Raw genomic sequence first — 115,252 nt, 5'->3', positions numbered from 1 at the left:
GTGGGATCCTGGGGAAGAATGTCCTGCCTAACAAACAGAAGCCCAGAAGCAGAGTTCTTTTCCTTTTTGCTCCCTTCCTGGAATGGGGGTACTGCATATGCGGACGTGATACCTGGAGTTCTTGCAGCCATCTTGTAGCCATGAGAGGAAATCAAGAAATAGCAAAGTTTCCAAAGAGCTTTTGATATCATTGAGCTGTTTCTCGTGGCATTGCCTGCTTCCAGGCTTCGTCACATAACTCACAGGGAAAGTATTCCTAATATTGTGTCCAGGATGTGTCAGCGTGTTTATTCATTTCCCAAGCATTCGTTTGTTTAATGAGCAAATATCTTTGAGTATATACTAGGTGCCAGTCACAGCAGGGTGGCAAGGGTGGAGGGGAAGAGGTGCCACAATGGAGACAGACTTCATTTCTGGCTTTGGAGATTTCTTAGCTTGGAAGGAATAAGTATGAAGGGTCAGGATGTTAACAAGAAGGGAAGCACAGGGATGCAATTGGGGTGGAAAACAGAGCATCAACCTCAGCTTACATCAGGGAAGTTCTTGAAGGCTAGAGATTATCTGGTTAGATGCCCTAATAAAGATACCTCAAAACACAGTGCCCTGAATGAGAGAGAAGTTTGTTTTGTGTTGTTCCCTCTTTCTTTTTCACGTAACAGTCCCTTTGTCCATGTTCTGCCCAGGCTCTGCCATCCTCAGCTTGGCTTCCCCCTGTGGATTCAAGATGGCAGCTCCTGCTGTTGCCGTTGCCCAGCCAGGAGGAGGCAAGGGAGAGCGGAAGTGATGGGTGAGAGTTGAAAGCCCACGTCCCATTGGCCAGATCTTAGTCACGTGAACCACATCCAGCTTGGAAGGGAATCTGGGGAATGTGGACTTTAGCTGGTCAGCCAGGGGACAGCTAACGCTCAGAGAGGTTCTACTTTGGAAAAAGAAGGAAAAGTGACTCCTGAGGGACAGTTAGCCGTCACAACTGTTAAAGAGTGGGACTATTTTCCTCTTAGCCCTGAGAGCAATGAGGAGTCATTGAAGGACTGGAAGAAGTGCCAGGTCAGATTTGCGACTTTGAAAGATCACTGTGGCAGCCATGGAGGATGGAAGGAACGGGCGTGGTGAGGAAGCCATCTGGAAAGTCTACTGATAATACTGACCTGGACCAGAAAGGGGGAGACGGAAGGGGCCATGCATCCAGGCAGAATTGGTGCCAATGAAAAATTATATCACTGCTACTTGGGAGGCTAAGACAGAAGGATCACAAGTTCGAAGCCAGCCTCAGCAACTTAGTTGCTGTCTTAAATTTTAAAATAAAAAGGGCTGAGGTTGTGGCTCAGTGGTTAAGTGCCCCTGGGTTCCACTCCTGGTACAAAAAAAAAAAAAAAGTTATACAAGGTACAAGGATTATATGAGATTCCAACATGAGTTGAAAGCACATAACATCTTCGTTCTGTTTTCCATTGGTTGGAAGGTCCTCTGAATCCTTAGCTTCATGGTGTTGTTTTAGTGGTACTGAACTTGAGTAACCCAAATGTGTATTGTGGGAGACAGTCCACTACAATTTCCAAAGGTCCAAACCTGTGACAGGATCAGACTCTGTCCCCCTACTATAAGATGAATAGGCAAAATTGTTTTCAGATGATCTTGGGTAAACCACCCCAGGGTCACCCTAGGGTCTTGACCACTAGTGGTCAAGAAGGTCACATGCTAGTGCATCCTTGAGAAAGTGACATTTGAGGGGGTCTGAAAAGAGCAGAATAGTGACTTCAGACAGAGTCACAGACAGAGCATTCAGGGTGCCCCCGCCTTGCTCTTCTCTGGCCTGGGGCAGGAGGTGGATTTCTCATTGCTGTCATATGCACTTAGCTTCAGTTTTCCTGCCTTTCTTTGCCACGCTTGAAGAAAGGAATGCAAATATTTTTTTTTAAGTTCTTAAAAAAGTTCTAAGATTAAAGTTCTCCATGCCCAGAAAGAAATGTCTTGGGTAATTTTTTTTTCTTTTGCAGAGGGGTGGGGCAGGGCGGAGGGGCTGCCCATGTTCAGGGTGTTATCAGAATACTGTGAAAAAGCATGAAGGGCCGGGCATCGTGGCGCACGCCTGGACTTGGAAGGCTGAGGCAAGAGGATTGCAAGTTTGAGGCCTCAACAACCTAGCAAGATCCTCAGCAACTTAGCGAGACCCTGTCTCGAAATTTTTAAAATTGCTCAAAGGACTGAGATGTGGCTCAGTGGTAAAGCGCCCCTGGGTTCAATCCCCAGTACCAAAAAAAACAAAAAAAGACCCAAAAAACCAAGAACATGAAGAACAATGAGTTTGGAGGAAGGCTAAGATTTTTCTGGAAGTGGGACTTCCTAGAGAGGGCAAGGAGAAGTGGGTGCACAGTCCTGTTCCTTTGGGGCCCTGGAGGGAATGGTTGACGGTGGAGAAGGGTCAGGATTCTGGAAACACGGGCCTCCAGGGCCCACTCCTCAACAGAGCCCCCATTTCCTGGGCCCCAGGCATGTCTCAGAAACAGTCCCCCAACCTCTAGAACCCGGAAGACAGGGCGCCAAGGCATTCCCTTGAAGAAACCAAGAGCTGACCCACAGGCCTTGGCACTGTGGACACCCCAGGAGGCAGCCCATGGGACCCCGGGAATGAGATTGGGTTTTCCCACCAGCTCAACAAGACGGAGACGCCGTCACGGCGAAGCTGACTTTTGCTGATAAGGAAACAGGACCTTTCTTGCACCCCCAGCATTTGGAACTGAGATTTATACTCACTACGTCTCCCCTTCCTTTCTTGCAGGACCCTGCTACTCCGCCGGGCTGTTCTGACCTGTCTTTCCCACGTCCCCTCCTCTCTGACCCCCAGGAGCCACTTCATGCCAGCCCACTCCTCACTGCCTGTAGTCCCCAGAGGCCTCTTCCACCTTCCCCTGAAGCTTGAGGGTCACAACAAAACCGGTGGAGAGGGCATGAGTCGTCCTCTGCCAGGCTGGGACGCGGCTCAGGAAGACCAGAGAGTGACCCTTTCTCCCAGCTCTGGGCTGATGGCCTCAACACTGGGCAGTGACCCCTTTTTCTCATTGGGTGCCACATTGGCCAACGCCCTGGGAAGGCACCAAGTCCCCTCTGTCTGGATCACCCAGGCCGCCTCTGCGATGACCCCATTACCCACCCAGCCAGTGGGCGTCAGGGTGCTAAACCCACTTCCTCCTCCACCTGCCATAGAAGGGCAGATTTTGCTGGAGCCCAGTGTTGAGAAATGCATCACTTCGTGTTAAAAGCCTCTGAGCTCTGTGTACACCAGGCCACGGCAGATGTAAACACTCTGGCCTCTCTTCTCCAGCTAGATAAACTTCAGGCTTTCCGGGCGAGGCGCTGCCCCGGCCCGCGCTCAGTGTTTAAAGAAGATGTCAGCAGTAGTCAGTGCTCTTGGCAGAGGCTGGTTCTCTGTCTCCCAGCTGAAGTTCCAATTTCAGGGCCACTGATACCCAGGTCAATGGGTACAGAGCTCATGTCCCAAAGGAACCAGCCTGGGATCCTGTGGTTTATAGGTAAAGTCAGGAGCTTTAAACCCACAAATGTTAAAGAGATCCTAACTTCCTCCTCCATACCCTGCCCAACTGACCCAGAGGTGTTCCTTTATGTAAAGCTTTAGCTCCTGTGAAAATAAGAAAGATGCTTCCTTCACGCTTGGCAGGGCAATATTTCCAACTTTACTCATCATTTGCTAGTCATGTATTCACCCCACATTTATTGAGCATCTACTCTGTGCCAGTGAACACATTTCACTGCTCTGCCCACTCAAAGTTGACTAAACTCTGCCGTTAGTGTTAGTCTCATTAGTTTAAGACTTTTGTGCCTATGTCCCTATCTATACCTATTCATGTGTGTACAGAGACAGATAACAATATATGTTATGTACCTAAAATTCCCCGTCCTTCACCTGGGTCTCATTTTAAATTTTATTAATTATTTTCAATCAACATTTACAGGACAGACAGTTGCTTTGTGGTAGCACAGGAGGAGGAAGATGGCAGCCACCTTAGTTGCTTCTCTAAAAGAGGGACCCGCACCAGCCTGGGGGTGGGAGGCAATCACCCCAGACTGGGAAAACCAGGAAGTCTCCACAGGGACCACTATCATGGCTGTGCAGTTTGACGGGGACGTGGTTCTGGGGGCGGACCCCAGAACAACCACTGGGTCCTATATTGCCAATCGAGTGACTGACAAGCTGACTCCTATTCATGACCGTATTTTCTGCTGCCGTTCAGGCTCTGCGGCTGACACCTAGGCTGTAGCGGATGCTGTCACTTGTCAGCGTGGTTTCCATAGCACTGAACTGAATAAGCCTCCATTGGCGCACACAGCAGTCAGACTCTTTAAGGAAATGTGTTATCGATACTGGGAAGATCTGATGGCGGGAATCATTGCTGACTGGGATCCTCAAGAAGGAGGACAGGTGTACTCAGTTCCCATGGGAGGTATGATAGTGAGGCAGTCCTTTGCCTTGGGAGGCTCTGGGAGTTCATGTATCTACAGCTGTGTTGATGCTACCTCCCATGAAGGCATGACCTAGGAAGAGTGTCTGCAGTTCACCGCCAATGCTCTTGCTTTGGCTATGGAACGGGATGGCTCCAGTGGAGGAGTGATCCGCTGGCAGCCGTTGAAGAATCAGGGGTAGAGCGACAGGTACTTTTGGGAGACCAGATACCCAAATTCACCATTGCCACTTTACCACCTCCCCGAATCTGGGATTCTAGGATGTAATAAGATTCACCCCATACTGATACAAAATTTAATAAACAGTTTGTCAAAGAGAGAAAAAAAAAAAAACATTTACAGGACATCAAATGTCACAAATCACCCTTCTAGACACTGGACACAACAAGACAATCTGGGTCCAGAGGAGGCCCCTTCAGTGTGACTTCAGAGGTGACTGATGGGACTGCAGAGGGAAGAGGCTGACAGACCAATTGAAACCACACTGGACAAAGTAACGCAATCCGTGATGTGGGTCCCACCTCACTGGGGACAGTACCTGAGCAAACTCTGTCTCTGGGGAGCACTCACAGCTCTTCTCTACATGAAGAACCTGGTCGGGACTCTGGGTCTTGGAATGCTGTAGACCCAACAAAATATCAAAACGAATTGAGGGAAGCACACAGGCCATGACTTTGTATTCCACAGCGTAAGGCCTTTGAGGGAAAAAGAGCAAAACCAAGTTAACACCTACCACCTGCCATCAACATTATTTCATGAAAGAAGGTGCATTTTAACCCAAAATACAGGAAGGACATAGTCTCAGAATGAAGAATTCTGGATTTATGAAGTTGAGTAAAAAGCTCACTACATTGTCCTTCTTATCCTCATTTTTGCCTGATGTGTCAGTCAGCATTCCATCACTGTGACAAAATACCTGAGGAAATCAAATCAACCTGAGGAAAGTTTTATTTTGGCTCATGGTTTCAGAAGATTCGGTGCATGGTTGACTGGTTCCATTGTTTTGGGCCTGAAGTGAGGCAGAACATCATGGGGAAGGGTATGGTAGAGAAAAGCTGCTCATTTATGTCAGCCGAGAGAGAGAGAGAGAAAGAGAGAGAGAGATCCTTCTAGGACCTGTGCCCATTGACCCACCTGCTTCAGTTAGACCTCACCTCCCATAGTCTCCACCTCCTCCCAGTCATCCATACAACCCTGAGCCTGTCAGTGGATTAACCCACTGATGAGATCAGAGCCTTCATGACCCAATCACTTCCCAAGAGCCCCACCTCAACACTGCTGCATCCAGGAGCAAGGCTTGGGGGACATTCCAGAGCCAAACCTGGTCAAGGTGAAATTTATCACCACCTGACACTACTCCATGGTCACGAGGTGACCCTCAGTGCTATTGCATCTAGAGTCCACAATCTGCACATGACTCACGGAAACCAGGGTGCACAGCCATCTCCGGGGCAGAGGCATATTTGGCCACTTCTAACGACACCTCTCAGACACCATGAGGAGCACCTAATCCGCTCTCTGACCCCCTTTTCTCCTCCACTCACTTTCCTCATAACTTGCATCTGTATTTACATTTTTCCCTCCAAATGCCCTGAAAAACAATCCCTTTCTGCTCTAGTTTAAATATGGTTTCAGTGTGTCCTCCAAGGGTTCCTGTAATGTCAGCTTGGTCCCCAGGGTAGTGATATTGACAAGAGGTGAGACTCTCATTGCTCAGACTGGTCTCAAACTTGTGATCCTCCTGCCTCAGACTCCTGAGTTGCTGGGATCACAGTCATGTGACACTGTGTCCGGCAAGAAGTGGTAGGACCTTTAATAAATAGGTGGGGCCCCGTGGGAGCTGGTTAGGTCTTTGGCCCTTAGAAGGAACTAATGTAATTCTCACGGAATCCTGGTTAGTTCTCAAGACCGGGTTATTATAAAACAGCAAGGCGGATCCCTTCTGGCCTCTCTGGCTTCCTGTCATCAAGCGTTCACTGCCTCTCACATACACTCCTGCTACCTTTCCACCCGCCGTGATCTGATATAGCCACAAATGCCCTCTCCAGAGTGTCACCATGCTGCTTGGACTTCCAACCTTTAAATCAGTGAGCTAAATAGACCTTTTTTCTTTATGCATTACCCAGCCTTGGGTGTTTTGTAATAATGGAAAACAGACTAAGACATTCTCCTAACTCTAGTCTCCAGACCTCTAGGTTAGAGGTCACAATAACAAATTGGCAAGGTGTCCTCAGAAGCACATACCCCTGTCCAAAAAATCGTTCAGTTGTGGGGGGACATTGTGGTATTCTTCCCGGATCCCCCAGCAAACTGCTGTGTGTGTTGTTGGGGACAGTATTTAGGTGTCACCCTCTTTAGGCCTTGTCAACAGTCACACCCCTTATTGGGGTGGCCCACATCCAGTGATCCATGTGGAAATAGAAAGCTCTGGCCACGTTTGCCCAACGGGGCAGCTCTCGAAGGTTGTTCTAGTTCTGGGCAACTAGGAGGTAGTCCCATGCCGCTGCGGGACCTGCATCAGCTCAGCGCCTTCCTCCGCCCAGTCTTCCTCCCCTGCCTTCCAGATGTTGATCCTGACGGGGTCTCCAAAACCAGCCTCCTGCACACTGGACTCTGAATCAGAGTCTGCGACCTGGAAGTGCCCAGCCTGCACCATCAGCCTCAGTCCTGGCCAGTCCGTGGGCCAGAGTTGGTGGGCAGATAGCTTTGGGAGAGCCCACAGCAGCCTCTCAAGCTTAAATCTCCAGCCTCGTGGCTCCTTTCCCTCCATGTCCCCGGGGTTGGGACTTACTCTACACAAACCTCCATGATGCATCAATAGGATAAAGGAACTTGGAAGATTTTCTTCTCTTTTAACAAGGACTGGTCTTCAAGACCATTGTCCAACTGTAGACTCAGAAGGCCAGCACTGGCCTGGTACGGTGGCGCAAACCTGTGATCTCAGCTGCTCGGGAGGCTGAGGCAGGAGGATCACAAGTTCAAAGCCAGCCTCAGCAACTTATCAAGACCCTAAGCAACTCAGTGAGACCCTGTCTCTAAATAAAATATCAAAAAGGGCTGGGGGTGTGGCTCTGTGGTTAAACACCCCTGGGTTCAATCCCTGGTACCAAAAACAAAACAAAAAAACCGAAGACCAGCACGAGCAGCTTTCTGCCCAGCAACCCCATTTGCCCTGGGCGGCCCCACCGCTCCTTCCCAAGGCTCCAAGTCCTGTAGCACATAGTTGGGAGATTGCAAGAGCCTATGATTTAAGGGGGAAATAAAAACTCAGATTTAGTAGCTCCAAAATATAATCCCCGTTACATACACAGTAGAGGTGGCGGGATGTTGGGGCGGGGCATTCTATTCTGGGCTCTGTGACTTGTGACATGCTCACAGGCAACCCAGCCCTGCACTGTTTGCACTCGAAGCTCAACCTTTCTGGCTGCCTGAGAGCAGGAGGCCAGGACGTCAGAGAGGGTTGTCCTGTGAGTACATCCTTATTTCCATACATACCGCCCTCTAGGACACAGACCAAGAGACAGAAACAAGCCCCAGAGTGGATGGGATATGGCTGCTGCTTCCACCAAGAGATAAAAGGCAGAGACCCTTCAGCAAGGGACCGAAGACCCAATAATTGAAGGTGGCCAGCTCCAGGGAGGGAACAGGCCATTGCCCCGTGATCCAGCCAGTTCTACCTGGAGCTGGCTCTGGGAAGGCAAGAGCCCCAGAGCCCTCCAGCCCACTCCCACAGAGAGGAGCAGGGACCAGGAAGCCCCCTCGACCCCAAGGACAAGGACTGGATCCCCCTAGACCCAGGGCGTGCTTACATATCAGCAGAGCAAGGACACCAAACCATAGGTATGATGTTAGGGTTGTCTGTTGATAAATTTATCCAGAAGTTCACAAGCAAAAAAATCTAGGAAGAATCTCTTTCTGTTTCAGCAGAGGTTTACGTTTCGGATGTGAGGCTTAGCATTGCTGTTAGGGTGGATTCCAAGGGCATGGTGATCTTTGAACACGAGATCCTGAAAGGGCCTTCCCAGCTCAACCAGGGAGGCAGGAGGTCACGAGGGTGTGGAAAACATCACAGCGGGAGAGGGACACACAGGCCATGAGAAATCCAGGCTGTGCCAGGCAGAGCCCTGGAGCCCAAGGAAGATGTCCCTAGGTGCTTTAATGAGGGCCACGTCTCGCCCTTCAGAGCCATACCCGACTGCTGTGCACGGGGGCTGAGTGTGTGTGAATTCACGCACCTCAGTCACACACACGCGCAGTCACTTAGAAACCTCACGGCTTCGCTCAATGCCCAGGACACCCGAACAGCAACTGGGAGCAGATGGCTTTGGGCGAGCCCGCAGCAGCCTCTCAGGGGCTCCCAGAGGCAGTGCACCCTGTCTTTGAGACAGTGGTTCTCTTAAGTGAGGTCCCTGGACCGGCAGCATCCACATTCCTGGGATCTTTGGGGAATACTCCAGGTTGGGTTTTCTCCCTCCTGCAGAGGCCTGAGCTGCTTGGGGGACTTCCCTCGAGGTCACAAATCTGTGTTGTGCTTTTTAATGTGCCATCTCCTGTGCTAAGGAGACTTCATACACAAAGTCTCACTCGAAATTCACAAAGATGAGGTGCACGCCTTTTTCTCCCCTGTATTTTTCAGATGGCGACGCTAACCCCCTGTTGTCCCCCACAGAGCTGCGGCTACCCCCAGCTGCCTGGGCGATCTTCCCCGGCAGCCTCTCAAGATCAGCTTTAGCTGTTGTACTATGGGGGTTCCCTGAAGAGTTCATGTGGGAATTTTCTTTTCCTCCAGTTAAAAATTAAAAGTTAGAGCACGATTCATCTAAGCCCAACTTTGACTCTACACCCAGGGAAGCCAAGGCTGGAGGTAAGCAGGATGGGCTGAGGTCCCCCAGCAAGTCAGGAGCAGAGCCAGGGACTTGGAACCCAGCCCTCTGGGCTGCTGGTACAGTGTAGAGTCCCCTGTCACCTGACAGCACCCACCACCCAAGCACCCTGACACCCCCTGGGTATCTCTGATCATCCCACTAAGACTTCCTTTTTAGAAAGATTAAGAGATTTGCCCAGAGTCGCAGAACCAGGCTCAGATTGACTCTGGCTCCCAAATATGTACTCCAATCACTTTCTAGACGCAGCTCCCGTCCCAGGCTGAGTGTAAACACCTCTGAGGACTGTGCCCTTCATGCCAGCTCCTCCCGGGCTGCGCCTGTTTCCCCAGGCCTCTCGCCCTGCCTCGCAGGCAGTCTTAAATCTTTCAAGAGACAAGGCCCGCCATCCAAGTAGGGCGTGGGATGAAGGCAGGAGAAAAAGCCCCACCTCACAAGCAGGCAGTGCCTCTGCCAAGGCCCTCGCTTGCCCTGGGAAGAGCAGCTGGGGAGCAGCGGCCATGGCTGTCAGCTGGTGGGCCCCCACCCTCCTGCACCCCAAGGCCTGGAGAGATGACCTGCTGCACCATGGGCTGTGGATCCACAGACCCCTGTCCATGCCTCTCATCTGGAGCGTTTCCTGAAGAGCATTAGGAGAGACCTGGATTCAAGTTCTGGCTTATCGCCTCGGTGGTCACATCCTCCCGTGGACTCAGTCTTTCAGTGAAGAGTTGACTGAGGATGATTTATGAGGATGTCTCTTGCTCTGGCACCAGGATTTAAATTCTAGATGTCCAGGAGACTAGAGAGGTCTGGCCCGGATGCAGGAATCTGACATGATAATAGCTTGGCCGGGCATTCTGCTCAGCCTAACTCATCTTCGCGACGTAGGCGTGGCCCGCAGGCTGGAGTGGCTCTCTTGGCATCTGGTCCTCTCTCCGCCCCTCTTTGCCCCCATATAGCCACACACCAAAGAGGATTTCTCTTCTGTAGCAAATCCGGGAAGAGGGGTGAGGCCAGGCCCCTTGTCCCAGACCCAGCCACGGCCATGGGGGCCTGCGCCCTTCTGACGGATGCCAACATCTCATCTGGCCTCGAGAGCAACACCACGGACATCACAGCCTTCTCCATGCCGGGCTGGCAGCTGTCACTGTGGGCCACAGCCTACCTGGCCCTGGTGCTGGTGGCTGTGACGGGCAACGCCACGGTCATCTGGATCATCCTTGCCCATCCGAGGATGCGCACGGTCACCAACTACTTCATCGTCAACCTGGCCCTGGCTGACCTGTGCATGGCCGCCTTCAACACGCCCTTCAACTTTGTCTACGCCAGCCACAACGTCTGGTACTTCGGCCGAGTCTTCTGCCACTTCCAGAACCTCTTTCCCATCACAGCCATGTTTGTCAGCATCTACTCCATGACAGCCATCGCTGCCGACAGGCAAGAGGGTGACCGGGAAGGCAGGGAGGGCATCTCGCTTTGCTGGGGCTCAGACCCGGTGACTCCTGGTCCCACAGCAGGTTAGGGGAGAACCCAGGGAACCGTCTCGCAAACCTGTCGTGACTCAGAGCTACAGATCCGGGAGACAGGGGAACTGTGGGACCCAAGCAGGTAGAGTTGAGGTTAGACTCAGGAAGCACTGTGCTCGAGGTGGCTGTTCAAGGGACCTTTGGACTGCTCTTCACTGGAGCTGATCTTTGCTCTGGTGTCTTTGCATCACCACAAGGAAATTGTTCACTTCGTTTTCCTGTTTCAGGTAGATTAAGTGACGGAAAAGGAAGGTTGTTTTCCTGACGCTGCTCTCGAGGGCTGCAGGCTGTGACTTTCTGAGGAGGGGCTGGGGCAGTGGAGGAGTTGGTGCTGACATTGTCTGGTGTTCTTTGAAAGCTGTTTGGGGCCGGCAGGGTTCCTCGGGAGGGGGTGGAGGACTTAGGTGCCTGGGGGAGTGTGGTGAGGACCAAAGGCCACCAGGAAAGATGCAGGAGTGTGGGGGGAGCAGGGCGGAGGCCGGGACCCTCAGAGACACAGAGACCTCATCAGGATGGCTTGCAGGGTGTTAGTTTCCCCACTAACCCCACCCCAGCTTCCCCAGCAGCCACTGGTGGCTCAGCTGTAGCTGTTTTACTGTGGGAAATAGAAAGACATTTGGGAAGTTTTGTTTCCTCTAGTTAAAAATGAAAGGTTCGAGCACGATTCATCTAAGCCTAACTTCTAACTCTACACCTGGCGAAACCAAGGCTGGAGGTGTGTGGGATGGCTGAGGTCTGCCAGCAAGTCACCAGCAGAGCCAGCAGCATGGAACCCAACCCTCTGGGCTGCTGGTGCAGGGCAGAGTCCTGACAGCACCCACCACCCAAGCACCCTGACACCTCCGGGTATCTCTGAGTGCCTCCGAGACACGAGGGTGGGGGAGGGCCACACACACTAGTGGAAAAAGAAAATTTCCAAACTCCTGGCTTCCCAGAGCTTCCATTTTAAAGGATGAAGATGGGTTGAAAAGGTCCAGGTGGGAACCAGGAGGCCAGACAGGAAGCCATTGAATACTAATCCAGGCGAGAGACGGGGACAGCTCAGATCAGTTGACCAGAGTGGAAACTCCTTCATTCATTTCTCTGTTTCTCCATTTATTTAGCAAATATATACCAAGTGCTTCCTGAGTACAGATATTTTTCTGGGCATTTGGGAGAAGAAGAAAAGTAAAATAGGTAAATGTGCCTGTCCTGGCAAGAATTTGAATCATAAGCACACGAATCAATAAATTCTATGTTGTATTTTGAGGTCATGAAGGCTATCAAAAAATATCAGAGATTGGAAAGGCGAGGCAAGGTGGGGGGTGCGGGTGGGGGGGCAGGTTGCCATGTTAGACAGGCATCAGGAGGGGCTTCATTGGAGGGTGGGACCTGAGCCGTGAGTGGGAGGGGAGGGGGAACGAACTCTGGGTGATGAACGTTCCAGGCAGAAGACCGGATGGAATGCTCGCTGGGCAGTGCCAGCGATCACATAAGGCCCAAGACACCAAGGTGGGAGCCTCCCTGCTCCGCAGGGGCTTCACAAAATTTGAGGCCACACCTTCTATTGTCCTTGCCTTGTCCCAGGCTTGGATTCATGCAGGACAGAAAGATCCAGAGGTCACCAGGTACCAAGGTCATTTCTGATCAAAGTAAAGGAAATAAGTAAATAGGAATAATTACATGCTCAAAGTCCAAGCTCCTGTAAGAGTCAGAGGAGGAGGTCAGTGTCGCAGGACAAGAAGGTAGGACACTGACCATCACCTAGTCCAAGAGAACCTAACCTGTGACTGCAGACCACAGGCAGAAACCACAAGGTTCGTGAACTTGTGTGGCAACAAAAATGTAGGCAGCAAGCACAGTTTGTGGGGACTCCAGCAGTGCCTGGGGCTTTGTCACCAATGGAAATCGTAGGTACTTGTGGGCTGGGGGTGCAGCTCAGTGGTACAGCACTTGCCTAGCATGGGCAAGGCCCTGGGTTTGATCCCCAGAACTACAGAGAGAGAGAGAGAGAGAGAGAGAGAGAGAGAGAGAGAGAGAGAGAGAGAAGGAAATCATAAATACTTGTGTTGTTACAAAAATCACTACACAAAATGACCATAGGTTCCAGATCTGCTGCTAGATCTTGTTGTTTAGAGGGTTAATTAAGAAGTACATCTATTACAATGTCCCAAAATTATTTTATATTTGATAACTGCACTTCAGTATGACTGATGCTTTTTGTAATCTGGGGTATTATAATTTATTCATATAAAAATCTTCTTCTAGCCAGGTGGAGTGGCACACACCTGTAATCCCAGCAACTTGGGGGGCTGAGGCAGGAGGATCGTAAGTCTGAGGCCATTCTCAACAACTTAGCAAGACCCTGTCTCAACATGTAAAAAAATAAAAACTTTTGAAAAAGGACTGGGGATGTGGCTCAGTGGTTAAGTATCCCTGTGTTCAATCTCCAGTAACCCCCACCAAAACTTTATTCTAAGGAAGAGTCCATGGGCTTCACTGGACAGCAACAGGCCCATGACACAAAGAAATCCACTGATCAAGTCTCACCCCCTCCTTCTAGCGAGGAGGAAACCAAGGCCCAGGTCACACTGCAGGTTGGGGGCTCAAGGGGGGAAACCATGTCCGTGGTGGATGGTACCCTTTGGATCCTTTGACCTCGAAGAGGCAAGCAGCTCACCTTCCTCAGTCAGGGCTCTAGACCCTTGTGGCTGCTGCCCACCAGGCCCCAGGACCCTCCTACAGTGGTTGCACGTGTCCTGGGAACAGGGGACTACACAACCCAGGAGCACACAGCTCGACCAACCAGGGCTGAAATTCAGGTCTGCCTCTCCCAAGCTGGCTGTCTGTCCACTTCTCCAAGCTGGTCACATAATGTGGAAATAGAATAATCGCTGCCTAAGACCACTGGGCAGCGGGCCCTGCACCCCACCAGGCACAGGGCTGCCAAGCAGCAGCACCAATCCCCCAAGTCCCCCAGAGAGAGACAGGAGTTGAGCTGAACCTGCTTCCAGCCGACTTCACCCAGCAGGTGCGCAGGTGTTGAAGAACACAGAGGAAGGAGGAGCTGCAGACCGAGACGGGAGAGAAGCCCCAGAGAGGACCCCACAGGGCTATTTCATGACCAGAGAGAGCCTGGAAGGCTCGGGAGGCAGTGAGAGGAGGCTGGACAGCGTGTTGGTCTTGTGCAGAGGCCTGGAGTGCCAGGTTTCAAGGTTCGGGCCTGCGCTGCCCAACGTGTGGCTATTGAAGTTTAAATTAAAATCTAAAGATCAGTTCCCCTGACGCCTTGGCCATGCCTACAGTACTCCCCGCCGCGTGTAGTCAGTGGTTACGGGGCAGGGTGGCATAGTGTAGGACATCTCCAGGTGGCTGTGAGAGTCTCCGGCTCCACTCTGCAGAACTGGCACGACTCCAACACCCGCAGCAGCGTGTGGACCGGGTAGGGGCGCCAAGAAGGGGACGGGTGTGGCAGGAGGGTGTCACCTCTCCCCTGTGCTCTGCCCACAGGTACATGGCCATCGTCCATCCCTTCCAGCCACGGCTCTCGGCCCCCGGCACCAAGGCAGTTATCGCGGTCATCTGGCTGGTGGCCCTGGCCCTTGCCTTCCCCCAGTGCTTCTACTCCGCCATCACTGTGGACGAGGGCGCCACCAAGTGCGTGGTGGCCTGGCCCGAAGACAGCAGGGGCAAGTCACTCCTCCAGTAAGGCGTCCCAGGGTGAGGGGAGAGGGGCACAGGGCATGTGCTCGTGTGTGCATTCACGTCCGTGTAGCGTGTGCTTGTGAGTGTGCACGTGACTCTGTGAGTCCAGAAGGGATTATGTGAGCACGTTTATACCAAGGAGCCTCAGCAATGGGTACACGCCCCTGTAAACCCAGCCTAAGGTGAAGATATCTTAAGTAGAAAATGCATAAGACGCCTAACCTCCTGCACATCCTAAGACGGCACCTTGTAGAGTGGCCCTTGTCACCCCTCATCATCACAGAACTGACTGAGAGCTGTGTCCTGCTGCTGCTATCCAGGGTTCTGAGATCGTGTCACATGTCACTAGCCCAGGAACAGATCTGAGTCAAACTTCATCGTTTGGTTTCTACCAAATGCCTATCACTTTTGCATCGTCATAAAGTAAAAAATATCATTTAATCAAAACACAAGTCGGAGTCGGGTAGAGTGGCGCATGCCTGTAATCCCAGCGACTCAGAAGCCTCAAGCCTGACTCAGCAAGGGCGAGGCGCTAAGGCTAAGCGACTCAGTGAGACGCTGTCTCTAAGTAAAATACAAAATAGGGCTGGGGATGTGGCTCAGTGGTGGCGTGCCCCTGAGTTAATCCCCAGTACCCCCTCCACAAAACAAAAACAAAAACAAAAACCAAGCTGGGTGCCCTGGTACTAAAAGTATCATTAACGGCCAGGCTTGTTCTCAGCACTTAATTTTATTTATTTATTTATTTTTTGCCATACTGCCACCTGAACCCAGGGGGCGCTTTACCATTGAACTACATCCCCAGTCTTTATTTTGAGTCTCTCAGTTGCCCAGGCTGGCCTCAAACTTGCAATCCTCCTTCCTTGGCCTCCAGTGGCTGTGATTACAGGTGTGCCACCACATCCAGTCTGTTCTGAGTGCTTTACACATATTTACTCACTTAATTCTCTTACTATTATAATAATTAGGATAATAATAGTATGTATTATTAAATACTAGAAAAATATTAGAATAATATTAGAACGTATTTTATTGTTCCATTTGGGGGGTGAAGAAACTGAGGCACTGAAAAACTAAATAGCATCTCCAAGACCACACAACTAGCATGTAGTGAGACAGGGTCTCCACAAGGCCACCCTGCTGCCTAGTAAGATGTGTGTGTCCTGAAGTAAGGACCATGTACGTATGCAAGTGGCGTGTGTGGTTCTACATGTCAGGTGTTTTTAGGGTGCCTGGGGCCTGCCTCCTGCTGAGGTGGGCACCCTGGGCTGAGGGGTGGGGTTAGGGAACCCAAGCACGGTCCAGCTGCTGCATGACCCTGGCTAAGTCCTTTGCCAAATCTGAGCCTGTTTTCCACGGTTCACACGATGTGGCTTTGTGATCCCCAAGTTAGTAGAGGAGGAGTCGATGGAGACTTTGGAGTTAGAAGCCAGACCTGTGTCGTGACCTATTCCCTCATGGCTAGAGAACGCGTAGTCATTTAACCTCTCTGAGCCTTTGGCTCCGTCTCTCTAAAAGGGGGATTAGTAATAATGAGATCACCTACTTGAAGCCCCTAGCCCTGTGCCTGACACAGAGCTGATGCCAGAATGTGGTGGTTTAAAGATGGGACCAACAAAAGCAAACCTGGAGGTGGCATGTCCAGTCCAGCAAAGTCCCAGCTGCCCCAAGCTGGCAGATGAGCACACTCTAAGTGGATGACTTCCAGGTAACCATGGCAACACAGTTCCCAGTCTCCTTTGACACTCCTCCTGCACTACCCACCTCTACCTGGGCCCCATATGTCCTGAGCATGTGCCAGGAGAGGGGCATTCCATGCCACAGAAGACACCATCCCAATGAGAGGATTGCTACTGGGGACTGGTGGTCTTGAGAGCAGGATCTCTCAGCCTCCACCCTCCTGCACCCCACTCTCACAGAGGGTGGAGTCCATGGAGGGGAAGGAGAGCAGTGGAGAGCAGAATGTTTGGGAACTGGCCACTGGGGGGCAGAGTTTCTCCACCTTAATAGGGACTTTCGCCTCGCAAGGGGAGCCCGGTAAGAACCAGCCCTCTGCTGGGGGAGGGGGGGCAGGGGAGGTGAGTTCCAGTCTTGATGTGGGCAACAGGGAAAGGCAAGAAGGCAGGGGTGGGCTGGGAAGGCTTTACTTTGGGGTTGTGTGGAATTCTGATGGAATTTGGAGGAAGCCTGATTCTGTGTGAGAGTAAGTGTTTGGGGGTGGGAAACCCTCCTATTTAGAGACTGAGATGGGGGTCCCATCCTCACAGGCTGACACCTGGGTGTGTGTAGGAGTCAGATGAAGTACCAATGCCCCCTCTGGGAAAAAACCCATTTACTCCTAAAATTAAGATACAAGAAGGACAGTCAGCCTCTGTGGGGGGCGGGGGCCTCCCTGATTTGGGCACATTCTAGAAGGTGTTCCAAAGCCCCTCAGTGCTCCCTTCTGTGTGGGAACCCAGCCCAGGGTGAATTCCTATCCTGTACTATGTCCCTGGAAAAGAATAAAACGTTGCTCTCACATGAGAAGGACAGAGCGTACCTGCTCATTTGACAGATGAGGAAACTGAAGCTGAGGGAGAAACCTGGCTTGCCAAGATCACGCTTTCAGTTAGGGCCCCATTCTGACTCCACAGCCTCAGGGAAAGGGAGAGGGTTTGGATCTTAAGTCTGTAGAGCTGATTCCTTTGAAACAGACTTCTGCGCCTCTCTGAGACCGTTTTCCCACCTGGCCACCAAGGCAGGTGGCCCTGTTGATCCTCAGGGTCTTTCTAGCATAGGCACTCTGCAGGGTGACAGGAACCTGGCACTAGCTCCTTCCCCCCTCCTACCTGCTCAGTGATGGGACTCTACACGCAGGTCCTACAAGGGGATCGGGGCCTCTGGGTGCCCCCATACCTTTTGTGATTAGCATGTTTGCCAAAAGAAAGCAAGTGAAATTCTAAACGCGATGCTTTAGAAGAGATTTGTCAGAGTCACCTTCTCCCTCCCTTGGGCCGGTGGCGCCTCCTGAATGGTGCCCTGCAAGGCTGGCATATGCTGGGTGGAGGAGGGACTTGGGAACCCCTCAGCTTTTCTAGTAAGAAAGTGAAAAATCCACATGGCAGGACTGGGGGTCTCAGGCCCATTCATGGGATGCTCCAAGGAGCCCCTCTGCAGCCCTGCCTGGGAGGCAGTCCTCAGCCTGCGGCATCGGCAGAAACCAGAGCCGGGGACGCACAACTCCTGTACACTGTCTTTCCAACAGGAAATGAAAGTCGACACGACCCGGTGTCCTCCCTGGGGCCTGGGTAGGTAGCCCTGCAATGGTGGTCTGGGTCACTTCTTGCTCCAAGGTGGGCACACAGGTGTGTGCTGGCACAAGCACTGTGCCTAACCAAAGCTGATGGGCGGGAAGCAGACAGTGCAATGGTGTGTGCCTTGATAGGGATGCAGGGACAGGATGGCACCTAGCTAATGCCAGCAGTTCTCTCTACACCCAGTCATAGCGTATATACATAGTCGAGCTAATAATATGGGCATGAACATGCACACGCATGCATGTGGACATTCAAATACCTATGTGTGCACTTCAGGAATACCAAATTGGGGATTTTTGTTTTGTTTTGTTGTTGCTGGGGATTGAACCCAGGGGTGCTTAACCACTGAGTCACATCCCCAACCTTTTTTTTTGATATTTTATTTAGAGACAGGGTCTCACTGAGTTGCTTAGGGCCTCGCTAAGTTGCCTTGATCTTGTGATCCTCCTGCCTCAGCCTCCCAAGCGGCTAGGATTACAGGCGTGTGCCGTGGCACCGGGCCCAAATTGTCAATCGTGATGGGAGTGAGACAAGGAATTTTGCTTTCTCCTTCCTGCTTAATGGTGCTTTACATTTTAAGCAAATTGTTAACTTTTTTTGTTCCTTTTTTTTTTTTTAAGTTCTTGTGTGTCACATGAAGTTTGTGGGACTAATGCTGGTGACCCTTTTGCAAGGAAGCCCTCTCCTGGCACAGGTGCTAGCCAATGTTGCATTTATTTTTGTTTATATCAAACCAACCACAAGATGATTTAGGGTAGGACTGCAGGGCAAAGGCCACAGGGTCCCCAGAATGAGCACAAGTAGACACTGGCGTCGCTGCGGGCCACCGACTGTCCAAACTCCTGGCTCTCCCTCCAGGTACCACCTGGTGGTGATCGCCCTCATCTACCTCCTGCCCCTCCTGGTGATGTTCATCGCCTACAGCATCATTGGCCTCACACTCTGGGGGCACGCTCTCCCACGACACCAGGTCCACGGTGCCAACCTGCGCCACCTGCTGGCCAAGAAGAAGGTAGGCGCCAGGAGCGGGCGGGCCGTGGCGGGTGGGGCACCCACCTAGAGCAGTCACCCTTGCCAATTCAGAAAACCCTCAGAACCAGCCAACAAGACTTAGGAACCTGCCCTTATGCCAAGCCTGGGGAGGGAGAGGGAATCCTTGCTCCCCAGTAGGTGGATTGGCCTTTGGTCTCTGGGCAAATATAACCTTGAGAGAACTTCCTGGAATGTTAGAGGAATCTGGAAATCCTAAAGCCCCACGGAATTTCAGATACCTCCAAGACTCTTAAAATAACAGAATCTTAACATGTTAGAATTTTGAATATTGGAATGTTGAATTTCAAACGAGCCCTAGAAGCACACACGGAGGCACCGTAGATTCTCAGAGGACCCTCAAAGGCTACAACTACTGACCTCAGAGGTCTAGAGATCAGACTGCAGTCTGGCTTCTTCAAGTTTGTCTCTGATTAGAGACCTGCCAGCACGCCCCTTCCCCCACCACCCATGGGGTGCCATCGTCTGCCATCCCTGGCTGGCCTGCATCCCTCTTGGGCAGTGCAGGGGTGTGGGCCAGCTGTTGGGGGTTGGGGTCAGGGACCTGGTCCCCAGGCAGAGGTGGGGGTCCTTGGTTGGAGCTCACTGGCAGACACAGATCCCAGGGAGGCAGTAGCCTGGGACCCCGGAGCTGGTACAGGCCCCCCTGCCTCAGGTGGGCTTAGGAGGAAGAGCACCTCCTCTCCAAGCAGAGGGCCTGTTCTGAGGAAAGGGAGGTCATTGAGGCCATTGGGCTGGCTTCTAGGAGTGAGGCTTTCAAGGTAGGACAGCCATTGGGCAGAGGGGCCAACCTGAGTAAAGACTCTGAGGAGGGGGATTCAGGAGATCTGGGCGGCAGACGCTCCAGGGGACAGAGGCAGAAGAGGTAGGTAGGGTCTCATGGTGGAGGGCCTCCCAGGCTCTGTGAGGGGCGCCCCATACCTGCCCTGGGAAGGTTAGGGCTTGGGACTTGGGCTGAGGAGTGACCTGAAGCTCTCCTGGACCAGTTTGTGAAGACCATGGTGCTGGTGGTGGTGGCGTTTGCCGTCTGCTGGCTGCCCTACCACCTCTACTTCATCCTGGGCAGCCTCCAGGAGGACATCTACTGCCACAAGTTCATCCAGCAGGTCTACCTGGCGCTCTTCTGGCTGGCCATGAGCTCCACCATGTATAATCCCATCATCTACTGCAGCCTCAACCACAGGTGAGCTCCGCAGGACGCGGCCCTTCCGCTCCCAGGTCAGGACAGCCCCTCGGGCTCCCCCGCACGGATGAACCTCCACCTTGTTCCTGCCGGAGACTCTCCCCTCCCACCCAGGTGGGATGTCATCCTCCAGGTCAGCCCTAGCTGAGTCCCACCTCCTCCCCAGAGCCTGGCCCCCTCACCCAGGCCTGAGTGCCCACTGTCTCTCTGCGGCGTCTTCTGGGGTCTATGTCTGGGACAAGGAGAAGCCAGAAGGCGGAGCCAGAGAGATGACAGGAAAGGCAGGACAGAGACTGGGAAGAAGAATGAGGCCGGTCGAGGAGGGAGGGCTGACTTCCGTTCTGATATTTTTAAGAGTTTCCTCCCGAGGACTTGACCTGGAGCCAGGTGAGCAGAACCAACCTGGCATATGAAGCACTTGAGAGGAGGCTGGGGGCCGGGATGGGGGAAGGCTGCCCCCCAGGGAGATCACAGTGGGCTCTCCTCCTCCAGAGACCCTCAGGGAAGGGGGCCCAGGATCCCACTCTGGACTAGCCACTGTCTGGGTCTCCCAGCCCTTTGCTTCTGGGGAAGAGGAGTCTGAGAGGGGCCATACTTGCTCTGGGCCCCCTGGAGAGGTGGGAGGTGACGGCCAGGCAGGAAGTGCTGTTGGCAGAGCAGGCTTCTGACTTTCAGCCTGGGAAACCCCTGGAGCGGGACAGGTAAGAGGAGAAAAGAGGCCTCACTCTCTTGGCCTCAGTAAGATTGAGGTTGTCTCTGAGCCTCTTTGGTCATGTCTTTTATCACCTCCCTACCCAGGTGTCCAGACTAGTGCCCATTGGGGTCTCTTATGCTCAGATGTCCCACCCCGCTGGGGTAGGCCAGAAGGAAGTGGAGTGTTTACTGGGTGCCCAAACCCTCTAGCTCTGAGAGGTAGATAATAGGAGAGAGGTAGACACTACCCCCATTACACAGATGAGGAAACTGAGCCCAAGAAAGGAAGGCTCTCCTCAACCCCCACATTAACAATGGAGTCAGGACTCTGCTCCAAGACCTGTTCTCTTGTCCCCTATCACACAATTCTCTTTCAAGAGACTGATGGGAATGAGAACTTGGAGACGGGAATTGTCACATGATAGAGGGACTACCAGCACACCGTGTCTGTGTGTTGGTCACTGTCCTGCTCCCCAGCCACACAGTCCCCTGGACTCTGAGCAACATCCCAGGGCTCTGCAGTTTCCTGGAGTCCCCTCTGAATCATGCAGAGATATGTGAGGACCAGCTTCCACGCAGGCCTGGTGCTCCGGGGAGACTCTCCATTCCTTCAGATAATGCTCACCAAGTGGTGACAGAGGCCTGGCACTGTGCCAGGCCCTGGGGACCCACCAGTGAATGAAAACAAAGATTGTTTCCTCGGGGAACTGATGGTCTAGTGGGGTGAGACAGACTAGAAATAAGGATAATGAGTGAGTGAGTCACAGTGTGACAGGAGACAGTGCTGTGGAGTAAGCCGGGGGGCAGGCGGAGGGCACATGTGCGCAAGGACCCAGGAAGTAGGCCCAGGGTGCCATTTTGCATCTGGCAAAGGATTGAAGGGTGGAGTCAGCCCTGCAGACTGGGCAAGCATTCCAGGCAGAAGGAACAGCTGAAGGGCAGCCTCGGGGTCAAGGTCAGGACTTGGACTCTAAAGTGGGGAGACTCAGGGCTCTGGGCAGGGGAGACACATGCTCTGACCTTTCTGAAGAACCAGTCCAGCAGCGGCACTGAAACCAGACCAAAGGGGAAGGGGCGGGGAGGTGGCTTCAGGGAGGCTATGGCAGTAATCCAGGCTAAAGGTGGTTTCAACGGGGGTGAGACATGGTTGGGGTCCGGATGTTGCCAATGGAATTTGATGGACGGGAGGTCACCTGTGAGAAGAAGTCAAGGATGACTCTCGACAAGTCCTTGGCCTGGGCGGTCAGAAGGATAGAGCTGAGCTGGGCCAGATTGGGGTGGGGGAGAGCCGGGAGCTGGCTTGGGCATGCTGGGTGTGGGTATGAGTTAGAGGCCGTGAGGCTGCGAGAAGAGGACCCCAAGCAAGGCAGGCTCTTCTGGAACAGGAACCCCACAGCTCAGGAAGAGACGGCGCAGCTCACGCTCCCTGGCATAGCCCGACAGGGTTCCATTGACTTCTGGCCCACTCTGAGCAGCGTGTTCTTTCTGCCAACCCATCTGCTTCCTCTGAACTCCAGTTTAAGCTTATAACCTCAGTGCTGCTGGGGGGACAGTTATTTCTTAAGCATATGGACCCGAACTTGGCACCTGTGAATTTTCCTTGATAGAAAGCCATCAGGAGAATCCCTATTCCACCAGCCTTGCCAGAACCTCAAGTTTTTAAACGCTTTGAATGCTATTTAAGCTAGTTACAAGACAAACAAGAACATCCGCTGTGCCCTTGAAATTATACTTGGTTTCTTCTCGTTTGTAATAACACATGGTCTAAGTCAGCTTAACCACCCACTTCAGTCCCTAGATCAAACTCCGGAATACTTCTCGTTGTTTCCTAAAATCAAATCCATTGAAAAATGCGTCTCTTGCTGGCCATGGTACTGCATGCCTATAATCCTAGCAACTAGGGAGGCTGAAGCAGGAGGATTGCAAGTTCAAGGCTAGTCTGGGAAACTTTAGCTAGCCCTGTCTCAAAATAAAGTAGAAAAAGAGCTGGAGTGTAGCTCAGTGGTAAGGTGTCCCTGGGTTCAATCCCTAGTGTCTGGGGAAAAAAAAAAAAAAAAAGAAAGCAGCTCTCCAGAACCCCCTGAGCAATGGGAATGGGGGCTATTCTGGAGGGGAGATAGTCACCTGGGCCTGGGAGAAGTCACACGACAGCTCTTGTACCCTTAACTCCCTGCTCAAATTGACCCTCCATCCCCAGGTTCCGCTCTGGATTCCGCCTTGCTTTCCGGTGCTGCCCGTGGGTCACTCCAGCTGAGGAAGATAAACTAGAGCTGACTCCCACTCCGTCCCTCTCCATGAGGGTCAACAGGTGTCATACGAAAGAGATTTTGTTCACAGCTGGGGACATGGCCGCTTCCGAGGTTACCAATGGGAAGGCTGGGGTGTCCCCAAGAGGGGAAGCCTGCTGAACTCTGAAGCGTTGTGCCTGGATCCAGGGCTCACTTCCTACAGATGGGACCTGGGAAGGAGGGGGTACAGCGACCGTGCCTCCCTGGCTGCCTCCAGGTTCCAGGTGTGTGGGAGCGGGGGCGCAGTTCATCGGCCATCTTGAGGCTGGCAGAGGGGGTGGTGCAGGACCTGCAGGGGATGGGGAAGGATGTTCCTCTCATCACGCCCAACCATCTCTGGAGGCCAAGTTCTCCCTTTCCTTTGTTTTAACAAGTGTGAGGGGCAGGTTGCAGGACAGCAGAGTCCTTTCCCATCTCTCAGCCCTGGGGAAGGGGCACAGGATGCTGGGATTTGAGGCCCGGGCAGAGCAGATGCTGGAGACCAGGGAGAGGCTGCTTCTGTGATCGTTTGCAGGGACGTTACATTAGTCCTCATGCCAAACCAAGGCGGGGCGCTGAAGACTGTACTCTTTATTTTAGACTCTCCCAACCCAGAAAGTCACAAAAGTCCCCGCGTGTGGCTTTTGCCACACCCTCCTCCCTCCCCAGCCACCAGGCACCACTCGGCTTTTGAATTGGTACAAAGTTTACTAGGTCATACAACATGGCTCACAAAAGCGATGGGAAACTCCAGGGATGCGCGGCTTGCGGGTTGGTTCCTTTGACCCAAATGGAGACAAGACACTTTCCCACGGGACTGCCCACCTCCCCCCACGAGATCAACAGAACGCAAGACTGTCACAATGTGGTTAGGACCGGTTCCGTGGACACACGTCAAGTGGCAAGGACACACGCCGCTGGGAGGCCAGGCGCCGCGGTGGGGGCTGGGACGGGAGCAAGCGGTAGCGCCGCGTCCGCGCTTGCCCCTCGGGCTGGGCCCCGGGCAGGGGCAGCGTCCGGCAGTGTCTGCTGGTGATAGTACACTTCACGCAGGGCAGGCGACCCCAGGGACGGGCTTCGGAGGCCACGGGCCTGTGGGAGGGTGTGGCTTTTCATCAGAGCCCTCGGCCAGCTCCGCCGGGGGCGCCTGCGGGAGGAGGGATGCGGCTACGCTGCACACGCGGGGACGCGCGACCGGGTGGAGATCAGATCATGCAGATGGCGGGGCGGGGGGCCGGGTGAGAGACCATCGACAGCACACGCTCTAGGTCGTTCCCTACGAGACACGCCGGTAGTTGGACTGCTTCCTCCCCGCCGCGGGGTGGCGGGCTCTGGCGCTGAGGGCTCCCAGCAGGGCTGGCCGAGAGGAACGGGGGTCGTCGCTTTGAGAGAGACCTGCTGAAGGGCGCCGGGCTGGGGTCCTGTGCTCTTAGCAGCTCAACTCTCCCCGCAGCCTCACGCCCACGGCCGTGATAAGAGCGGCCCCTTTGCCGCTGCCATCTTCCGACAGGAGGAAGGACACGTTACACTTTGGTGACAGTTCCTTCACGGTTTGGTACATGATTCTGGAGAAGCTGGAACAGAAAAAAAAAAATAGGAAAAGATAAGTGGTGGGAAAGCGGAAGAGACACCGGTCCACCTGAAATCAGGAAAGCACCCCAAAATAAAGTGGATGGGGCTGCTTAAAGTAGGAAGGCAGAGGTGCAGCCAATACTGTGAGCACAACTTCCAGAAGGAGGTGCAGCTGAGAATCCCCCAACCAGCTACTCTGAACGGTTTATGAGGCCAAGAGCATGAGGAACACATTCAGACACCCCCATCCCGGAGCTTGGGGCTCCTGGGGAACCTGAAAACCAAACAGGACGGTGGGGTCTGGCAGAGACCACTGAGGCAAACCCGCGCTGGTCAGGTGCTGGGTGACAAATGTGACCCATCCCCAGCAGCCATCCGCCCAGCAACTGTAGCCAAGAGAGGCAGCACCCCAGGAAGGGACAGGCTCTAAGCAAGGTGACTCCAGGCATTTGCATTTTATGCTAAACATGAAAGACAGGCCAGGCTGATATGTCTGGGACAATGGGGTTCTTAGAGGAACTCCCATTTATTGAGTACCTACTGGTGCCCCATACTTCACAGACATAACTAGCTATTGTGCCATGAGAAGACAGGACTGAGAGGAGCTGACCAAGGTTAAGCAATGCAGCATGGCTTCTGAAAGACGGAGCCAAGGTCCAATCCGAGAGGACACGGCTGCAAGCCCAGGTCACTGCCTGTGTGCTGCCCCGCGAGGGCAGCTGAGAGGTGGAGAGACAGGTGAGGACGGAGCAAGACCCGAGGCCTGAGGCAAGCTGGTAATATCTCCGTGGAGTTGGGTGAGGTTGTTTTTAAGTAGGGTGACCTATGGCCCAGTTTGCCTACAGTCCCAGAGAAAGGAGTAGCAGCACCATGTTCATGATCAAAGTACCCCCAGTGTAGGCACGGTCACTCTGCTCCTAAGAGCCAGGCTTTGGAACATACAGTGGATCAAAGAGCAGATGGGGTCACATGTCCTTCACTGGTACGGGATGTGAGACACTTTACCCAAAGTAGGCCACTCCCTGCCGCAGAGCCCAGGCCAGCACTGCCCCTGCCCTTCCATGTTTGATTTTACAGAATAAGACAATGGGCCCTTCTCTCCCTTCCCAAATGTCCTCTCTAAACTTACCAAGCACAGCCTCCCAGCTGGTTGCCCCTGGCTAGGTGGAATGGGCAAGTGCACCCCACCTGCACCTCAGTGGAGCCCAGGAGAGGCAGGGAGAGGGTCCTGCCACGCCACGCCACGCCACGCCACTGTGTGAGAGCTGCTCAAGTGAAGCCCTTCTTCACTTCCCAAGGACCAGACTCTAGAGCTGCTCATCATCTGGCCCCAACCCCTGTCCTGTCCCCACACTCTCAGTCCCAGGCAGCTGTGCCCAATGAGGACTTTCCAGAAGGGACCCACACCCTGAAACCCCATAACACTCCTGGAAACTGGCCACCCAGCAAGCTCTGCCCAGCCCACCCGGAAGCCCACTCACTGAGGATGGAGCTTGTACAGCGTCCCGTCCACGCCCACCGTCACGTTCAGATGGTCCAGCCCTCTGTTCTCTCGGATCTTGTCCACCACAGCCGCCATGCCGGCACCGCACAGCTGCGCAGCCCTCTTGGACACCACCCCGCACACGGTCTTGACCAGGATACTGTCGTCACACGTGCTGTTCAGACCCAGCTGCTGGAGGATGGCCCGGACCTGGAGCAGCGCTAATCGGTCACTGCAGTGAATAAAGAAGCCCGGGGGCTGGATGAAGCAGGGCCCAGGGTGGGCACCGAGTACAGGGACTGGCCCCAGGTCACTGCACTTATCCCTGAACATCATGGTGGGGACTTTCCCCTTTAAAATAAAATTTGTTATGTGAACCCCAAGGTATTGCACGTTAAATTATAGAAACTTGGGCAAGTTTGACAAATAAAAATGGAAAAATAAAACCATCTGCAATCTCAGCACCCAGGAAAACGCTGTTGACATCGTGACACGTTTCTCTGCCATCTGTTTCCCAGATGTCATCGCACCGTGGTGCCGCTCTGATGATGTGCAGAACAGGACCGCCCTTTATACATGCTTTTTGGAAATTTTTTTCCCCGTGTGATACAGCTGAGCATCTTCCCACAGTCCTCAGTCCTATCTGAGGACAGGTTTGGAAGTGGTTGCCAAAGAGTTCCACTGCAAGTGAGCCCCCAAACTGTGCCAGTCTGGAGAAAGCTATTTGCAACTGTCTGCAATTATATACTGACATTTTGATGCAACTTCTTGCTTATAAACCTTGCGTGGGGGCTGGGGTTGTGGTTCAGCGGTGGAGAAATTGCCTGGCATGTGTGAAGCCTTGGGTTCGAACCTCAGCACCGCATATAAATAAATAAATAAAATAAAAGATCTGTTGACAACTAAAACATATTAAAAAAACAAACAAACCAAAAAAACCCTTGTGTGTGACTCTGATTTTTTTGCCTTAGGATGTATTTGTGGGTCAAAGGGCTTTTGACACCCACTGCCAAAGGCCTTTCAGGGAGTGTTAACTCACTCCCTAGCTAGTACGGTATTTGGCCACAGGGGTCCTCAGAAGCGAAGAGCACTTTTAAAACTTTTGACCATTTCTTAAGAAAACTAATTGCCAAACTGGTTTACTTTGCAGTCTTTTCTACTGAGGAGGATGACTTTTCCCTGTTTATTAGCCATGACTACCTGCTATGTTCCAAAACTTTTTTCTCCTCCTGGTATACTTGTCTAATTTGTAGTAAATAGAAACGATGATGACAGTGAGGGTGACGATGATAAGACCAGCCAGTCTTTTTAAAGGACTCACTCTGTGACAGATATTTTCCAGACTTACATCATTTAGTCCCCAACCAACCACTGAGTGTATGACTATTCCCATTTTAAAGATGAGGAAACAGAGGCTGGGAGAAATGGAATCACTTAGTCACACCAAAACGGAGGTAGAAAACCATCCCCACTCACCTCTCAATCTGAGAGAGATATTTGGTCTCAAAGATGCCCCTGGTCTTCAGCGGCTCAGAGATCTGGCCTCGGAAGAGGAATCCCTTCTTGGTGAAGTCGATCAAGATGTTGCGGACAATTTCCCCCAGGTACATACCACTAATCATCTTCTCATACCTGCCACAGGAGGAAGGGGCTATGGCGTCGTTCCCAAGAGGCCCCCTGCCCTCACAGTCCTTCCGGGTCACACACCTGCCCTGTGCTCCCCAGCAGAGGCAAAGACCAGGAAGCACCAGGGACCTCCACCCTCTCCACGTCAGACACCACCCGCAGCATTCATGCCTCGCTGCTGGGTGCACAACCCCTGGATGAACCTCAGCCGAGTGCCAAGTCCTGGGGGAGGCTGCCTTGCCCCCGACTGGCTCTACCTTTCTTTCCAGCCTTCCTCGCATCTTGCCCTTCTCCTTCTCAACAGTGACACAGGCCACTGCCCCGCGTCATCGCCACAGGGACTGACAGGCCCAGGAGGACAGGAGTGTGCATCTTGCTCAGCTCTGAGTTACAGCCTGGCACCATGTAAGGCCCTCAGCTAGGTGCTCAGCACAAAGCTGCACGATCAGCACATGACTGAGCTGGGCCTTTAAGAGACACGAGGGTCATGGAGGGAAGATACCTCAGGATTTTTTGTTTTGGTTTGGTTTTTTTGGTACTGGGGACTGAACTCCAGGGCACTTAACCACTGAGCCACGTCCCCAGCCTTTTTTTTTTTTTTTTTTTTTTTAATTTTATTAAGAGACAGGGTCTCTCTGAGTTGCTTAGCACCTCACTAAGTTGCTGAGGCTGGCTTTGAACTCACAATCCTCCTTCCTCAGCCTCCCAAGTCACTGGGTTTACAGGCGTGCGCCACTATGCCCTGCTTTTTTGAAGGTTTTGCAAATACCCAGAGTGCTGGGCAGCACACAGCAGCATAAGCCACACAGGTGGGAGATTTGGGTGATCACAATGCTTGAGGTCAACCTGTTCTTAGGACTTGTAACTTCCTGCCCTGCCTTCCAGGTTCAAGGACCTCAAGAAATGACAAGAGATTTAAAGGTTTCCATGGCACCCACCCAGGCCCAGGATCCCCAGGCTGAGAATCTGGATACTCTGGAATACTTGGGAAGATTTCATGTGGTCCACAGAAAAGATGCGGAACAGCAGAGAATGTCACAGAGCGTGGGTATCATCACTGTTCCTAGCCAGCCCTTTTTATTGCATCGAGGGGACAATCTCAGCCTACTGCTGAAATGTCTTTGGGTCCCGCTAACACTCGCTGGTCTCCTTTCCAACAAAGGTGGTTTTGGTTTAGAGCCTTTAGCTACACTAGTTATCTTCACTACATTCATTCCATGATTAGCATCTATTTATGGTAATATTGGTTTTACCTTTTTCTCCTTGATCATTAAATTTAAGAATATAAGCTGATTTTAAAAAAATACTACACAAGTCAGGTGTGGTGGTGCACACTTGTAGTTCCAGCTACTTGGGAGGCTGAGGCAGGAGGACTACAAGCTAAAGGCCAGCTTGGGCAACTTAGTGAGTTCCTGCCTCAAAATCCAATAAATAAATAAACTAAATTAAATTAAAAGGACTGGGGATGTAGCTCAGTGGTAGAGCGCTCCTGGATTCAATCCCCAGTACTGGCGGGAAACATACAAACACTAAGTAAATAACAACACGCAGGCAGTATCCAGAAAAGGCAAAACCTTGAGAGTGAGAGGGGACCAACTTATGTTAGGAGGTGCTATTCAGACCTTCTTTCTGTTCCTGGGGACACAAACTGGACAGGCTGATTCTTGGGGTCTAGAGACAAAGGGTCGGTCATTCACCTCACTTCCAAGAGGCCCCTGCCAGAAACCGGAGCTGCAAGGCTCCAAGTGGCCGCTAGGTGGCGATAGAGGCTTGTGGGGTTCTAGACGGAAGACCTGGGGAAGGACCTGGGCCTCAACCCTGACCCATTGCTCCCCCATATATTCTTCTGACCGGGGAGAAACATAGAGCAAGGGGAAAGCCAAACTCTTCCAGGCCAATAAAGGTCATGAGGTGTGTTCACTGTCACTTGTCCTCTTGGCATATTCTGGGGTCATCTTATACTGTCAGAGGCTCATCCTCCCAGGTTCTCTGCTGTCCTTAGGCCAAAAGTCAAGGTCAGGGTCATCAAAGGGTCCAGTCCAAGCTTCTGTCCAGACCTCATTTCTGTTAGAAACCTCTTCCACTGCAGAATGTAGTGGAACACTCTCCACCCCAACCCTCAGTACCACCTCCACCTAGCAGTTACCTTTGTTTCCCAGCATTTAGAGAGTATTCATCCACCAATCTGTCATAGTCTGTTCTAATATCATCCAGACACCCGTTGTCCCCAAAGGCACCCCACTCCATGTTGATACACATCCGCCCTTCATTCCCTTCCAGCATCTCCACGTTCTTCATTTCTTCCATATAGCAGGCATTACAGCCAGTCCCTGGAACACACAAGGGTGGGAATGAATGACTAGGCCATCTTACTTGAGGATCTTGCAACTGGCCTGAGGCCTGGGACCTGGGAGTCCACAGACAAGGGGTACATTTTTGAGAGGGACAAAGCAATAGCTTTGCTTTCCCAGTGTTTTCCAAGAAAACTTCAAGATACAAATGGAGTATCTGAGTTAAAACTGCCTAGAACATCTGTTAACTGACTTCATGTCAAGAGCCTCACAGGTTGACCTGAACAGGCAGGGTGATAGTTATGTTAACAGAAGATGGTCGGGGCTGGGGTTGAGCTTGCCTAGCACGTGCAAGGCACTGGGTTCAATCCTCAGCACTGCATATTAAAAAAAAAAAAAAAAAAAAAAAATTACTTTGTAAATAAAAGAAAATGATCTTCCAACAAAGACCAACAAATGAATCTCCAAAGGTACAAGTTTAGGTAATACTCAGGCTGGAAGAAAAAAATATGTGTACATACACTCAGATGCAACACGTATACACATACATACACAAACACACACACGTGTAGACATGCAACGTTATCCGAGGGGACTGTCTACTTCCATACCTCAGATGCCTACTTATCTTTTCCTGTCAGGTTGGACCGTGCCTTCTCAAGCTCTCCTAACGCTTCAGAACCCACCTTTCTAAAGCAATGGTTCCTCACTTTTGGTACCACAGACCTTTCTGAAAAATCCGATGCTGCTGCTGAGACAAAGGAACATCCCTCTGGGTGCACCCACAAATGCACACATGCCATCTGGCATAAGGTTTCCAGGACTCGGGTCTATGGTTTCCAATCCTCAACTCCCTAGAGCAGGGTGACTCAGAGTGGCCACACGAAACTGGGGTGGGACCACAAACGGTTTGCTGTGACAGTCCACATGGAGCTAAGTAAAGAAATCGAGAGGAAGCATTCATAGCAGTTTTAATTGTCATGACCCACAGGCTCGTGGTCATGTAACAGTGGTCCACTTTATGCTTTGAATTAGCCCTTGCCATTCTGCCACTGTGACTTACTTTTAAAAGGACATGTTTTCTTTCTCTTCCTCTCTCTCTCCTTTTTCCCTTTCTAATCTTAATCTCTTCCTTCCTAATCTGAGGGGAAACAGGATTACCTTTCTTCCCCAGCCTAGGCAGAGCTATCTGTCCCTGGGCACACACCCACCATAGGAAAGAAGTAATCCAGACTCTGGGGACGGCACCAGAAGATCTCAGAAATTACCATCTCCCAAATTAACAAGTGAATTACAACTCCCAACAGAGAACACGTGGAACGCAGCCTTTGAGTCACCTCTTTAAAAGCCCCCTGTTCCCCCTGTGCTTCTCCTTTGCTAGCAATGTAAGAAATCTTTTTTCCTTTTTCTCAATACCATGTCCTTGTTATTGGATTGGCATTGAGGACAAGGACTGAGCTTTCGATAACAAATCTGGCAACCCAGATGGGACCCAAGAGCAGTCAGTCCCCCTCCCAGCTTTCTTGGGCAGGCCTGGGTCTCCAAGGAACTCCACTCCCATGCTGAGGATGCATGGTGCTGGCGAACTTGTTGAGAGCCAACTGCAGGAGTTAGGAGACAGCTGAGTTTGCCTCGGGTCAAACCAGAGGAGCTGGTGAGTAGAGGGAGGGACTGAGGGGCCATCCCAGCAGCTGCCAGAGCCCCTTTTGCTTTGAGGAACTCCCACCTTCTCTCCCTGAGTGGTACAGGTTGCTCCATCTTGGCCCACTTTGAGATAAAGGAAACTGAACTCGGTAAAGTCGCAACACCCTTGGCCATCTTTAAGTCCCCCAGTGTGCACACCAAGATCCTTGATTTCACACATCTGGTTCCTCTTTGTGGAGACATCCATGGTGCCACTGGTATAGCAGTCATGGTTAGCAGACTTGAGAAACTAGGGATATTTACTCCCTTTTGGTCTGTTTGTTGTTTGTTGGCCTTGGATTCAGGAAGTCCTTCTGGTTGTGTGTGAATCTGTTACTGCCACTTTTAAGACATGGGCGATACTGTGTTGATCCTATAGAGAGTCTTAAAAAGATCTTGGCTGGTCTATCTGTTTTAAATGTTCCTGACTGTCAGGCATGGTTTTGGAGATCCTTTCTGGTTGTTTGTTTCTATTTTGTACAATCTTGCAATTGGAGTTGGTCTGTCAGAGGTAAAGTAAGTGGAAGAAATTTGTATGTGCAGGTCTGCCTGTTTAAAAGGTTCCCGTCTGTCAGTTGTGGTTTTGAAAATCCTCTTTCGTCTGGCTCTGTGTTTTTGCATGTTACTGGCCCTTTAAGATATGGGCCATGCTGCACTGATCTTACCTGCAGTCTCCCAAGAAATCTTGGCTGAATTGGCACCTGATAGGTATAAGCCTGTCTAAGAGAGAGATGTTCGCTCTAACACAATCTGGCCCTCGAATGGTTTTCTGGATTATTATACAATCTTGGAGTTGGTCTGTCAGAGGTAAAGTATATGGAAGAAATTCTGTATGTACAGGCATTTATGCAGTTGCATGATAAGGAGTCTGAATAGTTAGGAACTAAGTTGAAGATACCAAAAGTACTTCCTCTGATATGCGATGATAGCAAGACACCAGAAGAAAGGGTTAAAAAAAATTTAAAAAGATTTAAATCCTTTAAACCCAATGTTGGCACTCCCAGCGCTGTTTCTCAGCCTGGCCCCAGGCAGCCTCAGATCATCCTGATGTGGGTCACGGACACCAGCCCTGGCCTGGGGGGGTGGGGGCGGGAATCCCAGAAAAGCTGCCTGGGCTGGAGAAAAATGGCCAAAGAGAACCTGGTCTCCGGCCTGCCTTCCAGGGCCGAGGTGGGGGTGGAGGCTGCTGGTCACAAAGGATGCGACAGGAAGTTCCAGCACTGTTAGTTTATAACCTGGGGACAGGAATAGTTCTCCCCTTTTAAGACCTGACGGGATGCCCCTTTTGGCCAGGGGATAGCTATCCATCACTGGAGCAGAGCAATTCTTACTGTAACATATCCCATCGAAAGAAATGCACGGGGGCTGGGGAGATAGCTCAGTTGGTAGAGTGCTTGCCTTGCATGCACAAGGCCCTGGGTTCGATCCCCAGCACCGCAAAAAAAAAAAATAAATGCACGGGAGACTGGCAGGTAACAACTGCACCCAGAAAAGAACAAACAGAAACTAAGGCCGACCCGCGTTTGGGTGGCAGCCTCTGCAAAGGGCTCTTCAAGGAAGCCTCAAGAAAAGGATGGAAAGGGCCTCCTCCATTGAACATCAATATGCCTGGTGTAAGATAAAGCCCCAAAGCAGCCTCTGGGTACAGCTGACATCACTTAAAGTTGATGTCATTGTGAATAATGAGGGAGACAGGTCAGACTCAATATCCTGTGCTCCAACCCTCTGAATGTCACCTGGGAGAAAAAATATTAAGGCAATTTTTGTACATGGCATTGTCCAGCCCTCTCCTGGGATGTAGTTTATTGGGTAAATTAATGCACGAATAACACGAATAAAGATTGTTTCAGAATATGAACTTAAGAAAGGGTCTGAAACTAAAAAAAGAGATATAAGAAGTTAGAGTATGGAAATATATTTTAGTATGGAAAATTAGAGGGTAAAAGAAATGTTTCTGAATAAGAAAGTATTTTGTCTGGTAAAGTAATATTCTTATGCTAAAGTCCAAAATGAAGGAGAGGACAAACCTAAGGATGTGAACAAGTCATGAATGTCTAAGTACATTGAAGAATTTGTGGAAGGTAAGTCTCAAATTGATATGAGGCAAAGTCTGATCTGCTCTTATCTATCAAGATATTTTTCTTGTATCTGTTAGGTTTTATTACTTAGGGAAACTGAGTCTTAAATGAATTAGGATTTGTGCCCACTTTAGTCTTTTAAATGATTATTCTGTAACTGATTAAATAAACGACTATTATTTTAGTTATAATAATATAGTTGACACCCTAAATATATGACTAGATATATGCATACATCTGAGAACTATGCTTGCATGAGACTTGTCTAAGTGTTGGTAATAAAATGAGTATCATTTATATTCACATAAATGAATAATGTTTCATTTTATGTTATAAAATGAAAGTTCATGTAAGTTTACCAGCAAGGTAACCAATAAGTGCTCTCTTTTATACATTGTATCTGACACAGAAGGGTCACACTGCCATTTGAAGACCTGTCTAATATCTGTTTGCTTTGACAAAGTCAATTTCTCCTCATTAACACTGTTTCCTAAATGTTTAAGAGATTTAAGGGTATCCTTTGATTTTTGCTACTACTGCTAACCCATGCAGACCTGTGATTATTGTTACCACACATTGTGGATCTTAAATTTTATTAAAAGTTAAACTTAGTTAAATGTAAAGCATAGGAGAACATTTTACCAAGTTGATGTTCTCCAAACTAAAACTGTCTGTAGCAATAATCTCCTTCAGATTTACAAAGAAATAAATTTGGTTGGTATTTGTCATTTAATGTTTTATAACTGGATAAAGGAAACCTGTTGCTAATGAGTTATACATAAAATTTTGTGTTACTTTTTACACTGGGCTGGGGACTTTATAGTATTTTTGGAAGATAATAAGGAGAGCCTGATTTGTTCAAAGGTTGACAACATGGACTACGAAAACATCCTGTCACCTCTTCTGCAAAAGGGAAGTTAAGAGCTCTCTTAGCCTCTCTGTTTCAGAGGCAATGTTGTATTCATGTTAACTGATATGCAGATGGACTAAGGAATTAATAAGTGAGAACTTTGTAGAATGATATTATTTAAAGGGGCAAAGACCAGATTCAGAAACCAAACAATTTTTAAGATTATTCAAGAGGCCAGCCTGGCCTGAGTTAAGGCTCTGCCTCTCGTCCTTCTCCATGTTGGGATGGCTCCATAGTAGGCTAGAATTAAGCTTATTTAAAGTTGTGTTCACAATGGAATATTACTCACCCTTAAGGAAGAATGAAATTATGGCATTTGCAGGCAAATGGATGGAACTGGAGAATATAATGCTAAGTGAAATAAGCCAATCCCAAAAAAACCAAAGGCCAAATGTTTTCTCTGATAAGTGGATGCTGATCCTTAGTGGGGAGTGGGCAGGGAAGAATGAAGGAACTTTGGATTATGCAGAGGGGACTAAGGGGAGAGGTGGGGCAATGGGGATGGGGGAAAATTTTTTTTTAATTTTAAAAGTGGGAAGGCTAGGGATTACTGTACCCAGTGGTAGAGCATCCCTGGGTTCAAACCCTAATGCTGCCAAAACAAAAAAACAAAAAAACAAAAAAACAAAAAAACAAAAAAAAAAAGAAAAAGAGGAAGAAAAAAAAAAAGAAAAGAAAAACAAAGTAAAAGAAACCTCAATTATCCTTTTTTTTTTAACTCAAAATTCAGGTAAGGCCCTGAAAGTAGAATAGTGATTACTAAATATTGAAAAGGGTTTAGGGGGAGGAAAGGTGGAAAAGGGAGGCTGGGACTGATCAATCCATGCTGTATGTATGTATAGAAATATCATTAGCATATACAATTAATTTGTGTTAATTAAAAAATAATTCAGATGTGGTAATGGAAAACATCTTTGAATTTTAAAAACATTAATTAGAAATTAGAAAGGGGCCTCAAACGCTTACAACTTTTTTGAATTGCTTTCTCTTGTTCATTGTTATTGCTATTGTTATTTATTTCCCAAATAAATTCCTTTTCCAAAAGTTAAAAAAATAAAAATAAAAATAAAGTTGTGTTCAAAAAAGATGAAATTTTTGTTGTTGTTGTTGTAAAGATTACTGTGATCTCAAGGTGAACCAGGGATACAATACAAAATTTAAGAAAAGGTTTGGGTAAATTTTAAAAGGTATTTAGGTTCGTAAGAGTTTTTAAAAAGTAAAACTTGTATGAAATTGAGTTGACAAATAGATGGGTCTTTTTAGAGGCTGAGCAGACATCAAAGGTACTATTTGTTTTGCATTCGCCTTATAAAACTTTATAACTATTGCCTTTCAGTGTTTTGCAGAAATACTGCTTCTATCAGAACAACGTGAATTGGAGACAATTAGCCATCTGGGCAGATAGGATATAATACTGACTTCCAGTATTAATACTGACTCCAATTAAATCAAAGGGGTACCTGTGAAATTATAGATGTTGAAGTTATAACCTGTTACTCCCACTTGAAGACTGGTGAAACTGGCCTGCTGGATTGCTTAAAACCAAAACTTGGAGACCAGAGTCAAGGAAGTAAAAGGGTCACTGAAAAATCAGCCAATATTGTGGCCCTTGCCCTCTGAGGTTAGTCAGGACCCGGGGAATGATGGGATTCCTCTCTGAGCCCTGCAACTCTGGTGAGTCATCCAATCTGTTGATCAGGGAGATGGAGAGGACCCTGGAGAAAAGGAGCCAACCAGTGCACATTCTGCAAAAAGGAGGGTCACTGGAGAGGGAAATGTCCCTGATGCTTCCAAGAGAAACCATTTGTGGTCAGCAGGACTCTGACCCATCCTGGCAGAGGGCACCAGTGGTAGAGAAAAGCTAAAGGAGCTAAGAGACTTCACACACATCCCCAAGAGTGATCTCTGAGGAATCAGCTGATTCTTAACAGTAGAGAGAAACAAGGTTGGTTTTGACCAACTTGGTCTTAAACACCTGGCAGGAGAGTATAGCCAAAGTACAGTCCTATGTGGAAAACCAATGGATTTTAAAATGAAACTTAAGATGTACACTAGTGTCAACCCTACCAAAAGTAAAACTGGAAACTATAGGGGAAGGGTTTCTTGTGGGGGTGCCTAATAAGAATGATCACAAAGGACTCCAGAGTCACAAGTTTGTCCTAAGTCAAATTGAGCCTGACCTCCTAGACCCTACACATCTTCCTAACTTCCTACATAGATTAATTTGATCTGTTTTTCACTGATATGATTATGAGTTACTGTTTTCATGGTTTTCAGAGACTGGCTGAAATACTAATTGCTTTTGTGCTCATTGTTGGAGTGATGTTTTGCTGTCTTGTTTACTGTTATCTCAGCATCATTCCCTGTCCTACGTATGCCTTGTCCAGTTACCCATCAACTGCCCAGATGCTGAATACCCTGAACTGTCCATGCCCCATCTGATAAGAATTTGGGTCACTGCCCCCAAATTTACCCTCTCTCAGCAGGAAGTAGCTTGGAGATGTCATCACCCATTTTTCATAGAAATGGAATGCAGAAATTAATAGTGGGGAACTGTAATGGTGGTCCACTTTATGCTTAGAATATAGCCCTTGCTGCTCTGCCATTGCAACTTTATTTTTTTTAAATGGACATGTTTCTTTCTCTCCCTCTCTCCATGCTCCTCCCTAATCTCTCCCAACCCCTAATCTCAGGAGAAACAGGATTACCCTTCTTCCCCATCCTAGACAGAGTTACCTGACCTTGAGCACACACCCACCACAGGAATGAAGTAATTCAGACTTTGAGGATGGTACCAGAAGATCTCAGAAATTACTATCTCCCAAATTAACAACTCTGACAGAGGACACATGGAATGTAGCCTTTGAATCACCTCTTTAAAAAACCCGTTCCCCAGCCTCTGGGACAGGGGTACGCTGTGCTTCTCCTCTGCTAGCAAAGCAATAAACCTTCTTTTTCCTTTTTCTCAGAACCACATCCTCATTATTGGATTGGCATCGGGAACAAGAACAGAGCTTTTGGTAACAGTCACTGGACTGAAAATTTAAAAACCAACCAACCAAGAAGTCCTTCCCACAGATATTTCAATATGCACCAGAATCACCTGGGAATCAGTGATGATGCAGACCTGACTTGGGAGGCCTGGGGTGGGCCCAGGGCTCTGCATTTCTAACCAGCTCCTCGTAAGTGGTATGGATGCTACAGGTCCATGGACCACACTTTCAGTAATGAGGCCCTGAAGACCACCCAGGTGGGACATACGTGAATTCTGGACATCACTGGAGTGATTCAAGGATATGCCCCTAGGTCAAACCAAAAGCACCAGATCATTTTATATCCCCTCCAAAGAAACTCAAGTGGCATTTGCAGACTCTTGGTGTAATTCGATTCTTTATGCTTCTTTTTTTCTTTAATTTTCTCAGCTTCTCAGTATAAAACAGAAAGAAGAGGGCTGGGGCTGGGGCTCAGTGGTAGAGCACTTGCTTAGCACGTGTAAGGCACTCGGTTCAATCCTCAGCACCACATAAAAATAAATAAATAAAAATAAAGGTATTGTGTGTCCATCTTCAACTAAAAGTATTAAAAAAAAAAAAAAAAAAAAAAAAAAACCCCAAGAAATGGAAGGGGAGGAGATGTAAAGAAAGCTGAAACATGTCCACCATCCCTCCTGCCTAAGGGAGTTCTAAGCAAAGCCATCAATTATCATTTGATGGAAATGAAATTGGCTGGAGCCTGGAGCCAGGAACACCTTAACCAAACTGTCCTGAACTGATGGGCCAATCTCTGGGACAGGAAGTGAGGCCTGGCCTGCAAGAAGAGAATGTGCTGTGTCACCCTAGCTCTGCGGTCCTACCTAAGCCCAGCCCCAGGCAAAGAGAGGGAAGCGCTGGGTGGAGGGAGCTTTGCTAAAGAAAGAAGAGATGCCAGGCCCCAGCCAACCTTTCCTGGGGCTGCTTCCTGGTTTTCTCAACAGAAGCCAAAAGTGGCTTAACAAATAAAAAGGTCTTCCTGGCACCAGGAGAGGGGCCTGTTGGGGTCATCTCCAGGCAAATGGTACTCTGCAAATGGTCCCCAAGGCAGAGTGACAATCTTCCCTGTTGAGTCTGCAGATGCTGGCTCTGAGGGGCTTCTTCCCAGCATCCTCTCACACTAGGAACGGCATCAACTAGACAAATGGTCTCCTCACAGCCCAAATCTAAGCTCCTGAGGCCCAAGCCCCTAACCTGTTTGAAATATCAGGGAATAGACTGCAGAACCATCAGATAACCACTCTGTAACCCCCCTTAGTGACCAGGACCTCACAAACAATGGCTGCTGAAGGCAAAAATGGCACCTGAAACCACTCTGGCCTTTTCCAGCTCTATACATGGTCAGGAGAAAAAGTGGTCCCACTGCAATCTACCAGGAGCCCTCTATATAACCCAACTGTGTTGTGCGGCTGGCCAGGCCAGCGCCAGGTACCCCACCCTGTCCACCCAAGCCACAGGGCCTTTGTACCCTCCCTCCTGGAAAGCCCAGTTCTTAACTGTCTATCACAATCTGCGTGCAGCACTGTGGGGTCCTGGGGAGGGAAAGCCCTCCAGAGAACTCTGAAGGTGGTAAAGGGACGGTACAGACAGACTGTCCTAAACTGAGCTGTTGGGTCCAGGTGCTGGAAAAAAGGAGAAGCCAGCTCTCCCTTCCCCAGGAGACGCTTCCCAGGGCACCCACCTACAATAAGTCCAACCTCACAGGTGGGCTCTTCGTAGGCACAGGTCATCATGGTGCCCACGGTGTCGTTGACCATGGCCACCACATCCAGGTCGAATTCCTTTGAAAAGAAAAGGGACAATGCTGGTTCACTCTGCTGCATAGCAACGGGAAAACTGCTAGACTTTGTTCTAGAAAGGGTGCCGTCAGGGTAGGGCCAATTCTTTGACTATGTTCTGAGTTCTGACATGATTATGGATTACTCTGTCTAAATCCATCAGGCCAACAGGGTGACTGTGCCTGATGCTTGTACTCTGGGAAATTGAGTTCAATAGAACACCAAGGCCTAGCCAGAGTCCCAGGCTGTGCCCCGCTGAAGGCAGCTGCTTATGACAGTCCTGAGTTTGCCTTTCTTTAAAAATAACACAAAACTAATAACCCTGGTTTTGATGCTAGCAGTTGAGTGAGGAAATGGGGAACTTATATTACCCAGGTCCCAGACTTCTGTATTGTTCAAATTCTTTACACTAAGCAAGTACAATTTTTATATCTATCCATCCCACAAAAAGTAAAAGAGTTTTGAAAACATTTTTTTAATAGTTACCTCTCTCCTTTTTATCGCATCCCTTAGTAAAGTAGCTACGTTGTGACCCACGCAGTCAGTTGCCTTAAAACCCTTTGTCCAGGTGATCAGGATTCCCTGAAATTGAGAGGCACCAGGAAGATGGCTGGGTGACTTACCTTTCTGAGCAGAAGGCAAAGTTTCACACCCTCCCTCCCAGGTCAACGAATGCTGAGGACGTCCATCCAGACAGTGTCCAAGCATCGGAGTCCCAAGCCAGGAGAATGTCACTTCCCCTGCAGGCTGGGCCCCTCTCTACTGCCCGCACAGGGACTGAACCCAGGGGTGCCACACCTCTAGTCCTTTTTTATATTTTATTTAGAGACAAGGTCTTGCTGGAATACTTGAGCCTTGATAAGTTGCCGAGGCTGGCTTTGAACTTGTGATCCTCCTGCCTCAACCGCCCAAGCCACAAGGATTACAGGTGTGCACCACTGTGCTGTCAGCTTTAAAATTCCCTCTTTGCAGTTGGAGAAACTGAAGCATATAAAGTTAATGGCTAAGTCCAAGTCCCTAGGGAAATGGCAACACTAGGGTTGGGGATATAGCACATGAGGCCCTAGGTCCAGTCCTCAGTATCACACAAAAAGAGGAAAAAAAAGAAAGAAAAAAGGAAAATGGCAATACTGGACACTTTTACATGGCTTCTTAGCCTGCAGCTGCCACTGGCATGACCAAGTAGTTCCCCTGAAGAATTTACTGACTACCTAACTGAAGGAATGCAAAATTTTAGTAACTCCTGTTACTACCTCAAGTAAACTTCAGGTTTCATTGGGTGGAAGTTAAACACTGGCTGGGGGAACAGAAAGTGCCACAGAGGTAAAGTCACTGTGAGGAATACAAGGTGGTAGTATGAGTAAACTGCTTGGAAAAAAATCATCAGATCTTAAAAACTGCAAAACAACAATGACAAAACACATTATATAGATCCAACTGCTGAGCTCTAAATTAAGAGGAGCCAGCACCAAAGTCCCGCACATGACAGCGTGACATCACCCTCCCAGGCCCTCCCAGCACTGCCAATCATGCCTTAAAGCCTGAACCGAAGCCCCCTCCCTGGTCACACCCCTACTTGCAATGCCTGACATGTTTGAATTACAAGAGAATAACAGCTCTTCCAAGAAACAGGCACCGTCTTGCCTGGTGAGGGCACAGCCCACTCCCTGTGGCAGGTACCCAGCCATGCCACCCCAGCCCTCCCTGCACAGGTGCTGGACGTTGATGGAAAGGCCGATTCCTCATGGCAGGGAACTGCTGAGGACAGAAGCCATCACCCTCAGCTCTGTGCTCACAGCTGAGTCCTGAGCCTGTACTCAACCCCTCCCGGGCCCTGTTTCATCTCATTTACCAAAGGAGCGTGGCTCAAGCCCCTCCTCTGACAGGACGCCCTGCCAGGGTGCACAGGCACACGCGTTCTTGCTCAGGGGGCCCACAACTAGCCGAGAAGAAAGACGGGGCTACTAACAAGCACGTAAAAAAGTGCAACCATCAGGTGACACTCCAGGAATGCCAAGAGGGTGAGGTTCTTGGTGCCTGGAGGCCCCACAGGCTTCCCAGAAGAGGGGACTGCTTCCGATAATGAAAGAGGAGGAGAGCAGGGCTTAGGATGCTTTGGAGTGGGTGAACTCTCTGTGCCATGGAAGCCAGGACCAGACATGGAGGGGTGACAATGAATCTGCAGGTGGCCTCCAGGGCCGGCCCACTGGGTCACAGGGGTGTTGTCACTGTTCCAAGGGAAGAGACTCACCGCATCCAGACTCGTCTGCTTGCAGGGAAATGAGAAGGTGAAGCCAAGAGGCATACGGGGGCCTTTGATCCCCATGTAGTCCAGGAAGTCAGAGATGCAGGAGACGATGTGGTCAAACAGCTTTAGGAGACAAGAAGGGATCACCAGGTTCTCTCTGGTTTCATACTTTCAGCACCCATGTGCACACACTCTCACACATACACACACACACTCACTCACTCACTCACTCACTCACTCCGGCACATGCAGAGCAAGCCCCTTTCTCCAGGATCTTCCAGCCACCAGAGCGCTGTAGACAAGGTAGGCAAGGCTGAAAATACCAATGCTTTGGGGCCACAAGGGAACAAATGCACACCTGGGGCACCCCCCACCCCCAGCTGCTGGTCACTGTGACCACAGATGCCTCCAGGCACGTGGGTGATGCTCACACACTACAGGCGAGAAAAGGCAGAACCGACTCACCTCTTCCCCAGTGCCCTGCATGATCTCAATGGGAATGGCATAGATTTTATTGTGCATTTCCACTGTTCTCTTTTTCCCACTACGGATTTTCACTAGCAGGACACGGAAATTCGTTCCTCCAAGATCCAGGGCCAAGAAGTCGCCATGTTCTGTTAGAGTAAAGAACACAAAGGATGCCACAAATAGCTACGTGCCTCTGGGCAGCTGGCCAGCCCTGGACTCCAGACTCGCAAGTGGAGGGTCTCCATGCTGCTCACAGGAGAGAAGCTGGAGCTACCCCTCCAGTACACAGTGCAGGCTCAAAGGTAGGGTGGGCACCAAATCACTGCCCACATCCACTGAGTCACATTGTAAGGACAAAAGGCCCCAAGAGTGAACCGCCTGTCCTAATAAACAAATTTCACAAGGCTTACTAAAAAGACCAGCAACCATGTCCTGATTTTAGGGAACCTCATACAAAAATTAATAATTCGGGGCTGAGGTTGTGTCTCTGTGGTAGAGCGCTTGCCTCGCATGTGTGAGGCACTGGGTTCGATTCTCAACACCCCATATAAATAAATGAATAAAATAAAGGTCCATCAACAACTAAATAATATTTTTAAAAAATTAATAATTCATGTCAATGAGTGGAGTACATATAAAAATAGCCACTATCCTTCCCACCAACAGATGGGGTCCTGTTTCTCCTCCCCTTGGGTCATGGTCTGACAGAATATGGCAGAATCACTACTGAGCCAGGTCCTGATCTCAGTCTCCAAGAGGCTCTGAAGTCCTTCCCTGTCCCTAGGTAGACCCTGCTGCTACCACTAAAGAACCCAAGCCCATCCACTGGAAGATGACACACACAGCCAAGCACCCTGCACCCCAGCAGAGATCATCCTCCAGCTGACCATCCAGCTGACTGTAGCTCAGGAATGAGTCCAGCAGAGATCAGCCAAGCCTGATCCACAGGAGCAGAACCATCCAGCTGACACACAGACTCGTGAGCAACAATAAATGCTTGCTCGTTTATGCCACCAAGTTTGAAGGTGGTTTCTAATGCAACAATAAGTGACTTAAACAGAAGATGTATTCACATCGCAAACATACATTATCCTGAGGATCTACCCCAAAGTTCTTCAGATTCTACACAGAGCTCAGCTCCAATACAAACCATGGAGGTGGCATTAGGCCTTGGATAGTGTTCTTCAATCTGCCGGGGCGTAAAGAGCCCCAGGCCCCTGTCTCCTTCACACGCACCCTTCCAGGACTGACGAGGCAGCACTGTGTGTTAATTCTGCTGCTGCTTTGCCAGGTTTGTGAGAGAACCTGCAACAATCTCTGCCTTCTACTATGAAACCTACTCTCTAGTTCTAACATGGTTTGAAAGACAGTGCTAGACAGAGAGGCTGGACCAGAGGCACTTAGCTGCCCTGAGCCACACACACAGGACAAGTCAGTGGCAAAAATGGAGAACAGGTGGGAATGAGCTTCCTGCTTTGGCCAAATGATGTATCATTAGTGCAGATGCATCCACGGGAGGATCCAGCCCCCTCCCAGCTCTGCTCTGATGGGGTCACTGTCAAGACCAGGAGGGCATGGCAGTCCCAACAGGCCCTCACCGGTCCCGTCTGGTGTGCTCCGGACAAAGGAGGGGAGCATCTTGACCACGGCCTTGTCGTTGGTCTGCTTCCTCAGCCCCATCTCCATCTCGGTCCGCATCCTCTTCTTCACCTCCAGCAGCATCTCCTTGGTGAGGCGAAAGTGGGCGAGGGTCTCCTCTATCTGCCGGTGCTGCTCAGCCAAGCGGTAGGCCACTGCAGTCACCATGGCGGCCCCCTTGCCACTGCCACTCTCCGAGAGGAGGAAACGAACATCGGAGTCAGGCACCAGGCGCCTCAGGGTCTTGTGGAAACGCCGAGAATACCTGGGGGAGAAAGTGGGGTGCGTGTGCTAGACCGAGCCACCTGCCAGGAACCTCACCACACTTTAGTTCCATTTCTACACTTGCTTTTTTTCATTACACAGGTTCTATACATCTATTGTAGAAAAAGCAGCGAATGCAGACAAGTAAACAGGAAAACTAGCCATGTACAGTGGTGCTCATCTTTAATCTCAGCTGCTTGGGAGGCTGAGGCAGGTGGATTGCAAGTTCAAGGCCAGTCTCAGCATCTTGGCCAGACCTGCTCTCAAAATAAAAAATAAAAAGGATCAGGACTGTAGCTCAGCACTCGCCTCACCTGTGCTATGCCCTGGGTTCAACCACCTGTACAAGAAGAGCAAAACACAAAGGTAAAAAGGAAAAACAAAATTGCCCACGATCCCCCATAAAAAGATCCTCATGATTTTATGAGTAATGAATATAAAAAAATTCAAAGTCCAGAAATTTTGTCCTCCACCATGTTAAGGAGACCATCTTAGCAGTCAGAAGTACTGTGCTTCAGAGTCAGGTCTGAAAACACGGGTAAGCATTATCGTGTCTACATCAAGTGACCTTGAGCTAGTTACTTAACCTTGGAGTAAATAAGGATCAGTGTCTGAAAGTGGTGTGGTGGAAACTGAATAAGGTCATTAACATGCTTACATTAGTAACTAGCGCTGAGGAAGGACTCAATAAATAATCGCTCTTGTTTTTCCTTCTCACATGGGTTCTTTCTTTCCCTCCACCCCCACTCCCAAATCCTGAACATCCTTAGCCACTAGAAAAGACCTTGAGACAGGCCAGCATAAAACACAGAAATTGTGGTCTGCAGAGTGGAGGCTGCCTGCCAAAGGGTACAGGAAAAATGGTTTCCCAAAATATTAACAGTAGTCAACTCCAAGGGATGAGAAGAAGAAGGACTTCTATTCTTTACTGCAACTTTTTGAACTATCTCAAATTTCCACCCTGAGTAAATATTACTTCTGAAATGAGAAATGGTGCAAAAATCTAATTAAAGTCATCATTTAAAATGTGAAGTTGCAAATGAAAAAAGGTTTCTGGATACAGCTCATGGTGATAGTTAACACAGTAAGAATGAACTCACCATGACCATACTGTGTGTTTCAAAATGGTTAAATGATATATTTGATGCTATATACATTTTAGCACATTCAAAAATAAGGTGATGTTGCAAATCCTTAGGCATTCTTGTCCAAAAAAAAAATTATTTTTTGGTACTAGGGATTGAACTTGGGCACTTAACCACTAAGCCACATCCCCAGCCCCTTTTATTTTGAAACAGGGTCTTGCTAAATTGCTGAGGCTGGCTTTGAACTTGTGATCTTCCTTCCTCAGCCTCCCAAGCCCCTGGGATTATAGGCATGCACCACCATGCCCAGTCTCTTGTCCAAAAATTAGCCAAGAAATTCCAAAGAAAACCTGGGTGGGCTGGTGTGTGCCTATAATCCCAGCTACTCAAGAATCCAGACAGGAAGGATCACTTGAGCCCAGGGGTTTAGGGACAGCCTGAGCAACACAGTGAGCCCCATCTTTCAAGGAGAAGAAGGAAATCAAGGAAGGAAGAAAAGGAAAGGAAACTCCAAAGAAAAAAAGGTTTATTTTGTTACCAAGAATTTTACAAATACTTCAAAAGTATAAAAAATAACAAAATTATGAACCTGGCTGACATGATCTAACTAGCTCAAATCCTCGCCCCTTGGCAACAGAACTATTCCAACTCAAATCCACATTCACAGAACTGTCAACAGCACTGTGAAGGCACAATATCTGAGAGGCCACTTTTTGTGAAATATATGCACAGCAGGAAACCATCCGAGGTCCCATACACAAAAGCAATGCCACAGGTAGTTGTTATTAAAACTTTTCAAACAAATACTTAAAATTTGCCCTTGAGACCAGGGATTGAACCCAGGGGTGCTTAACCACTGAGCCACATCCCCAGCCCTTTTTATTTATTTATTTTTTAATTTTGAGACTCGTCTTACTGAGGTTTTGGGCCTCGCTAAGTTACTGAGGCTGGCTTTGAACTTGCGATCCTCCTGCCTCTGCCTCCCCAGTCACTGGGATTACAGGCGTGCGCCACTGCACCCAGTTCAAGTCATGTTCTTACTGGCCTAGCAGACTTTGGAAGCTAAGGTCAGCTGCAGGGGCCAGGACTGGCCATGGCAGTCAATAGACAGGAAGGCAGCAAGCACTCGTGGGGACCACTTACAACTAACATCTCTCTGGCTCTCAGATGACAAGCTCCCCACTTGAAAAAAAAGAATAGCCAAGATCTGGGGGATTGTATCAGGAGTTTCTGAAACAAGAATATGGGTGCCATACCTAGAACCTAAACTGCGAGGAGGATGAAGGTCCTCCTGATGAAATGCAGATGAGCTACAGACACACTCCACCCAGGCCCTGCAGCTAGAGGTAAGGACAGGGGGCAAAGGCATGCAGAGGCAACACCAGTGGGGACCCACTGAGGCCAGACTCCCCAAAGGGCAAGTTTAGCCTCTTGCCCAGAACCAAGCATTGGGTCCGCAAAAAACAAAAACACAAAAACCCATTCAAAAACCACTGGGTGCAAAAGTCTGATCTCTAGAGAAGGCCTTAGCCCCAGAGGGTACCGAGAATCAATCATAGCAAAAGGCAGACTCACTGTGGGTGCGTCTTGTAAAGGGAGCCGTCCACACCAACTGTGGTCCGCAGCCTGGGGGTCCCCTTGTTATCACGCAGGCGGTTCAAGATGGCACCCAGGGTGGCAGCGACCAGGTTGGCAGAGCGAAAGGAGACAATGGTGCACACGTGCTGGACCGAAACACAGTCGTCGTCAGACGGCTCCACTCCCAGGCGGGTCAGGATTTCTTTGGCATTGTGGAGGCCTTCCTTATTCCTGTGAGGTGGGAGCCCAGAGCTTGTGAGTTAAGGATCAGTCAGGCAGCGCAAAGCACCGGAGCTTGAAGGCAGAACCCGACTCACCAGGTGTGCAGAGCATGGGACTGAGACCCTCCGCGGCCTGAAAGGGCTAGGGAGGGCGCACCCCCGTAAGAAACACCTGCTGGTGGTGGGAACCACTACAGGCTGGGATCTGGTGTGCCAGGGGTGGAGGGAAGTGCACCAGAGAGACCAGTCGGCCTCTGGGCTGGGAGGGCTGTATCTCCTTCCGCCCAAGGCTCAGGACTAGGTGAGGCCTGGAGGACATGCCTGCTCGTGGGGCGAGCTGCTTACACACCCTTCCCAATGTTTTCCTGTCAAATCTTTAATCTTCTGCACGTGTCTTATACATAGCTTTGTTTAGATTCATTCAGAGGGACTTTATAGTTTCGTCGTTACTGTACAAGGTACCTCTAAAAATTACACACACATACATACACCCTTTAGTGCAGCTTGGTGACATGAGAGGTTAACAACGGGGGAATATGGAAGAGGAATGTGCAGTACTACCGGTACTACTTTTGCAGATTTTCCATAAATCTAAAACTACTGCAAAATGAGAAGCTTATTTCAAAAATACACACATATTTTAATGATTGTGAATAGACAGAAATGGACTTGTCTATATTATCTCCAGATATTATTCACCTCCCTATAGACTTTGGTGGGGGGGATTTTCCACACAGACATTTACCATTGGAAAATGATGACAATTTTATTCCTTTTTTGATTACTCATGCTTTTAACTTCTTTTCTTTAAAAAACACTTCTCAGTTGGAATTGGAGTCTTCAACTCCAGCCCTGTGGCGAGCAGGAACTGGTGATACTGTCTTGATTTTAGAGAGACCGCCTCTAACACCGGTGCTTGTAGGGAGTTTTGTGGAGACTACCTTTACTACAATGGAGACCTGCCTTCTGGAGCGAGCTCAAGTGCATTTATGATCCTTGGTAACCAAAGAGCCAAGCGTAGAAGCAGACCAAGAGGAAGGCGGGTATTTCCTGACTTGGCAAATGACTTAAGTCAAGCCAGCGCCCTGCTCCGACCCTCCCCCGCCTCCCTTCCCAGGCACAGACCAGGAGACTTGCACGGAGAGAGTTCCCTGCCCAGGGGCCTCTGCACCAATGGCTCCTGAAGGAGAACACTCAAGGACAAATCCCAGCCCACGGACTCACTAATGTCCAGAAAACCCGCCTTCCCCTTGCAGCCACCTTCTGCTCTAATCGCAGAGATGGCTGATGTGCATTTTCTGTCCAGAGCTACAGTTCCAAAGCCAGTGGCCCCATCAGGGTTCCCAGGACCACAGGGGGCGGGGAAAGGACTCCTTCATGTGGGGATGCACTGGCATCCTGGCACTGAGGACGGTGGCAAGCTGGCCTCGTCTTTATGCAGGTGGCCCCACAAGGCCATGTGGCACCTCCTGACCCTGGGGGCACACAGAAGCCAGCCACAAGAGTACAGGGATCCAGCCTACCTATGACCCTCTCAGAGGCGGGCCTGAGAATAAGAGTCGAGACGGTGAATTCTGGGTTTCTTTGGGGAGGCCTGGCCAGCGACCGGGTTGCCCTCCGTCAATCTACCCAATCTCATCTATTAAACAAGAGTTTCTCAAACTCGTCAGGGCACATTTCTGGCTGTTAACAGATGTTCCCTGAATATATGTGGGGGTGGGGTTTGGGGCACCGAAGACATTTAGAAAATAATGAGTATTATGGCTTAGAAATGAGGTGTCCCCCAAAAGCTCCTGCTAATGCAGAAATATTCAGAGGTAAAATGATTAGATCACGGAGCTGTGATCTGATCAGTCCGTCCTAGTTTGAATGGACTGACAAGGAGGTAACGCAGGCAGGTGCAGCATGGCTGGAGGAGGAGGGTCACGGGGGTGCCCAAAGGGTGCACCTACCCTGAGGCCTCTTCTCTCTCTCCCTCCCTCCCTCCCTCCCGGCTTCCTGACCCCCCATGAGCTGAGCAGCTCTCCTCTGCTGGGCCCCTCCCCCATGATGTGCTGCCTCACTTGGGTCAAGAGCACTGGAGTCACTGTCTGTCCGTGGACCGAGACCTCGGAATGCTTGAGCCCCAAATAAACTTTCCCTCCTCTAAGTTGTCCTTATCAAGTATTTTGGACACAGTGATGAAAAGCTGATTTTTCAAAAGAATGAGTTAACCAAAGCAAATTAGGTTGTTTTTTTAACACACTAATAAATACTGTAAATCTCTGAAAGGTGGATAAATGTACTCTGTTTCTCAAACCTACTAGCCCTGGAACCATCCAATTATCATCTCGAGGTCTCTAGGGTTCCCTGGCACACAGTCTGGAGGGGGTCAGGATATACCTGAAGGGAACTCCAAGAACTCAGGCAGGGGCTTGGTCAGCCGTCACTCAATGCTAAAATCAGCAGCTTCCTCAACTATCTTGCCTTAAGGGTGCACGTGTGCGAGAGGGAGAGGAGAGAAGGGGGAGGGGAGGGGGAGGGGAAAGGGAGAGGAGGGGGAGGGGGGTCATTTTCCTAACTGGAAAGGAAAACCATCTAGGAAGCATTTGCTGCTAACTAGGCTCTTCCTTTACCATCTGCCACGAGGTGCCAACAGGAGAGCCGCCAGGATGGGAAGGGCCCTATCTCCCTTCTCTGTCCCCTCTATCCCCAGAAAGCCTCCACACAGCACCTACTTTTCAATGGCCGACACGTCACTGGTGTTAAACTTGCCCCTGGTAAGCAGCTCCGGGGTGATCCGCCCTTCAAATAAGAGGCCCTCCTTCGCCATCTTGACCAGGATCAATCGGACCAGCTCCCCCAAGTACATGCCACTGACCATCTTCTCAAACCTGCGGGAGAAAGCACGTGGGCACCCGTCAGTCCTTCCTCCACATCCAACCCTGGGCCAGAGTGTGGGGCAGGGGACAGATGTCAAAGGAGTATCGCCGCTCACAAGTCCCCAGTCTCCCTGGCAGGCAAAACCACACTCGTGTGATTCAAGGAAAGTGGTGGTGAGAGAAGAATCCAGAGAGGGCGAGTCACCCGGACCCATGCCTGGGCCGGAGAACACACTGGCAGGAGCAGGCAAGGAAGGCTGCCTGGAGGCGGGGGAATGCTGGGATTCAGACTGGTCATGACAAATGAGAAGGCCCCAGACAAGCAAGTGGAAAGCGATCATCTGTCTCAAACCGTATGCTGTGTTCTGTTCTGTCTTGTTGTTTTGTTTTGCAATACCAGGGATGAACGCAGGAGTGCTCTACCACTGAGCCACATCCCCAGACCTTTCCGTTTTTCATTTTGAGACAGTCTCACTAAGTTGCTGAAGCTGGCCTCAAACTTGTGATCCTCCTGCCTCAGCCTGCCTAGTCACTGGGATTATAGGCCTGAACCAGTCCTGCTATGTTTTCTGTTTTTATTTATTTTTTATTTTTTGGTACCAGGCATTGAACCCAGGGGCACTTAACCACTGAGACACATTCCCAGTCCTTTTTAATTTTTTTTATTTTGAGACAGGTTCTCACTCAGTTGCTTAGGGCTTCACTAAGTTGCTGAGGCTGGCCTCGAACTTGTGATCCTCCTGTGTCAGCCTCCCAAGCCACTGGGATTATAGGCATGCACCAGGGGATACTATGCTCTCTAGAGGGCTTTCACCTCCATCACTCTATCAGGGGGCCCTCCTGGAGGAAGAAGGGGTCAAGGAAGCATTCTCCTCATTGGGCCTCTGCTGGGACCTTTGCTGATCACCTCCTTGGTGTCCTTTGGGCTTAGAGAAGGTTATCCCACCTGTCCCCCACTGACCTCACCCTAAGCCGCAGGGATGGGTTCTGAGAAGCTGAAAGCCAATCAGCTCATTGCACTGCTCCAGTCAATCCTGAGGGAACCCACTCTCTCTCTCCCTCCCTCCGGGGTGCGGCTGAGGTGCGGCTCTGTAACTGAGCTCAGGGCTGCAGGGGCACGTGGCCCGTGGAGCCTAAGACCGAAGCCCACACAGAACTGAGAGAGGCCCAGCCCCGAACCAGGGAACCAGGCTCCATGCTACATCTGAGCCAGATTCAGCCCCAGATTTTGGCTGCCCAGGAGCCGCGAGGGAACCCCGAGCAGGGCAGATCAAAGAGGCAGGCCTCTGTGAGAGAGCCAGCCTCTCCTCTCAGGGCTGGCATCCCCAGAGCCGAGAGTGACGCAGCAAAACAATCTGTTCCAGGCGGAGCCGGGCCTGGGAGCCCAGATGCTGTTAGGACCTGCGCACCCAGCGGGTGTCTGTCAACAGCACAGAGCCTCTTTAGAAACAGAGTCCTCATTGTTGCCGCTCCTGCAGGACCAGACAGGACCGCCCAGCCACAGCCCTGGCAGGAGCACCCTTCTGGGTCCTAGCTGCCCAGTTGCCACCCCCAGCTACCTGTGGGAACCAGCGCCTGGGAAGGGCCAAGCTGGAGGGAGCTGGGGCCTGACAGAGCCTGACTACCCAGCTTAGCCTTGACTCCGTCTCCACTGGGCTCCTCACCTCTCTGGCCTCCGTCTCCTCACTTTTGTAATAGGGACAATGTCAGGGCCTCCTACGAGGGCGTATAAAGCATGTGGGTGAATATAGGTCGAATACTATGGTGTCTGGCTAATACTAAATTCTTAAGACACTTCCTATGTGTCTGGTACTTTTCTAAGCTCTTTAAATATATTAACTCATTTTATCCCCATTTAAATCCTATGAAGTAGACGTTAGCATTACACCCATTTCACAGATGGAGAAACTGAGAAACAAAGGTTATGAATCTTGCCCATGGACAGAGCTAACAGTGGCAAACCCACATGGTGGACCTAGTAAATGAAACAACAGAAGCTCTGCTCTCACCACTGTGCCAACTGCCTGTCTCATGGACAGTGCCATTCAACGTTAGCTAGCACTGCCACACCAGGGCCACCTAGCCTCGTTCCTGACCCAGCCTCCGCTTATCTTCCTCCAGTCACTTCCTAGGTGACCTGTCCACCACCGGGCAGTGTGACAAAAGGAAAAGCTTTCCCTCAGGATGAGCTAACATCAGCCTCCTGGCAACCCCATCCCTGCTTCCTCCTCTGCCTTCTGGAGACACCTGCGCCGACCTGCTCCCTGCCCTACCCGCGTCCTTCGCATGTACGGACCCTGACAACCCTACTCCAGAAGAAGCAGACTCTAGGCCAGGACTCCGTCCTTTCTCAGTCTCTAGAACTGTTGCCAAACAACAGAATGAACCACGGCACCTCCCAGGAGCCCCTCTCCGCACAAGCCAAAGGCTGGTGGAGACGCTGCTCTCCCCTGCTGTGCTCCCATCCGCCTGCAGAGTGAAATCTGCCTCTCAGCAATCAGACACTGAGCGTCATGACCCAGCCGCGAGGGCAGCACCATGGTGTCCGGCTGCCTGCTGGTGGGCCCAGGCAGGGCTGAGATGGGGTCAGGGTCATGGGCAAGGACTTGCACTCTGATGAACCCCAGCGGTCAGCCTGGGGAAGGAAAAGGAGGGTGAGGCCCATAGCCAGGCAGAGATTCCATGGAAAGGGCAGAACAAGAAGAAGAAAGGGGGCTTGGGCCGCCGAGAGGGCCTGTGCCGTTACTCCACCACCACCCAAGCCAGAGGGTTCCCTTACCAGCCCGTGTCCGCAGCTGCGGTCACAACGCTGGCTGCTGTCCTCACACTTTGAAGACGATAATAAGGAATCACAGGGAGATGGGATTTGGGATTCCAGACACAACCCAGACAATAAAACAACCCAGACAAGACAATCAGAGGGAAGGAAGAGAGTTAAAAAAGAAAGAAGGGGAGGACTAAAACCTATAGTAGGAGACAGACATGTCACAAGAACATCAAAGGCCTGGCATATAAGGGCGGTCGGGAGGGAGCCGAACATGGGTCCCTTGTAGAGAGAGACCACCTAGCTCCAGGGCAGGGCTGGGGGGCCTGAATACTCAGGATGGTTCCCACTGCCTCCACGAATCACCAATGAAAGCAGCACTCAGCGGTGGTGGCAGGCGCCACACAGTTATGAGGACCGTGTACTCCATCAACATTTACAGTAGGTGCTCAGTAAATGCTAAGTTCAAACAAAATGAGTGAGCAGGTGTAAGTGGCCGAGAGCTCACATCTAACCACCCCCCTCCCCAGGACAAGGAGTGTCTGGCGTAGCTATTTTTAAAAAGGCCCTTATGCAATTCTTACATGGACTCCAAAGGGAAAATCCCCAGACCACCCCGATAAGTGTTATCTGTAACTGATAAGCGATGCCTCTTGGGAGATTCTAGATGCTTATCCTAAAAACCGTCACCTTTCAAACAAAGCAGAAAACCCCAACCCACATCAGGTCCAACCTCAACAGAGTCCTGTCCCAGTGCCTTCGTTTTACCATTAGTCAAATGGAGCAAACACAGCTCGGGAGGCTGAAGCAGGAGGATCACAAGTTCGAGGTCAGCCTCAGCAACTTAGCAAGACCCTGTCTCTAAACAAAATACAAAAAAGGACTGGGAAGTGGCTCAGTGGTTAAGAATTCCTGGGTTCCATCCCCAGTAACAAAAAACACACACACACACACAAAAAACCAATACGTTCACAAAACCCAGGTTTACATGCAAGCCAGGCAGGGATCCCACACTCGGTGACGGACAGACATGGACCTAGCCCACATCTGCTCAGCAATGGCAGTGACCTGCCTGTCGGCACTGCTGAGAAGGGAGACATCTGTGTTTAAGTGGCTGGTGGAAGAAGCTACAGGCACATAACCCCTTCTCTGAAACCCCTGGGGTCACATGCAATTGAGATGGTGGAGACTGGGGGACGTTAAGGGCACAATATGATGCAGATGCTGCATGTTACGAACCACTCAGAGGTCCCCAAGGCAGCCCTGCAATCAAGTACAGCTGGACTCGTCAGTGAAACATAAACAGGCCCTGTAAATAACTTCATGTCAGCTGGGATGACGAGGGATCAAAGTCAGGGTCACGGATTAGGGAGAAGAAAAACAAAAACCTGCTGGTTATCAAAGCTCTGGAACTGGAGTCCCTTGTCACCAAGTCAGTGCCTGCAAGGCAGGTTCTGGTCTCTGGATCTAAGAATTTGGGAATCCTCTCACTGAGAAACCTGGTTCCTCCACTTCCCCTCCCCCTGCAGGGGGAGGGGTGCCGCCCACAGTTATGCAATGCCGTTAATTCAGGTGGAAAGACCAATTGTTTAGCTTGCACGTGGAGATCTGCCGGGGGATGGGTTTCAGACCAGTCAACTCCTGCTTCTGTCTGGCATGGGACGAGGGCTGGCAGGTGTATGGGGGCTGTGAACGCCTCTCTGCAGGCCCGCAGAAGCCAACGCCAGGACGAGGCCGTGGAGGCTGGGCCAATTCAAGAGGACTGGCGGCCTGCATGCATCGTGGAGAAAGCCACTTCAGGAAAGGAGTGGCTCAGAGCAAGGGACATCCGCTCTAGCCTGAATGATGCCACTCTCACTTCTGCGGCCAGGGGCTCGTCAAGGCCCAAATCAACCGGCCTGGGAGTCAGATGTTCGATCGACTCTGATCCACCCTCCTGTGCTTGACATGGGTTCCTCCTAAGGTCTGTACGGCTCAATGCGACCCACCTTCCCATCAGGATGGAAGTCCTGGGAGGGGAGGTACTGTTTTGGATCTCTGGAGTCTAGCACAGGGCTCTGCACATAATGCTCACGAACATGTGCCAAGTGAATGGCTGCTCCCTCTCCCTAGCTCAACAGTGGTCCCACGGATAATGAGGTCCCCTCACCCCAAGCAGCAGACCAGCAACCGCAGCATACAGAAATGTCTTTAAACCTTATCTTACACTAGTGCTTCTGTGCTTTTAATTTTCAAAATGTTTCACAGGGAAACAATTATAATGTAATAAACAAAGAGAATAATATCTAAGAACTGCTTTCGAAGCTATCTGACTCCACGGTTGTGCCTCTGTCCAAACAAGGAGCAAAAAATCATGCACTTCTGATGGGCTTCTGCATCTGGGATCACCTGGATTTGTGTCCTTCCCTCTTCCACCCCCTACATTTTGTTAAGTGTCCCCGAGGTCACGAAGGTAGCTGGAAGAGAAGGTCAAGGACTCACAGCTGTTTTCCAGGGTTGAGGGACCCTCGGTCAATTTCTCTGTCAAATTCGGTCCGGATGTCTTCCAGGGACCCATCGTCCCCAAAGGCTCCCCACTCAGTGTTGATGCACATCCGCCCCTCGTCCCCTTCCACCAGATCAATGTGCCTCAGTTCCTCCATGTAGCAAGCGTTGGTGCCGGTGCCTGGGAGACAACATGGGAAGCTGCAGTCACGTGGGAGTGGGAAGGTGGGGCCTCAAACCATCAGCCAGGTGACAGGCTGAGCAAGCGGGGCGAACAAGTGGGGCACGTTACCAATGATCAGGCCGACTTCGCACTGCTGGTCGTCGTAGCCGCAGGTCATCATGGTCCCCACCGTGTCGTTCACCACAGCCACGATGTTGGCGTCATAGTCCTGGGAAGGAGAGCAGGTGTGGGTGTCGAGATGGCCGAGAGTCCTCGGAACCTCCACCACTCTGGTGGGCGGTGCTGGCTTCGGTGCTGCCAGGACTCAAACTAATTGGATTAGAGAACTGTGATTACACTATGGAAACTGCACAGTCCCCTTAATTATCTGGCTTAGGATCCTTTGGGGAGTGGATTTTACTCACGGAGTCACATTCTTCCACAAGCCAACGGCAGGACGCAGGAGATCCCATGCCTATGAGGTCAGCTCCTCTGTCCTTGCTCTGGCCCAGCAGGCTAGTCTGTGACAGTGGCTCCCTCCTGCCCAGCACTCACTCCCTTGGGAGGTGATCTTCCGGCCCCGGGGTTGGTGTCTTTGGACAGCACTTCTGAGAATCTGGCTCTAAACACTCCTGGACCCTCACCTGTCCCCTGCTCGGGTTCAGACCATGGCACTGCAGCCCCCAGAGAGGGTTTTAGTCTGCCGCTCCCCTCCACCCCTCTGTGCAGCCTGAGAGAAATTACCCCTCGCTTTTTGATGGCTTTGTTCAGCAGCTTGACGACATCTACCCCTTCCACGCCGCTGGCTTTAAACCGCTTTGTCCAGGTGATCAGGATAGCCTGCAAATGAGAGGGGACGATGGGAAAAGAGTCAGGAATCTGCTGCACCCTGGGCCCCTGGGGGCTGCCCCAGGGAGGAAGCAGAAGACAGCAGGAGTTCAGTGGCCCTCTCCAGCTCACACCCAGTGACAGTCCATTCTGTCCAGCTCCTGTTTACCTGCAGGAAGGATTTCTCTGGGGGCAACCATGGGGAGGAAAAATGGGCCCACAGTCTCCAGCTCACACCAGCACAAAACAAGTGTCCGGCCGGTACGGCAGCGCACACACAAGCAAGCCTGACTGGAAGTCAGCTTTGTAGCCAGACCCCACTTAGAAAGAAAGCTAGCCGGTGCAGTGACGCACACCTGTAATCCTAGTGACTCGGGAGGCTGAGACAGGAGGATCACGAGTTCAAAGCCAGCCTCAGCAACTTAGCAAGGTCCTAAGCAACTCAGTGAGACCCTGTCTCTACATAAAATATTTTTTAAAAAGGGCTGGGGATGTGGTTCAGTGGTTAAGTGCCCCTGAGTTCAATCCCTGGTACCAAAAAAAAAAGAGAGAGAGCAAGATACTGAGATTTCGAGCTGGTGGCACACACCTTTAATCCCAGTTACTTGAGAGGCTGAGGCAGGAGGATCACAAATTCTAGGTCAGCCAATTTAATGAGACCCAAGCTCAAAATAAAATTAAAAGGCCTGGAGGTGTAGCTTTAGTGGCAGAGGACCTGCCTACCACGTGCAAGGCCTGGGTTTGATCCTCCATACGACCCAATATATATATAGCAAGAGAAACTCCAGCAGGACCTGACTGCCTTCCTAACTTTCCATTCAGGACACGGCTTCATGGCCCCAGGGAAAGAAGGCCACAGCTAAATGGGAAAGAGAAACACAATGCCAAGAGAATTCTTGGCTGCTGGGCTTATGGGAGTCAGGTCCTAGATACTGAAAGGACAGCACCGACTAATTGCGATGTGCGCCTCTTTGAACTTACAGCTCCATTTGTAAGCAGGGGCTCCACTACTAATACACTAGGAACCCCTTTGTTTGCATATTAATGGAGAAACATCGAGAATAGGTAGCCAATGATTTATTCACTTGGGAATGTGAAGGGGTAGGAATTCTTCTTGCATCAAAATTTTATATTATTTTAATTGCTTTACACATTGTTTTTGTATGTTTTTTAAAAAATCTAAGATACTAAAAAGAAAATAACCATTTGGCTATTTCTCTGAATGGGAGAAGTCCCTCTAGATGCGGCAGGTGGGGAAGATCACTGTCAGTACCCTGCAGCCTCTGGCAGGTCACACAGGTGTGGGGCCGCCCTACTGTGAGAGCCACACGGATTGGAGGCTGCACAGGGACAGGCGAACCCTCGGGTGAGTTTGTGGTTCTTTTCTCAGGAGCAACTATGGCTACGCTGGGCACTGCACAAACCTCTGGACGCTCTGTTTTGTTCCCCTTGACCTTCGACCCCCCAAAGCCTCAGAGAACAGGGTGCTGTGGTTAGATCATGGAGGTTGGGAGTCAGGAGACCAGGTCCTACTTCCAACCTCCTGCCCATTTTCTTGAGGGCTGTTCCCTCCACTCCTCTGAGGTTCACTTTGCTTATCTAGAATAAGGGGGCTGATCTAGATTTGAACAATCTTGGAGGTCCCAGCCTCCTGGAGTGTCTGTGATGTATGTGTTCCTTAGAAGGCAGCCTGGCCACCCAGTGGCCCCTTCCAAGCAAATCTGCTCCACCCTTGTTATGGTTTGCATGTGACGTGTCCCCCAGAAGCTCACATGTGAGACAAGGCAACAAGGTCCAGAGGAGAAATGATTAGGTCATGGGAGTCTTAATCTAATCAGTGATTTAACTGAGTGGTAACTGAAGAGGTGAAGTGGTGGGGTGTGGCTAGAGGAGGTGGGAATTGGGGTGTGGCTTTGGGTATACATTTATATCTGGTTAGTGGAGTCTCTCTGCTTCCTGATGATGTGAGCTGCTTCCCTCTGCCACACTCTTCCACCATGATGTTCTTGGAGATCCCAGGAATGAAGTCGGCTTTCTATTGCCAGACTAAGACCTCTGAGCCAAATAAACCTTTCCTCCTCTATAATTATGCTGGTCAGATCATTTTAGTCACAGAAGCAAAAAAGTAACTAAAACAGAAATTGGTACAGAGAAGTGGAGTCTTTGCTGTGACTAACCTGATCATGTGGTTCTGTAGCTTTTGGAGCTTCCTGGAATTGGTGGGAGGAATTTTGAGATGCTTAGCAGTACAAGCTGGAAATGCTTTAGATTATTGTTAGTGGAGATTAATGGCCGATTCTGGTTGGGAGCTCAGAAGACCAGAATGGCAGTAGGGTCATGGTCAGGGAAGAGAGGGCTCAAGAAGGTTCAGAAAAGGAGTATTCTACGAGAATTTGGAATAGCGGCCATTCGTGTTACATTCTGGCTGAGACACTGTCTGCATTTTGCCCATGTCCTGAGACTTTCTGTGTGGCTGATTTTGGAAGCGATGGACTTCTTAATCTAGCGGAAGAAATGTCTAGGCAGCATAGCATTCACGAAGTGGCACGGATATTGCTGGCAGCTTTTAGCCAAATTTATTGTGATAATCAGGAGCAGAAGGCAGAGCATAAAGATTTGGAAAAAATGAATTTGAAAGGCCTGAATAAAACTAGGGCTAAGGAGGTTGCAGGTGTTCAAGACACAACTGCCACTACAGAAATGCTGGAGACTTCGCCCAGAGACAGTAAGAAAGATGGCTTGGGGCCGGGGTGGGGCTCAGCGGTAGAGCGCTTACCTAGTGTGTGTGAGGCGCTTTGGGTTCGATCCTCGGCACCGCATAAAAATAAATAAATAAAAACAAAGGTGTCCACCTACAACTAAAAGAATATTCAAAAAGAAAGAAAGAAAGAAAGATGGCTTGAGGGTACCTGGGGAGCTGGCAAGACCACACCCGCCTCAAGCTCAAGGAGTGAAGGTGAAAGTTCTCTTGAGAAGAGACCACCGGGGCCCCCCTCCTGCTCCAGGGAGCCCAGGAAGGTCTTTCAACCCGCGCGGTCACCCAGACACTCAGAGGCTGCGGCAGCAAGGGCCCCTGGAGCCCTGGCTACTGCTCAAGGTGGCAGCAGATCTTGTGAGCCACGTGGTGCTGGTTCTGCAGGAATGCGGGATGCTGGAGTTTGGGGGTCATGGAGGCTTCCGCCAAGATTGCAAAGGAGGCCTGGGAGGCCAGCAAAGTGCAGCAGGCTGGAGTCCCTATGGGCACCCCAAGAAGTCGAAGTGTGGAGATGTGAAGAGGAAGCCAGAGCTGCAGTGGAGACCCCCAAGGTTAAGAAATGCCAGTAACGTGGGACACTGTCCTAGGACAGCTAGAAGAACTGAGCCAAGAGGAAGGCCACTTGGGCTGAAATGAATAAGGCCACAGGGGCGGAGCTGCACATGCCATTTGGAAAGAACATCAAGATGCCCTGTGCCCCAGGTGCCGGACGTGGAGCTACAGGACCTGTTTGTCCAGCTGGATTTAGGTCTTGCTCTGGTCCTGTCCCTTCTTCCTATGCCCCTATTTTTATAAATGGAAGTGGTTACTTAGGACCTTTATACGTTGGATATTTGTAATTGCTTTCAATTTTATAGGAGCTCACAGCGCGAGATTGCCTGAGCCTCAGAGAAGTCTCTGAACTTGAACTTTGAGCAATCGGAACCGTTGAGACTATGAGGACTCTTGGAAGTGGACTCATGTGTTTTGCATTGTGAGATGGTTGTGAGCTTTGGGGGGTCAGGGGGGTGGGGTGTTACGCTTGGATGTGAGGTGTCCCCCAAAAGCTCACGTGGGAGACAATGCAAGAAGGTTCAGAGGAGAAACGATTGGGTTGTGAGCGTCTCGATCCAGTCAGGGATTCAATCCCGATAGGGACTGACTGCGTGGTCACTGAAGCGGTGGGCCGTGGCTGGAGGAGGTGGCACTGGGGCGTGGCTGTGGGTATATATTTGTGTCTGTCGAGTGGAGTCTCTGCCTCCTGATGATGTGAGCGGTTTCCCTGTCACTCTTCTGCCATGATGTCCAGCCTCACCTTGAGCCCTGAGGAATGGAGCCAGCCTTCCATGGACTAGGAGCTCTGAAACGGTGAGCCCTCAAATAAACTTTTCCTCTTCTATAATTGTGCTAGTCAGATCCTTATGGTCACAGGAGTGAAAAAGCTGACTAAAACAACCCTGAAGGCTCTTATGCTCATGGGGATATTCCCTCCTGGCTCCAGCTACATCTTGGTCCCTGGAAGACTGTGCCTCCTGGGGAGCAGGCCAGTCTGCTGACCATTCTCTCCCAGGCCTACCCAGTACCCATTAGTTACTCAGTAGCCATAATGGTTATCAGATCACTGACAGGTTTCACAGCACCAATTAACATTTTGAGGGAGTACATTCATATAATCTTTACTATAGTATTTTGTTAAGACTGTTCCATTTTGTAATTAGTTATGGTTGTTAACCTTTTCCTGTGACTAATTCATAAATTAAACTTGATTATACGTATGTACCTATGTATGTAGAGGAAAAAACACACTATGTGTGGGGTTTGGAATAATCTGCAGTCTCAGGCATCTGTTGGAGGTTTTGGTATGTGATTCTACAGATGTGGGGTGACTACTGGACCCAACCCAGGCTTCATAAAAGGGTTTGGGGGAGAGACTCTGGAGGCCAAGTTACTTTGAACAGCTTGGAGGTGAAATAGTGCCAGACACCGGATGTGGCCCCGGTAGTGCTGGCTGGGTAAAGGACCCCAGCGACATCTCAGAGGCACTGACGGAAGGTGGGTCTGGAACCCTGGATGTCTCCAAACAGTATGTCAGCAACTAAAGTAATTGTTTTAAAAAATTACATTGTGACCTCATGTTAAGTTTTTGAAAATGTTTCTAAAAATACCAGATACATGGGTCGTCCTGTAAGCCTGTGCGCCAAGGGCAGACGCAGCAGAGGAAAAGGAAGGGCTCAGAAGCTTTTCCACTCGGCATCCGCGGAGCCCAGTCCTTCCAGAACAGCCTTACCTCGTCTATCTTGGATTGCCGGCAAGGGAAAGAAAATGTGAATCCCACGGGTAAATTCTTGTCCTTAATCTTCCTTTTCTCCATGAAGTCCCCCAGGCACTCGGCGACATGATCAAAAAGCTAGAAGGAACACCAGAGAGCAGTCAGGTGGGACGAAGGGGCCTGAGCACGTAGTGGGGGGAGTGTAATGGATTCCATCTCGTCTACACAGAAAGAACCACGTCCACCTGAGGGTCCTGTCCCCACAAAAGCTACTCAGATTAGGAAGTGTCTCAGACCCTCAGAAGGAACAGGCCTCTCAGCAGTCACTGACCTATGTCATCTGGGTGCTGAGGAAACTTAGAAATAACAGAAAATCAGTGTATCCCTCCGTAACGCACTGGCCGTGGGCCTCCATCCGCCACCAGGTGGAGTGGCCTTCCGGCCCCTTTCCATGCTGACTTCTCAGTGAATTCCAGAAACTGCATGGCAACTCCACAGCCCCTAGCCCACTGGAGTGACAGACAGGCTTCAGGATAACACGCACACCAAAAAGTGCGCTTACCCTACATTCTCACAGACTGCCCCTGCCTGTCACCAGCACCCACATCAGGAAACACTACATGGGGCCTAGGGTGCATATAGTTCAGTGCTTAACATGCAGGAGGCCTTGTGTTGCATCCTTAGCAACAGACAGATATTTTTTACTTAAAAAAAAAAAATTATCCAGGTGCAGGGGTGCACACCTATACCGTGTCTCAGGAGGCTGAGGCAGGAGGATGGCGAGTTTCAAGGCCAACCTCAGCAACTTAGCAAGGCCCTAAGCAGCTAGTGAGACCCTATATCTCAAAAACTATAAAAAAAGGACTGGGGATGTGGCTCGGTGGTTAAGCGCCCCTGGGTACAATCCCCAGTACAAAAATAAATAAATAAACACATTGGCAAGACCCAGATGCCAACCTCACATCCATGCAGTAACTTCCACTGCCACCCTCATTTCTAACACCCTCGACTCATTTTCCTGGGTGTCTGCGTTTTCTCGCTCTACAATACCTGTGTGAGAGCTATCCATGCTGCATGCATCCCTATGGACTCTGCATTTTAATTGCTACACAATATTCCATGGTGTGAGTATTCCACCACTTATTGACTACACTGCAGTTTAAGCTGGCCCCCCTCTACAACACACCTCTGATTAACAGGTGCACACACATCTTAGGAATCCACTAGGAAGAGCCCAAAACACTGACACTCTAGCTTCTGCACAGGCAAGCGACCAATGATGAGAGACTGGTCACCTCTAAATGTTTTAGATCTTCAAATAACTCCCCTCTTTTATAACCAGAACTGAAGACAGATTTCTATGTGTGTTCCAACCAGAGAAAAGCTTAGTAGAAATAAGAACCTCCCTTTTCTTTAGTGCTATGCCTCTATGAATACAGCCTGTACGTATGTATGTCAGTCTTGGTAACCTCCCTGTCTTTTTCACAGGGCTATCGTGACACTAGACCTTCCTTATATATGGGACTAACACAGCCACCAGGCTTCTTGGTTCTCAGAAGAAAGCAGCGTTGAAAAGGCCAAACCACTCAGGCACATAAAGTAGCTCCAGTCAGGCTCAGAGGAGGCCACCTGCCTGAAGGGTTTCCTTGGAGGTGTGTCCTTGAGAGGGAGCCAGGAGTCATTGCTGCCACTCCCAAGTTCCCCAGGTGCCCGACCCAGTTCTAAAGGCAAACTTAGGGTAAAAGAAACCTGATCCGTTTTGACTGAGGAGAGAGGCTCTGTCCTGAGCCACTCTTTTTCAGACGGCGCCGCATCTTTGAAGGGACACATGACAACCTCCCTGGAGAACCCGGCTAAGCTTCCGGTGACCTATATTTCCGACTGATATAAACCCATTATTAAGTCAGTGCTCGTGCCCCCGAGCCATCTGCACTCAGAAACTCCTGCGGACTCCCCAGCGGCAAGCCAGGCAGAGGCGGGGAGGCTGCCCAGGAAGAGGCTGGAGCCCTAGCGACAGGACACAGAAACCGAGTCACACGGCGGGCCTAACCCAGGCCCGGAGCCAAGCCAAGCCCAATCCCTGGAGCCTCGATTGAGAAGAAAAGGCCATTTCTGTGGAATTTCCACAACCCCGGGACTCTAGCTTGCTCAAGGAGGCAGGAAGCCCGCCCAGGGCTGGCCAGAGCCTGCAGTCCACCAGGAAGCAGGGAGGTGCCACCTCAGGGTACACTGTAGCATCTACAGAAGCTTTAATGTTGTTCTTTCCTGACAAAATGCTTATTATTTTAAAGATACAGAGACTCAGAGACTCAGTCCCTCTGACCCAGGATGGCAATGGCTACGACAAAAAAAATTCAATATTTATTATCCAAAATTCCCCCAGCTAAGGGATTTTTTTTTTTTTTTTTTTTAATTTTGCACTGGGGATTGAACTCAGAGGTGCTTAGCCACTAAGGCACAGCCACGTCCCTTTTTATTTTTTTTATTTTGGAACAGGGTTTTGCTAAATTGCTTAGGGCCTCACTAAGTTGGTGAGGCTGGCTTCAAACTTAACGATCCTCCTGCCTCAGCCTCCCAAGGTCTCTGGGATTACAGCTACTATGTCCAGCCCTGAGTCACATTTTAATACTGTTGTATTTGTGCTTCTGATTTATTAAAGTTTAAAATTACACTAAGGCTTTGAGGCACTGTGTGTGTGTGTGTTTAGAGGGGAGAGAAGGATAAAGGGAAGAGCTGACAACCGGGGAATTTAGATGAAGGGGGTACAAAGGAGTTCCTTGTGCTTGTCTTAGAACTTCTCTGTAAGTTTAATAGTATTTCAAATAAAAGATTTAAAAATCTTAAAACACCCATATAAGCCAGGCGTGGTGACACATGCCTGTAATTCCAGCAGCTCGGGAGACTGAGGCAGGGGGAGCGAGTTCAAAGCCAGCCTCAGCAACCTAGCAAGGCCCTAAGCAACCTAGAGAGAGACCCTGTCTCTAGATAAAATATAATAAGGGCTGGAGATGGGGCTCAGTGGTTAAGTGTCCCTGGGTCCAAAAACACAACAAAACACCCATATATCCCCCATGATTACAAGCCCAAAATTCACCACTGTTCACAGTTCCTGAGTCTGAGCAGCTCCACAGGCAGGAGGACGACCCTGGTCACCGGAATCCTCCAGGGTACAAGTCAAGAAGAGACCTCAGAAGGAAGACTCTCCGATACCAATCCTAATACCCACCCAGCTTCCAGAGGAGAGGCTCCCATTTTTGTCTCTGTTCTTCATCTTCCCACTCTCTTCCCGTGTCCTCTGGTCTATTCTCCTTCCCTACATGGCCCTCACATTCCCTTGCCATCAAAATTTGTTTGAATAAAAGACAGAACCCTGCCTAGGTGTTCCAAGTTGGGGACACTATAACTTCTAGCAGTCAGATCACCCAAGGCCACATCCCAGTGACTAGTTATTAAACAGCTGAGCCTCCAGGTTCCCATCCATAAAATGGGAATGATAACAATACCTGCTTCATGAGGCCATTGTGATGATTAAATGCGTTAATACAAATGAAGTGTTTGTATCCCTGACTTGCGCACAACGAGCACTATTAAGTATCTGTTGTAATGATACAAAATGATACCACCATCACAGAGGCAAAGGGAAGAAACAGAGGGCAGGAAACAAAGTTATCCTGAGACTTAGAGGGGAAGTTAGGGACAGAGACTGGAAGAGGGGGACTGTGGTTAAGAAGGAAGTCAGTGTGGGAGTGAATGTGGGGGACCCCTGAAGGAACAAACCCTGCCCCTGAAAGGCCAGGACGGAGCCCACTGAGGATGTCTGCAGAGTGACGGTCTCAGTGGGGAAGGCACCAGGCTTAGGTGGTTCAACCCGAGTCACGGGAACAGAGGGTGACAGGCCAGAGCCTGTTGCCAAATGAAAGGACAACGTGCCCAACCTGACACCGCTGGCCACCTGCCGGAGGAGTGGTGCAGAGCCTCCCGGGGCCCAGCAGCTGCCTGCCCACCCGGGTGAAGGGGCCAGTCACTGAAGCCCAGTCAAGAAGGGGCCATGAAGAACCGCCAGGCAGGGTCCCCAAGGACTGGTCCACACCTGGTTCAGTGGCAGGCTGTAAAGTGGCTGCAGTGATAGTGTCCCCTTCACTGCTCACTGTAATGGGGTCACAATGCTCTGAACCCCAACCCCAGTGAGTAAGTTGAAGGCTGGATTAGCCCGTGTTTCCTGGACAAAGAAAGGCTGGGTGGCTGGTCCCTGGTCCCACCCACGCTAATTTAGGAGTTCGGAGGAGACCCTCCTGGGTCTCATCTCAAAGTCCATCCCAGAAACAACAGATCCGCTGGGAGAACTCAGTTGTGAACTTTCCGGGAACACACCCTCCCTACAGCAAACATCTGGCAAGCTCTGAACGGTACCCTGCACCACAGCCCTGACCAGGAGGAAGCACAGCCCAGAGAGCTGGACGACCAGAGGAGAGCAGCAGAGCGCCTGCGTGAACACCCAAGCGGAGTTCCTGAACGCTGGTCACGGGGCCCTGAGGAGCTAGGGACCCATTACTCACAACAACTGGACAGGCGGGGGAGGGTGGTGGCCCTTCCTGGACATGCCAATGGCCCGCAGCCACAGGACAGCAGCCTTCCCAGGGCCCAGGAGGAAGTGGGTCTCAGGTACAAGTGTCAGAGGAGGGGACCATGAATTCCAAAGCAAGCCCTGCTTCTCTCTTTGCTAGGCCAAGGTTGTACACATGCTATTCAACCAAGACCCAGAACCCTTCGGTTTCCTGCCCAACAAGGTCACAGTCACAGCCTACGGGGGTCTGGACTTTGACCAGAGGGTGATGGAGAAGGAGCATTTCTAGCCAAGGGCTGAGCTAAAGCTGCTGGGAACCACCCAGGATCCTCCAGGAATGAGAGATCTGCCCCACAGAGTGGCGAGGCCTGCCCTCGCACCCCTCACCTGTGAAAGTCTGAGCCCCCACGCCCACCCGCCAGTGCACCCAGCACAGTCCAGCCGTCACAGCCACCACATCCTTCACCAGGGGTTCTTAACATGTACACTAGGAGGGCCTCCTTCCAGAGGCCCCCGTCAGGACACCAATGCTCAGAAGCCTGGTCCCAGGAGGGCTGACCTACGAGAGAGGGGACCCACCTGACTTCCACTGCCATGCACGATGCTCTCTGGGGTGTCGTAAGCCTCGGACTCCATGTGAACATTCTGGTTTTTCTCGTGATTCACTTGCACCCGCAGAATTCGAAAGGAAGACCCACCAAGATCCAGAGCAATGAAATCTCCTTTTTCTGTTTAGGGAGAAAACAGGTGTCTCATCAGATTCCAGCATCAGAAGGCCACACATCACGCCCACTTCCTGGCCCTGGCCCTGTGTGCCTCCCGCTAATGCACAGTGCTTTCAGAGAAAGCAGGAATCATACTGATCCCACCCAACCTCTGCCCTGTGGAGAAAAGAAACCCCATCCCACACCAGCTCCCCAGGCAGAAAGGGCTTGGAGAAACATGTCTTTTTTTTTTTTTTTTTTTTTTTTTGGTGGCGGGGGCGGGGGGAAAGGGGGACCAGGCACTCAACCACTGAGCCACATCCCCAGCCCTATTTTCTATTTTATTTAGAGACAGTGTCTCACTGAGTCGCTTAGTGCCTCCCCATTGCTAAGGTTGGCTTTGAACTTGCAATCCTCCTGCCTCAGCCTCCCAAGCTGCTGGGATTACAGGCATGTGCCACTGTGCGTGGCCTGTCTCTTGCTTCTGACCACAGGGAATGGAAGTACTGAATTAGAACAAAGTTCATTCCATCTTCTCTAACATCTTACCCAATTTCAAAAATAGCACCACTACCCACAAGTAAAACTTACACAGCATTTCAATTCAGAGAAAACCCTACACCTGAGGGCCATCCCATGCCCTGGGCTCCTTCCATAGGTTCAGACTGATCACTGCACAGGGCGGTTCTTACATTGTTGTGGTAAAATATACATAAAACTTACCAATGTAACTCCTTTAAGAATACTGTTCAGGGCTACTAAGTACATTCACCATATTGAGCTACCATCACTATCCATTTCCAAACCATTTTCATCACCCCAACAGAAACTCTGTAACTATGAGGTGATGACTCCACCCCCACCCCCAGTCTCTGATAATCTCTGTTCTACTCTCTCTAAAATTTGCTTATTCTGGATATTTCATCTACGAGGAATCATGTACCATTTGTCTTTTTCTAACTGACTTCTTCCACTTGGCGTAATGTCTCCAAGGTGCATCCAGGTACCCCTGCTTGCCCTTACCCAGGTCAGACCACCAATTCGCACATAAGGACTGCTATTCTGATTTGGTTTGTTTCGTTTGTTTTGAATTTCCACAATCCAACAGTGCCGGGGACTCGAACCTGGGTCTCGAGCTTGTGAGGCAAGCACTCTACGTGATGGTCTATATCGCCAGCACAAGGACTGCTATTGACCTCCGCATAAAAACCTAGATCCATACAGAAAAGATGTGCTGTCAGCATACTGACATCATCTCAGGCCGAAATCACTCACGGGCCTAAAACTTCAGAAAGGGTCATTTCTCTATTTCCTCCTACACAGAGCAAGCCATAAAAATTTTGGGATGGAGGTAGGGAGAATGTCCTTCCTCTACTGAGGCCAGGAAACAGCCTCAATCGCCAGAGATGGCCCTCTGGGTTCCCAACTAAACCAACTGAGGCCACACATTGTCCACTGGCTTCTGCACCCGCCATGTATTTCTTTTTTTCTCTTTCTTTTTTTTTTTTTTTTTTTTTGGTACTGGGGACTGAACTCAAGGGCACCTAACCACTGAGTCACATCCCAGCCCTTTTTTATTTAGACACAGGGTCTTACTGAGTGCTTAGGGCCTTGTTAAGTTGCTGAGGCTGGCTTTCAACTCTTGATCCTCCTGCCTCAGCCTCCCGAGCTGCTGGGAGTACAGGTGCTAGGACTACCGTGCCTGGCTAGTCCATCTCTTCTTAGTAACATCCCCAAATTTTAAGTCCCCCATCCAGGACCAGACATCCACTGGTTCTGTCATTCCTTCACAAATTTGTTGTTCTTTGTCTAGAACAATCTAAAAGTCAGGGTTGGGGTGTAGCTCCGTAGTGCAGCAACTGCCCAGCATGCCCTGGATTTGAAGGATCTCCAGCCATGCAAAAAAATAAAAATAAAAAAACAGACGAAAAAGAGAAGGCCTCAGTCCCACAAGAGTCAATACCAGACTGCTTTGAAGCATCACCCTTACCCAGAGAAGAACCATTATTATTATATTTTATATAGCAGCGTTATTGAAAGGTAGTTCACATGCCACACAATTCACCCACTTATAGTCTACAATTCAGTGGCTTTTAGTATTTTCAGAATTATGCAACCATCACCACAACCAGTTTTAGGAGCATTTTCTTCAACTCAAAAAAACCCAGTATCCTTTATCACTTCCAAAAGCCCTCATCTCCCTCTGCCCCAGCATCCACCAATCTGCTTTCTGACTTTACAGACTTTCCTAGTCTCCATCTTTCACATGAATAGCATCATACAGAGTATGTGGCCTTTCATGACTGGCATCTTTCCCTTGGCGAAAAGTTTTTTTTTTTTTTTTCTTTTTCCCAGTACAAGGGATTGAACCCAGGGCCACTTAACCACTGAGCCACATCCCCAGCCCCCCCCCCCTTTTTTTTTTTTTTAATTTTAAGACAGGGTCTCACTAAGAGCAAAATGTTCTTAAAGTTCATCCCTTTTGGTATTGGTATTTCATTCCCTTTTGTGACCAAATAATGCCCCGCTATCTGGATATAGCACATTTTATTTATACATTCATCCACGGATGGTGGATACAGGGCATGTTACATGAATAAAGCTGCTATGAACAGTGGTGTTTGTATGTGAACATATGTATTTATTTCCCTTGAACATGCAGAATTGCTGTGTCAAATGACAAATCCACATTTACTTTTTTGAGATATGGTCACTATTTTCAAAAGCAGCTGCATTTTCCATTCCCACCTGTGATATAAGACATTACCAATTTCTCTACATCTTCAGCAATATTTGGGACTATTTTTATTATTTGCATTTTCTCAGTGACTAAGGATATCAAGTGCCTCTTCATGTGCTTACGCCATTTGTATATCTTCTTTGAAGATGTATCTATTCAGATCCTTTATCCATGTCTATTTTTCCCTTTGCCTGTTTTTAAAATTGCACTGGCTGTTTAGTGTTGAGCTGTTAGTTCTTTAAATATTCTAGATATGACCCGCAAGTGTTTTCTTTCTTTTTTTTTTTTTTGGGTGCTGGGGAGTGTTTTCTTTTTTTATATTTCGATGACATATAAAAACAGAAGTTAACTGGTCAGCTAATAAGTCAAACATGTAAGATAATAGGAACAAAATTTGATCTATTCAAGGAGGAACAATTTTGATAATTTGAATGCTGAAATGGAAATTCAGGTTTCTAATAACAAGCAGGTTTCCCCAATCTAGACTTTTTTTTTTTTTGAAATTTTAAATGTTTTATTCCTTTTTTTTTTTTTTTTTTTTTTTTTTTGCAGTGCTGGGGATTGAACCCAGGGCCTTGTGCTTGCAAGACAAGCACTCTACCAACTGAGCTATATCCCCAGCCCATGTTTTCTTCTTAATAGGTTTTTTTTTTTTTTTTTAATACCAGGGATTGAACCACTGAATCACATCCCCACCCCTTTTTTAATATTTATTTTATATATATTATATTTATTTTATATTTTTTGTATTTTATTTAAAGGCAAGTTCTTGCTGAGTTGCTTAGGGCCTCACTTAATTGCTGAGGCTGGCTTTCAACTTGCCATCCTCCTGCCTCAGCCTCCCGAGTCTCTGGGATTACAGGCGTGCAAGACCACACCTGGCTCTTGAAAGCATCTTAATGCACAAAAGTTTTTAATTTTGATGAAGTGCAACTTTACCTTTTCTTTTGTTGTTTATACCCTTGGGGTTTGTATTTAAGACCCCATGGCCAAATCCAAGGTCACAAAGATTCACACCTGTATTTTCTTTTAAGAGTTTTATGTTCAGCTTTCATTTAGGTCTTTAATCCATTGAGTTAATCTTTTGTATATAGTGTGAGTTAAGGGTTCAACCTCACTCTTTTGTTTGTGGATATTCAGTGTCTCAATGTCATTTGTTGTTTCCCTCATTGAATAGTCTTGGCACCCTTGCCAAAAACCAACTGACCGTAAATGTCGGAGTTGGTTTCTATACTCTCATTTTGGCTTCATTGATCTCTATATCTATCCTTCTATCAGTATCACTCAGTTCTGATTAGTTGTTTGTAGTAAGTTTGAAATTGGGAAGTGAAAGTCCTCCAACTTTGTTCTTTTTTTAAGATTGTTTTGGGGTATTCTCAGTTCCTTGGGCTTTTTTTTTTTTTTTTTTTTATGTAATGGTTGCTTTTGGTTTTTAAAAAAAAAAAAAGGTATTCTCTTTTATCCTGTGGACACACTCTGTATTTGACTTAACTAAGCTGTGAGCTCTGACACACAGCTGTATTTCTGGAACTTAGAACGATATTTGGCATATAGTAAAAGCTCAACAATGAAGGTGTGAAGGAATGAACGAACGAACAAACCAAGGACTCCACTAATTTCAGAGTTCCCTCTTAAATTCCACATGGAAAGGACTATAACGAAGGAAAGATTCTCTGCATTTGCCTTGGGACCCAGGATAGCTTGCTATTTTTTCTTTCTTTCTTTTTTTTAGTACTGGGGATTGAACCCAGTGGTGCTTAAGGACTGAGCCACGTCCCCAGCCCTGTTTTCTATTTTACTTAGAGACAGGGTCTCATTGAGTTGCTTAGGGCCTTGCTTTTGCTGAGGTTGGCTTTGAACTTGCGATCCTCCTGCCTCAGCCTCTCAAGCCACTGAAATTACAGGTGTGTGCCACCATGCCAGCCACCCAGGACACCTTGGAAGCTGCCTGACCACAGGGATCAGTGGCCCTGTTCATAATTAAAGGTGCCTCTGCTTGTGGTTCATGAAGCAAGAAGCAGTTATACCACTGGTTGGTTTTTTAAAAAACAGCTTTATTGAAATAGAATTCACATATCAAACAATTAATCTATTTAAAAATGTACGATTCAGTGATTTTCAGAATATTTACACAGGTATGCAACCATCTAATTTTAGAAAATTTTCATCATTGCAAACGAAGTCCTGTGTTCATCAGCAGTCACTGCTGTCCTGTAGCAAGCTCTAACGTGCTTCTTGTCTCTATAGAGTTCCCTATTCTGACATCTCATATAATATGCGGTCCTCTGTGTCTGGCTTTCGATGACAGGGTTTTTTGCTTTCCTTTGTTTTGTTTTGCAGTACTGGTGATTGAACCCAGGGTGTTTTATCACTGAGCTACATCCCCAGTTCTTATTTCTTTATTTAGAGATGGGGTCTTGCTAAGTTGCTTAGGGCCTGGCTAAATTGCTGAAGCTGGCCTTCAACTTGAGATCCTCCTGCTTCAGTTTCTTCAGTAACTGGGATTATAGGCATGCACTACCACACCTGGCTATAGCACATTCAAGGTCATTCATGTGTGACATGCACCAGTACTTCATTCCTTTTAATGAATTAATTGTATTATATGATAGAGAGATACCATGTGACGTTGCTGTTTTAAAATTATTTCTACAGTCCAAAGGAAAGAGGCCAAGGCAAAAGGCTAGGAAGCAGGTATCAAAGATTTATGGGAAATTTTGACCCTTACTTTGGGTATTGTTCAAATCAGTTTAAGGTTCTTCCTAGGTTCCCATTAGAATCCTAACCTCATGTACCTTATACCACCACCAGGTTAAAAACCTGAATTCAGTATGAAGTGGCTCCTCTCAGGCAGGTGAGTCACTAGAATGCAAAAAACACTATATTTTACTATCAGTTTTCACTCTCGGAGCCTTTCTCTACCGGTCACTAAGTATTTTATAAGCACCATTTTAGTTCTATCCTACCAACCTAATAAACAGGTACGTCATGATGCCCATGATGAGCAGGAAGGGGTTAGATAACTTGCCCAAGCCCACAACCAGTGAGTGGCAATGTCAGAATTCGACTATAAAACCCAGTTTCATAACCATGAACTCTGCCTCCTGAACAGAGCTCAGGGACAAAGATCCCCAAGCATGGGATCAGAGTGAGATTTCTGCATAGCAGCAACAGTTGTGGCTCTTTTCTGGGGCTCCTCAACATCCACAGTTCTTTGAGGCTTTTCAATTTTTTTTTTGCTTTGTTCTCTAATAAAGATAATGAAACAGAATCTGGTAAACAACTACAGACCACTCAGGCTGAGGGAATTCACAAGTGCGAATCCCATGCCAGGATGGAATTATGGGAACTTTTCCTTTTAACATTTTTATTTAATTAGCTCATTCACCACTGAATGTTTAAGTAAGTATCTGTTTCGTGTTTTACACTGGCTTTCCATCACAACTTCAGTGTTGTAAAGGAACCCAGGGCCTTGCGCAAGCTAGGCAAGCACTCTGCCACTCAACTCAGCTACGTCCCTACCCCCGTCATAACTAAAATAGCAAGGAAAAGCCTTCAGTCACAGCCTGGTCTCATTTTCCCATGAATTAGACAAAGCGGGTTTTCTGTCACTAAAGGTCCAGGTGATGGGGCTGGGAAGCCCTGTGGTTTATCAGTGCCCAGGTTGACACAGCAGCCAAGAGTCTGCAGCCTCTCATCTAGGAAGGGAACAGGTTTCTGCAGCACCTCTGCAGGTTCCAGGCCTGAAGTTTTTCCGACAGAATACTCAGCTGGCTGGAGATCAGGGAGGAGCCCAGGCAAGGCCAGTATACGGGGCTGGCCCACATTTCTGTGGTCCGCTCAGTCTTTCCAGGTAAGCCCAGGTCAGCAGGGTCCAAGAGAGATAGAGTCAGAGCTGAAAGGGTGGCTACAAAATGCCAGGACAAAGCCACCAACTAGACTCCACACACCGGCAAGTGGGAGTGATGGGCTTTCAAGGGGCCTTGATCAACAGCCACAGGTGGCAGTCACGAGGGATCTCTTTCAGCTGACCCCTCCCTGAGCAGCGGCCCTGGTTCTACTGGAAGGCATGCTTCGAGACTGCTAAGGAAAGGGGGGCTGCAGCTTAGGAAACACTGGACAAGCATTAACTCACCTCGCCTCCTGGGTCTTATGGATAAGGAAACTCCAACCAAACTGGCTGAATGCCATAATTAGGGTCAGGTCTGTGGCAAGGCCAGGGTTAACCCCACCCTAATCTCAGACTTGCAAATACTGAGATGCTTATTGTTTTTTATACGCATCTTGTCTTCTCAGTTGGATGAGAAGTAACTTGGAGGCAAAAGAAATGTGATCTGCCAACCTCCCTCTCCTGAGTGCCCAGCCCCGCACAAGGCAGGCAGTCAGCAGGTGGGCAGCTGGCTCAGTAGGGCCTATGGGCCAGTGGCATGCTGTTGGCTCCTAGAGGACACCAAGGAATGATTCTGGAAAGGTCAATGAGATTTCTGGTAAACTCTGTTGGATGTCTACTCACTTCCTAAGGCTGGGGGTGGGACTGACCACCTGCTCCAGCTGGGAACCGGGGGCATTCAGAGTCACCCATCTCAGTCATCCTGATCGGTTCAGGATGGACACATGGCCCACTCAGCCAGTCATGGCCCTCTCCAAGATTGTCACAGGTGCTATGGGGAGCCCTCTGGCTGGAATCCCTAGCTCGGAGGTGAGAAGTGTCAGTTGAGGGCTTCGGGGACCACCTCTGCCCTTGTAAGGGAGAGGTACCCAGGGATGAAGTCGACACAAGGGAAAGCGGGACTGACAGTGAAGGACACAGAGGCCGGACACAGAGGCCAACAGACAACTAGACTTCTCCGCTGCAGCAACCTAGAATTTCCCCATTTTTGCCTAAACGGATTTGAATTCTTTCAGCAACAACTAGAAGGCTCCCAGGTTCCATATTCTTTATTTAGAGAAGGTGTTCCTTCCAAATACCCACTTTCCCTGTACAACAAAGGGAACATACCACCCCTTGTATTTCAGGTTGGCTCCTAAGGGGTACAGTCACCCATGACAGAGGAACCAGTACTGCAGCCTGGAAGCTCACCCACTTCATGAGGGGTGGGGTGCCAGGATGGAGGTAAGAAAGGCTTCTTCCAAAACATCACAGAAGGTCAGTGAGCTGTTAAAAATTCTGCACCCTTCCTCCAGGGCTTGGGCTCACACATTTAGACCCAATGAGTAGGGTCCTTGACTGTCTGCATCGGTTAGGAAAGGCCCCCAAAGAATTCTTACCAAGTCAGTTATAAACTACACTGATGATGTGATGATATGACCCACTGGAAATCTTACAGTGCGTTACAGTTTCCAAAGTACCTTCACTTGGTCCTGATGACAGTCTTGAGACACAGCAGGGGCCATCAGGCCCATTTTACAGATGAGGAAATGGAGGCTCAGAGAAGCAAAGTGATTTCCCCAATATCAGAGAGTGAGTGGCAGCGCCAGAGATGTATCCAGCATTCTATATTTTTGCTACATTTACTTTTTCCCCTTTAACTAAAAGTCTTACAGCAGTGGACTTTCCTCCAACTTCCTCTTCAAATCTGTGGTCTCAAAAATGCCTTCCTGGCCCCTAGGGCCTCCTGCCTGCCGCTTCTCCCACCACGACCCATTCCCGCCAAGGAAGGGACAACCATTCTTCGAGAGAACGCTCATTAAACAAAAAATCTGAAGGGCCCTGGCGACTCTCTCCTTTCTAATGATAGCCGTCATTACCAGCAAATAATGGAAAACAAACACGGGGACAGATGTCTCTCGAGTGCAGCCTGCGCTGGACTACTGGGTAAACAGAAATCCACCTCCGTGAAGTGCCTACCTTTGCCCTGCGCTGTCAACGAGCCCCGCCACATTCCCTGCCATCTGCAATCCAGCCCCTGCCGAGAACTCCACACCTTCATCAAAACCTACCAGAAGACTAGCGGGCAGATTTCAGATGGAGGCGCCTTTTGGGATAAGCCAACCATCTTTCCAGACAGAAAAACTGAGACAACCTAACACCAGAGGAAGAAAAGGCAAAGTATTTTTTCTTCCTTTGGCAGGAACACAGGACTATTTATATTCAGGGCCCCAAAATAACTATGACCACAATATAAATCATTCAGTTTGCATGAAAATAAGATAATGGGACATCCCAAAGCTTCCAGTAAATATCTGTTTGCTTCTCTTTGGGTAAAGAACATGCTAGAAACCATGAGGGAGAAACTAATGTTCAAATTTATACACCCTCAGATAGCTTGCTACAACATCCTTCGTGATAAATAAGAGGAGGTCAAAGGGAGGTTTCATGAATGAAACACAGTTGGCGAAGTCTACCGAGAAAAAAAAATTACTATCCATAAAACAGTGTCCAAAGGGGGGAAAATTAGTTTAAAATGGGTTGATACATATCAGAATGTATGTATCAGAGGTCTTCGCGCATCTCACTAGAATTCCAAAACTGAGTCCATTTCTCCACAGTCAAGATCAGCAGCAGAGGAAAGGTGTGTTTCCTCCTTTGCCCTGGAAATCACATCTTCACGTCACAGGCTAGGGCATTTTTCCACCGAATGAGATCTATTTGTCCTTCTGTGGTTTGGGATTATCACTAAATCTGTCTCTGACTAATTACTACAGTCAAAGCAGTGATTAACGCTTCAAAAAGGGACCAGCAGCATGGTTTCCGAGTAAGGAGACCTGCATTCCGATCACTCCAGGAGACCTCCTGGTTCTTTGAGGGTGAACCCCAAGCCAGGGCAAGGCATGGGGGAAGCCCCTTCCTTCTCAAAGGGGCAGAGGTCAGACTGCAGTCAGGTATCTGAGACCTTGGCCTTAGTAGCAATGTCTCTGTGGCTGCAGGGACCATTCCAAGCAGAGTGTGGGCCCCAGGGCATATGAATCAAGCCCATCCATATCAGGAACAGTCACAGGAGAAAGGCTGTAGGATCTGTTTTAAATTGTACTATTCCCCTAAAAAGATACATTGGAGTCCTAACAAGCCCTACCCGTGAAATGGAGGCTTTGCAAATGTGATCGAGTTAAGGAGAGGTCACTGGCTGAGCCTAGTCCAATGACTGGCATCCTCAGTACAAGCTACAGGGACTCACCCTGCTGTGCACTGAGGGCTTGGGGAGTCCCTGAGGTTCAGGCCCTTTCTCATCTTTTGTCCTCCACACTGGTTTGTGCCCCTGAGAGGCCTACACAGCACCTATCAGACTGGAGGAGACAGAGGCTCAAAAGCAGGGCCCAGGCCGCTGGCTCCAATTCCACAAGCCTTCCGATGGTGTTCCCCAGCTCGGGCCTACAGCCACACAGCTCATCACAGGTGACTCATCGTTTAAGGCTCCAATGTTGAGAAACACCTTTATTTGATGTAACACTAGCAGAGAAAAACTGCTGCCAATAACAATTACAGGTATAATTATTAAACAAAATAGTCCTGATTTCAGAGATAGTCAAAAAAAGAATGAGTGTTTCAAAACAGATGAAATGTGATAGCACATGTTGGGGGGAAAGGCAATTAGGCCAAGTTAAAGAGGTTTCTTTCCTGCAGGGCTGCTCAGGGCCGTTAGTAGGTTATATCTACTATGTTTTCTTTCTTTCTGGTTTTGTTTGTTTGTTTGTTTGTTTGTTTGTTTTGGGATTGAATCCAGGGGCCTCTGACCACTGAGCCACATCCTCAGCCCTATTTTGTATTCTATTTAGAGACATGGTCTCACTGAGTTGCTTAGGGCCTCGCTAAGTTGCTGAGGCTGGCTTTGAACTCCCAATACTCCTGTGTCAGTCTCCTGGGCCGCTGGGATTACAGGTGTGCGCCACCAAGCCCCGCACTACCATGAAGCTTTAAGAGGGAACTAGAAAATGTGGTATTTCCCCAATGACTATGAGTTCTGGGCCTTGTTTTGAGGAACAACTGAAGGGGTAAATGGCTAGATTACTAGCACACTTAGGAGACCCTGGACACTGGAAATGGTGGGAAGAATAAGGGAAAAAGCCCCCCTAATAATTCAGAGTCCTCGTGGGACGGCGGGTTCAGGAGGGAAGGGAAGGAACCTGCTCCTCCTCCTTTCATGCCTGCCCTGGGCTGCTCACAAAGGACCAGGTGCATGCCGGGATCAGGTATCCTTCGGAGATCTCCCAAGCAAGCCCAAGCAGAAGCTCCCCTGGGGCTGCCCACTCCACCTCCTCCTCCTCTCCTCTTCTCTCAGCAAATCCATTAGTCCTGGGACGGCTCCTATGTTCCCAGGTGTGGGTGCCGTCCAGGGCTGGGAAAACATGCAACTGATCTAGAAGGGTCTACCTCCCCTAGCCCCAGGCATGAGAACACACCAGGGCACTCCAGACTCAGGTCACTCTGGTGGCCAGAATCCACTCAGGACTTCTTAAAAAGCTCATCGTTAGTAACCAATACCTCAAAGTGAACAAAAGGAAAGAGGTGGAATCCATTATACAATAGCCAAAGAAATGTCACCAGTGTTATGCCAATGTGCGTGCATGAGGCAAAGCCCATCTGCAGCCACACAGCAAATGGCACGCACCCCTCCCTGGGTCCCACACTACCCCAGGATGTCCGCAGGTCAGCTGTCAGCAGAGCAGGACTCCCCAGCTCCAGTCCATGACAGCCAGCTGCAAAGCTGCGGCGTTCCCAGCTCTGTTGCACAGACTGCACGCAAGCCACTTTACACAAGAGCCCCCAGAGCAGGAAGAAGAGCGGAGCGTGAAGGCCAGGCACTCCCGGTGTGTACTCACAAGAAGCGCCCAACTTCCTCGTGACCTCCCTCCCCGCGGCACGCAGCAGGGGGACTCCAGCCTGGGGCACCAACACAGCCCCAGCGGGTTCCTGTGACGGGCCAAGACGCAGAACCCACTTCTGCAAACTAAAAACTATGGATTTGCTGGGCAGGACAGCCTGCACTGAGCAGGCCAGAGCCAAGGGCAGGGCTGATGCCACTCCTCTGGGAAGGAGTCCTGACAAGCCTCAGGGAACCCCTGAGCTTCCCACTGTATCATGAGCCACAGGGATGCAGACCAAGAAGATCTTTTTTTCTTTCTTTCTTTTTTTTTTTTTAATCCAACTCTACCTCCTTTCTTCATTTCTCTACTTTGTGGCTGTGTGGATTCAGCATCTAGGGGATTCATTCAAATGGAAACTTGAATACCCCAAGTCCAAGACCCACCTGGCCACTAGGATGGCTACATATCTGGGGCTCCACAGGGAGGGAGGCGGGCCTGGTGCCCTGATAGAAAGAGTCTCCTAAAGTGAATCTTTGTTGCTTTTGGAGACATAAGAGCAACCCACAGAGCTTTCCACAAAATCCAAACCACATTTTCAAAGCATCCCAAACCACCACACCATCAGGTCAATAAGGGCAGGTCAGCCTTGTCCAACAAGGGTAACCCCAGTGCCTGGCGCACGGTAAATGCTCAGTAGACATATGATGGACGGATAGATGGATGGATCAATCAATCAACGGATGGATGGGTAGATGGGAGAACAGAGGAACTGGTGAATAAACGTATGAACTCATGAAAGGTGGAAGGACGGTTTCGGAGAACATTCAGCCCTCAGAGCCAGTTCTCCGGGTGAGAGACTCACCTGAACCATCAGGGATGGACCTTACAAAGGTTGGCAACATCTTGACCGAGGCTGTTGGATTAAAATCCCGGGAGAGGCCATTCTTCATTTCCTTCCTGAAGCGTGTCATGATATCTATCAGAGTTTCATCGGAGAGCCGCATGGTATAGAGATACTTATCAATCTGGGGGAAGGAGAGAGGGAAGGAGAGTGAGGCTGAGGCTGTGGAAGGGTCATTTCAGCTCAAGCCTCGCTGGAGGAGGACAGGGTAGGGTGAGGAACCTGTGGGCCCAAGACAATCCAGCTCCTTCAGGCACATAACACCACAGGAGGTCACTCAACTGCCACCAACCATGCCACCTAGAGCGGGTTTGCAAGTGTTCTGGGCCCCAGTTCCTCACCTGCAAAATGAACTAGACAACTCCACGGTCCTTTCCAACCCTTGAATATAACATGGAAACTGCCCATCAGTCCCCCAGGACACAAAGGAGGCAAGTTTCCTCCAGCATAAGGAACACCTCAAGGCTCTTCCCTCTGAAAGGTGCCTGGCTCCTTGCAGTGGGCAGTGCCACGGAGGTTAAGAACAGGGCCTCCAGAGTCGGATTCAAGCCCAACCCTATTACTTAAAAGCTATGTGAATTTCTGTTTCCTTGACTGAAAACCTGAGACAATAAACAGAGCCTAACTCATAGGATGCTGCAAGATCAAAGAGACAGAGAGGCATGTAGAACATAGTAAGTGCTCACTAAACATCAGCTACTGTTATTAACATGAGACAGTTGTACTGATGGGCTTCCTTGGGCATAACATCGAGAAAGATAAAAATGGTGGCCAAGGGGTTAGAACCTTCAGAGAACATGGGGTGGCAGGTCCAGAGCACAAAGACCAAACCCCACACTCAGCCTATAAGGAAACAGCCCCGTGCACATGTGCAGAGGAGGCCTATGTGCCAGGGCCAACATGCCGATACCGCCACGCAGGCCACCCTGCCCTTCCTCACCCAACCTGCTGCTCTTCCTGGGTTCCCCCTTCTCCCCAAGCTTCCCAACCTTAACCTTAAGCCCCTGGGCTATTATTGGTTGTTCTTTCTTCCTAGTATCTTCCCAAGTATTTAACGGGGAAGTATTTAACAGGGGCAGGGGTGGGCGGAGTGGTGGAGTGCTTACTTGGCATGCGTAAGGTCCTGGGGTTCCCTAGCTCTCCCCAAAGAAGTGTTTACTGGGCACCTACTATTCAACACAGGTCCAGCAGACAGTGTGAGGGAGGTCACTGGTCGGACCGTCAAGAGCTAAATCAGGCAGGGCCTGAGGAACCATATAAACAAATTCAGACGAGATCCCAAAGCCAGGCGCGCCCGGGCACGTCCTTAAGGAGAATCCTACGATGAGCTGGTGTTCCTGAGAGACGGAGGCGTCTCCAGGTGGAGGATGCGCGGGCGAGCAGGAGCAAGACCCTGCAAAAAGTCACACTGCCACTCCAACCGGTGACGTCTTCCCTCCCACACTCCTCCCCCACCTCAGGACCATCGACCGCAGACAGCATATCCCTTCTGACATCCCCTGAGATCCCCAGGAGCAGCCCTTGGAACCCCCCAGCAGCCAGCCCAGAAGAAGAGCTCAAGCCACGCTGGCTGCTGGAGTAACACTACAATCACACGTACCTGTCGAGTGCGTTCACATCCAGTGTATCATTTAACTTTCAAAACGACCCTGTCGGGCGGAAGCTCTCAATCCCCATTTTACAGATGCAAAACTGAGGCTCCAAAAAGCTAAAAGATCGGTTCAAAGCACACAGCCAGGGCAGTGAGGTCTCACTCCTGGGGGATGCCAGGTCCCCCTACTCTGCGACCTAAGGAAAGCTGTTGAGGTTTTCTAGCCAGAGAGAAGTTTCTAGAAAAGGCAGAGCTCTCCATAGCTCCACGGCCACCCTGCCTAACTAAGGTGCAGTTCAGCACACGTAAGAATGCTGACACTTCAGGAAGGCACGTCAAACCCTAAGAGGGCCTAGAAGCTCCAGGGAAAAACAGAACAGGGCACGGAAGGCAGCCTGGCCCCCCGCTGCATGGTGGCAGGAGGCTCCTCCTGCTCAGGTGCATGCATCACCACGGGGCACAAACCCCTCTTGGAAGACACAGTGGAAACCAGAGTCAAAAGTGGGGTATAACTGGGGCAGAGCAGGAACTAAAACTAGGCCTCCTGGAACACCCGTGAATGACAAGCCAAGGGCAGCCCTGCCTGGTCCTCAGTAAGTCAGCCAGGGCCACTGAACCAGCGTAGATTCTGGGCCAGGTCTGGGCTGGCCAGGGAAGAAGTCACCTCCCAAGTGTCCGGCTCCGCTGCCAAGCCAGGCAACACCTGGTGCAGGACTCAGCGCCCTACGGACTGTGAGGCTTAAAGTGGCCCAGAAGCATCAGCACCAGAGAAGAGGTCATGTCAAGCCCACGGTGGAAACTCCCAGGAGCAGAGCACGGCCCCACACTGAACACCAGCCCTGCCCGGCCACCCCTGTCCACGCGGGAATGGGTGGTGAGGAGAGGGAGGGAGCGAGGAGTCGGGGGATCACTCACTCCAGCAAATTCACTCCAGGGTTCTGCAAGAACCCCAGTGGAAAGGGGGCCAAGGGCTTGGGAGCTGGGTCTATGGCCCTTGCAATTTTCCTATTTCTGTTCTCTCTACAGATATTTTCTTCACACACACACACACACACACACACACACACACTCACGTTTCCACTATCCTGTCCCGCCCCTTAGAATGCGCCTCCTGCAGGGCGCAGTGAAGGCACACCTACAATCCCAGTGGCTCTGGAGGCTGAGGTAGGAGGATCGAAGAGTTCCAAACCAGCCTCAGCAACTTAGTGAGGCCCTAAGTGATTTAGTCAGAACTTCTTTCTAAATAAAATACAAAAAGGGCTGGGATGTGGCTCAGTGGTTAAGCACCCTGAGTTCAATCCCCAGTATCCACCCCACAAAATGCTGCCTCCAAATCACTGTTGAGATTTACTGATGCTTTCCTGACAAATGTTGGTGGCTAAAGAACCCCTCCTGTCCCTGCAATCCCACCGCACACGGATGACCAAGGGCCCAGCCCAGCACCTCTTCCGGTGGCCTCTCCTGCAAGCCTCAGCCTTGGAATTTCACAGACGGGAGCACCCAGGAGCCATGAAAGGAACCCTTGGTCATCAAAGACTGACTCCCTAACATGATTCCTGACACAAGTGTGTGAGGTTCTGGTAAAACTGGTAGGCACACAGGGAGGTGCCAGGTCCCTGACGCCAGCAACACACATAGAGCTGGGTCCTGCAGATTCCGGCCAGACTGACGACAAGCAGGCCACCCACACAGAGCCTCCAGCCTCTTCCACCACCCCTGCAGGGGCGAGCCTTCCATGAGGGTGGGAGCCAAAGTGGATGCAGAGACCAGGCGCTCTTGCCCAAATACTGTCCAAATACTTGTCTTGAATAGTATTTTTTGCCAGGCATGGTGGTGCCCACCTGTAATCCCAGCAGTTCAGGAGGCTGAGGCAGGAGGGCTGCAAGTTCAAAGTCAGACTGCAACTTAGCAAGGCTCTAAGCAACTCAGTGAGACCCCGTCTCTAAATAAAATACAAACAGGGCTGGGGATGGGGCTCAGTGGCTAAGACCCCTCTGGGTTCAATCCTAAGTACAAAAAAAAGTATTTCTTGTGGACCAGGAGGGCCTTGACGCCCTCAGCAGTTCCCAAAGCTCTCAGGCGAGAAGACGTCAGCAGAGAGGCTGTGTTCTCTCTGCCAGGCCCCCAGTCCCAGAACCCACTGGCCCGCCCTGGGCTACACTCACAAACACTGCGGTGCCGACCCCAGTCCCACCTCCTGCCTGCAAGAGAATGTGCACAAGAAACAAATTCAAGACTGGACATGCCTAGGCGAGCAGGCTGGTGGTGGCAGGAGTGCCAGTAACCACTGGTAACGGGGCATTGTCACCTCCCATGGAAGGGGCACAGTCATGGAAAATTTCACTCCCTCTCAGCCACTCTTGTGTGAGGGTCAAGCAGGCAGAGCAACAGGCATGACTGAAGCTGCTGCTCAGCACAAGTTTTTCAAATAAACTAACTTTCTTTTTTCTTTTGGTACTGAGGATTGAACCCAGAGGCGCTTACCCACTGAGCCCCATCCCCAGTCCTTTTATATTTTATTTAGAGACAGGGTCTCCCTGAGTTGCTTAGGGCCTCGCTAAGTTGTCGAGGCTGGATTTGAACTTGTGATCCTCCTGCCTCAGCCTCCCGAGATGCTGGGATTATAGGCATGCACCACCAGGGCCTGGCTCAGAGGAACTTTCTGAGCTAGACATCACTTGCATAGGAAGTTGGGGAGCCAGCAGAGAAGGGTAAGAAGGCTGTTAGCTTATGGGCAGAGCGGATGTTTCAACATCAGATTCACTTCCCTTTCCAAGGAGACTGAGCCAGGAGAGAGTGGGTCCCGGGTGCTGCTTAACATCATTCATAATCGCTCACATGTGCAGAGGCCTCTGCCATTCATACTCAAGATGTCACACACTCTATCCGATTTGAACTTCACAGAAAGAGGTGAAATGAGCTTGTGGATGCCAAGTGGCAGACAGGAAGCAGGCATATGAATATGATGGTTCCTTTATTCCTGTCACTACGATCCGGTGAGAGAGGCAGGACAGATAGCATTAACGTCATTTCAGAGAGGAAATTGAAACCCATGACTCATGCACAAGCACATGGTTTGTAAGTGGCAGCAGGGTCCAGATTCCAGCTCTTGAAACCCCTCACTGGGGCTTCTCCTTGAGCATTTCTACTTTTTCTCATGGGTTGGAAAGAACAGGGGGGTGTAAACAAAAATAACTGGGTTCAAATCCAGGTTCTGCCATTTATTAGCTGTGTGATTTGGGACAAGTTATTTAACCTCTCTGAGTCATGCTTTCCTCACTTTTAAGATGGAGATAATAATAACTCCACCTTAGAAGGATATGGGGAGGACCTTAATAATGTGCCTATAACAAAATAAGCATTGATAGCATTTCCTTTCCCACCCCTGAGCCACATAACCCTGTATCCCCAATGACTTTGACAGAAATGCCTTTAAAATGCATCTATTACAAATGCAATTGACCCATTTTGCAGAAAACTACAACTACGAGCCTGAAAACATGGCAAATGGAAGATTCTGGCAAAATTCCTCTGAAACATTTGCACTGCTTTCTTGTTTTTTTATAAACAACAGCAGTAATCTACTTTCTTTTAAAAATATTCAAACACACAACAATGCATAAAAGAAAGAAGGATGAATTTCTCCCCAAGACCCCCAGAAACACATCCCTCCCAAAAGAGCTTTGCTCCAGGACCAGTTAGTTTCCTAGCTAAACACTCACACATACAGATTTTAGTTTTTAAATTTTGTTTTACAAAACTGGAATCATATAAACACCTGCTCCTTAACTCCACCTCCTTATTTCCCCTACAAACTGCCACTAAGACTTGCACTAGGAATCATATTTAAGATTCCTCAGGACCCAGCCTGTGTGGCTGTCAGGACACCAGATGGGACAATGCAGACACTGGCATCTGGCTGCTGGCTCTGCCATCTGGGCAGCACCTCAGTCTTCCCATCCATCCTGTGGGTGTGTCCACATGACCTGACCTATAAAGGCCTCACTGCTCTGCACAGCACTTTCACCTACTGGTCCTTACACCACCCTATCTGGAGAAGCCAGGCAGGCATGGTCACTTCCGTGCCCCAAGGAAGCACTGGAGGCCAGAAAGGTTGCTCAGTTGGCTGAGGTGACCTGCTGGTCATTGAGAGAACTGGGGCGGACACCAAGTTTCCCAATTCCTGGTCCTGTGCTCCTTCCTCAAGTCCAAGGAGAACCAGGCTGGGGACTCCTCCCTGGAGCAGCAAGACTCAGGCAGATGGGTGGCATTTGTGCCACAGCTCCAGGCCCCCAGTGCCTCACAGAAAGCACACACAGGAGTTGTTCAGCCTCCAGTCGGGATCAGACCCACTACAAGCCGCCTACCTGATCCTGTCCCCATTCACACAACCCTGGGAAGGAAGCCAAAGGCCCCGACCCCCCCGCCCTGCACTGTCGTTGGTCCAGCCCAGGGCCTCTGGACTCCTCTTCCTGCCTGCACAGGGCTCCTCCAGCTGCCCAGGCTAACCTCACGGCTACGGTGGCAGCCAAGGAAACCAGTGTCTGTCCTGCCCTTGGTTGCCACTCTGAGCAGGGAAGGAGATGGCCATGGGGGAGTATCCTGGACAGCAGCCATCAGTTCCCAGTGCCCTCTCATGCCATCCAGGGCCCCGACAGTGATTCCTTATCCTATGGGTCTTTCCTCACACAGCCACCATCCAATGGCCTCTCTGACCTTCGCTCATTCCTCCCAAAGCCCCCTCCACACTCACCTTCTGCAGAGCAGATGCCATAATCCGCCCGGCCCCACACGCTCCGCTCCTCTCCTCAGCATCCCCTCGGCCTTAGGTTTCCACCATATAGGAGTCAGTGGGCCCCAGTGGACATGCTGTGGTGAGTGTCTTTCTTGGGTGCTGCAGGGACACATGCATGGCCCACGCCTCTGCTAAACCATGAGTGCCCGGGGTGCAGGGGCCATACCTTCTGGGCCCTTTGTGTGCCCCCAAGTCCTGAGGATGGTGCCACGCGGTGCTCCTGGGCTGAGCTGGGTGGCTCCTCTGCCGGGCGGGAGACCTCTGGTGACGCCTAGCCCAGGAAGGTCTCAGAGGGTTTGCTAGCTCAGATAAGGCCTAATGACTCTTCCTCCCCAAACGGCCCAGCCCTTTTCCCCAAAATCAGCCCTCTCTGAGGTGCAGCGAGTTCCAGGCCTTCCTGGAACCCCTTCCTTCCCTTCAAAGCATCTCCCTTGCTGGCAGAGTCCCAGAAGGACAGGAGGGGCACTAAAGATAATCAGGGTTCTCATGTCCATATTTGTGCTTGTGGGAGACTGCTAAATTATCTGCAGGTCACCTAAGGAAGTGTACTTGGGAAAATAAATTCCACTGCAGAGGCTCCTCAGTGAAAGACCCACTGCAAATATCACCAAAGCCAAAAAAAAGACCTGTTGGCATGCCATGCCAGGGTGGTTCCTTTCATGGCTCCTCTTCCAGGTCAGGCACCTCTGGTATCACACTATTCATGCATCTGAACTGTTCCCTTTTAAAGACTGTGAACTAAACGCCACATCCTGTTCACAAAACTGCTCACGACCAATCAGGAGGAGCGCCAGATCCCCATTCTCAATGAGGACACTGAGGCACTAGGAATGGGAATGTGGACAGGCCCTGGTCCAAATCTGCACAGCTTCTAAGGAGGCCATGAGGGACTTTCATTTTACATAAAAGGAACCTCAGCCTTCATAGTTAAGCAGAACTGTCCCCAAGTACCGAGCAGCCAGGGCAGCACAGGCTTAGGACCCCAAAGAGCGCTCCTGCCCTTATTTCTCAGACTCCCTCCCTGTAAGGCCCTGAGGTCACCCCCAAGGTCCTCCAGGTAACCTTGCCACCCATTAATATGAGCTTCCATGCCCTAGCCCAGGAAGAGAACAAAGCTGTCACATTGAACTAGCTAAAAATACTGGAGGTTCCCGTGCCTCACAGGGAAGCAGCGGCCCTGGAATGTGGCAGGGCAGGAAGCACAGGCTTCATTCTCAGCCTCCCGTGTAGATGGCTTGGGAGAAGGCCAGCCTCCAGATTCACAATCCCCAATATCCCAGGCCCTCCCAACAGAAGGAGAAGGACATCTGAAGAGCAGACAGGCCTACTTTCACTGTGAGAAAACCAGACCCTCGCGCTGGGGGTCCCAGGTCCTGCAGCAGTGTAAATTGAAAGCCAGTGGGCCACATCCAGCTGCATTGCCTCCATGACCCTGAGCAAGTGACAAACATTCATGTTTCCTTCTGTCTTCACAGGTGATGGACACACCAGCTCCAGAGCACTTTGAGTTTTCAGAATGCAGGCATTTCACACACCGATGGTGGCATCTGATCTGACCATTTGACCAGGGAACATGGACATGCAGATGGACCATGAGCTCCCATACACAGAAGCAGAGGCAGAATGGTATCCAGGATCCTGGCCCAGGCTCAGGGCTCTGGTTACCCAGAGAGCTGCCATCCCCCACCTGGCTGTTCAAGTGCCTACAGGTAAGTTCTGAGTGAGTAACAGCAACACCTGGCACTTGTACAGTTCTGTACACTTTCTAAGTATTTCCATGTCCAGTCTCTAATCTGATAAGTGGGCAGATAACAAGGTAGCAATCATTTATCCCATTTGGCAGATAAGGAAACTGAGGCACACAGAGTTTGATGACCATCTAACAACCCTACTGAAGCTGGAGGGGTCCTTTTGAGATCATGGATTCTGGCCTCCTTACAGATGAGGAAACTGAGGTCCAAAGACCCTTAGGAACCCACTGTTGTAAATGCAAGGAGCTGGGCTAGGGAAGTAGCTCAGTGGTAGAGCACTTGCCAGCATGCACTTGCCCTTCTCTTGGGAAGGCCCGGGATATTAGGAATTGTGAATCTGCTGAGTTCAAACCCCAGCACCACAAAAATAAAGGAAAAAAAATAGAGAGCCTCTGTTCAGACTTCTGAGCCATCCAATTCACTGTCTAGCAGACCCCTGTCTATCTAACAGGAATATAATATGAACCACATAAGGTGTTTTTAATTTTCCAGCAGCCACAATATGATTTCAACATGTAATCAATATTTAAAAATCATCAATGGCTATTTATATTCTTTTGGTCACATTAAGTTTTGGAAAACCTGTGTGAATGTCACACTCAACAGTGCATGTCAAGGGCTGGGAATGTTCTGTTGGTGGCCCAGGGTTCAATCCCCAGCACCAAATAGCACACGTTAAATCAGACTTAGCACATTTCAAATGTTCAACAGTCACATGGGCTACTGCCCTAGACAGCATGGTTCTGGCATTTCAGATACATCCCCACTGTGGGGACCTTAGGTGACAGTTTCTCCTTCAAGGTCACTGTAACCCAGAACAAGTGGCGGGGGGAGAAGACATCTCTCATTCCCTTGTTAGGCTCATGGCTGACGTCCTTGGAACAAAAGACAGACTAAGAAGAGAAAAGCATACAAATTAAGGTTTTATCTATCATACGCTCCTTCATAAGGAAATGAAGACCCCAAGAAACAGGTAAACCTGTGCGGTTTTTATGCCAGATTTGATGAAGATGAGGACCATCGTGGAGAAGTATAATTGCTCACAGGGGGTCTGATCCGCAGGTAATAAACAGGGGGACTTAGTAAGGTCAGGTCCATTTGTTCAGATTCTTTTTGGTGTCCCTGCTTCTTCAGGGATAAGGATGCTCCTTTTCTCCAGATCTTAAAAGAAGCTCTGTCTTAAGACTTCAGGGAAAGGTCAGAAAAAAATCCTTCCTGGGCTTTATGACCTGCCTCAGGGGAGAAGGGCGGAGCAGGGTGGTAGTGACTTTCTGGCTTCTGCTGTTTTCCCAAATGCCAACAGGTTATATGTTGGGGTAGGCGGCCGTGAATCCCATCAATGGCTTGAGACTCTGAAGCCCCATACCATAGCTCCGCTTCTCCATGCAGGGACAGTTGCCCACTTGTGTCAAGGAGCCTGGGCCCTCACACCAGCCCTACTGCTTTCAGACCACCAACATCTCGTCAACGTCACTTTCTAAGCCTCACCTGTTCCCTGTGTAAGAGGCAGGAAAAATACCCACATCCAAGGTCACTGGAAGGATTCAACCAAATCAAACATCTTACTAAATGAAGCATTTTGTAAATGGAACAAAACTTGGCAAAGGTGAGATGGTGTCCATCACAGCAGTGGCCTGGGCCTCCTCCACTTACCTGGCCCACCCAGACAGGGTCCTAGGAGGCGCCAGGATCCAAGGGAGAGAGGAAGTCTCCAGTGCAGGCAGACCCCATGTGTCAATCCATGGGTGAAGTCAATAGTTATTTTCAGCATGGCCAGTCAGGCTGGCAGTGGGGGTTGGGTACTCTTCTGCCCTGGTAAGTCCATATTGTCCTCCCTGGGGGTTCTCTTTTAAATGTAAGCAAGGATAAGAGAAAGGAGACAAATGAAAAGGACACAGGAAGAAATCTGAAGAAGAGTAAATGCCTTACATCTCACTGGAAATGACCTAACTAACCACTTTCCTTCCCAAGTGGAAAGGACCATCAACACAGCCACAGGAGCGGGGGGGAGGAGGGGAGCTGGTGCTGGGAAGGAGTTGGGGACCTGCATGACCCTGAGCCAGCTCTGCTTCTCCCTGCCCTGTCATTCCCTCCTTGGACACTTCCCTAAACAGCAAAATGAAAGAGTTGAATATAACATAACGGAAAGAACACGGGTTTCTGAGTCTGGGGCCTGGCAGTAGCAATCCTTTCCCTATCTCTGTGAGGCGTGTGCTGCTCAGCAGGTCACAACACCACTTGGGAGCCTCAGTTTCCTCATCTCTAAATGGAGATGGTGCTTTTATCCAGAGGGTTAAACGCAGCTCTCCCAGGAATTCCACCCCTACACATCTGCTCAAGAGACAGGAACTCAAGTCCACGTGCAAAACTCAAAGGTTCACAGTAGCAGGATTCACAAAGACGAAACAATCCAAATGTCCATCAACTGACAATGACACCGCAAACAAAATGTGCCACGTGGACACAATGGATTACTGACATACACACAGGTGGCTGTACCTTGAAAACTCTATGCCCAGGGAAAGGAGCCAGACACAAACGGCCACATTCTGTATGATTCCACTTATACAATATGTCCAGAAGAGGCAAACGCACAAAAAAAGAAAGTAGATCAGTGGCTGCCAGGAGCTGCAGGGAGGGAGGAATGGGGAATGACTACTAATGGGTACAGGACTCCTTTTTTGGGGTGATGAAAACATTATGGAACTAGATGGTGGTGACGGCGGCACAAATTTGCAAACGTTTTAGAAACCACTCAACTATACCCTTTAAGACCGGGCATTCCGCTTCATGTGAATTACTGACCAATTGAAAATCAAGCAGAAGTCAGGTGCGGTGGTGCATGCCTATCATCCCAGCAGCTCAGGAGGCTGAGACAGGATCGAGAGTTCAAAGCCAGCCTCAGCAACTTAGTGAGGCCCTAAAATAAAGTATAAAAAGGGCTGGGGATGTGGGTCAGTGGTTGAGCACTCCTGGGTTCAAACCCCAGTAGGGAAAAAAAAAAGAAAAGAAAGCAGAGGCTTGATGGATCTGAACACCAGTTCTACCATTGACTCTCAAAGCGCAAGATCTTCATCCAAAAAAATGGAGATCACCATCGCAGCCACCTAGCAAGTGCCCAGTGATAAGGATTAGACAAGCTAACACTCACAATGCCTTTAGCATGATACCTGGCAGGAAATGACACATCTTAGAGGCTGGCCTTGATTATTACTTGTAATTACTAATGATGAAACAAGAGCCACATTAAGAAAAAGGAAAGGCATACAGTAGGCATGAAAGTCCCTGCCCGTTAGGTTCCCCACAGGTCTCAGCACCTGGAGCCCCAAATGGGAGTGGGCATGGACTCCAGGTGAACCTGTGCTGACGTTTCCTGTCTGCACAGGGACAGCTCAGCTTCTGTTTGCAAAGGGCTGGGCTGCAGACTTTGCATTTCAGACTTCTTGGCCACAGGGAGGGGGTGTGGGGTACAGCCACCCTCTCCTTTTACGGAAGATAGCCTGAGAAAGGCTGTTGGCTTAGGTTTTCTCTGAACAGAGCTGGGCACATTTAGGGAACAGATAAGCCCTCCCTGCCCAGGATCGATCCACCCAGGAAGAGAGAGAGAGCACAGAAGCAAAAGCATATGAGTGCATTTAATTCTCAGAAGTCTAAGGGCACTGCCCTAGGGTGCAAGGGGCTACAGAGAGCCGTCCTGAGTCCTCCTCGGCAGCCACCCCCAGTCCACACTGTACAATGGTTCAGCTGCAGCAGCCAGTAGAGCACAAGGCTCACGATGAGAGCCGTCAACCTCACTCTGGAAAAATCTGCAACAAGGGCCACTTGATAAGGTAAATTAGGAAATGGGCTAATTTTAAACTGAGCCCCCATGCCTGGAATTGTGAATGCAAATAACTGAGGAAGGAAGAGACTCTAAAACCGATCTTAAAAATCTGTGAAGATCTGACCAAAGGGTGGCATGAACAACGGCAACCTGCACCCACCTCTGATGGCAGTGTGATATGCCACGGCCACCAGCAATGGCAGCTTGGCAAAGTCTTTCATATGGCCAGGTGCACATACCCCTCCACCTAGTAACTCCAGCCCAAGGTACACGTACAGCTTAGAGCCTAGAGAAACATACACCAGTGCCAAAAGAGTCATTTGAGAGAGTTCAGAGAAAAAGTTATTGGAAAAATTAGAAACTCAATTTCCCGTCAAAAGAAAAGATAAATTAAACTGTGGAGTATGTACACAATGTTAAGAGCATACAGTAGTTTCAATTAGTAAGAGTTAACAAGGATCAACATGAAAAAAGTCTCAAAAACAGATTGTTGAAAATAAGTTGGGAGAAGGATGCATAGAGTATAGCACCAATTATAAATATTTTAAACCACACTAGGCAACACTGTGTACAGCTGGAAGCAGTGACACACACCTGTAATCCCAATGACTCAGGAGGCTAAAGCAGGAGGACCATGAGTTCAAGGCCAGCCTCAGCAACTTAGTAAGGCCCTAAGCAACTCAGCGAGACCCTGTTTCAATATAAAATATAAAAAAGGGCTGAGGATGTGGTTCAGTGGTTAAGTGCCCCTGGGATCAATCCCGGGTATCAAAACGAACAAACAAATAAACATACCCATAACTGCTTGAATACATGCAGTATAGCATCATTTAAAAAGGTTAAGCCCAGGGGCTTGGGAGGCTGAGGCAGGAGGATCCAGAGTTCAAAGTCAACCTCAGTAACAGCAAAGCAACCAAGCAACTGTGAGATCCTGCCTCTAAATAAAATACAAAATAGGGCTGGGGACGTGGCTCAGGGGTTGAATGCCCCTTAGTTTAACCCCTGGAACCAAAAAAAAAAAAAGTTAAACCCATATATATGCAATAAAAATATAAAAGCAGGCATGGAAAGGATAAATTTGGTCCAGAGGTCACCTTTGGACAGAAAAGAAAAAGGGATCAGAGATGGGCATGGAAGGGACATAATGTAATATAATATATAATGTAACTATAATTGTGTCAAATTCTCAAAGTGAGCAGGGCGTGCATGCCTATAATCCCAGCAGCTCAGGAAGCTGAGGTAGGGGGATCGCCAAGTTCAAGCCCAGCCTAAGCAACTTAGTGAGGCCCTAAGCAACTTAGTGAGACTCTGTCTCTAAATAAAATTAAATTAAATTTTAAAAGGCTGGGGATGTGGCTCAGTGGTTAAGCGTCCCTGGGTTTAATCCCTAGTACCAAAAAAAAAAAAAAAAGAAAAAAAATTATATATATGTAGATAGATAGATAGATTTTAATGTGCCTCAAATATTTCATAATAAAAAATTAACTCATTTTTTTTTATTTGTAGGAGGAGAAAATGAAAGTCCAGGTCCCAAGGTAAACTATTAAAATCAACAAGATGAGTTTTTCTCCCATAGGAAACAGAGGGAGCAAGAAGAGGCCTCTGATCCCATTCCTGATTTTCTTGCGACCTTGGGAAAAGTGCTTATCTCCAATGGATGGGCCTCCAGTCTCTGTTTCTAAGTGGGGAATAAAATCTCTGCCCTCTGCCTTCTGTCTGTAACACTGGAGGCAGGCACCCAGGAGAGGGAGCAGCCCTTTGAAGAGCAGGAACAGCGCTTTCGGCCCTGACAACTTGGCTGACTGGGGTTTTTGAAAGATCCAATGAAAGTACATACACACTAGTATATCCGTAAGCTTCAAACATTCAGAATGTAATCTTTGTATATATACTCGATACCTGATATCACACATATAAAGCATTTCAGGATGTTCAGAGTTAAGCAACTATTAAAAAGAGAAAATAAAACTACATTTTAGTTACCATCCATTTAACTCCACCTTACAAAGTTTCTAAATATAATATCCACATTTATATTGTTTACCAGAAGTCAATGTTACTTCCAGAAATAAAAATCTATCTATCGCCGGGATCCATCTTCCTATCTATCGCCGGGTATGATGGCACATGCCTGTATGCCCAACCACTCAGGAGGATCGCAAATTCAAAGCCAGCCTCAGCAACTTAGTGAGGCCCCTAGGAAATTTAGCGAGACCCTGTCTCAAAATAAAAAATAAAAAGAGGGGTCTGAGATTGTAGCTCAGTGGTAGAGTACTTGTGTGAAGCACTGGGTTTGATCCTCAGCACCATGTAAAAAAACAAATAAAATAAAGGTCCATCAACAACTAAAAAAGTATTTAAAAAAAATAATAATAAGATAAAATGGGGGGCTGGGGAGATAGCTGGGGGCTGGGGAGATAGCTCAGTCGGTAAAGTGCTTGCCTTGTAAGCACAAAGCCCTGGGTTCGATCCCCAGCACCCAAAAATAAATTAATTAATTAATTAATTTTAAAAAGGTGCCTGGCTTGAAGCAGTTCCTAAGTTAGTGACTTCCCACCCTGGCCTGACCACCACCTGTAGTAGTCTCTGCTTGCACACACCTTAAGACAGGAAATAATTACTCAGGCTCCATGAGATAAGGGGACACTCTCACCTCATTTATGTTGTCACCCCAGGCTAGCACAGAACTCTGCATACAATAAAGGACTCAAACCTGTTTTCAAACAATTATTGTGTTCCTGTGATCAGATTTAATTCTAAGGGGTCTCAAATTCATGAGCAGGTACCAGCAGTCTGGCTGCCACTAACTCCCTCTCTGCATCCAACGTCTCTCCTGGGAACTCCTCGGGCATGCTCAGAGCTGGCTCCAGTCGCTCATCCTATCAGCCAGGAATCCCTGACTGCAAACACACACACACACATAGTCCCAGTCACGCCCAATCAGTATTTTGGGGGAAAAGCTGGCCATGCTTCCCCCAGAGAACAGTAGGAGCGTGGGAGAGCGGCGCAGCTGGTCAGACATGGACGCACCTCACAGTCACCCTGCTCGCCCAGTTAATTTCCTCACACATTTCCAAATTATCAAACCAGAGAAAGAGATGGGACTTCTCTTGGGGAGAAACCTTAGGAAGACCCAAGGTGGAGGGAACAGGGATTATGAAATGAGGATCCATCACAGGAACTTTTACTGGCTATTTGACACTAAATGGACAGGTGTATGAGAGAGTTGCCATGATTTTATAACTCTCTCCTCTCTCACCCGTGAACAATAAGGAACAGGAGTTTTTTGTTTTGTTTCGTTTTTGCTTTATGCTTGCCTTTACAAGTGAACACCCAGGCTCTGAGGAAATGGGCCACGGGTCACCCTTCAATTGCTAAGCGTATTTTAGGCTATCCTCCTCGGCCCAGCACTCAAGGACTTCTGGGTTTGGCCACTGGACAAGTCATAACAGTCTGTTCACCTCCTAACAAGAGATTACTCAGAATTATGGGGATCCCTCCCAGAGAATACTCCACTCATGTTTGTTACCAATTTGTCAGGCCTAAAGGAAAGGAAGTCAATTCCTTCTTTAGAGGCCAAGTTCTGACCTTCCTGGATCCATCTTCCTTTTCTAAACAAACAGCACACTATGCAATCCTTCACTCTTCTCCAGGTCCTTACTGGCTACACCCAGGAGAGGAAGCTGGTGGGATGAGAGGCATGTTAAAAGTCACTTAGAGGTCAAAGGACCCAGCCCCTAGCTGCAGAGCGAGCAGATGTCTGGAATTCTAATGAATGGAATCGTACAAGCACACACGTGCCACCTTTTCCTTCTGAAAGCATTAAAAGAATGAAAGGAAAATATGTGTTTTATGCTTTGTTCAGCCTAACGCCAGGACACCCTTTTCACAGCACCATTAACCAATACCGTGAAGATGCTGCTTGGAAAATAGGGCTGCAAGCTCTATCAGTTCAACAGATGCTTGAACTGCTTCAGTCTGGGAGAAATGTGTGAGGCTGAATTACCAATGTGCCTCACAGGCAACGAAGAGAGAGATGATACCTTTTCGTGATCACTTTTGTATTCTGAGCAAACCTGAGAACCTCCCCCAGCACAATCCAACCTCCCACCTCCAGGTCAGAGAGCAAGAAGATAGGTACAGGATACTGAGGAATACTAGGTCTGTATCCAGAGCCCTAGAAGCTGCCTACGGTTGGATGGCTGAATCATCATGGCTGCCCACAAGGGGAAAGCAGTCCTCACTGAGTCCCCTTCTCATGGCCCAGCCCTACAGGAATTACAGGACTTGGAGTCCTGCACCCCCAACCAGCCTTTCCCATAGTGAGTGGTGGGTGGGAATGGCAGATCTCTAATATGTACTGAGCCCCGGGAAAACAGATCAGCATACAAAGCAGTGGATAACACCAACTGGTCACTGGAGCAAGTGTTCACTATGCTTATTCTCGGGAGGCTCAAGAAGCTTCCCAGGGACCACACCCACACGTGGCAGTATCATACAACATACCATGCACGTGGAGGTGATGCCCTGCAAGAACCTACACATTCTCCCATAAAAAACAGCGGAAGTCCTAGGAGAGCTGCAAGCAAGCTATCTTGTTTTTAAGAATCCCCTTGACAAACAATGTTGCTGGGTGGAAGTTTTGGCCTCAGGACCCTCCCGCAGCAAGGTTCTGGGGCTAGAGGAGGGAGGGATATCAGGGTCACAATCTTAGAGTGAGAAGGAATTTAGTGAAGAATCGGTTGAATAGAAGTCACACACTCAGACACTGACAGAGGGCTGAACGATAGAATGTGCGTAGACAGATGTCAATCAGGCCACTCGTGGTAGTGGAGGGCTCTGAGGCCTCCCTAGACACTGCATGTCTGATGAGACAGCCCACTGAGTGCAGTCCAAACCTTAGCCCAACTCAGTTGCTGGAGGCCATCACCAGCAAGCAGAGCAGCTGCCAGTCACACAGGAGGTAATGGGTGTGGATGCAAGAGGTTTAGCTTACAAGGTCATTTGGGCCTCCACCCAGTGACTTGCCATGGTGGGAGGTCTAACCCCCTCTCAGATAGGATGAGCATCAGTGATGCACAACACCTTTGAAGAAAACTTGCGAAATGCATAGCCTTGCATAGCTCCCTGAGGTCATGCCAGAAGGACTCTCCAGGGTGCTCCAGGGGTGTGAGCGGGAGTCTCACAGTTTGACAACCTCAGGTTCGGAGCAGAATCCCAAGCCTATTTGCTAACTACCCTACTCCTGGTCTCCACCCAGCAGTACCAGATCTAGGATCCCAGCAGCATTCCCAGGGGCCCATTTCTCCGTAGCTCCCCCTCAGCTGACTTCCAGGAGGAGCCCTAGTCCAGTTCTCTGGGAGGAGGGAGGCGGGAGCCCCGCCCTGGCTCTACCTCTAACTGGCTGGGTGACCTTGATGAGGTCTCTGCCCTCAGTAGGCCTGTTTCCTAGGGTGCCAAAGGAGAGAGTCATTGGTGATCAGGGACATCCAGTCGCACACAGGGCAGAAAATCAAGGTGTGTTACTTTTGCCTCTCACCTGTGGGTAGCATTGCCTGTCTGAACTTCAAAGTCAGGTTGACTTTGCAGGTCCATCCCACCTAACCCCAGTAGTATTCTCCAGGTAGGTAGGGAGCCTGTGCCAGACCTGGCATTGATAAAACGGGTGTCTTCCACTATAATTTGGATTGTTTCTGTAAATTACCATAGTGAAGTTGGCAAAGGGATGATACAGCTTTAAGACTCACTAGCAGACAATAATTTACACTCAAAAGACTTAAAGGCAGTAAGCCCCTAGGTTAGGGAGATGCACCCATGTGCACAAGCGCACACACATCAAGGCCTCCGACTGAAGTGGCCAGACTCTTATGTGAACTGGCTGGAAATTACAGCATAAGAGGAATAAAAAATTCCATTCAGACGTGCTGCTCCAGACCCGAGGCCTATGAGCAAAGTTTCCGGTGGCCTCCGCACCCCTCCCGGTTCCGGAAAGCCAGGCGGGTCACCCCGTCCTCAGATTAAGGAGCAGCTGCAATAGCGAGGGGAGCCCGGATGACAGTTTCCCTGAAACACCCGACCCCCTCCGCTGGGAACCCCAAATATGGGATGTTTGGCCTCCAGCCAGAACCCCCGCCAACTGCTCGCTCACCTCCCCAGCATCTCCGAGATCACGCCTCCCTACGCCCACGGCGCCCGGACCCTTTCAACAGGCCCTGCGGACCGGCCCGCTGATCCCCACCCAACCAGCTCTCGGAATGGCCTGGGGACCCATCTGACATCCACGGCCCTTTTCAAGGACACTGCAGTAAGCTGCCCAGTCTCGAGGGTCTTCGGCCCACTGCCCCCCTCCTCAACACACACACACACGGATGCTGACAATGTCGGGGAGAATTCTAGGGCGAGGCCATCCCACCGCGCCCTGTAGTCCAACCACATGCTGGCCTGGGGGAGGCCGGGCGCGGGAGGATGGAGGCGGCGGCGAGCGGATGCCGGAATGCAAGGCTGAGGCCAGGGCGCCGGCTGCGGCGCGGGCGGGGGCTCACCTTTTTGACTTGGTCATCCTTCAGCTCGGTGAAGTAATAGGCCAGGAGCTGCGCGGCGATCATGCTGGCGGTCTGGGGCGCGGGGCGGCAGGCGTGGGGCCGGTGGGTCCTCCGCAGCCGGGGTGAGCAGTGGTCCTCCGGCGGCGGCTCGGCGGCTCCTCCTCCTCCCGCGGCTCCTCCCCCTCGGCCCGGGGCGCGGCGTCGGCTTGCGCGCTCCCAGTCTCGGCGCTCGCGTCTCCGGGAGGGTGACAGCCGCCGGCCGGCCCACCTCCTCTGCGCCCATTGGCTGCCGCCCGCCTCTGCAGCGCCGGGCGGGGGCGTCCCGGCCGGGATGGGGGGCGCGGCGTCCGCTCCCTCCCGCACCGGAAAGGGGGCGGGCAGCACCGCGAAATCCCCCCCGCTTGGGCATCACCCTGCACGTCCCCCACGTAGGGAGCCGGCGCCCGACGGGAGGAGCTCTCCCGAGCGCACCGTCACGCGTGGCGGTGCCGCGCCTGGGCGGACCGGCAGCAGGCGGGGAGGTGCGGGGCGCGGCCGGCGGGACAAGAGGCCCCGGAAGGCTTGCTGCGGGACCGGGCAGACTGGAAGGCAGTGTGCAGTCCCCCGTCCTCAGAAATGAAGGCTCGCCCCCGAGATTCCCGCGGATGGGGAGGTCCCGGGAGGGGGCTTATAGAAGGGGGCGTGGAAAGCAAGCGGAAGAGGGAGCCAGGAGGCCTCGCGGTCTTGGCACCCGGGTCCCCGCGCCTGCCGGCTCTCGCGGGTCTAGAGACCGAGGGCGGCGCCCCACCTTGGCCCTCGGCGACAGTCCATCATCCCACCCCGGCCCGCCCGGCTTACTTCTTGGGTTGGCGAGTTTGTATTGCTAAACCCTGAGCGTCGCCCTAGAGCTCCCTCTCCTGAGTCACGGGCTCCCGGGAGTGCGCACTCCCGCTGGGCGGGACTTGGGCCACAGGCCCCGGCCGGCCGGCCTTCCTGCTCTTGGGCATCCTTGCCCAGGGGGTCGGGGGTATAGTTCAGGAGCCCCTTCCAGGTGCTGTCTTTTTCACTTCCCCAGGGTAAGTTAGGTGGGATTGGCAGGATCCCTAGTAAACCTTTTAGCTTCAAGGGGTGGGAGTGGGAAGCAGAAACAGATATTTATGCTGCTACAAGGATGCATAGCAACCTTAAGATTCTTACGTGATTGCGTTTGTGTGCCAGAGGCCACTAGAAGCTTTAGTGTCTTACAGGATGACATGTGATGAGCTCAAACATTATCCTGATTCAACAGGTAAGGAAACTGAGACTCAAAGAAACCTCAGTCTTGCTGGACTTTCACCGCCATGTAGTTGTAGGTCAAGGATCAGAACTTGGGTCTTTGTGTCTCCAGGTTGGAGCTCACTCCTGAGGTTTACTATCCTGCCCCTGCCCCACACCCCTTGGATGCACCCCTCTGCCCAAATAGTCCAGTTCCTAAGACCAGAGGTGCACCTCCTGGTACCCTACATGGCCAGAGTTCACCTGGCTACCTCTGCCCCAGTCCTGGATGCTGGGAGCCCCTACCCCCGGCCAGGTCTTGCAAAGTTATAGTTGCTTCAGGAAGAAGATGGCTTAGGTCCAGAACAGCCCTCCTCAGGAGCCTGGGTGACCTAACAGCTGCCATCACCCACTGAGGAGGAGCTCACATGCAGCCCTGGAGAGCCAGGGGCTCCACCCAGAGTGCACTCCCTTCTGCTTTATGACCTGTGCAGAGAGGCATCCTGAGTCTCCTCCCTAGGCCTGTTTCCTCATCCATAAGATTGAGATGCTTCCTAATGCCCTTGGTTGTTGTGAAATACTACAAATAAAAAAGCCACCTAATAACTGGTGGGTATAATAAGAGAATTGGGAAACTGATGAGGTTAAAACTTCAGGGCCTTGCCCTTTTCTAGGCCAAGGGCCCAGTCATTTTATATTTGAATTTGTTTCCAAAGAGATCCCCCTCCCCCACACATTACTTAATCTTCAAGCCTCATTCTTCCCCTGTACAATTATAAACCAGGAACAGGGATTTTCTGGCACATATCAAACATAACTACCAATGTGACCATAAGGCAGTGTGGGGTGCGTGAGAACAAGATGGTAGCTCTGCACTGCCATTTGATTCGAGTCCTGCAAACGCACAAAGCTCCCAAGGCTGGGAGCTCTTGAAGATGGAAGACTGTCTTCATTGCTATGGCTCCTACACCTCACCCAGTGCTGGCGCTAGTCAACCACTTGAATGAGCCAAGGATGGTGATAGAGTATTGCCCTCACCCAGTGCCCAGCTGGCACCATTTCCCTGGCCCCCTTACAATTCTTAGCCAGAGTTAGGGAGCAGCTGATCCTGCAAATGGCCAGGCTACCTGCAAGATGTCCTGCTCACAGGCAGGAAGGTGCCTGTGCTTCATCTTCCCTGGCCTTGGGGAGAGATGCTGCTTCTCAAGGTGACTGAAACCTCCCCAGCCCCTGCATGCAGCAGGCTCCAAGACCTAGAAATACTTCCTAAGACACATCTCTAGGCCTGACCCACTGCTGCCTCCCAACCCCCAGTCCTCCTCCTGGGCCAGAAATATGACAAGAGCCTTCTAGCTGTCCTCCCTGATTCCTGGCTTCCCGCCATCCAAGCCATTCTGAACTCCAGACCACATTAATCCTGCTAAGAAGGAGCCTAATGACACCATGGCCACAAGCCTCCCTGGCCCCCTGCTTCCTGTAATCTGACTCCACTCCTTCCCACTTATCTTTTCCTTCACCCTTTGCCACATAGCAAGACCACTTCCCACTGTCCTCAGCCCCCACCACGCCCGGTCCATTTGTGCCCCTACTCGTATTTCCTTCCTGCCTCCTCTGCTCACCTTCACCTAAGGAAGTGTCTCCTCCCAAGGTCCTGCTAGCCCATCTTCCCCAGACAGCCTCCCCTGACTCACCTCAGCCTCCCAGGCCTCAGCACCTCCACAAGGCACACTCGGGCTGTGTTCAGAGTCCATCCAAATAGAGAGCAAGGCTCTTCTTTGCAGACGAGGAACCTGAGACACAGCTGGTGGGCCATCTTGCCCAGTGTCAGATCGTGGTAGCGTTTGGAGCCAGGACTCAAATCCAGTGCTGATGCCTAGCTAGTGCTCTGTCCTACCCTGCACTAGGCAGCCTGAGCCCCAGATAAGTAACACTGAGTCATGACCGCCTGCCTGATAGGGGTGACTGTCTTCTGAGGGGCTGGTCTTATCAGCCCCCATCAGACCACTTCCAATGCTCTGTCCCCTTCTTTATCAAACCAATGGTCACCTGTTTGCCATTACACAGTTCTTAAACCCGGCTTTCCTGTATTACTCCTGAACCCACAGGAAGACCTCCACCCAAGGGAGTCTGTAGTTCCCTTTCCCTCAGGTCCCGTGAATTCTCAGTTCACTTACTACGGTTCCCCTTGTATAAGTTGGAGAAAGGATCAGATGGTGCCAGCTGCCACCTCATGAAATACACCTGCCTGGGAGACAACGTAGGCTGCATTCTAAGAATGTCTCTACTGATTCCCATCTGGCCCATGGCACCGGGAATGTTACTCCAGAAATGAGCTCCAGCAGATCAAAGTTGTACCCCCAGCACCTGGGAGCACACTGTAACAGCAATAATGTTTGCACAAGGTTGACAGTTTACAGAGCAGTTTCTCATTTATTGCCTCTTTTCTCCTGATAACAGCCTGGTGAGGTTAGAAGGGCAAATATCATTATCCACATTTAATCAATCAATGAAGTATGGAAGCTATAGTGCTTGTTTAAGGTCTCAAAGAGAGAACAGGAAAAATGAAAACCAGTGCCCAGACCATTGCGCACCTTGGAATCCTGACCCTGTAGGGGCCGTCACGCACAGCACATCCCACAGGGATGTACGTTAGATCGGTGATTTTCTGCCTGGCTGCACTAGAGTCACCTGCAGACCTTTACCAAACATTGATGTCCAAGGAAATACTGAAGCCAGAAAAAAATGACTGAGTTGATCTAGGCTGCAATATTCAAATGTCACTTTACCAAGTTCCTTGTGAGACTCGGATGCTGCCAAGAATGAGAACTGGTGACAGTCCCTAACCTTGGGACTAACATCTGGAAGTTTTTGTTTTTGTGTGTGTGTGTGTGGTACTGGGGATTGGACCCAGGGGTTCTTAACCACTGAGCCACATCCCCAGCCCTTTTTCATATTTTATTTAGAGACAGGGTCTCGCTGAGTTGCTTAGGGCCTCACTAAGTTGCTGAGGCTGGTTTTGAACTCATGATCCTCCTGCCTCAGCCTCCTGAGCCTCTAGAATTACAGGCATGCACCACCATGCCCAGCTGGAAGAAGATTCTAAAATGAATTGACCTGTACAGCTCTTAGCAACCTCTCTGGGATGCAGCTGAAGATGGCTCTGCAGATCCCTAGCACAGTGGGTGGAGGCTCATTCGACCTTGCACCTGCTTTGTAGATATTGTGTTCCCTACGTGAGAATGCTGATGTGGAGGCACTGGCCACCAGCCCCCAGAGTGGCTGGAGTTGCAAAATCACATTTTCAGGCTGCCTCCTTCCCTCTTTCATTTGCCCAAAGTTCTGCCCTCCAGTATTGTAACAGGGCCAATGAACTGGCAATCGCCAGGTTTAAAACTGTGGCCCATCTGATACTTTATACATATGGGTCTACAGCTAAAAATTAAAAGATTTCACTTCAAAACCCAGGTGTCAAGCATCTAGGGTCCAGCCACACAGGACCTGTGTTAGTGATCACGTAGCAACATTAAGCTGGAGCTGAGAGCGACAGCCCCCTTCAAACAGGACAGCAGCCTCCAGCTGACCCAGGCCCAGGCCCACCTGAGCCACCTGCTTCCCGGATTCATCCTGCTGGCCATTCCCTGTGAGGCATTTCAATTTTCAGCTCCTAATGACTGGTATTTATAGGCAAAAGGCCTCCGGTATTAGGGCCAGGGTTAGGATGAAGCAAGAGAGGCAAGAAGAGCACAGAACTGAAATTTTGCACCTGGATCTTGAGCCCCGGGCACTTCTCTGGCTCTCCCCGCAGCACCAGGGCTCTCTGGTATCATAAAGGCCCACAGCTTCTGCCTCTTGCTCCACCCTGACTCTTTCACCAGGCTTGAACAGGGCATGACCCCGAGACACCTTTCTCAGCTTCTGTCCCGAGGAGGCTTCCACTCCTCTTCAGAGAGAGAAAAGTTCCTCAGGGGAGCTAAGAGAAAGGCCCAGTCCCACTCTGTCACTTTCCAGACATCGCATCCTCATTCCATTGCCTCTGACCCTGACAAGCCTTCTAGGCCCAGAGAACTGTGACCTGGAGCAGGAAGAGTTAACCAGACTGCAGAGGCCTTGCCTGGGCTTCAGACCTGCTCCTTATCTCAGGCCGGCTCCTGCCCCAAAGAAAGCCCATATCTGGTCGAACCAGAGCAATCTCAAATCACCCTGCTGGCCACCCTGAGTTTCCTGGGACAGTCTCCCCAGCGCCCACGTGGGACAGACCACCTTCACACCCACAAGGTCCCCCATTCTTAGAATTAGCACCCAAATAGTGAGCACTGGGAAGTGTTCACACACAGAATCCACATCTACACCTAAGCAGGGTTCCTAGGTCATGGGAGTTCACAGGCCAGCACATAAAGAATTAGGAAATGAATTTTTATTTTGCTCAAGAAAGATCCTTTTTTTGTGTGTGTGGGGCCGGGGGGAGAAGTATCAAGAATTTACAGGGGCACTAGACCACTGAGCCAAACCCCCAGCCCTATTTTGTATTTTATTTAGAGACAGGGTCTCATTGAGTTGCTTAGGGCCTCACTAAGTTGCTGAGGCTGGCTTTGAACTTGTGATCCTCCTGCCTCAGCCTCCTGAGCTGCTGGGATTACAGGTGTGTGCCACTGTGCCCAGCAAGGATTCTTTTTAAAGTTATAATTTCCACATTCTACCACCATAATTTCCTCAGAGGAAAAGATGTTCTAACTCAGAGGAGTAAAAATAATTGCTTTTGAAATTAAATACTTTCGGGCTGGGGCTGTGGCTCGGTGGTAGACTGCCTGCCTAGCATGTGTGAGGCACTGGGTTCGATTCTCAGCACTACATATAAATAAATGAATAAAATAAAGGTCTATCAACATCTAAAAAAATACTTTAAAAAATTGAAATAGTTTTGGCATTATGATAATAATGGCCAGTACTTAGGGAGGACTTACCATATTCCAGGTATTGTTCTAGATTCTTCGTTGCGGGTTGGAAGTGTAGCTCAGTGGGAGAGTGTGCTTAGCATGTGCATGACCCTAGGTTCCATTTCCAGCACCAAAAATCAAATAAATTCTCATATTAATTTGTTCAAGCTTTGTTATGGTTTTTGTATGAAATGTCCCCCACCGGCTCGGGTGTTGGAATCTTGGTCCCCAAGGCAGGTGTTTGGAACAGTGTTGAGAGCTTGTGGGAAGTAACTGAATCATGAGGGCTGTGAGCTCATTAATGGATTAATCCATTGGTAGGTTCATGGGTGGATGGACTCTTGGGATGCGGTGGATATGTAGGGTGTGGGGCCTACTTGGAGGAAGTAGGTCACTAGGGGTGTGTCCTGGAAGGGTGTACCTTGTCCCAAGCATACTTCCTCACCTCCCCTCACTTCCTGCTTCCTGGTGGCCATGAGGTGAGCAGTTCTGCCCGCCGCCCCACCATGTTTTTCTGCTTTACCAAAGGTAGAGAGACTTGAACTGAAAACTCTGAAACCATAAGCCAAAATAAATCTTTCCTTCTTTAAGATGTTTTTCTCATGGATAAAGAAAATGTGTACATATATAAAATGGAATATTAGTCATAAAGAGGAATGAAATTATGACATTTGCTGATCAATGAATGAAACTGGAGACCATCATGCTAAGTGAAATAAGCCAATTCCAATAAAACAAAAATCAAATGTTCTCTCTGATATGCAAATGCTAATATACAATAAGAGGGGGCAGAATAAAAGTTAACTGGATTAGACAGTGGGAAATAAGGGTCAGGAACGTGGGACAGGATGGAAGCTGCAGCTCTTGATTCTTTGGGAAGGGCACATTGAGACAGACCTCCAGATGACAGTTGACAGGGGAATGAAGGGAGGGAGAGGAAATAGAAAGGGGAAAGACAGTAGAAAGAATTGTACATAACTTTCCTATGTTCATATATGAACACACAACCAGTGAAACTTCACATCATGTACAACCACAAGAATGGGAAGTTATACTCTATGTATGATATGCCAAAACACACTCTACTGTTATATATTCTCTAAAAAGAACAAATTTTTTAAAATCTTTTTAAAAAAGATATTTTTCTCAAGTATTTTATCACAGTAACCAAAAAGCTGACTAACCCAAGCCTCAAAACAACCCAATGACATGAACACTAGAAGTATCAGATTTGGTGACTGAGGTTAAGTGACTTCCCCAAGGTCACATGGCTACTAAGTAGAATACCTGCAGTTGTAACCAAGGCAATCTGACTCCAGACTACCCTGCCTTTTCAACAAGGTAAAATATTTATTGCACCTCATTGTTCTTATTTCTCTCATTTCACTGAGGTTTGGTGAAACCTCAGTCATAGATGGGTCCAAGGACCTGCATGGGGAGCCTGTCACCTAGGGGACAGGGTCATGGTTTAGCTAGATTTGTAAAGCCTGGTTCTGCAGCTCTCTTTTTAAAGGGCATTTTCAGACCAAGCAGGGAGACAGATCTGCATGGTCGGGGGCTACACGTGGGCTCTGGCAGCCTTTGCCCCTCTGAGCGGGGTTGGGAGGAGACAGCTGGCTTTAGTTGATTTCACCAAGCTAGCTGAGCGGCCCTGCTCTGTCAACTGTCATCTGGAGGTCTGTCTCAATGTGCCCTTCCCAAAGAATCAAGAGCTGCAGCTTCCATCCTGTCCCACGTTCCTGACCCTTATTTCCCACTGTCTCTGAGCCCCATCTCCTTTCCATCCCACAGGAAAGGAGACTGTGAAGCACCTGATCTGCCCTGTACTTCCCTAGTCCCTAGAAATATAAGAGTGAGGGCTGGGGTGTGGCTCAGTGGCAGAGCCCTTGCCTAGGATGTGTGAGGCACGGGGTTCGATCCTCAGCACCACAAAAAAATAAATAAATAAAATAAAGGCCTTGTGTGCATTACAACTAAAAACAATATTTTTTAATCTATATATATTTTTGGGTAGCAATGGACCTTTATTTTATTTATTTATATGCAGTCCTGAGACTCGAACCCAGTGCCTCAGCAGGTGCTAGGCAAGTGCTCTACCACTGAGCCACAACCCCAGCCCCCTAAAAAAATATTAAAAAAAAAAAAAAGGAATATGGAAGTGAGCAAGACAGAGAGTACCTGCCCACATGCCGGGGAGAGGTGGGCAGCAAGCAGATCACTTATTGAATATCCTTTAGGCCAGACACTAGGAGGAAGATGACAGCAGAGTGTAGCTGATATGTCATGTCCTACAATGTCCATTTCCCCTTTGACCCAACTAAAAAATGCTCCTATTTTGATTTCAGGTCCCCAGAATAAGGACCACATTTCCAGCCCCACCCATGCAGCCAAGTTCTGCTCAAAGATGAAAGTGAGCATGTCTCACGGTAGCTTCTGGAAGCCCGCCTTAAGACACAGCGGTTGTGCAGCCTTCCCTCCTGGTCATTCCTCCTTCCTCCCAGGCACAAACACAGGGACCCGGGAGCCAGTGACCCCATTGGCTTCCTTGGGACAACCTTGACAACCTTGGGAAGGGCAGCCACACAAAATAAAACAACAGAATAAAGGAGAAGGAACCTGCGCCCCGTCACCATGGTGTCCCAGGTAAGCCCCAGACCTCCAGGTTTCTGAAATTTGAGAGAAAAATGATTTCCAAAGTGTTTATTCACTTGCTGTTTTGGAGTTTTCTATTAGTGCCAGTCAGATGTAATCCTAGCTGATACACAAGTTGAAGGAATTCAGGGTAAGGGCATCATTTAGACAGAATCGGCAAGGAAGGTCTCTCTCAGGATGTGACATGTGAGTAGAAACCAGAATAAATTGAGGAAGGATGCCATGCAAGACCTGCGAGTGTCCAGGCAGAACCATCTGCCAGCCACCTAGACTGGAAACCGGAGCATCAGCCCTAAGCTCCTTCCTCTCCAGAGGTCCGTCCAACTGTGAACAAATCCTGTGGCTTCTACCCATCAAAGTGAGCCTGGGGGTGTGGCTCCGGGGGAGCACACCTGTGAGCACTCGCAGGGTTAGGGCTCATGACCTAGCGTGCACATGCACACGCACACACACACACAAACACACACACACAAGGTAAACTTGGATTACCAGCATGAGTCCTAAAGCCAAAGGCATGTGTCCTGACAAAAGACAGAAGAAAATGCATAGGCAGAAAAAGACCACGTGAAGACAGAAGAGAGAGTGAGCTCTGCAGCCGCAGCAAGTACAAGTACAGTCATCAGAAGGATTTTCCCCTAGAGCCTGCAGAGGGAGCACCACCCGCTGCCACCTGGGTCTTGAGCTCCTGGCCTCCAGAACGGTGCAACAAGACATTTCTCTTGTTTTAAGACCCCGGGTTTGTGCTAATTTGTTATGGCAGCCCTAGGAAATTACTAAAGGCCCTTTATCACCATCAACTCGCCCCTAGCCTAGTTATGGAACTTATTTTTAGGAATCCTGTCAGTGAAAATGTTTCGATCATACATCAGATTTGTAATCATGCAACTCAATAACAGGTTTATTTATTCCCAGCTGCTCAGGAGGCTGAGGCAGGAGGATCACAAGTTCAAAGACAGCTTCAGCAACTTAGCAAGACCCTGTCTCAAAATAAAAAATAAAAAGGGCTGGGATGTGGCTCAGTGGTTAAGCACCCTGGGATTCAATCCCAGGTATCAAAAGGAGGAGAAGGAAAAGGAGGAGGAAGAAGGAGATTTATTTATAACTATCAATGTATACAACTGCATTAATATGTATGTTATAAACACAGCTAAAATATAAACAGGAAAACAAGATAGGAGTGTAAAATAATACAACAACTTTGAGACTGGCTATTTCTAATAAGGTTAAAAGACACATCTTACCACATCTTACCACATGATCTAGCAATTCCACTTCCTTGTATTTACCCAAAAGGCATGAAATCTTTTTAGGGTTCATCCATCTCTTATTACATAACTAAGTAACATTATATTGTACAGATATACCACAATTTACTTATTCAGACAAAGATCTGAGCATATGTACAGAGCAGATTTATTATAAATAGTCCAGAACTAGATACAATCTAAATGACCATGAAAAGGTTAGTAGATAAGAATTGTGGTATATCCATACAACAAAATATTTCTCAGCTATAAAAAAGGTATGCTTTGGGGGATGGTAATATTTTTATTGAGATGTAATTCACATATCACATAATTTACCTTTTTGTCTGGAGGGGATTCACTAGGCTGTTCTCAAACTGTTGGACTCAAAGGATTCTCCTGCCACAGCCTCCCAAGTGACCAGTACCATAGGTACAAACCACCACACAGCTAATTCACATGTTTCAATTGTACAATTCAATGATTTTTTTAATGTGGTCACAGAGTTGTAATATCACCACAACAATCAATTTTGGAACATTTTCATCTCCAAAATGTACCTGCTAGCTATCACCTCCCAAACTCTTATACTCCCTGGACCTAGGCCAATACTAACTCACTTTCGGTCTCTATAGATTTGCCTATTCTGGACATTTCATATAAATAGAATCATACGATAATGTGATCTTTTGTGACTGACTTCTTTTACTTAGCATAATATTTTTAAGGTTTATCCAGGTAGTAATATGTATTGGAACTTCATTCTTTTTTAATGCCAAATAATATTCCATGGTGTTGACATAACACTATATACTTATCCATTCACATTGGACAGATGGACATTTGGCTCTTTCACTTTTTGTGTTCTTTTGGTGTTGTATAATAGGGCTTCTATAACAAAATCCAACAGACTGGGTGGCCTAAATGACAGAAATTTACTGAATCCCAGTTCTGGAAGCTAGAAGTCCAAAATCAAGGTGTGGACAGATGGGGTTTTTTCTGACACCTATCTTCTCATCTATTAATGGCTGCCTTCCTCACATGATTTTTCTCCACAGGAACTCATAGATAGTGTCTCTCTGTACAAATTTCCTTTTTTTTTTTTAAATGAAGCAAGCAAGCAGCAGCAGGTTTATTGCAAAATTGACAAGAGAAGCACCAGAGCCAGGAGTCCCCAAATTTCCTCTTTTGATGAGAAAACCAGTCAAATTGGATTAGGGCCCACCTGAAGACCTCATTTTAACTTAATTACCTCTTTTGAGAACTTCTGTTCAAATACAGTTACATTCTCAAAGTACAAGGGGTTAAGAAATCAACATTACGAATTTAGATGGGGGGTGGGGCACAGTTCTGCCCACAATAGTTAATAAGTGGTTAAGAAACCACAGCCAAATTGAAGGTCACAAAAATCAACACCTACATTTTCCTTGAAGAATTTCATAATTTTAGCTCTTCATCTATGTTTTTGATCCATTTCTAATACATTTTTCATGTGGACTGAAATAGGGATTCGGCTTCAGTCTTTGGCATGTGGATACCCAATCTTGACAGCACCATTATTGAAAAGACTCTTTTTGGTCCCATTGAATTGTTTTCACATGCTTACAAAAAAAAAATCTTTGAAGCTGGGCACTATGGTACGCGCCTGTAATCCCAGAGGCTTGGGAGGCTGAGGCAGGAGGATGGCAAATTCAAAGTCAGCCTCAGCAGATTAGCAAGACTTTAAGCGACTTAGCAAGACTTTGTCTCAAAATAAAAAATAAAGGGGGTCTGGGGATGTGGCTCAAGGATTAAGCACTCCTGGGTTCAATCACTGATACAAAAAAAAAAAAATCTTTTGACCATAAAGGTAAAGTTTTTTTCTAGACTTTCAGTTCTAATCCACTGATCTGTGTCTATTCGTAAGCCAGTATCACACTGTCTTGATTAGCTTCATACATTTTAAAATTAGGAAATGTGAGTTCTCTAACTTTCTTCCTACTCAAGATTGTTCTAGATATTTTGACTCCCTTCCATTTGCATAGGAATTTTAGGAGCAAAGAAGCAAAATGAGCTTTTGAGAGGGACTGAGTCAAATCTATACATCAGTTGGGAGAGTACTGCTTTTGTATCAATAGTAAGTCTTCCAATCCATGAACATGGGACGTCTTGCTATTTATTTAGGTCCTTATTTTCTTTCAATAATATTTTGTAGTTTTCAGAGTAAAAGTTTTTCACTTCTTTTGTTAAGTTTATTCCTAAGTGAACTTTTTGTTTTTTTGTGTTTTGTTTTGTTTGATGCCATTGTAAATGGAATTGTTTTCTTAATTTCATTGTTGGCCTGTTCATTGCAAGTATAGAAGTACAATTGCTTATAAATATTGATCTCATATCCTGCAACCTTGCTAACTTGTTTATTAGTTTTAGGAGGGTTTTTTTTTTTGGATATGTTGGGATTTTTCTATATACAATATCATATAGGAATGAAATTATTAATAAGTACAGCAACACAAAAACATTAAAACTGGATATAAGAAAGTACATGCAAAGTCCCCATTATATTTACATGCAGTTCAAGAACATGGGGTCTGGGGATATAGCTCAATGGTACAGTGGGTACTTAGCATGTGTGAGACCCTCAGTTTTATTCCCAGCAAAAAAAAAAAAAAAAGACTGTCACAACAACAACAACAAAAAGGACTGAAGATGAAGCTCCATATATGCCCCTGGGTTCAATTCCCAATACCAAAATAAATAAATGAGGTAAATTAAATTAAAATTGGCAACAGTGGATTGTACTACTTCCTCCCTCTCCTAAATGGATCACCTTGCACAACCCCCGCTCTGGGGCCCACTGGTCCTCTCTGATGTCCCAGATGCCCAAGGCCCCCTCCAGCTCTTGCTCCTTGCCTCAGCTGAACAGAAAACCTTGATTAACCACATGACTCCTCAGTCTAGAGAATCCTTTAGGCCCCAACAATCGTTTCTTAACTGGTCAACCAATGGCAACCCCATCCGACTTCCTCAGCCTCTCCCAGCTCCATCCAACCTGCCCAGGCTCCGCTTCTGATGTGCAGCTCTCTGCCTGGACCACCCTTCCTACCTGGCAAATGCCTTCTGTTTTCAAACCCTCTGCAAATCTCACCATCTCCATCTAGCCTTCCCTGCCTCCCAACCGATCCTTCTCCTGGCTCTGTATTGTGACTATTTTTTCTTCTCATGCTAAGCTTCACTTCTCAGTCACAAATCCTTAGAGGCAGGGAACTTGAATCTTATCATTTCAGAAGAACAATATAGAAGCTCAATCAGTGGAATGAGGAGTAGGGCAGAGGTGGTGACAAATCCAGACCCAGCCTTGGGCCTCATCTAGAACTAGGTAATGGACACAGATGCAGGGAAAAGTGAGAGTTACTAGACTTTTCTCCTACGTCATGCTATTATTTCTTTTATTTTATTTTTTATTTTTCATGGTACAGGGGATTGAACTCAGGGTGCTCTACGATGGAGCTACCTCCCCAGCCCTTTTTATTTTTCATTTTAAGACAGAGTCCTACCACATTGCCCAGGCTGGGCTCAAACTTGTGATCCTCCTGCCTCGGCCTCCCAAGAAGCTGGAATCTATCACAGGCATGCAACCCTGGATGCTACTGTGTGAAATTTTAAAAGCACACTAAGGTGTTTGCTTGGGGAATGGGAGGGAGGCATGGAAAACAGATTTAGATCATATGGAATATGTTAGCCTATGTCAAGGAATGATCTGGAACTTATCCTTGTTGACCCACAGAGGGAATGAGCACCAAGTTCCTGACCTGCCTGCTTTTGCACAATGGAAAACACAGAGAGGAGAAGCCTTTCTTCCTTGTCCTCTACCACAATCTCCCCAGCAATCACTAGGTCATGCAGCTCTGAGGTGGGAGGGCCCTGTGCTTAGCATTTTGATTCCAACAAAGGGCTAAGAAAGGCCCCTTGTAACAAAGGTCCCTCAGAAAGTACCTGCCCTGTGGAGGTGGTCTGGGACCAGGAGGGAGCAAGTTGGAGATAAGAGCTACTCCTCACTCAGGACATCCACTGCAGGTCTGCCTAGAGGGCCTAGAACCATTATTAGAATTCCCATAGTCAGTTGCCATGCTGTTATCTATCTTTTATAGAGAACATTCTGGAAGGAAATGAAAAGAATGTGTAGACTTCTTACCTTAATTTCAGTAAGTGGGGGCCGGATTTGCATTTCAACTGCTACAGCCTTAAAGAAAGACAGAACAAGATGAAGTGTTAAAAAGGCATCTTAGAAACTTGCATTCACAACATGCTGGTGCTCAAAACTAACCAAACACACTGAGAAAGCAAAAACAATTACAAGTAGCCTTGGAACATCTAGCAAACTCTAACGGGATTAATGATTTTTCTGGATGAAGAGCAACAGAGCTCAACAATGTCTAATTATTGCCTTAATTTACACAAACACTTATCAGGTGCTTACAAAAGTACCAGGTACTGTGCTAGGCACTGGAGATTCAAAAATGAAAAGCAACAGTGACTCAGTCTTTAGGGAGCCCACGCACAGTCCACTAGGGGAGACAGATGTGCTATCTACAATAAAGGCACAGCTCCTGCTGAGTTGCTAGCTAGGCCTGGAGATGGAAGCCCATGGGGCTGATTCCTGCCCAACCACTGGCCCCCACCCTGTCCCCAGGATTGCAGGATGCAATGCTCCCAAATGAGCAGGAAGGAAGCAGTGACCCATTCCTGTTGGGATCTGGGAAGAGATGGGTTAGCATCCTATCCTTTCATAACTTCTCTTGCCTCACAAAATCGCAGAGCCCACAATTTTCTTCCAGAGAAGAGCCCACATGATTTTCTTCATGATGGTAACTGAAGGCATAGGGATGGTACAGTAAACGATTGCAGTAGCCATTGTAGAAAATGGTCACAAGAGCCAGGTGTGGTGGCACACACCCGTAAACCCAACAGCTCAGGAGGCTGAGGCAGGAGGATCTCAAGTTCAAGGCCAGCCTAGGCAACTTAGCAATACCCTGTCCCAAAAAAAAAAAAAAAAGACCAATGAGGTAGCTCAGTGGTAAAGTGCCCCTGGGTTCAACACCCAATATCACCCCACCAAAAAATGACCACGATAATTCTCCTTCCTGTACCTATCCTCTGGGATGACTCTAGGATTGGCCAAGTGACTTGCTTTGGCCAACAGGACAATAACATGATACAAGCCAAGGCTTGAAAAATGCTTGTGTGATTTGAGACTTGTCTTGTCTTGTGATTCTTGGGAGTCTTGCAACCACCTCATGAAAGAGGCCCAGCTAGTCTGCTAGAGGGTGTGAGACCCATGGCCCACACTGCTTCATCACATTCTGCCTATCACCAGTCTATTGCCAGGCATGCACAAGAAGCCACAGACCTCAAACTGACTACAACGCCTGCATGAGCCCAACTGATAGTAGGTGGGACAGAAAAGAGCCATCCCTGCTGAGATCAGTCCAACTTGCCAACAGGATTGTGGGTAAAATGTTGCTCTTTTAAGTCACTGGGTAGTAGGGTGAGTTCTTACACAGCAAAGCTAACTGATACAAAGGGAGATTTGATAGTGCATACACATCTTGGAGAGAGCTTCCTCCTTCAATATCCCCCAATTCAAATGCAAGCAGGTCTGTGTAGAACTGGGCTCACTGGTTGCTGGAATAGTTCATGGAAAAGGAAACCTAGACCTAAACGAGGTGAACTGAGGCTATAACCTCAGGGACAGGTAAGTACCAGCTCTCCTGCCTAAAGGATAGGCTGGGACAGTTGGCTAAGGCTGGGGTTCAAGCTGTCATTTGCCACTGGGTACCAAAGATGACTACCTGAGGAGCACAGAGATGATCAACATCCCCACATGCAGAGCCTGCCAGGCAGGAGTCAAAAAGATAAATGAAAAAGCTCAGTGATGGAGTCAATTCACATCTCCAGCAAGGAGGGTCTGGGGACACTCATGTGGCCAGCATGCCTACTTTGGAGCCAGCAGAGGCTAAATCAATCTTGTCTAGGGAAGCGGAATGAATTTGAGCTTGGCCCAAGCCTTCCACCTCCAACCAACCCCTGGACAGCTGGAGACAGACTTTCTGGGGAGCTCCAAGCCAGAACAGTTACAGCCCAAATTCAGGTGTGTTAGTCCTGATGAGGGGCTTCAAGGACTTCTGTTCTTAATTTGGAGATCTTGCAGAACTCTGCTGTCACTCTCCATTCATCCCTGCAGTTGTCTCTGCAGCATCAGGGGGAAAAAAATCAGAGGGATAAAAGCAATTATGAAAATTGAGCTGGGCGTAGGGCACACACCTGTAATCCCAGGTATTTGGGAGGCTGAGGCAGGAGGATCGCAAGTTGGAGGCCAGCCTGGGCAATTTAGTGAGACCCTGTCTCAAAATAAAAATAAAAATAAATAAGGGCTGAGGATGTAGCTCAGTGGCAGAGCAGCTGCCCAACATGCACCAAGGCCCTGGGGCTTCCATAGTCAAGGAGGCCAGAAGAAAAGCTGAATGGGCCACGCACAGAGCATAACATTTCTACGCTTGGAACAACCCAAACATATTTGTCCTCAGGAAAATAGGGTGAAATAGGAAATAGGAAAATAGGAATGACTCTAATGTGGAGGTAGGAAGAACATGGCCTTGGAGTCAGAGGTACACAAGTTTTTATCCTGGAATGTACAATCTTGGGCAAGTAATATAACCCCTCTAAGCCTCAGTTTCCTCATTTATTAAACAGGAATACTACTACTTCATTGAACCTTTGTAACCATTTAAGGAGCGATCCACATACAGCATAGCCGTCCCTTGGTACCCACTGGGGATTGGTTGTAGGACTTCCCCACAGATAAGAAAATTCACAGGTACTCAAGTTTCTAACATGAAATGGCAGAGTATTTGCATATAATCTATGCACATCCACCACAGACTTGGATTATTTACAATACCTTACACAATGATGCTAAGCAAATAGTTGTTATACGGGGCTGGGGTCGTGGCTCAGTGGTAGAGAGCTTGCCTAGCATGTGTGAGGCACTGGGTTTGATTCTCAGCACCATGTATAAATAAATAAAATAAAGGTCAAATAAAATAAAATAAAGGTCCATTAACAACTAAAATTTTTTTAATTAAAAAATGAATTTAAAAGAAAATAGTTGTTATACCGTATTATTCAGGAAAGAATGGCCTCCTTATGTTTTCAGTAAGGAAAAAATATTTTCTGAATATTTTTAATTCACCCTTGATTGAATCCATGAATATGGAGCCCGTGAATACAGAATGCCAACTGTATGCTTGTTAAATGGCACAACTCCAGTCAAGATCACCAGCTGGCAGAGGCACAGGGCAACAAGAACCACGACTTACCCTGGCCTATTTGAGGGATCAAACCAATTTCCAGAACCTGGGTTTCCACCTCATATCTGAGATCCCAGAAGCCCACGTTCCCCTCTTTGGACCTGTACCACAGATTGACACAGACCCCAAATTGACACTGAACTCCGGACTGGTGCCCAAGCCTGCTGACTGCCACATGGCGCCTGTGACACTGTCTGCTTTGTGCCACCTCTCCAGGGCCAGCCGCCTGCTTTAAACTCTAGTGGCATGCTGCCTGGGACTGGCAAAGCCAGGCAGGGGCACAGGAAGGGGACAGTGGGGGTCCTGAGAGGTGGCAATGACCTCCCAAACATCGGGGTTTAGAAATACTCCTCCTTTCCCAGAGAGGGTAACACTTCTTTCCTCGGAGGTCCAATGGCCAAGGGGAATCTTCAGATTTATGTATTTAGTGACCTCTGCGCCCCCTGGTAAACCAAGCAGGTGCCTTAGGTTCCACAAGTGAGAATGAGATTGAGTTTCTGCCTGGGCACAAGAAATGGCAAGGATTCAAGCCTCTCAGAGCCTGTGAGAGTTTGGGCTGGACTTCACAAAGCCTTCTCGGAGGTAACTAAGA

The 115,252-nt window shown here is 49.2% G+C and overlaps 2 protein-coding genes and 1 pseudogene across 2 annotated transcripts; 2 read left to right on the top strand and 1 right to left on the bottom strand.

The window, feature by feature from the left end:
* The first annotated feature begins 4,009 nt into the window (after positions 1-4,009).
* Positions 4,010-4,628, top strand: LOC124984383 (proteasome subunit beta type-6-like; annotated as a pseudogene).
* A 5,239-nt stretch (positions 4,629-9,867) lies between these two features.
* Tacr2 (tachykinin receptor 2) lies at positions 9,868-23,185 on the top strand. Its single transcript, XM_047553721.1, has 5 exons — positions 9,868-10,781; positions 14,360-14,554; positions 18,709-18,862; positions 19,887-20,083; positions 22,974-23,185. Exons 1-5 carry the CDS (start codon positions 10,390-10,392, stop codon positions 23,182-23,184), a joined length of 1,149 nt encoding a protein of 382 aa, XP_047409677.1. The 5' UTR covers positions 9,868-10,389; the 3' UTR covers position 23,185.
* Positions 23,186-23,700: 515 nt separating this feature from the next.
* Positions 23,701-97,575, bottom strand: Hk1 (hexokinase 1). Its single transcript, XM_047552598.1, has 18 exons — positions 97,252-97,575; positions 78,711-78,873; positions 66,242-66,390; positions 61,117-61,236; positions 56,012-56,107; positions 55,397-55,496; positions 55,102-55,285; positions 49,713-49,868; positions 46,772-47,005; positions 43,808-44,112; positions 42,207-42,355; positions 41,745-41,864; positions 39,980-40,075; positions 39,397-39,496; positions 29,871-30,054; positions 27,575-27,730; positions 26,097-26,330; positions 23,701-24,617 (listed from the first exon to the last, which is right to left on the bottom strand). Exons 1-18 carry the CDS (start codon positions 97,312-97,314, stop codon positions 24,473-24,475), a joined length of 2,754 nt encoding a protein of 917 aa, XP_047408554.1. The 5' UTR covers positions 97,315-97,575; the 3' UTR covers positions 23,701-24,472.
* Between the last annotated feature and the right edge of the window lie 17,677 nt (positions 97,576-115,252).

Source organism: Sciurus carolinensis, chromosome 5 (genome assembly GCF_902686445.1).
Source record: "Sciurus carolinensis chromosome 5, mSciCar1.2, whole genome shotgun sequence".
NCBI classification, from domain to species: Eukaryota; Metazoa; Chordata; class Mammalia; order Rodentia; family Sciuridae; genus Sciurus; species Sciurus carolinensis.
The sequence above is the reverse complement of the archived record's forward strand: the minus strand, read 5'-3'. Positions and strand labels throughout refer to the sequence as shown.

Excerpts from the sequence above, each read along its gene's own strand:
- Hk1 (XM_047552598.1), bottom strand. The coding sequence starts at position 97,314 with ATGATCGCCGCGCAGCTCCTGGCCTATTACTTCACCGAGCTGAAGGAT. Across the intron at positions 42,356-43,807 it reads GAGCACACCAGACGGGACCG|AACATGGCGACTTCTTGGCC; the intron begins GTGAGGGCCTGT and ends TTACTCTAACAG. Across the intron at positions 26,331-27,574 it reads TATCTCTCTCAGATTGAGAG|TGACCGATTAGCGCTGCTCC; the intron begins GTGAGTGGGGAT and ends TATTCACTGCAG.
- Tacr2 (XM_047553721.1), top strand. The coding sequence starts at position 10,390 with ATGGGGGCCTGCGCCCTTCTGACGGATGCCAACATCTCATCTGGCCTC. Across the intron at positions 14,555-18,708 it reads AGGGGCAAGTCACTCCTCCA|GTACCACCTGGTGGTGATCG; the intron begins GTAAGGCGTCCC and ends CTCTCCCTCCAG. Across the intron at positions 18,863-19,886 it reads ACCTGCTGGCCAAGAAGAAG|TTTGTGAAGACCATGGTGCT; the intron begins GTAGGCGCCAGG and ends CTCCTGGACCAG.